Below are 144,179 nucleotides of genomic sequence, written 5' to 3'. Positions count from 1 at the left end.
ACTGCATATCGCTGCTCCTCTTGCCTCTATCAGTAGAACTCAAGAACCTACCGTCCCATGTATTCCTCTGTGAAGGTGTGTGTGTGAGTGCGTGTACATCTTTGTTGGTATTCATTTATTTTCGGTCTCCTCTGCCTTATGGTCCCTGTCCATGAAGGCAGGGAAGTCATCCTTCACCGCTGTATGCTCAGTACCTAGGAGAGTGGTAAGTGTATCATGCAGTGAGTGCTCAGTAAATGATTGTTTACATTAGTGAATTGGTTTCCAGCGTCACATTACTTTTATTTGATTTTCACAATAATCCTGTGAAGGAAATGTGTGTCCTAGCGTATCCATTTTTTAGGGAGACCATGAGCCTTGGCTACAATCAGCAACAAAAAGGGGGAACTACTATGCTCCTATTAATTTAGATTTCATTACTTTTATATACCCTTATGGAAAACATCTGATCTTCTTTACACCATAACATACTTTACAAACATTTAAAAGACCCAGTGAAAAGATACTACTTTTTCCTTCAAAATGGAAACTTCTTAGCAAAATACCTAAGCACTCATCCTAATGTAAATAAAAACAATGCCATTTGTATAAGCCATATGTTTTGGGACCTGCCCATTCATTAGATTAAAATAATGACAGCAGAGGGGCGCCTGGGTGGCTCAGGGGGTTAAGCCGCTGCCTTCGGCTCGGGTCATGATCTCAGGGTCCTGGGATCGAGCCCCGCATCGGGTTCTCTGCTCCGCAGGGAGCCTGCTTCCCTCTCTCTCTCTCTCTGCCTGCCTCTCTGCCTACTTGTGATCTCTGTCTGTCAAATAAATAAATAAAAATCTTTAAAAAAATAATGACAGCAGATATGGAAGGAAGTAAAGGGATTTGAAAACGAAGGGCAGGACCAGCATGGCTTGCTGATACATTGCACACAGAAGATGAAACATGAAAGGGAGGCATCCAGGCAGTCCTAACTAGGGAGAGTTAGTACCTGCACCTTGGCAGTAATTTGGGACTTTGGTCTGAATCATGACTTGGCGGATTCTTGGTTTTTGTTTGTTTGTTTTTTCATAACAGCAGGTAAGTTCTGAAGACCATCAAAACTCTCAGCTCTTGCCTTTGTGATCCTAATACTTTCCGTGTGGAAGAGATCTCATGTCAAATGCTTAGTTGCAAAAACAAGTAAGTGAAGGCTTTATATTAAAGCAATGGAATATTTTTTGCCCGATGATTTCAGATTGTAATGGTATTGACCTCACTTTAAACTGAGTGTCCTTATACTGGCATTATGATTATATAGGAGATCAAATAAATTTTGAGATACTTGTAACATTTAAAAAATACATGTATGTAAGTCACAGTAAACATGCAGTAAACATGTAAACAGTAAAAATTTGGGGGGCTCCTGTGTGGTTCAGTGGGTTAAGGCCTCTGCCTTCAGCTCAGGTCATGGTCCTGGAGTCCTGGGATCGAGCCCCACGTCGGGACTCAGCGTGGAGCCTGCTTCCCTTCCTTTCTCTCTGCCTGCCTCTCTGCCTACTTGTGATCTCTGTCAAATAAATAAATAAAATCTTTAAAAAAAAAAATTCTTACTGTACAATTCTTGTCTTAAAACCCAAAGTGGAATCATGATAAGTACTAGCAGTTAAAGTTCACAATTAATTAATTATTAAAGATTTTATTTATTTATTTGGCAGAGAGAGAGAGCACAAGCAGGCAGAGCAGCAGAGGGAGAAGGAGGCTCCCCACTGAGCAGAGAGCCTGATGCTGCAAGGTCCCAGAACCCTGGGATCATAACCTGAGCCGAAGGCAGCCACTTAATCACATGAGCCACCCAGGTGCCCCAAAGTTCACAATTTAGTGAAATTCACAATACAAATTATACTTTGTGTAATATTTAGCAAAGAAATTTGATTCAGCACATATACTGGTGAATAACCTGAATGCTTATGATTTCTTCCCCCTTATAAAATTGAACTGCTTTGAAAGATATAAAATGAGCCGTTTCTGTTTCAGTATTTTATATAAGTTTCATAAAAAATTTCTTTAGAAATTTTCTGCCCTTGGGGAACCTGGCAGGCTCAGTCAGTACAGCATGCAACTCTTGATCTTGGAGTTGTCTGTGGAATACCTAAAAACATCTGCAACACTTAAACAGGTGTGTTTTATAGAGAGAATGACAATCCACATCAGTGAATTCCAGTTGCAAATTCTGGCCACAAGTCTTAATTTTATAACTTTGTAATTCTTGGTTTGTCAGCCTACCAGGAAAAAGCATTCAGTAGTTTGCCTGATCATGTGATTTTAAGGTATGATATTGAATCTGCCTTTTGTGGACTTTGAGGTCCAGCATGAGGTTCTCCATGAGAGAATTAGGCAATTAGTGCTATGACTGCTTTGAGCTATTGGAGACTATTTAGGAACCATTTAGTAAACTGTATAAAGGTAAAACATTGAGATGTTTTGCCTAGACATCTAATTAATTACCAGGATCTAGATCAGACATCAAGTAGAACTTAGTCAGTTTAGGGTTTTGTGAAAGTAGAACAAAATAAAACTAGAGTAAAAATTAGAGATTTACTTTTTAAAATGTAGTTATAATTTTTATTAATCACTTTTGGTTTTTTTTCCAGGGAGTTGAGGACTCTTGATCTGAATAATAACTATATTAGTTTAAGAAACAATAAGTGACCAAATATAAAATTTTCTACAAGGGGCCCTTACCAGTTTGCAGGATGTTTACCATTAGTGAAATTATCAGGGTAAGATCCGAGATGTTCCACATCAGAATGGTGAAAAATGGGGAAAATAGTGAGATAAGAAAATTATCAGATATACACGATGATGAACACATAAATGAAAATACAACCTGAAGGGAATAATGTAAAGACTAACTTTTCATCCAAAGATGAGAGTCACAACTTTGAAAATCTCACTAAACATTTTTTAATAGACTTCATTTTTTAGAGTAATTTTAGGTTCACTTCACAATTGAGCAGAAAATACAAAGTATCCTTATTTCCCCCATCCCCAACTATGCATAACCTCCTCCACTGTCAACATCCCCCACCATAGTGGTACGTTTGTTACAACTGATGAACCTACATTGACATAACATAATCACCCAAAGTCTATGGGTTTCATGGGGGTTCACTCTTGGGTGTTGTACATTCTATGGGTTCAGACAAATTTATAATAGAATATATCCACCCTATAGCATCATACAGAATAGTCTCACTATCCTAAATATCCTTTGTGATGTGCCTTTTCATCACTTCCTTCTCCCAATCCCTGACAACCATTGACCTTTTCTTGCCTCCTTAGTTTTGCCTTTTCTAGAATTTCATATAGGTGAAATCATATGATATGTAGCTTTTCCAAATTGGCTTCTTGCACTTTGCAATATGTATTTAAGTTTTCTCCATGGCTTTTCATGGTTTGATAGCTAGCAATGAGTAATAGTTCATTGCCTGAATTTACGCATCCATCTACTGAAGGACATCATGTTTTTCCCCAAGTTTTGGCAATTATGAATAGAACTGCTATAAATATCCATGAGTAGGTTTTTGTGTGGACATAAGTTTTTAAGTCCTATGAGCATTATTACTGGATCCTCTGTAAAGAATATGTTTCATTTTGTGAGAGACTTCCAAACTGTGTTTCAAAGTAACTGTACTGTTTTGCATTCCCACCAGCAGCGAATGCCCATTCTCATTGCTCCACACCCTTGTCAGCATTTGGTGTTGTCAGTATTTTGGATTTATCTACATAACCAATTATGTCATCTATGAACTAGAACAGTTCTATTTCTTCCATCCCAATCTGTATGTCTATAACTTCCTTTTCTTGTCTTGTTGCATTAGTTAGGACTTCCAGTATGAAGCTGAGTAAGAGTGGTGAGAGGGAACAATCGTGGTTTTTTCCTGATCTTAGTAAAGCTTTGATTTTCTCACCATTATAATATTTATAATATAATATAATATTTATAATATTTCTCACCAGTATAGTAGTAGCTGTAAGTTTTTTGTAGATGTTCTTTATCAGATTCAGAAGTTCCCCTCTAATCTAGCTTTTTAAGGGTCATTACCATAAATGGGTATTGGATCTTGATAAATGCTTTTACTGCATCTATTGATATGATCATATGATCTTTCTTCTTTAGCCTGATGATGTGATGGATTACATTAATTAAAATTTTAAATGTTAATTTTTAAATGTTGAACCAGCCTTGTTTGCCTGGGACAAACCCCACTTGATCATAGTTTATGACTCTTTTTATACATTGTTGGATTTGATTTGCTAATATTTGTTGAGAATTTTTACATCCAATGCATGAAAAATATCAGTTTGTAGTTTACAATTCTTGAAATTTCTTTGGCTGGTTTGGATATTAGAGAAATGCTGGGCTCAGAGAGTGAGTTAAGAAGTATTCTCTCTGCTTCTACTTTCTTGAAGAGGTTGTAGAGATTTGTTATGATTTCTTCCTTAAATCTTTGGTAGAATTCACCAGTAAACTCATGTGGGTCTGTTGCTTGTGTTCTGAGAAGTTATTTATTACTGGCTCCACTCCTTTGATAGATATAGGGCTATTCAGATAATCTATATCTTCTTGTGTGAGGTTTGCTAGATTTACCTTTTTCATTTTTTAGTTTTTTTAATGATTTATTTATTTGAGAGAGAGAAAGAGGTGTGAGAGGGGCAGAAGGAAAGAGAGAGAATCTCAAGCACACTCCCCACTGAGTATGGAGCCCAAAGTGGAGCTCGATCTTACAACCCTGCAATCATGACCAAAATCAAGAATCAGATGCCCAACTAACTGAGCCACCCAGGCGCCCCAGAGATTTACTTTTTAAAACATTACTTTTAATTTCTGAAAGTAAATATATACTTACTATGAAAAATGTAGAAAATACAAGAAATAGGAATCACAGTTATTCATTATCTTCTAACTCAGAGAATGTTATTAATATTTGTTAGTATTGCCCTCCAGGATGCTTGCATGTGTGTACATGTTTTTTAAAAATATAATGGAATTATTTTATAATATTCTGTCATTCTTTTAAACATAACATTCCATTATTAGCATGACTTTACTCACTAATTCTTTCATTATAAATGTTAAATTACATATCTGTTCAGTTTTCTCATTTGTAAGATGGGTTTCATTCATTTCAAAGAATGTTGTGAAATTAAAAAATGCATGCAAAATATATAGCAAAGTGCCTAGCAATGTAGGTTGTAAAAAACAAAAACAAACAGCCACAAATTCCTTACTAATGTGCATGCCCCTTTGTAGGGTGTCTTGGCCACAACTCTGACCAAGAAGTGAAGTCTATTTCTCTACTTTCTTCATTCTTGGCATAGCCTTGTGACTTGCTTTGACCAAGAGAATGTGGCCAAAGTGAAGTAGTGTAGCTCATAAGCCAACTCTTCGAGATGGCTGGAAGCTTCTGCTCTCACTCTTTTGGAATCTTGAGGCTATAATTAGCCTGGATTAGCCTGGTAAAGACACATGACCCAGCCCACAGCCAGCATCATCACCTACAGAGGAGGCAAAGTCATCTTAGAGCATCTTAACCCCTTACCTCCAAGTTGAGTGATCAGATAACTCCAGTTGCTTGAGGGAAGCCAGGTGAGACCCAAGACGCTGCCCAGTTGAGTTCAGCCCTAATAAAAGGCATGTTGTCTTAAGCTTCTTAGTTTTCAGGTGGTTGTTACACAGCACTAAAAAGGTAACTGACACAGTGAGCAACAGATATAAACTGATATTATTACCTTATGAATCTAAAAGGTGATAATATGATAATGAGATGTTACCTAAGCACTTTACAATGTATTTAATCATACATATTTTAGTCTTAGACATAAGACTAAAGATGTCCAAAAGGACATCTATTAAATGCATTTCCTAATTTCAAAGAACTAGTAAGTTATCAAAGATCCTTCTTCATGTACCACCTTGGAATCAGGGCCAGAAGAGCCACCCTGAGTCTCCCAAAATACCAATCATTCCAGATTTGATAGTTAAATACCTAAGCCAAATAACTTTCTTAGCTGCTCTTTTATTTTCAGGTGAATAAACACACTCTCAGTTTTTTGCAGTGATTAGTACATAACTATTTGAATGTACATGATAATGAGTTGGCGAAGATTTATAATTAAAGAATCATGACAGCAATGCTGTTTTTTCCATTGAAATTTTCATAGAATCTGCTACCCTTCAAAATTGAGGAAAATTGACAGGGAATTAGCCTCTTAATCTGCCCCCTTGCCTCCTTGCAAAAGGAGATGCAGTCTACGAGATGATGATTTTAAGTGGCTCACATTCATTGAGCAGACACTGTGCCAACAGTTTTAGTTATATTTATTCCTTATAAGGGAATGTTTGATATTTTATTATCCTAATTTATGGATTGGGACTCTGTAGTTCAGAACAATTAAGTGATTCAAGATTAACCAGCTAGCAAGTGACTAAGGTAAAGTTTAAATTTAAAATCCATCTAAATTCAAAGCCCAAGATTTTTCAACCATTAATTAAACTTTTTGGTTGCCCTCTATAGCTTGCTTCTGGGGAATATGTTGGTGGCACTGCAGACTCTTGAAGAAGAGGATGTCTTTAAAAACCATTATCAAGGGGCGCCTGGGTGGCTCAGTGGGTTAAGCCGCTGCCTTCGACTCAGGTCATGATCTCAGGGTCCTGGGATCGAGTCCCGCATCGGGCTCTCTGCTCAGCAGGGAGCCTGCTTCCCTCTCTCTCTCTCTCTCGCTGCCTGCCTCTCCATCTACTTGTGATTTCTCTCTGTCAAATAAATAAATAAATAAATCTTTAAAAAAAAAAAAACCATTATCAATCTAATTATTTAAATGCATAAAATAGGGGTCGAAAGTGAGAGATATTTCCATTCTCTGAAAAACCAGTGTGTCCTCATTCTGTTCCAATGGCTTAAAATGTACTGTAAATGAGATGTTCTCAGAACAACCCGAGAAGCTGGTTAAAAAGTGGATTCCTGGGACGCCTGGGTGGCTCAGTTGGTTAAGCAGCTGCCTTCGGCTCAGGTCATGATCCCAGCGTCCTGGGATCGAGTCCCACATCGGGCTCCTTGCTCCGCGGGGAGCCTGCTTCTCCCTCTGACTCTGCCTTCCACTCTGTCTGCCTGTGCTCACTCTCGCTCGCTGTCTCTCTGACAAATAAATAAATAAAATCTTAAAAAAAAAAAAAAAAAAGTGGATTCTTGGGGCACCGGCCTGGCTCAGTCAGTGGAGCATGTGACTCTTGATCTCAGGGTTCAAACCCCACCCTGGGTGTAGAGATTACTTAAAAAACTTTTAATTTAAAAAAAAAAAAAAGTTGATTCCCAGAACCATACCTTAGAGAACATTTTAGTGGGAGCAGCCTTTAAAAACACTGCTTCTCTGGCTATAGTGTGAGGAAGGGGTAACACAAAGAGACCAGTTGGGAGCATCAGGATTGGCTCACAGCAGCATTGCTTTCAGTGCTAATGCCGAACAGGCATGTATGCTCACTTGTAAAAATACAGTTCTTACGGTAATATAAAGCAATGTATCTTCTAAGTAGTAATTATATTGTCTCTAGGCTTAACTTTTCTAGGAATGATTATGGAAATACACATTTTTCTACTCTTGGTAATAAGCAGATGCTTAAATGAGAGTATTTACATACACTTCTTTTTGAAAAAAGAACCCATAATATTGTGCTTATAAATGCTGTACACCTCGTCTCCCACAGATACATCTGAAAGAATTGGAAAAGGTTTAAAAACCTCCCAAAATATCCAAATTTACAACCCACAACTTTTGTAAAAGGAATCACAAAATTCTACAAATAATACATTCTATTAAACCTTTTCCAGAAACACAGTTTGTACATGTTTATGAATATGTTTTCTTGCCATGAGAAAGCTGTCTTTCTGAACCTCAGAAGAAAAAAACAAAAAACATGCACTTGCAGTGACTGACTGAGGCATATTTTGTAAAACTTCACATTACATATTTCTGATTTTTTAATTAGGGCAATCTACTTTCCCCAATTCAAAATGCCATAGGATTCAAATGATTCAGAATGCCAGAACATCTTAAAGAGAGAGAAAATAGCAGGTAGAGAGAGTTTGATGAGATATTTTCAGAGTTCACATACTTCAAATGTTCATTCATTTTAAAAATGTTTATTGTGGGGGCACTTGGGTGGCTCAGTCGGTTAAGCCTCTGTCTTCAGCACAGGTCATGATCCCGGGATCCTGGGATCCAGCCCCACATCAGGTTCCCTGCTCAGCGGGGAGCCTGCTTCTTCCCCTCCCTGCCCCCCACTTGTGGTCTCTCTTGTACTCTCTCTCCAATAAATAAATTTAAAATATCCTTAAAAAATAAAAAATAGGGGCACCTGCTTGGCTCAGTGGGTTAAGCCTCTGCCTTCAGCTCAGGTCATGATCTCAGGGTCCTGGGATCGAGCCCCGCATCGGGCTCTCTGCTCAGCGGGGAGTCTGCATCCCTGCCCCTCTCTCTGCCTGCCTCTCTGCCTGCTTGTGATCTCTCTCTCTCTGTCAAATAAATAAATAAAATCTTTGAAAAATAAAAAATAAAAATAAATAAAAATATTTATTGTGGTAAAATATATATAACATGAAATTTATCATTTCAACCATTCTTAGGTTTAAAATTCAGGGACATTAAGTATATTCACAATTTGTGCAATCATTACCATTGTTCATCTCCAGAATTTTTTCATTGGCACAGATAGGAACTCCGTATCATGAAACAATAATTCCGCATTCCTTTCTCTGTCCCCAGGCCCAGGTAACCTCTTTTATTTTATTTTTTTTTTTTTAGGAATTTATTTATTATTTGACAGAGGCAGAGAGATTGCAAGTAGACAGAGAGACAGGCAGAGAAAGAGGGAGAATTAGGCTCCCTGCCGAGCAGAGAGCCTGATGCAGGGATGCAGGGCTTGATCCCAAGACCCTGAGACCATAGCCTGAGCTGCAGGCAGAGGTTTAACCCACTGAACTACCCAGCAACCCCCCACACCCCCTCAGGTAACCTCTTTTCTACTTTCTGTCTCTCTGAATTTGCCTATTATAAGTGCCTCATATGAGTGGAATCATACGATGTTTGCTCTGTTGTGTCTGGCTTATTTCATTTGGCAGAATGTTTTCAAGGTTTGTCCTTGTTGGCGTGTATAGGTACTTCATTATTTTTTAAGTCTGAATAAAATTTCATTATAGGTATATCAATTCACTAGTTGAGAGACAGTTGGTAGTTTTCGCTTTTTGACTACTATGACTAATGCTGATATGAACATTGGTGTTCAAATACCTGTTGGACAGATGAATGGATAAGGAAGATGTGGTCCATACACTATGGAGTATTATGCCTCCATCAGAAAGGATGAATACCCAACTTTTGTAGCAACATGGATGGGACTGGAAGAGATTATGCTGAGTGAAATAAGTTAAGCAGAGAGAGTCAATTATCATATGGTTTCACTGATTTGTGGAGCATAACAAATAGCATGGAGGACAGGGGGTGTTAGAGAGGAGAATGGAGTTAGGAGAAATTGGAAGGGGAGGTGAATCATGAGAGACTATGGACTCTGAAAAACAATCTGAGGGGTTTGAAGTGGCGGGGGGGGGTGGGAGGTCGGGATACCAGGTGGTGGGTATTATAGAGGGCACGGATTGCACGGAGCACTGGGTGTGGTGAAAAAATAATGATACTGTTATGCTGAAAATAAATAAATGAAAAAAAAAACAAAAAACAAAAAACAAATACCTGTTGGAGTCCCTGCTTTCAATTCTCTGGGGAATATACCTACAAGTGTAATATTCATGTGTGTAAATTCTAAAGGATGCATATACTTAAATATTATAATTTGTGTTCAGGGCTGGACCTAGAAGCCCAGGTACATGGACTGAGGGATGCTGAAGATCTACCTTAACTATGCAGTTCCACTGCCTCAGGGTATTGGAAAACTCTGTTTTGATTAAAGCTTGTCATTTGTAAAGCTCCAAAGGACAGCTTATGTGTAAGAAACGAAACCTCCCCAATAATAGCAATAACACACTGTGAAGTTCTTCATTTTCCCAGTTTCAATGTTGTCCCTTTAACTGATTGGTTAGAGTGCCCTCATGTGTCTGTATTTTTGTGCTATGAAAGTTTTGAAAAAGATTTGGTATTAGAATCATAGAGGGTGTGGGGGGATGGGAGAAATAGATGATAAGGAGTAAGGCATGCACTTGGGATGAGCACAGGGTGATGTATGAAATCACTATATTGTACACCTAAAACTAATATTTCATTGTATGTCAACTGGAATTAGAAGAAAAACTTAAATAAAAAAATAAAATTTAATTTAAAAAATAGAATCATAGAACTGGAGAAGAAATTTAAATGCCTTTTAAAAAGCTGAATATTGTCTACATACAAGGACCCATTTCTAAGCAGTTAAAAAAAAATCTTTTTTAACAGAGCTCTAAATCATACACACCAGTATTTATAATGTATAGCTACAATGTAGCCAGTTAAAAACCATACCTCCTCTAGTGAGAAAGAGTACTTATTAGTCCCTAATAAGCTCCCTGGATGCCCTTCATAAATTATATTGCCCTAGCTTACTGTCAGAGGTAACACTATCCTGAATATAGTGTTAATCATTGCCTTGTTTCTCTAAGCTTTACCACTTAGTGTTTGTTTCCCTAAACAGTATTTGGGGGAAGAGAGAGAGAAAATTCCTATTTTTAAACTTTCCATAAATTGAATCCTATTGTACGTATTGTTCTGTGACTTGCTTTTTTTAAGTCTACCTTTTAAAAAAGCATATTGATTCATATTTTCAAATCTTTATGGAATTTCATTTTATGAATATATTCTTGGTAGACATTCAGCTTTTTCTAGTTATTAAGAATAAGTGTTTGAACCTGTTGCCTGGGGCCCATGTGTAACAGTTTCTCTGGGTGTTCAAGTAGGAGTGGAATAGTGGGTCCTCAGGTATGCATACATCCAGTCTCTCTAGATAACACCAGTGTTTCTACAGTGGATGAGAGTGGTCTACGGCAATTCCATTTTCTCCATATCCTTGCCCATACTTGTTAGGTTTTTACATTTTGACCAATCTGAGTGAAATGTTACCTTGTTGTGGATTAAATGTGCATTTCTATGATTATTTATGAGATTGGGCATTTTTCATGTTTATATGTAATTTGTGTTTTTTCTTCTATGAAATACCTATCACAACTTGTGCTCACTTTTCTATTGGAGTGTATGTTTTTTATAAACTGATAGTCATTCTTGCGGGGGGCTTTTTTTAAATAGCAAGATACAGCTTTCATACAGAGAGTGTAAAACATAAACACACTGCTTAATGAATGATTTAAAAACTGTGCAACCACCACAGAGGTAAAAGAATGTTGCCAACACTCGAGCAACACCTCCTTTGCGCTCCCCTATCCTCATCACCATCTTTTCTCAGAGGTAATTGTCATTCTGACTTTTGTGGCAATTACTTCATTACTTTTCTTTTTATAGATTTATCACCTGGGAATGTCTCCTGAACAGTATAGTTTTAGTATTGCCTACTTTTGAACGTTATAAAAATTGATTCCCAGCGTCAATTCATGCTGTTTCACATAGTTGCAGTTTCATGTAGCTGTAGTTTGTTCATTTTTGTTGCTGTATAGTATTCCATTGCTGTTTGGTACTTTTGTTTTTGTATAGTACAGCACGATTCTTGGAATTATTGTCTTCATGATGGAACTGGGGTTGTTTTGAGCTTTTTGTTCTTACAAAATGGCTAAGAACATTCTTATAATGTCTCTGGATACCCTTGATCAAGATCTCCTATCTCTAGGGTATATACCAAGCAGTGAGATTATTGGATCTAATGTATATATATCTTCAACTTTATTAAATAATCCTAAACTACTTTCCAAAGTGGGTATACCAGTTTCTGCATTCACCACAAGTATTAGAGGATTCCCTTTAGTCTACCAACAAATATCAGTTTCTAATTTTTGCCAAGCTAGTGAGTATAGTTTGTTACAAACCAATCAATTAAAGCCAATCACTATGGCTTTAATGCATTCCCTGGTTGGTAATGAGTTTGAGTACCTTATATGTTTATTGGTCATTTGGATTTTTTCATTTTAGAAGTATTTATTCAATTATTTTACCCATTTTCTATTGGGATTTCTGTCCTTTTCCTTATATATCCTGGATACTAGCTTTTGTCAATCACATGCATCATAGATATTTTTTCCCACTCTGTGGTTTTTGTCTTTCTTTCTTTAAGGTGTATTTTGAAGGTCAGGTTGTGTGTGTATGTGTGTGTGTGTGTGTGTATTTTCAATTTAAATCTAGTCAAATTTATCAATCTTTCCTGGTTAGTGCTTTTTATAGCATGTGTTCCTTTATTTATTTACTTTTTTAATCTTGGGATTTGCTTTTTATTGATTGATTTTTTTTTTCTTGGTGCTCCAATCCATTGATCATGAAGATAGTTTATGATGTTATATCCACAAAGTTCTAGTTTTGCTGTTCACATTTCGGTCTTTGCTCCACTGTGGTGCGGGAAGAGTCCAATTCACTTTCCCCCCGTTCAGATCACTAATTATTTCGTGAGCACTTACTGCAGGGCATTTTGTCTTCCCCTCAGCTTTGCAGAGCGTCTTCTGTCTTCACTCAAGGGTCCACATACACGGGTGCATTTCAGAGCTTGTTTTTCCTTTATAAAAAGTAGGATACTTTGCTAATAAAGATATGCTTTTGCTTACTCACTTACCTCCTGTACCACTCTTAAGAGTGGTTAACTTATTCATTGCGTAGGAAAAATGCCTCCGCAAGCTCGTGTGGCTTGTGCTCATCCCTGGTGATCACGTCCCAGACCACCAAAGACCCACCAAGTCGAGTATCCCTCAGAAGCTCCGCCCCGCGGACGCCAACGCCCGCCTTTTTCTGAGGACGCAACCCGCAAGCGCGGCCGGGCCCGGGCTCAGGCGCCGCACAATGAACTGCGCCTGCGCCAGCGAACGCCCCTCCCCTCCTCCCCCGGTCTTCTATAAAGCCTCGACTTTCTCCTCGCGAGAGAGTTCGTTCTCATGCTCGCTGCAGGGGTCGGAGGTCAGACGGAACGTCTCGCGGGCCGTAGGAGGAAGATGGCGGTGGAGTCGCGCGTTACCCAGGAGGAAATTAAGAAGGAGCCGGAGAAACCGATCGATCGGGAGAAAGTATGGGGTCCGGAAAGAGGTGGAGGTGGGCCCGGCGGGGCGGAGAGCGCGGCCTGTGTGCGGAAGGCGGCGGTGTTTTGCTCCCCGGGCAGTTCGGAGGCCCTGGCATCTCCGGAAGGAAAGGGAGCTCCGAACTCACAGTCGTTTTCTTTAACTTCTGCCCTTCCTTTTCCTCCTCTCGCTCTCAGACGTGCCCGCTGCTGCTGCGTGTTTTCACCACCAATAACGGCCGCCACCACCGAATGGACGAGTTTTCCCGCGGAAATGTACCGTCCAGCGAGCTGCAGATCTACACCTGGTGAGGGCGCGGGGGTGGTGGGGGGCGCGGCCGCTGGGGGTTGGGAGGGGCCGGCAGTAACATTAAATGATTCCCTGTGCTAGTGGAGAAATAGCCTCTCGACTTTGCTTTCTGTCACTCGGGGTCTTTGGGCCCAGCTCCCGGAAAGTTAGAGATTTTAGCTGGTAGGTAAAAGGCGATTCACGCCATCTGGTAATACTGTTAGGTTTAATGTTCAAAAGTTGTGGGTTGTGAAGAATTGATACCCCCAAGATGGCTATCACTGTTGTGGCTGCCTGGTACAAATACAATATGTAGATAAATAAAATGCAATAGCTCCCGTTAAGGGGCTCATAAATAAGTGGTACTGGAATAACATGCTAAGGAGGACTCATGGGATATTTATCATCAAGAGCATTTCTGTGTAATACTAGGCCTTGGGTGCATTAAAAAAAAATAAAAATAACCAATTGGTTTCTGATCTGGTGCTTAATGGAAAAGCTTTTGATGTGTGTTTCCTGAAGACCTGCCCCTTAAAGTTTATCTCTTACCTGTACCTTCTATACCCCCAAGTCTGTCTAGGGCCATTACATATTACAAGCGTATCTTTAGAGCTGCATATATTTCCTGAGTTTGACATCATAATAGCTGTTAGTAGCAGTGAAAGGTTAATAAGGTTTAAAAATATGTCTTGTGGTAGAATTGCATTCACATTTGTGTAACCGTTACTTATTACCAAAACTTTTTCTTTTACCCCCTGGCAGAAGTTTTGTGCCCAGTAAACAATAACTCCCCATTTCTTTCTTGCCCCTGTTAGACTCTAATTTAGTTTATATCTATATGAATTTGCCTGTTCTAGATATTTGTGTCCACTTGTGTAGTGGACTCACAGTATTTGTTGTGTCTGGCTTATTTCACTTAGTATAATATTTACAGGGTTCATCCGTGTTGTAGCATGTAACACAACTTCATTCTTTTTTATGGATGAATATTCAGTGTGTATCAACGTACCACATTTTGTCTATCCACTTTTTTGTTGATAGGTACCTGAGTTTTCATTTTTTGGCTTTGTGAATAACGCTGCTATGAACTGGGTATACAAGTATCTGTTTTGAGTCCTTGATTTCAGTTATTTTGGGTATAGACCTAGAAATGGGATTGCTGGATCATACTGTTATTGTATGTTTAACTTTCTGAGGAACTGCCAAACTGCTTTTCACAGGAGCTGCACCATTTTACAGCCCCAGAAAGGTGTGTAATTTTAAACTGTGAGCCCAGCATAGTAAAACTTGATTCTTTTAAAGATTGGGACCCTATTTGTCTTTTGTAGGTACTTGTTAAATTTATGTAGTATGATTTTAGTTCAGCATCATTCCAGGATAAAGTTCCAGAAAGGTTGATTTAACTTAGGAGGAAGAACTGTTACTAATGTATTGATGAAAACCTCTGTTTGGAGATTAAAGTGTATACTTCTTCCAGCAGTAAGAGTTCTGTTTGTTAGGTGCTGTGGTTAGATTCTGAGGGTATGAAGGAAAGAAGGTACTGCCCCTCCCTGCAGTAAGTTCAGTCTGACGGAGAAAGCAATAAATAATAATTAGGTAAATAATAAATAATAATTAGGTAAAACTTTAGGGTGAAGATGGCAGAGTGAGATTGTTCTAGAAGTCCTCTATTCCTAATCCAGGAAAAAAAAATGCAGAAGAAACTCTGCCCTAAATTGCTCTATCCCTAAACTGCAACCAAATAAGGAAAGGCAACCTTATGTTATACCTCAAAGTGATGGCCAGAGACAAAGATTCTAAAAGATTGAGTGGTTGGTGTGACAGCAGAGCCCTGCCCCCTTTTCCAGAAGGAGTATTGAAGGAAGATTAGTCAACAAATCTTGGGAGTTCTCTGTTTGTAGAAGTAGACTGAGAGACTAAATAGGCAGTCCTAAGATAATCAGAGAAAAAGGAGTGAAGTCCAGAGGAGCCTAACAGAAGCAAGTTGAGTTTGCCAAAGTTCAAAGCACTGTGTGGAGTTGGGAGTTGGGGGAACAAGCCAGACACCACAGGAGTGGTCAATCTCCTGTGCTTGGGTGATCATTAAACATGTTATATAGAAAGAGAATTACCTAGTTATCTCTATCAGGGTTCAGCTTGAAAAATGGAACCAGTAGGAGATCTCTATGAAGTGATTTATTGCAGAGAATTGGCTTACATGATTCCGAGGGCTACCTCGATAACTCTTAAGTCCCCAATCTGTGAGGTGAGCTCTAAGGAAGGGCCAGGCAGGAACTTTTTTCTTTCTTTCTTTCTTTTTTTTTTAAGGTTTTATTTAGTTGACGAGAGGGAACACAAGCAAGGAGAGTGTGAGAGGGAGAAATAGGCTTACTGCCGAGCAGGGAGCCTGATGCCGGGCTTGATCCCCGGATCCTGGGATCATGACCTGAACCGAAGGCAGAGGCTTAACACGGGTGCTTAAGGCTGAGCCTCCCAGGCACCTCCAGGCAGGAACTCTTTTTTTTTTTCTTCCCCAGGCAGGAACTCTTAAGAGCTAAGGCTCCCCATAGCAGCTTGAATTTCTTCTGCACAGAAGCCTCTGCTTTCCTCGTAAGCCCTTTTCAACTAATAAAATCAGGCCTACTCTGATTGATTGAGTGAGGCTTACTCAGATTAACTGGGGTGATTTAAATTTAAAGCCAACTGGTTATAGACTTTGACCATATACACAAAATACCATCTAGTAACACTTTGTTATTGTGATTGAATAACTGAGGTTGTAGCTTTGCCAAACTGACACAAAACTGAGTCTCACATTGGCAACACAAAGACTTCAGCCCAAATAGAGCTCTTGCATTCCTCACTGTGTACTCAAGCTTTGGACCAATGGTCAGAAAGCAATACTTGGCACTCCCAACTACTGATCTAGGGAGGTGGTCCTCAGGTTGGAAGCTTGTAGGAGATTCACTGTCAGAACTGATAACAGATGTAAACCAAATTCCGCATGTTCACTAGGAACAAGATGACAATATGGGAAGTGTTTTTAGAAAGGTAGAAAGGACCCTTTCTTGCACATATCATGTAAGGTGTACCATGGAATAGCTGATGCAGAGTAATTAGCATCAGAAGATTGGGTTTAAAAAAATCAGTCTTGCCTCAGACTTAATGGGGACAGAGTTAAAGTAGCCAGGAATTGTTGCAGAACAGAGTAGAACTCTGACAGAATAAATAAGAATTTACAAAATTAGGTGGTGATAGGGGAACTGAATCTATTGAAATTTTATAATTCCTTCAATTTTACTTGTTTTTTATTCTGTTAAACTCAAGTAAATGTGAGTTTTATTAAAAATACATGTAATATTTGAAGCATGAATTACACTTATAATTATATAAAATAATTACCTTATTGATAATTGCATTATTCATTATTAATAATAAATAATTACAATTATAATCTTAGTATGTATAATATGCTTGATAATCTTAAGATTTTTTTTCTGTAGTGTGTATATGTAAAAAAAGATGCCTACAAGTGATGTTAAATATCACTGGTTATTTTATTTATTTATTTTTTTAAAAGATTTTATTTATTTATTTGACAGAGATCACAAGTAGGCAGAGAGAGAGGAGGAAGCAGGCTCCCTGCTGAGCAGAGAGCCTGATGCAGGGCCCGATCCCAGGACCCTAGGATCATGACCTGAGCCGAAGGCAGAGGCGTTAACCCACTGAGCCACCCAGGTGCCCCTCATTGGTTATTTCTGATTGGTGAAATTTGGGATATAATTTACTACCTTTTTGCATATGGTTTTCCTGCCTCTTTAAGAAACATGAAGATCCGTCAAGTGGAGAAAGGCAGTCATGCACAGCTTCTCACCCCTTCCTTGCATGGCCACGTAAGAGTGACCTGGGGCCCAGAAGGGTCTTTTCATTTGGTTTTTTGTTCTTGTTTTTGTTTTCAAAGATTTTATTTATTTATTTGATAGAGATCACAAGTAGGTAGAGAGGTGGGGGTGGGGGAGCAGGCTCCCTGCTGACCAGAGAGCCCAGTGCTGGACTAAATCCCAGGACCCTGAGATCATGACCTGAGCCAAAGGCAGAGGCTCAGTCCACTGAGCCACCCAGGCGCCCCTGGTTTTTTTTTTTGTTTGTTTGTTCTGTTTTTTGCAAATAGTTAAAGAGCTCTCACAACTGTGCTGGGTAAATGTCTTTGGGAGTATCTTTCCCTATTCTCGGTTTGACGTGATCTTTGTTCTGCCTGTGTGCCATTGCATGGGACCTGACCTGCAGTATCTGTTCTCAGGGGTCTTTACCTGCAGCTCAAGAAGGGTACATGCAGACTGTCTGGGCAACAGCTACAGGGGGAGACCTGTAGGTCATGGGGGGGATCCACACTTCATGAAGCATATCTTCTGCTGTCTTTTCTCAGTGCAAGTAAAGCATTGTTCCCTCTGTTGTCTCTGAGTTGTGTCTGTCTTGGCAACCCCAGCACCTGCAAGCTAAGGCAGTAGGTTGATATTCTGGGATTGCTGCTCCTAGTGGAAGGCATTTTTGGGCTCTTTGCTATCCTCCAGGTGGTTGGTCTCCTCCCTGGGTGGTGGTAACAGGTGTCACTCATGTGACAACAGCTTTACACAGAATCTTTAAAAAACTGAGATGAAGATGAATCAAAGGCAGTTAAATAATGAGGTGTAGAAATCCGTGATGATGAAAAATGGAGAAAATTATATGCTCTGTATTTAGGAGGTAAGAAATAACGGGATGGAGATGGGGAAAACTTTCAGGTTTATGGCCTGAGCAATGATGTGAGTGATAATAAGAGATTTTTTTTTGTTATTTTTCTTTAAGTAGGCTCCACACCCATTGTGGAACGCCACATGGGGCTCAAACTCAAGACCCTAGCTGAGGTCAAGAGTCAGATGCTCAACCAACTGAGCCATTCAGACGCCCCAGTGATGGTAGTTTTGATGGTACTAGGGGAGAGTCGGGGCATGTTTTGGGGAGAACATTCTTGGAGAGTATCTAGTGTCCCTTGTTTTCATTTTATGGCCCCCTGTAGGCAAAGTTGTTTCAGTTTCACATCATCCATTTCATTCTTTCAGTTGTCATGAAAGAAAACTATAAAAATATACACTATTATAGTTTGTTAACTTTTTCCAAGATGCTCATGTTTAGAAAGATTTTTTTCAGGTTGTGCTATATTAGCTCAAAGGACTGTTTTAAGTTCTGAGTTCAAATAAATATTTGCAGGGCAAGAATATGTACTGTGAAAGGAAACTATGCTTAGTCCTAAAGAAAATTTCATGTTTCATTGATTTTATGGCTCTATCTAATGTAAAACTCTTAGATTCCATCTTAGAAAGAAAAAATACTACATCTTAATGAAAATGCTTTCTTGTCATTGATTCTAAGATGCATTCCAACTTCAGACATGAAAGGTGGAAAAGTACATGCTTTAGAGATAAGGAAATATAATTTAATTGGATTACTTTTGGAGTAGTTACTCTTAAAAAAGTAAATCACTATGCCAGTAAGATGTTATATAGCAACGAAAGATAGCAAATGTAATCCCTAAAGTGCCCCCCCCTTTTTGATAGGTATATTTATTTTTTTCTTTTTCTTTTTTTAATATATAATGTAGTATTTGTTTCAGGGGTACAGGTCTGTGATTCCATCAGTGTTACACAACACACAGGACTCACCACAGTACATTCCCCTCCCCAGTGACCCATCACTCAGCAGCCCCGTCCCAGCCCCCTACACTCAAGCAACCTTTCCTGAGATTAAGAGTCTCTTATGGTTTGTCTCTCTCTCTGGTTTTATCTTGTTTCATTTTTTTCCTCTCTTCCCCTATGATCTTGTTTCTTAAATTCCACATATCTGTGAGATATGATAATTGTCTTTCTCTGACATATTTTGCTTAGCATAATATCTTCTAGTTCCATCCATGTCATTACACATAGCAAGATTTCTCCCTTTTGAGGGCTGTGTATATATACCACATGATCTTTATCCATTCATCTGTCGATGGACATCTGAGCTCTTTCCATAGTTTGGCTATTGTGGTCCTTGTTGCTGTAAACATGGGGTGCGAGGTGCCTGGGTGGCTCAGTGGGTTAAGCCTCCGCCTTCGGCTCAGGTCATGATCTCAGGGTCTTAGGATAGAGCTCTACATTGGGCTGTGTGCTCAGCAGGGAGCCTGCTTCCCCCTGTCTCCAGCTGCCTCCCTGCCTACTTGTGATCTCTCTGTGTCAAATAAATCTTTAGGAAAAAAAACCAAAAAACATTGGGGTGCAGGTGCCTCTTTGGATCACTACATTTGTATCTTTGCGGTTAACAGGGCACTTGTTGATCAACGCTAGCTCTATTTTCAACTTTTTTGAGGAATGTTCATACTGTTTCCCATAGTGGCTGCACCAGCTTGCATTCCCTTTTAGCACTAATAGTCTGACTTTAATGTATTAACATTTCGATCATTGGGGCTGGTACGGGGAGTTTATGGGGGCAGATAGGATTATTAGCTGCTTTATAATCCAGCATGGGGCACCGGGCTGGCTCAGGTAGAGCATGTGACTCGACCTCACTATTGTGATGTGAGCCTCATGTTATGTGTCGGATTACTTAAAAATAAACTCTTAAAAAATAAAGTTAAAGGGGCGCCTGGGTGGCTCAGTGGGTAGGGCCTCTGCGTTCGGCTCGGGTCATGGTCCCAGGGTTCTGGGATCGGGCCCCGCATCGGGCTCTCTGCTCAGCAGGGAGCCTGCTTCCTCCTCTCTCTCTGCCTGCTTTTCTGCCTACTTGTGATCTCTGTCAGATAAATAAATGAAATCTTTTAAAAAAATAAAGAAAGAAAGAAAATAAAGTTAAACTATAAGACCTTGACAGCTGTAATTCTAACAGGTCACAATTCACACATAATTAATTAACTCATTGATATCAATATTCTTGTTATGTTATTGTTATATTATTGATTAATCAAATATGTTTTCTTTTAAAAACTCAGGATGGATGCAACTTTGAAAGAACTGACTAGTTTAGTAAAAGAAGTCTACCCAGAAGCTAGAAAGAAGGGCACACACTTCAATTTTGCAATTGTTTTTACAGATCCTAAAAGGCCTGGCTATCGGTAGGTAACTTTTAATTTTTAATTCCTATAATCTCTTTGGTTAATAGATAGGGATAAGCCCTCACCTTTAAATAAGTCTCTGGTTTGGGGGGGGGGGATATAAATTCTATTACTCTGGCTTAGTTTAATGCAGTAATTAATTTTTAATTGTGCCATAAGATATGGAGCAAATCCAGTCCCATGTTTACTTTGCAGTGCATATTTAGTTTCATTGACTTGTGATCCATTAACAGTTGGGTCTCCTTTTCCGCAGAGTAAAGGAGATTGGCAGCACCATGTCTGGGAGGAAGGGGACTGATGACTCGATGACCCTGCAGTCGCAGAAGTTCCAAATAGGAGACTATCTGGACATAGCGATCACACCTCCAAATCGGGCACCACCACCTTCGGGGCGCATGAGACCATATTAAATTTTATTTACTATTTCTTGAATTATTTTTCATTCAGTTATGTAAAATAAATTCTTTCTCCTCCCCTCCTCATTGCCATTAAGCCTTTAAAGTCTAAACAAATTGTAATGCGTCTATTTAGGAATTAGATTTGGCTGTGCTTTGGTATGGATATTAATAGAAAGTCTATATGTTTCTGGTCCTTCCATAGAATACAAAGAAAAGTGCTCTTAGCATTCTTTGTAAAACTGTATTGTTAAATATATGTGTGCAATCAACCAGAGTGTGAAAATTCATAAAGGCACGGGAACAGGGTTTAATGTAGTATTTGGGGTTTATGCTGAGTAATGGAGGATGGTATGTTTAAGCCCAAATGGGGCTGACTAAGAGAGCCTTGGGATGAATTAGAGGGCGAGTTTGTGGCCTGGACTGTTGCCTGCAGTTAGAATAAGGATGAGGTGGCATTTTGGAATAGCATGAGCTGAGGCAAGTTGAAGACGCTGTGTCTGCTCAAAGAGATGGACCTGCCTAAAACAAGGTACAGTGATGTAAAAAGAGGAAAGTGGGTGCCATGGTGAGGGCTCTTTATGTTTGAAAAATGGGGAGAATAGGGCATTTTGAAGACGAACCAGTATAGAGGAAACAAGGGTTAGCACTTAGGATAAGTTGGGAAAGTTTACTTCGAAGGTCTGAAAATGGAGGGACAAAAGAGGAATCCCAAGACCTGGGAGCAGAGCTAGGGATTTGGCGAAGTTGAGTAAATAGAGGCTATGGACACTTGCAGTTACCAGTGCCAGGGATTGGCTTGTATCAGTGTCTGGCGAGTCAGCGTGCATCGTGCTGAAGACAAGCTGGGCTAAACATTTTTGCACCAGCAGCTTGGCAGCCTTGGACCAGTTACATGAATCTCTTGGTATTTATTTGTAAAATGGAGAGGACAGCCCATGGGATTGTGGTGATTAAATATTTCTAGGGCTTGACCTGTAAGAAACAGTAAATATTAGCTAGTAGCCATAAAGTAGTCAAAGCTGGATCTGAATCTTCTGTGGCTCTATTACATTCGCCTCTTGAAGTTTCTAGAGTGTGGCCAGAGTGTAGTAGCTTAAATTACCATAGTCTGTTACAGTAGGAAATGGAAAACTTATATTCCAAAATGAACAAATAGGTGCTAGCAGTGATTTTCAGTCAGATTCCAGTCATTTTATCTTGTACATACAGAAGCAGCCTTTTAAATGTAATGGTTCTGTGGAATCGATGTCCCTTCAGCAAAGCCCATCACCAGGCGGCAGAGAACCAGCCCAGAACCTAGACGTAGTGCCTCTTCTCTGAAGTTCACCACAAACCCTTAGATTTTTTGCTTTCAGATTAGATAGACTTGAGTTCTGTCAGTCATAAAAGTAATTTAAACCAATTTTTTTTTTTTTTTTGAGAAGAGGAACCATGGTTATCTTCCTATTTGTGGGGAAGAAACTGATTTACTATGCAGAGAAGAAGGTAGGAATGAAATACAGGACTTGTAAGCCAGTTTTTTATATGGCGTGAACTACAATGAGGGCTCTCCTGTAATTCCAGGTTATTCTCCCAGTAACTTTAAAGTGCTTTATTTGCCTGGTTCCAATATGGAATTTTTCCTTTAAAGATTTCAGTCTTCTACGAAAAGTACAGTTAAAGACTACCTGATGGATTTATTATTGACCATAATGCTAAGAATCAGATGACTTGTACTTAGTCCTTATTTACCTCTGGCTTTGGTAAGTATGGCTTATAGGTAAGTAACTGGGCTGTTTCCTCAAATATAAAATAGAAATAAATGGTCACCGTGACAGTACCATGCTCAGTGCTTAGTGTCCTGACTGCCTTGTTTGCTCAGAAGGTATTTCTGGAGTTGAAATTTTCCCTTCGGAGTATGTGTTCTAGCTCATGTGTTGCCTATAATTTGCCTATCTTTTGAGTTTCCTCATAGTATATGTGAACTTGGTGTTTTGAGTTATTTACCAGATCTTCAGTAGGGAGTCTCGCTGTTAAATTTATATTTGGATTTTACAATATGTGGCTGTGGGACCATTACACCCACAGTAATCACTGGTTCAGGTGATGTTTGAGATGGTGGCATGTGCACATGTGTGTGAGTGCACACACGCATGTGAGGGGGAAGGAGCTATTACACTGTTAGGTTAGGTTTAGAATTCTAAAAACTTAAAACTGTTCTTCTTCAATAAAGAGCTGAATTCAGCCTGCCTCTTTCTATTCAGTCAAATTCCAGACTTGAGTACTTCTCAGACTCCCAAGAGGGTCACACCCTGAAACAGTTCATCAGAATTACAGTCAGTGGAGTGCTGGGCTGGGCATGAGGAACTTGACAGTGTTTCCCCTCAATGAACCTTCCCAACCAAGCTCTAAAGACTAGTTCCCATTTAGAGGTGAGATTGAAGCCTGCTTTAACAGGTCACAAGTGGGTCACATGAACCTAGGTACTGAACAGATGTTGAAATAATACATTTCCAAAAGTGGTGTTCTTTGATGGTCTACTTGATCCTCAACTCTGCACCCTGGCTTCCACCCACACCCCCCAGGTTACTGTTTGTTTAGGGAAGTTATCCTCTGTAACTGATTTCTGCCAAGGTGCATTGTCCTGAGTATGGACTGGTTTCAGTTTTTATACAAACCAGAACATGTGTCTTAACTGATACGGTCTCTGCTTCCAGTTGGAGGGCCAGAGTTGCCAAAAGAGGTCTGTGTTCAAATTGTGTTCTTTTGCTTGCATACAGGTTGTTTTACCAACAGCTGTAATTTCTTGGGAGCCTGCAGGAAGTATGTTTATTTATGGATTTTCATCCCCCCTATACCAAGCAAATAAGCTAATGTCTAAAAAGCAATTTTAATACTTAATACTAAAAAATAATCTTCCTAAGCAAAAATGAACCGGGAATGTTATGCATAATTTACTGTAGAAATGTGTTCTCATTAGTACCAGCCACAAAGGCTTGTTGGGAGGAGCCGATGAAATGGTGTTGAGTGTGCCTGATGGTAAATATTCAGTGAAGAGCAATTTACAAAGAAGAAAAAAGGCATTTGGTGCTTCCTTGTTTTGTGCTTTCAGCTGTCAGAATTTCCTGTCCAGGCTAGCAGCTCCTAAGAAAATTTCAGATAGGAATTGATGAGATTAAAGCAGTTTCCACTGTGAATGAATTGAACCTCCTGAGGCATTTTCAAAATCTGTAGCATGACTGTTGGGAACCCTCAGAATTTGTAGGATTCCTGATTAACCCTTTTCGCTTTCCAGTACTGTACCAGGGGATAAAAATTTATTTAGAAAGTGCTTCCCGGTAGTACTTTGGGCTTGGTGTGGTACACAGATAAATCTGACCCAGATACAGGTCCTCCTTGGAAAAAGTCTTACAGTCTAGTCATGGACGTATAAACATGATAAAAGGTGGAGGGTAAAGGGTCATGCCAAAGACAGTTGCTACTGAAGGTGGCATTTGAGCTTGCTGAACTCAGAGAAGTTGGGTTGGATTTATACTCCAGATACAGATCTAGCATGAATAAAGGCAGGAATGTGAAAAAGGAACAGTCCCTAGAGCACTGAAGTACTGTTTTGACTGGAGTTGAGGATAAAAAGGAATGTCTGATGCTACTGCAATAATCTAGGTGAGAATTGCAATGGTGGTAGAGGGAATGGGGGAGGGAACAAGTCCCAGAGATCTTAGGCCGTCAAAAAGATCTGTGGCCAAGATCTGGGGTGGGAAATGGGGCACAGAAAAGTTAAGTCAGCCATTAAAGCCACAGTGTACTCATCCGAAAAGTTGGGACCATAGTACCTACTTCATAAGAGTTGATCTAAGAATTGGTTAATCTGCATAGTGTGCTCTCGGTGTTTGATGTTACCATGAAATGATTCAGGAGCTTAAGTTGCTAAGTATCTGCATAATGAACAAAAGCAAACAAGATCCTTGCCCTTACTGAGTTTTTGGTCCAGTAGTAGAGGAAAAAATTAAAATAACAAGATATTTTCTAACAAATTCTACTAGGTACTGTGAAGGATAATAGGGAGCTCAGAACTAAGCAGGAGGACCTTTGGGCCAGGGAAAGTTAACAAAGTGACATTTAACCTGAGACCTGAAACAGATCAGCTGAAACTCCTTTCAGATAACAAGGAAACTCCAGCTAGCATAGTACAGTTTAGGAAGCATTTAACTGCGAAGTCTCCAGCTAGCGAGAGCTGGCTGTGGGCCCAGCTAGATGATGAGACTCCCAAGTTGTCACACCTCAGCTCACTCTTGCTCTTTTCTGCTCGGGGTCCATTCCCATCATGGTGAGAAGATGGTGGCCAAGAGCTCCAGGTGTGCATCTCTGTGCCCCCAGAAAAGAAGTGGTGTTTCCCAGCAGTTCCCAAAGTCCCAAGAATTGGCTCTCACTGACTTAATGGGTCATATGCTCATCACTGATCACACCAGTCAGGGATGGTGATATTGCTTGGTGGAGCCTGGAGGAGGGCTGTCAGTTCTTCAAGGAAAATAATATTTTTTTCCTTTAAATGGCTAGTGGTGGGCAGACAAACCTCAGGCATCTGGGGGCAGATGGATGAGAGGGTGTTAGCTAAGCAGAGCAGGTAGGGAAAAGTAGCAGTGTGCCTGAAGCCCTGAAGCAGAAAAGAAGGAAAGGAAAGGAAAGTTGGCCTGCAGGGCTGAGCACAAGGTGCAAGAGGACATGGAGAAGTAACCTCAAGGTCAGATTACATAGGATCTTGGATTTCATTCTGAGAGCAATGTGGAGACACTCCAAGGGTTTTAAGCAAGGAACAGGCTTGCAAGATCCTAACTTGATAACCTGGAAGCATCATAGTTACAACAGAAACTAGGATCATAGCAGAAAAGCGGGAAGTGTCAGGGAAAGAAAAGTTTTAGACAAATGGAACTTGGGGGGCCATCACAAAACAATTTGGGGATACTAGCAGACACTACAGCATTATTTATTTCTCATTTTAAAATACCCTTTGCTCTTCATCCCACCCCCCTTTTTTTCAGCCCACTGCAGACCTCTGGTCCTAGGGTCCTTAGTGGACCGAGTGACCTTAGTGCCGTCAATCAGTTTCACCACGTCCAGTGGTCAGTTCTGTTTTTCCACTTAGATTCTCAGCAATATTGACAGAATTGATTACTCTCTGAAATACTTTCTTCCTCCTTCACTGGCCTCTTCTCAACCCCCTTTGCTAGACTGCTCTTCCAAAGTTAGGAGAACTTTGGAAGTTCTTTCCATCTTCCAAAGTTAGGAGAACTCCAGGGTTCAGTCCTGAGTTTGCTTTGAATCTGCCCCTCCCTCCTCAAGCTGTCTCGTCTGCTCTGTGGATCTCCGTGCATGTAGCTATGGAAAACAGCAAACAAGAGTTTGACAGCAATTTGGATTCTGTCATATATAAAGTTGACCAGAGCTTTACCTTGAAAATAATTTGTTTTACACTATAATATTCTAACCACAAAGGAATTCCTAAAACAAAGAGCAAAGTTTTGTTTTAGTGATGATTTTCTGACAAGATGAAAAGCACAATGTGACAGGTTTTCACAATGAACTTCCAAGATACCATCATAACAGAGGGTAGTCTTTATTTATTTTTAGGATTTTATGTATTCATTTGTCAGAGCACAAACAGGGGGAGGAGCAGGCAGAGGGGGACACAGGCTCCCTGCTGGTGAGGAGCCCAAAATGGGACTTGATCCCAGGACTCTGGGATCATGACCTGAGCTGAAGGCCGACCCCTAACCAACAGCCATCCAGGCATCCCAAAAGAGGGTAGTCTTCACTGCAATAGATTTCCCAAACCTAAGCCTTTGAAGCACCTTGTCACAATATTTGCAAACTGTTTCTTTTTAACATTTTAACTGCTCTCTGCAATAGACCAGGTCCTTATTTTCTCTTTGGCTGTAATCTGGAGTTTGCCAATAATACTTGCATGAACTTTGAACTACTTCCTGCTTATACTTAAATGGGAAGGATCCTGGGCTCAATGAACAGGGCAGCCTGAAGCTATCAAAGAGCTCGAGAGGCAAAGGTCTCCCGCCTCCTGGGCTCTCAGGTAACAAGCCACAGAAGGGCACCCAGCCCAGGAAGAGTCATCAGAACCTTCCAGATAGAGGCTCAAGGCTGCTGGGTAGCCGAATTGGAGAGGGCGCTTGGAGAGGTCAGCAGACATGTGACGGAAAGAGCTGATCTGAGAGGATAAAACTGACACGAAGTAAATAGCTGGGAGTAAAAACAAAAAAAAAACCACATCCTGGCGGGTAGTCTGTTTCCAACTCTCTGAGACCTGCTATACAGTTGTCCAGACCTGCAAATTCCTCCCTTTTCCTCAAGTTATTTGAGCTGTCGTTTGTGGACAGAGAGTCTTAAAAGCACTGCTGAAATAAATGGTGTGAAAGGCTCTGGGGGCAGTTGTGAGAGGAGACAGGACAAGGGCAGAGCCAGAATCAGGGAGGAAGCCCAGCTCCAGCCAACAGCAACACCACTTCATCATAAGATCAGGGTGGCCCTGCTCGAGTAACAAACATTTTAAATTTTTAAATTATTTGCCCTGCTTCCTGATATTACTCAGCCATTCTGTCAGATTAGGCAGTGTAAATGTGAAATCAGTGAAATACTAATGATCTTTGAAAAGTGAATAACTGATTAAGACCAAGGTTAAACTAAAGCAGATCTCAATAAAAAACATTATGACAGGGGCGCCTGACTGGCTCAGGCAGTAGAATATGTTGCTCTTGTTCTCAGGGTTTTGAGTTCAAGCCCCACACCGGGCATGGAGCCTACTTCAAAAACAAAAACAAAACAAACCATGTTATCACACCAGTGTCCATGATCATCTTTAATATGGGTTGGTTTTTAAGAAGGGGAAAATGTAAGGCGATGTGAACAACAAAGTCCCGATCTGCTTCCAATTTTCTGTTCAGTTTCTATTGTGGGTGGATCCATTAGAACTTTTGCAAAAAGATGCAATTTTTTTAAAAAATCAAGCATAATTTATAGACACCAATAAAATGTTATAATATTGTGGCTATATACTTTAACAATAATAAAATAACTGGGTATAGATTCCCAATGATGTCATCCAACCTGCTCGTGAAGTCTGAATTCCAGGGTTAACAAGCTCTGTATCAAAAGAGAGAAGGCTGTTAACCTAAGCTGCGAAATGTCAAATAAAACATTTTTACCCCCCCCATATGAATGTTAATTTTTAAATGTTCTCAAATAACACAGGTAATTTCTTTAGAACGGTAACATACCTTCACCAGTTTTCTTTGTTGCCAACACCTCGGATGTTTGGTCCTTCATGTTTAGTGAGGAGCCCTTTGCTGGGTGGCATGGCTTTCACTGCTACTGGAGTTGTTAGGTTTGAGTTGTATTTTGATAAAATCTGAAACAAAACATACTCCTTTTTACCAAGTCATTAAAACAACACAACAAATTTGTAAGGTCTTTTAAAACATTCAAGAAAAGCCAAGGAAAATTGAAAGATACGAGTTTTTGAAATTAATAATTTTTCAGCAGCACAGACAGACGTTAAACAGCAAAGAAAAGTTGGAGTTATGAGAAATTGAATTTGGAGGCTTGATTTCTAAAGCCTTTTATAATGTACTCTAAGATTAATAGGAGTAAGCAGCAAATCATCCCTCAGAGCAAATTAAGCCTCTACAAAGTTGTTAGGGAAAATGTATGTAGGAAAAAGGCAAGATACATGCTCAAAAGATCATCAGCTCTTAAAGATTATAAAGAGTCTGAAATATCACCTATGATTTTTTTCATTAAATACAAGGTTTCCCCTCTTCCATGTAGAAATAAAAAGAGAAGGATCAACCACAGTAAAGTGGAAACTCAAGAAAACTCCTTAAAGACAGAAAATGCCCACCCTACTTCTTATAATGCCCAGGAAAACAGAAGACAAAGAAAAAAGGGTAACAAATACTTTGTTGATTGTCACAGGATGAGTCTGCTCTAATGGCATTTAGGTATTCTTCCAAGTACTTTCATCCTTCTCACAGCTCTCCCAAACTAGGTCAGTTGCTAGAATGGTTCTTAACAATTCCACTTGCCCAAGCCATTCCACCAAGCACTGTACTTCCATTAAGGAGGGGGAATGACTAGTGGTTATTTAACAGAGCTAGCAGTTGGTGTACAGACCAGGAGTAGACTAGAGGTAAATGATGATATACATGATGATATTCATGTTAGATGATATTCTAACATTTAAATCAGTGTTTCTCAAACTGAGGTCCAAGATGTCTTGGGTTCAAGAAACGCTGATCTAAGTGGTTCAGGATACTCTACCCTAGAGAACGGGAGGGTAAACGACATTTGTGCTTTTTGCCAGCCATAGCTCCAGTGGAAACAATGGCCAGCATGGCAACTGTGGTTGAACAATTATTACAAAATATTGTAAGAATACATTTCAGAACATGAAGTTAGACAGAAAATACAGTGTGAGGACATAAAAGTATGATGAAGTCATGAGCTTGTACTCAGCTCAGAAGAGCTTCAGCCAGGTGCTCTCAGAAGGGCACAGAATTTAGATTTTCTTAGTTCACAAAACAGCACATTAGCCCACTGAGAAATAAGACCGTTTATATACAGTTTCAGGTCTTCAGATATCTAATTTTGAAAAGAATGTGTCAGAGAAAGAAATAGCATGGAAAAACAACCTGAAGAATATCTTCTGGAATGGTAGTTACTTCTGGAGGTGTAGGTGTTCTCAGCAGATTCTCATAAGAAGAAATTACAGGAGAAGAGGGATCCGCAAAACTCTCAAAACACTTGTCTGAATTTAAAACTAATGATGTACAGTCTTTCATTTCCAAATCATTTGTTTTTGGTAATGGATAATCTGTGCCCCCCTATTGAACAAAAATAAATCATTAAATTATGATGGTATAAAATACAGTGAACAAAAATTGAGTCAGTTTTAGTTCTGTTGCACGAAAGTGACATAGAAGTAAGCACAAAAATGACCTGTTCTTCCTCGACTAAAGAAAATTGAGAAAACAAAGAAATGGCATAGGGAGGACAAAATACCATCCTTTGTCACTAATAATGGCTGAGTTACAGCTTAATATGAAAACTAAACGGACTTGACTGATCTAGATTTAGATCGATTCACCCACCAGTTTCAGGCAACCAGCTGGGCCAGGTGAGAGTAACAGCACGGATGAGCACAAGTGTTCCACACACCCTCACTCTCAAGACTAAGAAAACCCATCTGATGTAACTTAGCATGAAGTTCACACTAAACTCACCAATCCAGTAGATCCCCTCATTTCCCTAGGGTCAGAGTTAATAAAGAGGGTGAGTCACATCAGTATAGTGCCTTCCACACTGGAACACAAGTAGTGGATTAACTGTAAAAGGCAAGTACTAGCAGGCAATAACCTGAGAGGTACTTAGACTGATACAAATAGCATTTGGTTGGTCTAGAGCAACACTGTTCAATACAATAGCAACAAGCCACACGGGGCTATTTAATTTTAAATTCATCAAATTTTTAAAAATAAAAACTTAGCTCCACAGATATATGGTCACATTTTATGGACAGCACTACAGTTTTTTGGACAGTGCAGTCTTCTGCACTGGTTGTCTTTTAAGTATTCACAGCAACTTTAAAAAAGGGTTGAGATATGCTTAAAGTAAATTTGTTCATTGAGAAATATTTGGAAAAAGCCTAAAAAATCACCTGTAATCACCTGTAAATAATCACATTTTGATAGTTTTTATTCTTTTATTCTTTTTCCTTGAAATAAAGTATATTGTGTGTGTGTTTGTATATCCATATGTATGCATGTCATTTTCCATCATTAAATATTTCTTGAAAATATTCTTTATATGTTCTTATCTATTCTTTAAAACATACAGTGTATTTCGCTTCTCCATTACCACTTGACATCCAGATTTTTCCCATTCTTTGCTATTCTTTCTTCTATAACTTCATTATTATAATTCCTTGTGCCAATGTGCCTTAGAATAAATTCTGAGATATGGTCAAAGTGTATGAAAAAATTTTAAAGCTTTTGCTATACACTGCTAAATTCCCCTCCAGACAGGGCGCCTGGGTGGCTCAGTCATTAAGTGTTTGCCTTCAGCTCAGGTCATGATCCCAGGGTCCTGGGATCGAGCCCTGCATCAGGCTCCCTGCTCAGCAGGAAGCCTGCTTCTCCCTCACCCACTCCCACTGCTTGTGTTCCCTCCCTTACTGTGTCTCTCGCTGTCAAATAAATAAAATCTTTAATAAATAAATAAATAAACTCCCTTCCAGAAATGAGTAAAAATACTCGTAAAGCCTGCATTAATCTGTGTTTTTTTTAAAGTGAAGTATAGTTGACATACAATAATCTAAGTTTTTAAAACAGACTGTTGGAGTCTAGAAACAGTAGTATATAGGAGTCATCAAGAAATAGATTAGAGCTTTCAATGTTATGGAACCATACCAGAGCTCTATTGTTCTTTGTAGGAGGAATTTTCAAACCAGGAGTGCAGAATGTAGGTGCTAAGGGAGAATCTGCACAGTCAGCATCTAAAAGACACAAACAATGGCATGAAAAGATATATTTGAAAATAAAGTTGAAATGTTTATTTCAACTTTAGGTTATAAATGTAGTCAAGATAATTTGTGCACTTTCTTAATAACTTAAGAAATAGCTATAGTGTGTGCTTGACTAGACAGAAGAAATAAAACTTCATATTTGCCTATCTAGTTATCATCGGCACTAATAAAACCTCAGCAAGGCTGCAAGATATAAGAACAATACATAAAAATGAATAGTTCTAGCAAAAGAGCAACAAACTATTAAAAACATAATTTGAGAAAAGCCAACATCTGGGTGGCTCAGTCAGTTAAATGTCTGCCTTCAGGTCAGGTCATGATCCCATGGTCCTGGCATCAGGCTCTGCATTGAGGTCCCCGCTCAGTGGAGAGCTTGCTTCTCTCTCTCCCACTGCTTGTGTGCTCCCTCTCACTCCCTCTTTCTCTCAAATAAATAAATAAAATCTTAAAAAAGATTTTTTTTACAACAACAAAGAAGACATGACACCTACATGTGACTCTATTAAAATCTATGATCTTTATGGAGAAAATAAAATTTCTGAAGAAGAAAAAGGAGGAGAAAGAGGGCAAGGAGATCTGCCTTCTAAGACTTCAACTGGGTTTTTCTAAAGCAGTAATTGAAGCAGTAATTGACTATCAGAACTTTTAGAAAGAGATCCCAGGAACAGAATTATGGGTATAGAGACATTTATACCTCTACCATATATAGTATCATGAAAGAAATCTTAAAAAGAAGAAAAAAAACAATGAGGGGCACCTGAGTGGCTCAGCTGGCTAACCCTTGGTTTGGCTCAAGTCATGATCCATGGGTTGTGAGATCAAGCCATACAGGACTCTGCACTCAGTGGGGAGTCTACTTGAATATTCTCTCCCTTTGCCCCTCCCCCTGCACACACCCGCAGTCTCTCTCTCTCAAATAAATGAACAAACCTTTAAAAAAAAAACCAAAAAGAAAAATTAAATGTTAGAAAAATGACAAGACTGGCAAAAATTTATGAAGTCTGAAAATCATCAAGTGCTGGAAAAGATGGAGAAATAGAAATGTAAACACTGCTGGTGAGAATCAGAACAGCCACTCTCAAGTGGCAAGTTAGCATTTTCTAGAATAGGGGAAGATGTGCATCCCATCTGATTTAGAGGCTCCACTTCTTTTTTTTTTTTTTTAAGATTTTATTTATTTATTTGACAGAGAAAGATCACAAGTAGACGGAGAAGCAGGCAGAGAGATAGAGGGAAGCAGGCTCCCTGCTGAGCAGAGAGCCCAATGCGGGACACTATCCCAGGACCCTGAGATCATGACCCGAGCCGAAGGCAGCGGCTTAACCCACGGAGCCACCCAGGCGCCCTAGAGGCTCCACTTCTAACATGAGTAACTCACGTGTACAAGGAACAATTTCATCAGGGCACAATTTTGTCAGAGCACTGCCTGTAATAGCAAAAAACAACTACTCCTTAATAAGCAAGTAAATAAATAAAATACGGCTTATTCATACAACACTCAACAATTAAAATGGATGAACTGGATTTACACGAATTGAGTGAAAAAAGCAAGTGGCAGAAGAACACAAATTGGATGTTGCAACTTAAATGAAATTTTCAAACACAACTCTAGAATAATCATCACTTTAGGATAGGAAGGGAAGGAGAATAACAGAGTGAGGATTTAGCTTTAGGTGTAACATGAAGATCTGGAGCAAATTCAGTAAGATGCTAACATATACCTAATCCAAAATTTCCAAGTACACATCCAGACACCTGGGATTCTAAGACCAGCACAGAGAGAAGTTAAGGGCATAGTCTCCAACGTAGAAGGCACTGAAACAGAGCATGGTGTATCAAGCCAAGAGCCTGGAAAAGCAGTGAGGTATGTGAAGCAGAGACTGGAAAATACTTGCCCACCAGCGCCAGCTCCAGCAGAACAGGATGAAGTCAGCCAGGCTAAGGGTTAAGTCTTCAGAAAAGACTGAAAATCAGAATATCAACTCTACCCAGTGCAGTGTTGTGGGGGTCTAAGTTCACCCTAGGAGTCCAGTGCAGGCATCCTGAGTCCAGCAATTCACCTAAAAAGCTGTGTGCAACTGGTAATGTGGAGCCTTAGCTGGGGTGAGCATGAAACAGCTCCACAGGACAACCTGTGACTCCCAGAACTTCACTGAAAACAGTGTCACCAGAAGAGGAGTTCACAGTTAAAAATTAAAGGCTTGTGAGGAAAGGCACCTCCAGGAAAGAACAGAGCAAAATAAAGAGAAGTATCAACACTTTAAACAGTCTTCCAGATACATATATTTAAAATATTCAAAGAGGGGCGCCTGGGTGGCTCAGTGGTTAAGCTGCTGCCTTCGGCTCAGGTCATGATCTTGGGGTCCTGGGATCGAGTCCCGCATCGGGCTCTCTGCTCAGCAGGGAGCCTGCTTCCTCCTCTCTCTCTGCCTGCCTTTCTGCCTACTTGTGATGTCTGTCTGTCAAATAAATAAATAAAATCTTTAAAAAAAAAAAAAAAAAAAGAAAGAAGGAAGCCAGTGGTTCTCATTTAAAAAAAGAAAAAAAAAAAAAGAAAATATTCAAAGAGATAAAGGAAGGCACAGAAATTACGAGGCAAGAGAACAGTATTATGGAACGGAAAAAGAACAGTCACATTTGAAAGAAAAATGTATAAAACAGAAAATATCACCAGAGTAAAAATTCAATAGATTAAAATAAAAATTTAGACTCAGGGTAAGAGAAAAATAGCAAAATGGAAGAAAGTTCTAACTAAAGCACAAGGTAGCAGAGACAAAAGGAAGGAAAATATCAAAGGGAAGTTAACCTGAAGAATAACATTCTAAAATACAGTGTACAGGAAACCCAGGAAAAAATTAGGGGAGGAATTAGGGGAGAGGTAATTTTGTTAAAGAGAGAATCTCAGAGTATTTTCAAAAAGTTTCAAAAATTAATGACATGAGTCCTTAGTTCAAAAATCATACCAAATTCTAAGCATAATAGATTTAAAATATATATATTTTAAAATTATAGAGAAATGTAGAATGTCAAAGATATTGACAAAAATCTTACTACCAGGAAGAAAAGACCAACAATCTACAAAGAAAAGCGAATCAGACCCACAGTATTCTGCTTATCAGCAATGGACACCAGATGACAATGAAATAATTTCTTTATAAAATATTGAAGAAAGTCAGCCGTCAACCTATTGTCTATAACCAGTTAAATTATTGTTAAAAATGAATGAATGAGAAAGAAAAATTAAAAAAGTCTTCAGACACAAAACCAGAGATGACTTCTCGCAGACTAGAAATAACATCTCTGAAAGAAGTGCTGATGGATGTACTTTAACAAGAAGAAAACTAAACCCAGAAGGAATGAGTGGGATATAAGAAGCAAGAGTAAGTAAAGAAAATGGTAAACAAGTTACTAAACTTTCCCAGGTATGGACTGCAATAATGGTACTTTTGTGGCCTAAGAATAGGGTCAAGATAAAATACAACAGAAACTCTCTTAACAAGGCTCCACTTAACCAAAGTACTAGTGGATAAACCTGAGCTTGCCATTCCTTTCACAAAATACACTGCCTGTGGTTACTGAAGACTTTCAGTCAGGAAGCTATTCTTTAAAAATCCATCCCACTTCAGAAGTTACACAGATATTCCCCTCCTTCATCATTTTCTAAAAGTTTGCCTCCACTGGGAATTAATTCTGGGTCTGTATGAGGTGGTGGTCGACTCTCTCCCTCTCTTTGGTACAGGCAGGCTCTTTCCAACAAGCCGAGGTCTAAGTTTACTAGAAGTCATTTGTATTTTTTCACTTCTGTGTATACCAGAAGTACCTGATAATTTAATAACATATGTAATAACACATTTCATATTAAATAATTTAATAACATTTAACTTAATAACATGTCAGTGAAATTAGTACAAAAAGAGAATTTTTCTGAAAATATGTTTATAAATTTGGAAAGACCTGATGAAGACAAGTTACTTCAAAAAAATATGCCAATAAATTTATATGGACAATTGTAAATTTAAAAAATCACAAACGCTAGAATTTTTTACATTTTTGTGAAAACTAATGTTTTCATGTTTCGTGGGACAAATATGAAAACACTACATGAAAATTTTCTTTCAGATCTTTTAGTATTTTAAAAAAACAGAATTTGAAATGGTAGCTAATGTATTCTGAGTGTGGTTTATATAAGAAAAATAATGTAGAATTCTAATCATTAGGCTGATGCTAAATTTTAAAAAGGTACTACTGACGGCAGCTGGATGGCACAGTCACTTAAGCATCCGACTCTTGGTTTTGGCTCAGGTCGTAATAACTGGGCTGTGATCTCAGGGTTGTGAGATCAAGCCCCGAAACCAGCTTTGAACTCTGCGTGGAGTTACTTAAATTTCTCTCCCTCTCCCATTGCCCCTCCCCTCTAAAATAAATAAATAAATCTTTTAAAAAAGGTACTATTGGCTCTGTATCAAAAGTTTGGTAACTGGGCGCCTGGGTGGCTCAGTGGGTTAAGCCACTGCCTTCGGCTCAGGTCATGATCTCAGGGTCCTGGGATCGAGTCCCGAATCGTTAAGCCACTGCCTTCGGCTCAGGTCATGATCTCAGGGTCCTGGGATCGAGTCCCGAATCGGGCTCTCTGCTCAGCAGGGAGCCTGCTTCCTCCTCTCTCTCTGCCTGCCTCTCTGCCTACTTGTGATCTCTCTCTGTCAAATAAATAAATAAAATCTTTAAAAAAAAAAAAGTTTGGTAACTAAATACACACACACACACGTTTTTAGTAAACTTGTTAAAAACAACAAGCCGAGATACTGACTATAATCAGGAAAAATATGAAAAACATACCAGAGAATTATATCTTTCTACAGTATGAAATCATGTTGCACCTGATGGGATGATACTTTATATAATTCAGTGTTATGAACTGAAAAGATGCAGATACAGAACCATTTCTGTACAAAGATAATCTAGAAAGAGGATAGCTGAGAAGTAATGTGATTGCTATACTTACCATTTTTTTTCAACTGCTGGAGGCCAGGAGTGACAAAGAAATTATCACTGGTCATTGGTTCTGGTTCTGTGGCCTCTTCCCTGGTGAGAATCATAGGGAAATTAAGTTTAAAAAAAGTTAATATTGAACCTCTGGGAAAAAAATCAATCTTACTATATGTCAAGAAGTCTGGACAAACATTCAGTTCTGCTTTAAGGAACAGAAGTCCCATGGAACTAATCTTTTTAAAAAATTTTTTTAAATTAATGTATACCCACGGGTCAAAAAAGGTTATACACCATTTTGTATTGACAGGTATGACTTAGAAGCAGGTTAAGAAACTCTGACCTGGGATGTCTGGGTGGCTCAGTCAGTTAAGGGGCTCAGATCATAATCCCAGGTCATGATTGAGTCCCGCATCAGACTCCCCGCTCAGTGAGGTGCCTGGTTCTCTTCCTCCTCTGCCTACTTGTGCTCTCTCTCTGTCAAATAAATAAACAAAATCTAAAAAAAAAAGAAAAAAAAAGAAAAGAAACTCTTGACTTAAGGGCAAGCCACAAGTTTAACTCATTAGTTCAAATATAGGAATTATATAGCTCATGGTTTCAAAACCATGAAGTGGAATTTTGCAATCATAACCAGACATAGATTAAGAACTTTTCATTTTTTTGGACTAAAAAGACTGATCCTGTCATCTAGTTACTAAGGGTATTCCAGTCAATTACCCAGATGTCTGAAATATAGTTATAAAGAGGAGTGTCATCAAGTATTACAAGCTGGTTCAATTAACCAACTGTCCTAGCATAATTCTTTTTTTTTAGATTTTATTTGTCAGAGAGAGAGAGAATAAGCTAGGAAGCGGCAGTCAGAGGGAGAAGCAGGTTCCCCACTGAGCAAGGAGCCCAATGCAGGGCTCAACAGCTCCCACCAGCCAAAGGTAGACAATTAACTGAGCCACCCAGGCATCCCTGTCCTAGCATAATTTACAGAACTTTCTTATTCAAAAACACCTTCTTATATAAATTATTTAAATTTAGATTTGGTTCCTGGGCTATTCTATTCTAGTTACAGATCTATTCTGGGACAGTTTTATACTGTTTTACTTATTATAGCTTTATATATTTTCATATTAGGGGGTCAAATTCCCTCATTATTCTTATTTTTCATTATTTTTTAAGCTACTCCTACTTTCTATTTCTTCCAAATAATTTTTTTAATAAGATTTTATTTATTTGACAGAGCTAGAGAGAGAGAGAGGGAACACAAGCAGGAGGAGTGGGAGAGGGAGAAGCAGGCCTCCTGCCAAGTAGGCAGCCCAATGCAGAGCTTGATCCCAGGACCCTGGGATCATGACCTGAGCTGAAGGCAGTTGCTTAACAACTGAGCCACACAGGTGCCCCTATTCTTCCAAATAACTTTTGGAATCATTTTATCAAATATCCCTTTCTCCTTAAAAAATCCTAATGAGGCTTTGTTGTAAATGCATGACATCAGTAAGTTAATTTGTTGTGATTAAACATCTTAGCAATATTCAGTCCATCTTCAGATGAAGAAAAACATTACATTCCCTAATTTCCCCTTTATATAATTCAGAAATGTCTTACGGTTTTTATCACACAGACCTTTTTACCTATCACCGATGTTGGTATTTTATTTTGTTTTTTTCCACTTTGTTTAGAAATTATTTTTTTTTTAAGATTTTATTTATTTATTTGAGAGAGAGAGCAAGACCCAGGAGAGAAGCAGAGGGAGAGGGAGAAACACACTCCCCACTGAGCAGGGATCCTGATGTGGGGCTCAATCCAGGGACTCCGGAATCATGACCTGAGCTGAAAGCAGACGCTTAACAGACTGAGCCACCCAGGTGCCCACAAAATTATGTTTTAATAAAATAAAGGAAAGCACATTATTTTACATGGTTATAACTGTATAACATATATCAGTCTCTTTCTTGAAACTTTAGATGAGTTTCTTGAGTAGCCCAGGTACAAAACATGGCCTAAACATACTTCTTACTGGCCAGATATCAAGAATGACATTAAATGATGGTGACAGATAGCTTCATTATTGAGATACCCATAGTTTATCATGTTAATGAAATATTCTATTTTGACTTTGACCAAGCATTTTAAATGAGGAATGAGTATCAGATTTTTCTCAAATTCCTATTGGTATCTATTGAGATTATCCTTTCTCTTATAAAGTGATTAAAATAATGTATTTTATGAGTTTCCAAGTATTAAACTATCTTTGCATTCCTAGGATAAGCTTAACTTGAAAGTTGTTCACTACACTTTTAATATTCTGCTAAAATCAATTTGTGAGTATTTTAATTGGGATTTTACATCCATATTCTAAATTAGAATGGCTATACTTTCCTTTTGTGTGCTTTGTCAGGGTTAGTATCAAGGGTATGTCGACCTCATAAACTAAACTGCAGCATTTTTCTGTCTTATTCTACTTTTAGAAAAAGAATTTTTTTTAGTCTATGCTCCAGTAAAACTTTATTTACCAAAAAATGGGCAGCAGGCTGGACTTGGCCTGCAGCAGTAGTTTGTAGACCCCTGATAATGAGCTCCTTTTAAAGGTAATTATTTTTATAGCATCTCATTCTTTTTTTTTTTTTTTTTAAAGATTTTATTTATTTATTTGACAGAGAGAGATCACAAGTAGGCAGAGAGGCAGGCAGAGAGAGAGAGAGGGGAGAAAGCAGGTTTCCTGCTGAGCAGAGAGCCCGATGCGGGACTCGATCCCAGGACCCTGAGATCATGACCTGAGCCGAAGGCAGCGGCTTAACCCACTGAGCCACTCAGGCGCCCTTATAGCATCTCATTCTTAAGGCAATTTATAACTTTGTTATCCACTCTATTCCACTGACTCAATGTGGTAAGCAGCAATGGGTATGGTTATATGCATTTTACTAGTGAGGAAATGGAAAACAGAGGTTTTATGAATCTGAAGAGTCCAGGTGAAATGCTGGGACCCACAATATAATGTATATCCCCTGCTCAGGAAAATAACTTTTTATGTAAGATGAAATGTATATATTCTATGAAATTATGAAAGGATTAATCCAGAAAACCATCTGTGCTCAGAGCTTTTTGTAGTTAGTTCTTTGATAGCTTTTTCAGTTTTCTTCTCTTTTGGTCTGTACAGGTTTTCTATTTCAAGATGATTTTGATAACTGTGTATTATTTAAAAAATTTTTCAATTATCTGAATTTTCCATATTTCCCAATACTATCCCCTATAGTATTTCTAATAGATTAAAGAATAATAAATATAGCCCTTCCTTCCTAATTCTGCTATTTGCATTTACGTTTAAGTATGAACCAGTTCTTAGATTTATCAACACTACTCTTCTAAAAATCTTTTTTTTTTCTTCTAAAAATCTTTTATAATCACATTTTATCTTTGGTGTTTACTCCCTCTCTTTGTCCCACAACAAAGATTTTTGAGGTTTTTAATTGACTCCTTAGGTTGAATGTTTATTTGACTTCTTTAATAATTACAGTTCTTAACGATACGGATTTATCTTTAGCTCTTGCTTGGCTGCTTTAATATGGGGCATTTTCATTTTCATTGTAACTCTTTAAGTACCACTTCCACACTATTCACTCCACAAAAATGGGTCACTGAGCTTCTAATTCATATTAAAATACCTACACTCAAGAACACCTCTAACACCTCTACCGGGACCTCTAAATCAACATGGAAACACATCCACCTTTAACCGAGGCTGCAGGTTTTCCTGTCTTCATTGTTTTCCCAAACATCATCGCAGGTAACAAAACTGAAGTCTGTGATTTATCCTGGATCCCCAAGTCTTTCCCCACATCTCCATGCAAAATCATTCACAGGTTCTTACTGACTCTACCTCTTCTCTATCCCTCCAAATGCCAAACCCTATCAATTACTCCTACAGCATCTAACTGGAAATCCAAGAGCTCACACTTTACTTACGGAATTGGTGATTCAGGGAAGTTTGAAATGTAAAGTTTATTTGAAGGAAAGTTACAGTCTGAAATGTCGTATCTCTTCTAGGAAAAATCAATCATACAAAAGATTTAGAAAGTCAGATAAAATGTGCCTTTTTTGAAAGTGGCTTACCTTTTATTCTCCTTCATATTTTTAAGTCCCATTGTGTAGTCTTCATTTAAACAGGCAGTATAGTCAGAGATACCGAAGTGTTCTAATTTAGGAGTTACACACTCAAAATCATCCATCTTCAGAGCACATTTTGGAGTTTTTAGTACTTTATCTAGTGACTGTTTAGAAGATGGAGTTAAATTTTTTGGCTCTTCCTCATGGTCATTTACTGCCTGTGGAAGGTTTGGTGGAACTTGGGATATCATGTACCGTTCAAGTCCAAAATCGGAAAGTTGCGGACTCCGTGGAGACTTCTCAGAACCAAAAGTCCTCGGAACAGCAGGATCAGATAGACTGTCCTTCACATCAGGCATTTGAAAATTTTCATGCTTAGTGGACTCTGATTCAGAGTCAATGATTTCTTGTTCACCCACTGTGAGGAAGAACCAAGGAGGTCATATTTTGGTCAAACATCAAACCACAAAATTCCATGTACTAAAACCATATAAAACAGCTCCATTTGAAATGTCCCAAATCAGCAAAGGTCCTGATTTCCTCCTTAGTCTCTAAAGTTGTTTTTTGTTTTTTTTTTAAGATTTTATTTATTTATTAGTCTCTAAAGTTTTATTTCAATTGTCCCTTTAGGAAATTTCTGACATGTACCTCTTGTGTAGCCATATCCCATTTTGAGGACATTTAAGAAGTAAACTAAAATGTTAAACGATGAAAAATCAATGCAAATAAAAGTCCAATATCCTTACTTTCTCAGTTACTGTGATTTACCCATCTCTCTTAATAGATTGTAGAATCACTTTACCATTTTATGACATTAAGCACAGGGTGGAATTAACGATGATCTAGATTTAACATGAAGTATAGTATTATTTTAGATTTTTCATTTATAGATACCTAACTTAAAAAGGAAAGACTATTAAACCAGGATAAATTTTTATCCTCAGTTTAGAACACATGTAACAAAAGTCTGGTTGAGGAAAATGACAAGAGAGCATTAGAAACAAATATAGTTTCTCAACCCTGAGTAGGTTATATCTGGCTCCAGACCTCATATGCCCAACCACCACACTGAGCATTTCAGACGAAATAACTGAAAAACAACTACACTTTTCCGCCACAGTCCATTGCCATTCCTTGCATACATTAATGGTTTGGGTTTTTTTTTTTAAGATTTTATTTATTTACTTGACAGAGAGAGATCACAAGTAGGCAGAGGGACAGACAAAGAGAGAGGGAGGAAGCAGGCTCCCCTCTGAGCAGGGAGCCTAATGCGGGGCTCGATCCCAGGACCCCAAGATCATGACCTGAACCGAAGGCAGAGGCTTTAACCCTCTGAGCCACCTACGTGCCCCGCAAACATTAATGCTTAATGAATTTAGTGTGGGACCCAAGTGGCAGTTAAAAGGTCTGGGATTGCACTATGATGCCAAGAAAGATTAAGAAAGAGAAATAACAGGTTTTAGTGCAAGACAACAGAAAGTCAAAGAGGATAACCAGAAGAAGATAACTGGATTTGGCCAGGATCTGGGCAGAGACTAACTTAAGAAAGGACAGGGCTTCAGTGAGATAACAAGGTATGGAGAACGGAACAGGTGAAAGAAAATGCAGGACAGATGTAAAATGTGTAGCATGCAGTGGAGAAGAAAATGAACCAGTAATTAGAAAGGGTACCAGATAGGAAGAAAAAATGGAGGAGTTGAGATGAAGGAAGACAAATAAAAACGTGTTTAGACACCCCCCGCCCCGTACCGGGACGAGTGCTTGAATGTTTCACTCCATTTAATTTTTTTTTTAAGATTTTATTTATTTAGTTGACAGACAGAGATCACAAGTAGGCAGAGAGGCAGGCAGAGAGAGAGGAGGGGCAGCAGGCTCCCTGCTGAGCAAAGGGTCTGATGTGGGACCCGGGATCATGACCTGAGCCAAAGGCAGAGGCTTTAACCCACTGAGCCACCCAGGCGCCCCTCCATCTAATTTTTGTATTAATTGTTTCAAGCATGAAATACCTTAGGATCTTTTTCTTTGCTTTTATAGGTAAAGGTATCAAACAATGTTCTGGAAAACACTCAGCTGATTAAAATTTAAAGAGCAAGACTTGAATCCACATCTTTTGATTCCAAACACTACCATTTGTTTAAGAATAAGGAGGGAGGGAGTTCATACAAAGATCTGTTTTAGATGACCTTGAATAGATAACATTTGGTTGCCAAACTGGAAATATGAATTGTAACAACTGCACATATTGAAAGAAATGGGAAAAAGTTTCTCCATAATTTGTTGCTTTTTTTTTTTTAAAGATTTTATTTATTTATTTGACAGAGAGAGAGACAGCACAAGTAGGCAGAGCAGCAGGGAGAGGGAGGAGCTGGCTTCTCTTGGAGCATGGAGACCAATACGGGGCTCGTTCCCATGACCCTGGGATCATGATCTGAACCAAAGGCAGCTGCTCAACCAACTGAGCTATCCAGGTGCCCCTGTTGCATTCTTTTTAAGAATGAAGTATTTGGGGGAAAAAAAAAAAGAATAAAGTATTTGGGGGCACCTGGGTGGCTCAGTGGGTTAAAGCCTCTGCCTTCGGCTCAGGTTATGATTCCAGCCAGGGTCCTGGGATTGAGCCCTGCATCCGGCTCTCTGCTCAGCGGGGAGCCTGCTTCCCCTCCTTCTCTCTGCCTGCCTCTCTGCCTACTTGTGATCTCTGTCTGTCAAATAAATAAATAAATAAATATATATATATATATATATATATAAAGAATAAAGTATTTGTACTTTTCTTGTTATGAATTGGAACATATTTTTGCAAATCGGATAATGACCTTTTTTGTTTTTCTTCACTTCATCTTTTAAAGGAATATCTGTAGTTAAAATGGGGTCTTTCAGGGGCACCTGGGTGGCTCAGTGGGTTAAGCTGCTGCCTTCAGCTCAGGTCATGATCTCAGGGTCCTGGGATTGAGGCCTGCATCTGGCTCTCTGCTCAGCAGGGAGCCTGCTTCCTCCCTCCCTCTCTGCCTGCCTCTCTGCCTACTTGTGATTTCTGCCTGTCAAATAAATAAATAAAATCTTAAAAAAAAATAAAAAATAAAAATAAAATGGGGTCTTTCAGACATTGGTACACATCCGTCCCAGAATCCTTTGGATCCAAAAGAATATAAAAGGGATAAATTTAGGCTATACATTTTGTGGTCCAGCTAAGAGATCCAACAGACTGGAGGAAGTGAAGACGAGCACATTTTTTTCTTTAAAGATAGGATTTTCTTTGTTTTGACTGGTAATAGGAAATGAACTAGGATAGGGTACTATTTTGTATGCATGATAAACAAGGATGTGTTAAATATGGAGTATGTACCATACAAAAAAAAAAAAAAAAAAAAAAAAGTTACAGACTTTGGTTTCTTGACTTTTGGCCCCTGGAAAAGCTGATGATTTACTTTCTGTTTAGGCATTGTGCTTTCTGTTAATTTGGAGAAATGTTATAAAAGCTACCAAAAACCTATTCTTGTATTTATCACAAGGTTATCACTGATGAGATTAATAAAATCATCATCATATCAGTGCCTCTTGGGAGATATTATCATTCCCACTTTGCAAGTGAGGAAAAAGCAATTCAAAGAAATTATCCAGGGTCACACACATGTAGTAACTGGTGGAGCCAGTACTTTAATCTATAGCTTGTTTACAATTAAGTCAACTGAATTCTTTCCACTGTACCGTGCAGACTGTTCAATTGACTCTCCACACATATCCTCAATATACATTCGCTGAATTTAACTAATGGTTTACTTATGTACAAAGATCATTCTCTTCACAGAAACAAAGACAATGAAGCATACTGAAATTAGTCATTCATAGGCATGGGCCTAACAGTACTTAACACAGGGTGATTACCACGCCAGGTACTATTCTAAACAAATTTTATCTCATTCAATCCTTATACAACCTCAGAGGTAGATACTATTAAACATTTCCACTTTACAGATGAGACACTGAGGTACAACGCTCAGTAACTGGTCAAAGATAATACAGCTAATAAATGATGGAAATAGAGATTTGCATTCAGATTGTGGGTGAAATTCTAAACCACCATGCTATACTAACCTTCATTAAAACTGTAGAACTTAAAAAGGCCTTTTCAATTTATAATGCCCCAAATTTCTCATTCTACAGAAGAGAAAATTGAGAAGAAAAAGGAAATAGCATACTTTAAGATTAGTCCCTCAGCTATTTACTGGCAAAGCTGACTAGAAACCAAGTATCCTGAAATCATGTAGATTTATATCCTGTACTCTTCTTTTACCTAGTACTTTGGAAAAGAGAGCAAGGACTGTCTTTGTTTTACACCACCAATCAGCACTGCATCCACCACAGTGATGAATAAATAATGATCACGCATGACAGTCATAATGGCAGAGCTAGAACCAGAAAGCATGGCCAAGTCCAGAGTAGTCATATTTAATCATGCAGGCTTCCTTCTTTAATACTACACAAATACCGTAAAATACAAGTTGTCCACACCTGAATCTTTCTTGGCACGTGGATTATATCCATACTTCTGGAAAAACTCTCTTATTTTCATGATATCCACTGAATTTTTTTTCATCAATACTTTTGTTGCCTTTATGAAACCAATGCTTTCTTGACTTTCCCAACTTGCTTGATCAAGAAGAATACTGACATCATCCTTTTATAAGGAAAAAAGTACATTATAATTTCTGTCTTTTGACTAAGTCTATTTAGATTTTAAAAATTATGACACAAAGATGATACATTAATATTGCAGAAGCTATACCTTTAGAGTCTGGACTTCTGAATGAAGGTCATATAAAATTCTCATTGGATAATCTTCATAGTCTTCAATATGAATAGAGAAAGGAAAAGTACAAAATAGAAAATATAATTTAGTGTTGTTTCCCAGAATCCTAAAATCCTTGTCAATATTTACTCATAATTTATCCATCAATTAAAAAAAAAAGTTAAGGCCTTTCTTTCAAACTTTATGAAATTATAACATACAAAAATCATAAGTATATCGCTTCATGAATTTTGAAAGCAAACATACCCTACCTAGTCAGTACTCAGATGAAGGGAAGAAGGGAAGAAGGGAGGGAGAAGGAGAAAATGTAATCTGACTTAGCAAGTTTTTTATGGTGAGAAACTTCTGGTTCCTAGTTTTAAAATCTTTGCCAATGACAACACTTACATTTTCTTCTAAGTGCTTTATTGTTTGCTTTTTGCATTTAGAGCTACAGCCTACCTGTAGCTATAAGCTACAATACAATCTAATTGATTTTTTTAATATAACAAGAAGTAAGGATCAAGATCCATTCTTATTTTCCATATGAGTGTCCAACTAGCCTGACACCATTTATTGAAAAGACATCCTTCACCCACTGTACTGTCACCTTATTAATCAGTTGCAGTATGTATAATATACATCATGTAAAAGCAGTTTTTTAAATAATTTCTTTCTAAAACACACCTCCTTTGAAGATGTCCCTTCATTGCTAAAAGCAGACTAATTTTCATTTCAGAAGGGCAAGTCAACACAATGGTGATACTTCATACCCACTAGAATGACTATATTCAAAAAGATAAATAATAATAAATGAGGATGTAGAGAAACTGCAACCTTCATTCATTGCTGGTGCAAATGTACAATCATGTATACACTTTGGAAAATAATTTGGCAGCTCTTCAAAAAGATAAACATAGGGTTATCACATGACCCAGCAATTCTACTTTGAATCACATAGCAAACAGAACTGAAAACATTATGTTCACCCAAAAACTCACTCATAGATGTTTACATACATTCATAATAGCTACAAAGTGGAAACAACCCAAATGTTCATGAACTGATAAATAAACACAGTGGGCTGGTATAGCCATACAATGGAATATTATTCAGCAATAAAATGAAATGAGGTACTGATATATGTTTATGACATGAATAAACCTTACAACATTATGCTAAAATAAGTCAATCACAAAAGCCCACCAATTGTATGATTTGTTTTATCTTTAATATCCAGAATAGGCAAATTTATACGGACAGAAAATAGATTAGTGTTTGCATAAAACTAGTATGGTAGGTGGAGGTGGGACTATGGGGAGTGGATATTAACAAGCAAGAGAGTTTCTTTTGAGGGTGATGAAAATCTAAACTTACTATAATGGTTGCACAACTCTGTGAGTATATAAAAAAACCACTGAATTGTATCCTTTATTTCTTTAAAGATTTATTTTAGAGAAAGAGAGAGCATGTGCAGAGGGAAGGAGCAGAGGGAGAGAGAATCCCTAGTAGACTCCATGCTGACTCATCACTGTGATCATAATAGGTGAGATTTTTTGGTGATCATTTTCTCTATCACAATTCCATATTTTCTGTAATACATACTGGCTGCAAATAGAAAAATCATTCTAACTTTTTCTTATAAAACCAGACGAAAATGCAAAATGTCTGTATACAGTTAATATGCTGGTAAGAGGGTAAATTGGCACAAGCTTTGTGGAAAGCAATTCAGCTATATCTCAAGAATCCAAAAAGGCACCAAGCTGGCTCAGACCCTTGAGTATGTGACTCTTGATCTCAGCATCATGATTTCAAGCCCCACATCAGGCACAGAGCTCAACAACAACAAAAAGAGAGAGAGAAAGAAAACAAAAAATAATGAAATACTAATAGTGGTGTCTTTAAGTGGTTGAGTTACAAGAAATATTTATTTTCCTCTTTCTACTATATCTCAAAATTTTGCCATGTACACGAATTGTTTTACAGTCAAAAGAATAAATATTTTTAAATAGCTGGAACACTTCATAATATAACTAAAGTAAAAGGAGTCTGTGTCTACAGGATGCAATATTTTAAGGCAAATAACAATTATGACATTTATAAAATAATCTCAAAATCTGAATGAAACAATTAAAAAAACTCTAGCATAAAGATTAGTGGTGAAGAATTCTGCTATATTTATTTTTTTAAAGAGCAGTATTCAGGGGTGCCTGGCTGGCTCAGTGTCAGAAGCATGTGACTCTCAGTCTCTGGGTCTTGAATTCGAGCTCCACATTGGGTGTAGAAGAAGGGAGGGAGGGAAAAAAAGCAGTACTGAGTCCTAGTGTTTGTGTTGGCAATACTGTTTGCTGAAAAAACACGGGCATTTCCTGCAACTGTGGACAATTTGGGTGAGACAAAGTCACTGTGCATGTAAAGAACCCTGCTAAATAAATGCATTGTTTTATTATATTGTATTTTTATTGATAAATACCCATTATATGTGACTTGAAAGCATATCATGCACGCATTATGAGCTCAATCTGTCAATTTACATTCTTAGTCTATGCTGTTTCTCTTCGCAACACAGTAATAGCGCTATTTCATTATTTGAGGAGAGCAAATGTAGTCGTACATAAAAGTGGAAACAGCCACAACATACTTGAGGGGCGCATAAGAATAATGAAAAGGTGACACTTGTCACCTCGGAACTCTGCTAACGACAAACATCGAGCATTTTGATAGGCGTACCACGCCCCATTCCGTATCTCTTTCGAAGCACTCCTCCCCACTGTAGACGATAACCTTTCTGCAAGTGTGTGCGTTTTCACGTGTTAAGGTCCTTTTCAAATGCCGCACTCGGGGCTGGCTGGGGCGGCCGGGTGGGTCGCAGTAGCCGCGATCTCCCCGATGCCCGCCCACTTCACTCACCGCTCTCCTCGCCGTCCAGTGCTCGCCGCAGCCGAGCCGTCTCGCTGTCTAGGGTGATGGCCAGCGACCGTAGCTTCGCGTGGAAGCTTCGGATCAGATCCATGGGTAAGGACTCCCCCGCGGGACACTAGACGCTGGAAGATCCCACCGCTCCGCTCGCGCCCGCCACTAGTTTGAATCTCTTTGCGCCGGAAGCGTCCCTGTGACCGCGGAGTCGCTCAAGCCCTCTCTCGCGAGAGCTGAAGTGTCGCGAGAAGGGGCAAGGCCGTTCCGAGAGACCAGCGCGCCTCCGGGATCGCGACCGCCAGCTTGCGGAGGACAGGAGGTCAGCCGTGGTCTCCTGAGGGCCGCGGCCGGTGAGTTGGTTGGCATATTTGTTCTTTCACGAGTCCCCTTCTTTCCCCTGTCGCGCCTGGCTGGGATCCCCGCTTTGTATGGGGTGCGGTGTGCGTTGTCGGGGTTGGCCGAGTGGCAAGGGAGCCGGTTTTGCGCTCGCTCGACCGCCTTGCTGCTTCCGTCAGTGTTTGTGCGACTTCTGCCGCCTCAGCAGGTGCCATGTTCCTGACCGCCCTCCTCCGCCGTAATCGCATTCCTGGCAGACAGTGGATTGGGAAGCACCGGCGGCCGCGGACCGTGTCTTCCCAGGCGAAGCAGAACATGATCCGTCGCCTGGAGATAGAGGCGGAGAACCATTACTGGCTGAGCATGCCCTACCTCACCGCGGAGCAGGAGTACGGCCACGCCGCGGGGCGCAGGGCGGCGGCCTTCGAGGCCATTAAGGCGGCCAGCATGTCCAAGTTCCCCCCCCACAGATTTGTGGTAGACCAGCTCGACCATCTCAATGTGAGCAAGAAGTGGTCCTGACCCGGAGGCAGTCACAGGGCTGCCACCTCTGGACTGATTCTGGAACCGAAGGGGGGGAAGAAGGATCCTTCGGACCAGTCTTCCTGAACAGCAGGCATGAGTGTAGTGGTCTGCATGTAGAGTATCTGGGGCTCCAAACTCTTTAATAAAACTTCATAGTTAAGTCTCTGTGACAGTGTTTCCTATTCCGTCACCCTGATGGGAAGAGATTTCCTAAGTCACAGAGGATCTAGAATGTATTCCGGATGAAAGCTTCAAAAAAAGCTACGAACTATGGTTTGGAATCTATGTTTAAGTATGAGATACTTGATGGGGCCTTACCTTTCTTACGAAGAATAATTGCCTAAACATAAGTGGAAAAAAAGTTTTTTTGGTTAAACATACTCCTAAAAATAGCATTTTCTTCTGGGATTGCTACTAAAAGATACTTAAATGAAGTAAAAGGTATTCATCAGAACTGCTACATGAAGTATTTTAAAAACATTTTGAGGTGCCTGAGTGGCCCAGTCCTTAAGCATTTACCTTCAGCTCAGATCACGAGCCCAGCATCCTAGGATTGAACCCTGGGTCAGGCTCCCTGCTTGTGCTCTCTCCTTTTCTCTGTCAAATAAAAGCTTAAAAAAAATAAAATGTAAAAACCTCTTCTGAGGTACCTGAGTGGCACAGTCAGTTAAGCCCCTCTAACTTGTGGTTTCCCCGGAGGTGGTGAGATCCAGTCCTGCATAGGGCTTCATGCTGGGCGGAAGGGTGTGGGGGCCGGCGCTTCTTAAGATTCTCTCTCTCTGCCCCTCTCCCTACCTCAAATATTTAAAATTTTTTTAAAAATTTAAAAAGACCTTTCTGGGATGTAATTAATAACCTTACAGTCCACCAGTTGAAGATGTTTATTGTTTCAAATTACCTTTTAAAGAATATTAACCGTCAAGCACTTCAGAGGTGTTACCAAATATAGCAATCCTATCACCTGGGGCTATTTCACATGTGAGGACATATTTAAGAAACTTGTCCAAAATCATACCCAATAAGGAGTGTGACTTGGATTTCAGTTTCTGTGTAGTCTAGAAATAATAACTGCTATGTATATATTTAATAGAACACTTTCAAAACAGAAGAAAAATAACTCAGCTGCATTACCCAGAGATGAAATAATGAATTTACATGCATAAACAGAATTTAGAGCTAAAAACTCTTAACATTTAAAGATCATGATGCGGGGTACCTGGATAGTTCAGTGGGTTAGAGCCTCTGCCTTCGGCTCCGCTCATGGTCTCAGGGTCCTGGGATTAAGCCCCATGTTGGGCTCTTTGCTCGGTGGGGAGCCTGCTGCCCCCTCTCTCTCTGCCTGCCTCTCTGCCTACTTGTGATCTCTCTCTCTCTGTGTCAAATAAATAAATAAAATCTTAAAAAAAAAAAAATAAAGATCGTGATGCATATTGCCAGTGGCTTTCCAGAAAGACTGTAGAACAGCAAGATCATGTATAAAGTGTGCCAATCTCATTTGCCAATATTGACTGTTACCTTCATTAATAAATGATTCGTGATTTATATTTAAATGTCTGCCATTGGAATGTATAGGCTTTGGTGCACATAATTGGTTTTTTTAAAGTCATTGTGCCTATACCTGCCACATGGTAGCTGAATGTTTAACCAGGCTGAACCCTTATTAATATGTCATATTCTTGGTGGTGTATACTTTTTGAATGCTTTTTTTTTTTTTTTTTTGACAGACAGAGATCACAAGTAGGCAGAGAGAAAGAGGAGAAAGCAGGCCCCCGGCAGTGCAGAGAGCCCAATGTGGGGCTCGATCCCAGGACTCTGGGATCATGACCTGAGCCGAAGGCAGAGGCTTTAACCCACTGAGCCACCCAGGCGCCTCTTGAATGCTTTTTATAGCTTACAGAAATGTCTCTGGTTCATGTGAGCAATTTAGTACCTGTGACCTTTTATTTTCACACCTGGAAATGGTGACAGCTGATGTTGTTTAGGAGAAAGTTGAAGTGGGCCCAGGGGATTTGCTTAAAACCATAATTATAATTGCTTTGATATTCATGTAACTCAGAAACTTTCTTTGACTTTGGAGTTTGAAAAAGTAATGGTTAATTGAATCTTGGAGAAGGAAAAAGATGCTAAAATCTTGAGTCTGAAGAAATAGAAAGCAGTTCATGAGAAGAGAGGTGTTTCATCCCCATTATGCAGGTTAGAAACTGAAGCTCCGAAATGTCAGCAACATTCCCATGTTCACACAGCTAATAAACGATAAAGGTAGAATTCAGGATAAGGTTTTTCAAAAGATCATATTTATTTTATATTTTATATTTTCATATTCATTTACTAGCTGCTAGAAATAAAAAGACAGTAGCTTTAGGGGCGCTTAGGTGGCTCACTGAGTTAAACCCTGTGCCTTCGGCTCAGGTCATGATCTCAGGGTCCTGGGATCGAGCCCCAAATCAGGCTCTCTGCTCAGCGGGGAGCTTCTCTCTCCCTCTCTCTCTCTCTCTCTCTTTGCCTGCTTCTCTGCCTGCTTGTGATCTTTGTCAAATAAATAAATAATCTTAAAAAAAAAAAAAAGATTGTAGCTTTGTTTTAATCTGTTCTTAGTCAAAGCAATACTATTGAAACAGCTGAATTTTCTCCTTGAAACTCTACAATTATTACCTCCACAGTCATCATAAAGTTAATCTTTTTTTATCAACAGAGTTCATTGCCACACAGCTGATTATAATTACATTGTAATAAGATATATCCATGCCAACCTGTACATTAGGAACAGTCCCTCCTTTCTATCTGTAATACAGCTCCTAAGGCTCTGTGTGTCATCCCGTTGTTCACTTTGCAAATATTTATGGAAGATCTATCAGGACTCATTCTGGTGCTATTGATCATTAAGCTCAAGGACTCTACTATCTCACTGGATAAAATGCACAATGTAAATAATAAACATGATGATTGGCTTCATGGATATAAGTATAAGGTATAATAAGAGTCCAGGGAAAGGACCATTTGTTAATCTTACCTGAAGAGTCAGGAAAACTTCAGAAGAAGTGATCTTTGAACAAATTCTTCCTTTGCCTGGCAGGAAGTAAAGGTAGAAATAACAGTCTAATGATTAGTCCTGGAATTGCCAGTAGTTTAGTTGTAATATAGGGTATCTGAATGGGGAACAGAAGTGATAGACAATGAGGCTATGAAAGTTCTTGTATGACACTTCAAGTGGTTTGGCTTTTATCCTGTAAGTAATGGGGAGCCATCAAAAATGTTTAGTTAAGGGGCGCCTGGGTGGCTTAGTGGGTTAAAGCCTCTGCCTTCGGCTCAGGTCATGATCCCAGGGTCCTGGGATGGAGCCCCGCATCGGACTCTCTGCTCAGCAGGGAGCCTGCTTTGCGCTCGCGCTCTCTCTCTCTCTCTCTCTCTCTCTCTGCCTGCCTCTCTGCCTACTCTGTCAAATAAATAAAATCTTTTTAAAAAAATGTTCAGTTAAATAATGGGAAGCATTGTGAAAAGTGGCTTGAAAAAAGAAATGACTAGGAATAGAAACACGTGGTAGCTATTAAAATAATCAAATTACATATTGATATTTGGGTGGTGGGGGTGGAAAGAGGTTAAGAGAATTAACAGAAGTTTGTGACCATTTGTATAACTCCTAATTTTCTGCATTGGGTCCCTCAGTGGAGGGTACTTTATTATTTAATTTGGATAGTCATACACCTTCAGTGTCTCCCTCTCCAGCATATTCCCTGAAAAATCCCCTGGATGACTGGATCATTTTCCTTTTGTTGGGAACCCACTGAGCTGCTGAATATTGCTGGAGAAAATAACTTAATTAGGATTATTAGTTTCTGTTTAAAACTCTTAAATGACCACAAACCTCAGATTGGAACTGAACACTGCCCAGGAACTTGACCATGTGAATTAGTTTGCTAGAGTTGCCAGAAGAAAATTCATAGTGGCTTGAACATTTATTTTTTCATAATACTTGGAAGCTGGATGTCTGAGGTCAAGGTGTTGGCAAGTTGGTTTTCTCTGAGGGCCAAAGGAAGGATCTGTTCCAGCCATCTCTCCTTTGCTTACAAATGACTACCTTGCTGTGTCTTCACATTTGTCATGCTGTGCTTACATGTGTCTGATACCAGTCTGTGTGTCTAAATTTCTTCTTCATATAAGGACAGCCATATTATATTAGGGCCCACCTTCATAGCCTCGTTTTAATCACCTCTTTAAAGACCTTAACTCCAAATATGATAACATTCTGAGGTACTGGGTGTTAGGACTCCAACATATGTATTTGGGGGTCACAAATAAGCCCATATCATGTTTCTCTGATTGCTGTAATTCCTATTCAGTGAGATGACGTTTTTCTCTCCAAAAGCCTTTTACCTACAGACCTTCCTCCATCATCACTCTCAGCTGGGGACTCATATTTTACTGATAAAACTAAAGCCCATGGATGTGAATCCCTTCATCTTCACAGCACCAAATTTTCTCTCCTTTGTTAAAATCAAAGATATATCCCTTGTTCCAAACGCAATGCCAGGGTTCCAATTTTATGATGATTAATCAAACACATAGGTTTCTCTCACAATACTTTAGTGAGGTGACAGTAAAAACATTTTTAAAATTATTAACCCATGAGAAGAAAGGGAGAGAAACCAATAGGAGCTATTTCAATGAATATTTTGGAAGAAATAAGGATGTCTGGGATGTTGACATAACAAAGGGAAGAAAGTTGAAATCTAAACATCTGAGGAGGGGCGCCTGGGTGGCTCAGTGGTTTGGGCTGCTGCCTTCAGCTCGGGTCATTATCTCAGGGTCCTGGGATCGAGCCCCGCATCGGGCTCCCTGCTCCGCAGGAAGCCTGCTTCCCCCCCCCGCCCCCTCTCTCTCTCTGCCTGTCTCTCTGCCTACTTGTGATCTCTGTCTGTCAAATAAATAAATAAAATCTTTAAAAAAAAAAATAAACATCTGAGGAGAGAGGCAAAGAGCCTCCCAAGAAGCTCATGTGGAAAGCAGCTGGATGATGAACTCCAGGAAAACTAGAGAGTAAAACAAGAATGAAAAAGGCACAGAATTGACATAGGAGAGCAGGGAAGGAAAGTACAAACATAACTGTTTGGGAGTTGTCTAAAAGTCAATAGGTCCAGATTGGATCAGGAGGTTGGAAGACTCAGGAAGGGTAATTTCCAGGAAAGTACAAGAAATGATGTCTTTGACTTTATGGAGAGTATTACTAATGGACACGTGGCAGAAATACTATCCAACAAACTGGGCTAGTAGATGAAATGTACATATCTTTTAAAGATGCAAACTATTAAGCTCACTTACGAAGAAAGAGAGAAACTTAGAATAAGTCTGAAAAAAATGTACACCACCACACAGTGAAAATTATAAAGTGTTTGAGGGAAATCAAATAAATCCTAAAGAAATGAAGAGATATTCTATGCACATTGGTCAGAAGAGCCAATAAGGTAACTACTAATTTTGCCAAAACTATAGTATCAATACAGTCCCTTTTCAAGTCCCAGTAGGATTTTTTTCTTATTTTTAGAAATTGACTAGGTAATTCTAAAATTCATATGGGAATTCAAAGGCCTGAGAATAGCCAAAACAACTTTGAAATAGAAAAACAAAGTTGGAGGACTTAATACTACATTATTTTTTTTTAAAGATTTTATTTATTTATTTGACAGAGAGAAATTACAAGTACACTGAGAGGCAGGCAGAGAGAGAGAGAAGGAAGCAGGCTCCCTGCTGAGCAGAGAGCCCGATGCGGGACTCGATCCCAGGACCCTGAGATCATGACCTGAGCCGAAGGCAGCGGCCCAACCCACTGAGCCACCCAGGCACCCCAATACTACATTATTTTAAGTCTTACTATAGAGCTTCAGTAATTAAGAGGGTATAATGTTGACATAAAGATATATAGGGGCACCTGGGTGGCTCAGTTGGTCAAGCATCTGACTCTTGATCTCCTCTCAGGTCTTGATCTCAGGGCTGTGAGTTCAAGCCATGCACTGGGTTCCATGCTGGGTGTAGAGCCTACTTAAAAAAATAAATAAATAGATAGATAGATAGATAGATAGATAAAATGGAAGGTCCATAAACAGACCACATGTGTATAGTCTTAATTTTTAACAGATACACACAGGAAACTCAGTGAAGAAAGGATAATCTTTTTCAAAACATGGTACTGGAACAAATGAATATTCATATGCAAAAAATTGCTCTCATGCCATATCCAAAAATTACTTCAAAATGGATCATGGACTAAATATAAAACCTAAAATTGGTATAAAACTTCCCACATGGGGCGCCTAGGTGACTCAGTTGTTAAGCATCTGCCTTTGGCTCAGGTCATGATCCTAAGGTCCTGGGATAGAGCCCTGCACTGGGCTCCCTGCTCTGCGGGAGGCCTGCTTCTCCCTCCCCCTTCCCCTTGCTTGTGTTGCCTCTCTCACTGTGTCTCTCTCTGTCAAATAAATAAATAAAATCTTAAAAAAACAAAAAAATCTTCCCACAGAAAACATAGGGGAAAACTTTTTGTGACCTTGGGTTAGGCAAAGATTTCTTAAATGTATATGAAGATCACGATTTATAAAATCCAGATTTGATCAACTAGAATTCATCAAAATTAAGAACTTCTGTTCTTTGAAAGACACTCTGTTAAGAGAATGAAAAGATCGCTTCTCGGCCTTTTGGCTAAGATCAAGTGTAAGAGAATGAAAAGAAAAGCCAAAGAAAAATACCTGATGAAGGACTCATATCCAGAATATGTAAATCATTCTTTTTTTTTTAAGATTTTATTTATTTATTTGACAGAGAGAAATCACAAGTAGATGGAGAGGCAGGCAGAGAGAGAGAGAGGGAAGCAGGCTCTCCGCTGAGCAGAGAGCCCGATGCGGGACTCGATCCCAGGACTCTGAGATCATGATCTGAGCCGAAGGCAGCGGCTTAACCCACTGAGCCACCCAGGCGCCCTGTAAATCATTCTTAAAACTCAATAACAAGGGGCACCTGGGTGGCTCAGTGGGTTAAGACTCTGCCTTCAGCTCAGGTCATGATCTCAAGGTCCTGGAATCAAGTCCTGCATTGGGCTCTCTGCTCAGCAGGGAGCCTGCTTTCCCCACTTCTCGACCCCCTCTCTGCTTGCCTCTCTGCCTGCTTGTGATCTCTGTCAAATAAATAAAATCTGGAAAAAAAAAAACTTGCTAACAAGAAAACAACCTAATTTTTTTTGAATAGGCAAGATATTTGGACAAACACTTTATCAAAGAAAATAAATGGATTGCCAAAAAAACCCAACCAAACAAACAAACAAACAAAAAAAAACCCACCAACCCCATGGGTAAATGCTCAATATCCCTAGTCATTAGGGAAATGCAAATTAAAACCATCATGATTACCACTACCTATCCATTAGAATACATATTTATTAGTGTAAGATTTAAAACACTGACAATACCAAGTGTTATGAAGGGTATGACGCTTCTGGAATACTTATATACTGGTAAGAATGTAAAATGTTGCAGCCAAGTTTGGAAGTTCCTTAAAAAGTTAAACATTCATTATTCATAACTCAGCCACTCTACTCCTGGGTATTTACCTAAGACAAATGAAAGCATGTGTCCATAGAAAGGCCTGTACCTAAGTGTTCATATCTGCTCTATTGTTTTAATAAAAAAAAAAAAAAAACTAGAAACAATTAACTTTCAATTGATGAATGGGCAAACAATTTGTGGTATATCCTTATACAAATGAAACAAATGAATGATCTGGTAAACACAATAATATGAGTGAATCTCAAAACAATTAGGCTGAATGAAAAAAGCTAGATGACCCCATAAAGTACATTCCATTTATATAAAATTCTAGAAAATGCAAGCTAGGCTATAGTGACAGATCAATGCTTGCCTGGGTTTAGAGTGGGTAGGCAGGGAAAGGCAGGGAAAGAACGGGATTACAACATGGTGTGAGGAACTTTTGTGCTTGATGGATATTTTTATCTTAATTGTGGTGATGATTTTATGGCTCTATATATGTAAAATATTAGCAAAGCGCACATTTTATATATGTACATTTTATCCTATGTTAACTATTCTTTAATAAAGCTGTTTTAAAAATTGTCAAGTATTTTCCAAAGTGGTTTTATTTATTTTTTTTTAATATTTTATTTATTTATTTGAGAGAGAGACAGTGAGAGAGAGCATGAGCGAGGAGAAGGTCAGAGAGAGAAGCAGACTCCCCGTGGAGCTGGGAGCCTGATGCGGGACTCGATCCCAGGAATCCAGGATCATGACCTGAGCCGAAGGCAGTCGTCCAACCAACTGAGCCACCCAGGCGTCCCCCAAAGTGGTTTTAAAGCAGTTTACAGTCCTACCAGCAATGTATCAGAGTGGTTTTAATTTTTACTTGTCTGATGACTAATAATGATTGGCACATTTTAACATACATCTTGGCTATCTGTGTAGCTTCTTTTCTGAAGACCTTATTCAAGTCTTTTGCACATGTTTAGATTTTTCTTAATTGTAGTTGTTTTCTTTTTTAAGATTTTTTTTATTTATTTGGCAGAGAGATAGAGAGCACAAATAAGCAGAGCAGCAGGCAGAGGGAGAGAGAGAAGCAGACTCTCTGCTTAGCAGGGAGCCCGATGTGGGGCTCAATCCCAGGACCCTGGAATCATGACCTGAGCCTAAGGCAGAGGCTTAGCCAACTGAACCACCCAGGCAACCCTTGTAGTTGTTTTCTTAATATATATTCTGGATACAAGTCCTTTGTCAGAAATGTTTTGTGAAAATTTCACAAATATCATCAACTTCATGATCTGAGACTTGTCTAACTTATTTTCTTAACAGTTTTCCAGTTAGAATTTGGCAATTTTCTCAAAGTCCAACATCAGTTTTTTGGTTATTGCTTTGGGTTCTCCTTCTCCTTCTCCTTCTTCTTCTTCTTTGTAAAGTGAGCTCTATACCCAATGTGGGGCTTGAACTCAGGACTCTGAGATCGAGAGTCACATGCTCTACTGACTGAGCCAGCCAGGCACCCCTTAAATTCTAAATCTTTATTTGTGACCAAATAATGAAGATTTTCTTCTATTTCTCCCTCTGAAAGGGTTTTAGTTTTACCTTGTATGTTTAACTTGATGCTCTCTCTCTCTCTCTCTCCTATTCTTTTGTGTATGATATCAGATAGGAATCAAAGTTCACTTTTGTTTTACATTTGGACACTGTTGGTTCAGTACCGTTTGTTCGAATACTTCCCCATTACATTTGCATTACATTTTTACTGAAAATACATCAACTGTATGAATGTGCATATATTTCTGGACTCATTCTGTTCTGTCCATTTGTTTTGTACTGGCTCAATTATTTTTACTTCAGGGTAAACTTTGAAGTGTAACTACTACAATATTGTTCTTCTTTTTCAAAGTTGTCTTGGCTCTTTTAAGTCCTTTGTGTTTCTATATACATTTTATTTTTATTTATTTTTTTTAAAGATTTTATTTATTTATTGGACCGAGAGATCATAAGTAGGCAGAGAGGCAGACAGAGAGAGAGGAGGAAGCAGGCTCCCTGCTGAGCAGAGAGCCCGATGCGGGGCTCGATCCCAGCACCCCGGGAACATGACCCGAGCTGAAGGCAGAGGCTTTAATCCACTGAGCCACCCAGGCGCCCCTCTAAATACATTTTAGAATCAGCCTCTCAATTTAGTTCTTTTTTTTTTTTTTAAAGATTTTATTTATTTATCTGACAGAGAGATCACAAGTAGACGGAGAGGCAGGCAGAGAGAGAGATATAGGGAAGCAGGCTCCCTGCCGAGACTCGATCCCAGGATCCTGAGATCATGACCTGAGCTGAAGGCAGAGGCTTTAACCCACTGAACCACCCAGGTGCCCCAGCTTCTCAGTTTCTTAAACATAAAAAATGCCTGTTGTGATCACGAGTTAGGATTGTATTGAATCTACAAATAGATCTGGAGGAGAACTAACATCTTGAAAATGTATTTTTTTAACATCTTGAAAATATTGAGTCTTCCCCTCCACAAATGTGTTCTGTCTCCATTTATTTCATCTTCTTTGTCTCAGCAATGTTTTGCAGTTTTCAGTGTAGAAAATTTTCATTACCCTTAATTTATTATTATAACTATTATATGCCTTTGATACTTATATATATAGGAATACAATTGATTTTTGATTTTGACCTTGTATCCTGAGCCCTTGCTAGTCTTATTTGTTATAGCAGTTTTTTTTTTTTTTATTGTTACCAATTTCTGGGAATTTTAAAAGGAATTGTTATGCCTAAGTAGGGACAGTTTTGCTTATTTTATGTTGCTTATGCATTTCATTTATTCTTTTTGCCTTACCAGATGGGACAGAACCTCCAGAATGGGATAGGAACCTCCAGTGTTACAGTGAATAGAAGTGATGAGAGTGGACATTTTGCCTTGTTTCCTTGTATACCTGCTTTACTGAGCATTTTTTTTTTTTATCATTAATGATGCTGAATTTTGTAAAATGCTTTTCCTGAATCCACTGATTTAATCATTTGGTTTTTCTCTATTATTCAGGTAATATGCTAGATTATATTGGTTGATTTTGAGATGTCTAACAATCTAGGGCTTCTGAGATAAAACTCACTTGGTTATGATATATATTATTCTTTTTATATATTGCTGGATTTGATTTGCTTTGTTTGGTTAAGGATTGTTTTGCCTATGTTTATGTAGGAACTTAATTTTTTGTAATGCCTTTGTTAGTTTTGGTATTAGGGTTACACCATATCTAAAATAAGCTGGGAGCTTCCTCCTTTATCTTCTTAAAGATTTATGTAACATTGGTATTATTACTTCTTTAGCTGTTTGATAGAGTTCACCAATGAAACAATCTGAGTTTGGTGTTTTCTTTGCGGTGAAGGGTTTTTTGTTTTTTGGGTTTTTTTCCATTTGCTCTTCATCTTTATTTATTCATTACGGTGAAACGTCTATTAATTCCTCTGAGAACACTTTTTTTTCCCCCCTGCTAACAAGTCTCTGATTTTCCACTAGGGAATTATCCCTTTTCACAGTCTTTTGCTGCAGGTGGGGTCTTCCTCCATCTCAAGAATGGGTCCAGTGAGCACATTGTACACCTGTAGTTGTGGCTGTTTCAGGGAATGTTATGTGATCCACGGAGATCCATGGGGTGCAATGGTGCTTTCTCTTGGAGTACTGGGATAAAGTTCCTTCATATTCCTATTGGGTACAAACCTCCAAAGATTAGTAGTTATGGCCGCTGCAGCTAGTTTTTCCATCACATGTAACATGGAGCCAAATCTAAGTTGTTGCTCCTTCCATCTTTCTGATGTTGCAAGAATTCTTATTTTAGTGCGCCTGGGTGGCTCAGTGGGTTAAGCCACTGCCTTCGGCTCAGGTCATGATCTCAGGGTCCTGGGATCGAGGCCCGCATCGGGCTCTCTGCTCAGCGGGGAGCCTGCTTCCCTCTCTCTCTCTCTCTCTGCCTGCCTCTCCATCTACTTGTGATCTCTCTCTGTCAAATAAATAAATAAAATATTAAAAAAAATAAGAATTCTTATTTTATAATTTCTTTTCTGCTTAGGCATTCTTTCAGGGTAGGTCTGCTGGCAATGAATTCACTTACTTTTTAAAAATTGAAGTATAGGGGCGCCTGGGTGGCTCCGTCATTAAGCGCCAAGCTTTCCCAGGTGTCCTAGGATCGAGCCCCATATCTGGGACCCCATATTGGAACAGAGAGAGCCTGCTTCTTCCTCCCTGACTCCCCCTGCTTGTGCTCCGTCTCTCACTGTATCTCTCTCTGTCAAATAAATAAAATCCCCCAAAAATAAAAAATAAAAAATAAAATTGAAGTATAGTTGACACACAGTATTTCGTTAGTTTCAGGTGCACAACATAGTGATTCAATATCTAATCTATTTGTTATGCTGCACTCACCACAAGTGTAGCTATGATCTGTCACCATGAATTCACTTAGAAAGTGAATTTTATTCCTAATCAGTATTTTCACCAGACGTATGTAGGATTCCACATTGGTGGTTCTTTCAGTGCTTGAAAAATGTGTCTCTTCCTTCCTGCTTCTTATTTTCAGGTAAGAAATCCAAATCCACTGCCATTCAACTTGTTTTTCCCTCTAGGTAAAGGTGTCATTTCTCTTGCTGTTTTTAAGAATTGTTTCCTTTGTCTTTAGTTTTCAGAAGTTTGATTATTATAGGTGTTGGCTTGGATTTTTTTTTTTAATCATTTGGGGTTCACTCAACTTCTTAAATCTGTAGATTTATGTATTTGGTCAAATTTGGGGGCATTGTCAATCATACTTCTACAAATACTTTTTCAGCCCCACACTCTTCTTCCTGTTCTTCTTGACCCCCAATAATAGGAATGTTAGATATTTTGTCATAGTCCCACAGGTCCTTGAGGCTCTGTTCTCCCCCTTCTTCCCTGACCCTGAGTTGATTTTCTGTTGTTCAGATTTAATTTCTATAATTCTATTTTCAACTTCACTATATTTTTCTTCTGTTTCCTCCATTCTACTGCTAAGTCCATCCATTATGTTTTCTATTTTATTTATTGTATTTTTTGTTATTGTATTTATTTATTTTTTGTTATTGTATTTTTCAGTTCAACTATAACTTCCATCTGTTTCTTCTTTGTATCTTCTATTTATTTGCTGGGACTTTCTATTTTTCATTTATTTCAAGAATATTTATAATTGTTCACTGAAACATTTTTATGATGACTGCTTTAAAATTCTTGTCAGATAACTCCAACATCTCAGTGTCAGTGTCTTTATATTTTCTCTCAAGTTGAGGCTTTTCAGGTTCTTGGTATGATTGATTTTTTATTGTATCTTGGACATTTTAGGTATTATGTGACCTTGGGTCTTACTTCAATCTTTTGTAGAGGTGTTATTGCTATTAATTCCCAATTTTATTCTGTCATGGTAATAAGACATTGAAAAATATTTTTTTCAGAAAAATTTTTAAAATTTTATTTTGTTTATTTGAGAGAGACAGAGATAGCAACAGAGATAGCAAGAGAGAGCATGAGTGGAGAGGGGAGGGAGAAGCAGGCTCCCTGCTGAGCCTGGAACCTGATATGGGGCTTGATCCCAGGACTCTGGGATCATGACCTAAGCCGAAGGTAGGCGCTTAGCCAACTGAGCCACCCAGGTGCCCGAATCTTTCAAAATTTGGAAATATTTTTATAGTTCACCATGTGGTCTTAGTGAACATCCCATGTGTTAATGAAGATCAGTGCATTCTATGGATAATGGGTGTACTGCTCTGTAAATGTCAGGTCAAGGTGGGTGATAGTGTCACTCAACTCTTTATATTCTTATATTCTGACTTTTGGTATAGACATTTAATCAATTATAAAGAAAGTGATTTAAAATATTGCAATTATGCTCCAGTTTTGTCTATTTTTCCCTTTAGTTGTTTTTACTTCATGTATTTTGAAGCTTTGTAATTAGGCACATATAAATCTGTATTATGCCTTCCTGAAGTATTGATCTTTTATCATTATAAAAGCATATTTTATCTGAAGACTAATGTTGCATGACATGTATATTTATTTCATTCTTTTACTCTCAAGGTTTTTTTGTGTGTGTTTAAAATACATTTCTTAGAGACAGCATATAATCATATAATCAGGTCTTACTTTTTTTTTTTTTAAGAGAGAGAGGGTGAGAGAGTGCATGTGTAAGTGTGGATCGAGGGGCAGAGAGAGAGGGAGAGAGAGAACCATAAGCAGGCTGCATGCCCAGCACAGAGCCAGAGGTGGGGCTGGAACTCATGACCCTGAGATCATGACCTGAATTGAAATCAAGAGTTAGATGTCCAACCGACTAAGCCACCCAGTTGCCCCCTAGGGTCTTGCTTAAAAAAAAAAAAAAAAAAAAATTCAGTTTTAACAATTACTATCTTTGAATTGTAGTATTTAGTATATTTACATTTAATTTATGATTAAGGTCTGCTTTTTGCTATTTGTTTTCTACTACTCTCATTTGGTTTTTGTGTCAGTTCCTCTCTTGACTTCTTTTGGGTTAACATCTTTTATTATTCCACTTTAGCTCCTCTGTTCACTTTTAGGCTATATTGCTCTACCATAATTTTTAGTGGCATCTCCAGGAATTAGGAACTACATCTTTATCAGCTACTTAGAATTAATATTACACTATTTTCATTACAACTGTATAGTTTCATTTACCAACCCAATTTTTTGTGCTTTTAATGTTACAAATCTCACAATATAGCATTATAAATTTTTTTTTAGATTTTATTTATTTATTTGACAGAGAGAGATCACAAGCAGGCAGAGAGAGAGAGAGAGAGAGGAGGAAGCAGGCTCTCTGCCAAGCAGAGAGCCCGATACGGGACTCAATTCCAGGACCCTGGGATCATGACCTGAGCCGAAGGCAGAGGCTTAGCCCACTGAGCCACCCAGGTGCCCCTATAATTTTTGTTTTAAAGAAGAACGGCTTTTAGAGAAATTATAAAATATAATTTTACATACTTCTCTATGAATTTGCCATTACTGGTGATCATTTCCAGGCTATAGATCTGATGCACAAAATTTGTACTATCTCTTTTAAGCTCCATATTGAAACATCCCATTATTTGATATCTTTACCTACATGTTATCTCAAAGTTAAGATGTTCAAAACCAAACTCTCTCTTCCACCTCAAAACATCTACTTTCTTACTAGCCTTCTCTATTATGGAAACTCACATTTTCTCATACCAGAAGCCAGAAACTTCAAATCATTGATTCCTCATTTTATTTTTCTTACTTGCTGCCCTTTTTGTTTTTCTTTAAAAAGGATGTTGTTAAAAAGGAAGCCTTTCTATTCCAGCCATTTTTCTTCCTTCTTTGTACTTTAACTTGAACATGAATAATTTACCCACATAAGATGCATGAGCAGCACAATAAAGATCATATATATTGTTTCACATTAACTTTACTTCTAGCCACAATCCTAAATTCCTCTTATACTATGTTCAGTAAATTGTCCCTAACTGAAATCAAGAGAGTTATTTGTGGTGTCAGCACAGATCCTGAAAGCCTTAGGGCACACTAGTCTGATTCTAGCCAGGTAGCTTTATTTCCACAGTCAAGGTTGTTTCTGTTGACTATTCTCTTTATTTATGATGACAACTAAGGTTCATTGAAAATTTTTTTAAAAATTAACATACAATGTATTATAATGTATAACATATAATGCATTATTATTAGGGGTACAGGTCTGTGAATCCCCAGGTTTACACACTTCACAGCTCTCACTATAGCACATACCCTCCCCAATGTCCATAACCCAACCACCCTTTCCCTACCCCCCTACCCCCCAGCAACCCTCAGTTTGTTTTGTGAGATTGACTTATTTCACTAAGCATGATACGCTCTAGTTCCATTCATGTTGTTGCATATGGCAAGATTTCATTTCTTTTGGTGGCTGCATCGTATTCCATTGTATACATATACCACATCTTCTTTATCCACTTATCTGTTGATGGACATCTAGGTTCTTTCCATAGTTTGGCTATTGTAGACATTGCTGCTATAAACATTCGGGTGCATGTGCCCCTTCAAATCACTACATTCGTATCTTTAGGGTAAATACCCAGTAGTGCAATTGCTGGGTCGTAGGGTAGCTCTATTTTCAACTTTTTGAGGAACCTCCATGTTGTTTTCCAGAGTGGTTGCACCAGCTTGCATTCCCACCAACAGTGTAGGAGTGTTTCCCTTTCTCTGCATCCTCACCAGCATCTGTCATTTCCTGACTTGTTAATTTTAGCCATTCTGACTGGTGTGAGGTGATATCTCATTGTGGTTTTGATTTGTATTTCCCTGATGCCGAGTGATGTGGAGCACTTTTTCGTGTGTCTTTTGGCCATCTGGATGTCTTCTTTGCAGAAATGTCTGTTCATGTCCTCTGCCCATTTCTTGATTGGATTCTTTGTTCTTTGGGTGTTGAGTTTGCTAAGTTCTTTATAGATTTTGGACACTAGTCCTTTATCTGATATGTTGTTTGCAAATATCTTCACCCATCCTGTCAGTTGTCTTTTGGTTTTGTTAACTGTTTCCTTTGCTGTGCAAAAGCTTTTGATCTCGATGAAATCCCAATAGTTCATTTTTGCCCTTGCTTCCCTTGCCTCCTTGAAATTTCTAAGAAGCAGACATTACTTTGTATTTATTTTGATGCTGCGGGAATTTTACGGAGCTGATTCCCATGGTGTTGAGATTTCATTATTTAAAAAGGGAGGTGACAACTTCTTGGCCATTCATACAGCCTTAGTCCTCCTGGTTTTTTTTTTTTTTTTAAAGATTTTATTTATTTATTTGACAGACAGAGATAACAGGTAGGCAGAGAGGCAGGCAGAGAGAGAGGAGGAAGCAGGCTCCCCGCTGAGCAGAGAGCCTGACGTGGGGCTCGATCCCAGGACCCCGGGATCACGACCCAAGATGAAGGCAGAAGCTTCAACCCACTGAGCCACCCAGGCACCCCAGTCCTTCTGTTTTAAAGGCACCACTCAAAACATTTCTTATTGGTTATTGAAATAACATAAAAGTATAATATTTCCATTGAGAAAAAAGTCTAAACAGTGTGAACATGTGGAGGAAGCAGTGAAATCTTCCCTCCTGTGTCAGCCCACTCCTGCTTGCCCCTCTCGTCCCCAGGGCTAAGTAGTAGGAACAATTTGCTATCTACCCTTTAGGTGTTTTCCTGTGCATATAAAATTGATATGCTAACACATGTGCATGTGTGTGTATAACATATGTTTATCTCTTTATAGATTTATTTAGTTTTGAGAGAGAGAAGGCAAGCTAGGGGGAGTAGAGGGAGAGAAGATCCTCAAGGAGACTCCCCGCTGAGCGTGGAGCTTGACACAGGACTTGAAGCCACGACCCTGAGATCATGACATGAGCTGGAGTCAAGACGACTGACCCATAACATACTTTAAAAAAGGAATCATACTATATATTTTGTTCTGCAACTTGCTTTTTCCAACTTATTATTTGGAACTAGAGATTCACAGAAAGTTGCAAAAAGTACTAAGGGGCCCTGTGTATCCTTCACTCTGTTTCCCCCAGTGGTAGTATCTTACTTAACTATAGTACAGTACCAAACCAGGAAAGTGACATTGGTACAACCTAGGGCTTACTACAATTTCATAGTTTTACGTGCACTCACCTGTTAGTGTGTATATTTTCCTACGGAATTTTGTCACGTGTGGAATTGTGTAACCACCACAATCAAGGTACGGAATTGTGCTATCACCATAGGGCTTCTCACACTCTCCATTTATAACTCCAGTCTCCACTTCCCAACCCCTGTCAACCACTCATCTATTCTTCACTTCCAGAAGTTTTTTATTTCAAGAGTGTTATATAAATGGGATTATGTTGGCTTGTTTCACTCAGCGTAATTCATTGAGAGCCACTGGAATTGTTGCAGCTACCAACAGTCTGAACTTGCTTGTTCTTCACTCAACAATGTATCATGGGCCTTCCCTGTCAGTCTATATAGATACTTCTTTTTGCTTAAAAAAAAATGCATAGTATTGTAGAGAATGGGTATATCCATTAAGTATTTAATATCTTTCATTATGGATAATTAGTTATTTCTGATTTTTTTCCAATCTCAAATGATGCTGTCATGTGTATCTGTGTGCAGGCATACTCAAATAGCTGCATTTCCCAGGCACAGGTCCCACCAAGTGGAATTCCTGTATCAATGCCTGGCACTGGTACTGGAAGATAATCTTCCAGTCAAAAGGTAGTACTGAACGTTTTTTCCTGATTACAAAAATAATATCCTTCCAGATCTCCATGTCTGCACAGTTATTGTTTTCTTTGTAGGGAATTACACTGAGAAACTACTGAGTGACTACTATGACTGGCACTATTTTTAGGTACTGGGAGAATAGTGAAATAAGATAGTGTTATAAATTTTTCTCACAAAAACCTTTTTTTCACTTTCTCATCTGGTTTTAATATACATACTTTGAAAGATTTACATAGGGATGCCTGGGTGGCTCTGTCAGTTAAGCATCTGACTCTCAATCTTGGCTCAGGTCATCATCTGAGGATTGTGGGATCCAGTCCCGTGATGGCTTCCATGCTCAGTGGGGAGTCTGCTTGGGATCATCTCTCTCCCTCCCCCATCCCCTGTTCTCTCTCTCTTAATTAAATAAATCTTTAAAAAAGAAAGATTCCTGTAGTATATAACATATAAAGCAAAACACAGAAGATCCCTTCACTAGTGCCCTGCTGACCCCTCCCCCCTTTCCCAACTGTTTTGGTGTTTCCTTCTAGTCTCCTTTGATGTTTCTATGTATGTTTTTCTCCACAGATTTAAAAGCAATGTGTTTATCACAGAAAACTGAAAAATAATTAAATAGTAAATCCACTTATTTTTTTAAAGATTTATTTATTTTTTTAAGAGAGGAAGAGCGTGTGAGCCCGGGTGGGGAGAATCTAAAAGCAGACCCCCTGCTGAGCCTGGAGCCTGACTGGGGGTTTGATCCCATCACCCATGAGATCATGACCTGAGCTGAAACTGAGTCAGACACTTAACCGACTGAACCACCCAGGAGTCCCAAAACAAATTTACTTAAAACCACAATATCAGAGCATGGTATCTAGGCAAACACATTTTTTTTTAATGTGACTTAGGATCATACACATGGTTTTGTACCTCACTTTTTCATTTGTCATGAATAATGTCCTGTATCAAAGTTTGGAAGCACTAGTTTTTTTTTAATCAGTATGAGTGAACATCACCAACTCAGTTAATAAAGAAAGGTAGTCTAGTCCTCAGTAGGAGAATAAAATGTTTCATTTTAGAAGCAAGAAAGAACATCAGGCCCCTATAAATATTTCAATTAGAAGAGTGTCTTCTCTTTTAATAATCAGAATAAAATAAGACATTAAACAATAAAGCACAGAATATATCATTGAATGCTTCTAATCAATACTTGACCTATACTACTAGAGTATTAGCAAGAAAGCATGTTTTCCATTTAACTGTTTAACAATGTATCTATAGAGTATAGCTATATCAAATGCTGATTGATACAGATCAGTCTGCAGCTATAATCTACATAGAAACACATCTGTAGAACCTCAACCTTGTACTACCTTTTATCTCACTCACAAACCAATAAAAAAGCACTGAATGTGTACTTCCCAAAGTGGTTTAACAATTCTACCTCTAAAATAGTTCTCTAGTTTTACATAAAATTAAACAGGAAGATATTTATAAAATGTTATTCCACTAGCTCTATATCATGCGTCATCACCCAAGACATCTAGGTTGTTTCAAAACAAGAAACTTAATTTCTTTTATTTATTTATTTATTTGTTTGTTTGTTTGTTTGAGAGAGAGTATAAGCAGGGGGAATGGCAGAGGGAGAGAAGAAGGTTCCCCACTGAGAAGGGAGCCTGATGTGGGACTTGATCCCAGGACCTTGAAACCGTGACCTGAGCTGAAGGCAGATGCTTAACAGACTGAACCACCCAGGCACTCCAAGAAATTTAACTGTATCCACTACAAACACATATGGACCTTTTGGTTTGGGGTTCTGAGGAGTGTTCTCTTCAGTCAGCCACCTCCACCACAACCCCTAATTTCGACCCCAGTGAGATCACACTCATGTACCTGAGGTGCTCTGGTGCCACATCTGCCCTGGCACCTACGATCAGCCCCCTGGTCTGTCTCTAGAAAAAATGGCTGGTGATGACATCACTAAGGCAACTGGTGATTGGAAGGGTTTTGAGGATGACTATGAGATCGACCATTTGGTACAGGTAGGCCCAGACTGAAGGGCTACCTTCTGCCTCTGCCCTGATTATCAAAGCCCTCAAGGAACTGCCAAGAGACAGAAAGAAGCAGGAAAACATTAAGCACAGTGGAAATATCACTTTTGATGAGATTGTCAGCAATGCCCGACAGATGTGGCACCAATCTTTAGCCAGAGAACTGTCTGAAACCATTAGAGAGGTCCTGGGCACTGCCCAGTCTGTGGGCTGCAATGCTGATGGTCACTGCCCTCATGACATCATAGATTACATCAATAATGGTGCAGTGGAATGCCCCGCTAGTTAAGAACTACAAAGAAAAATATTTCAATAAAATATCATTTAACAACCAAACCAAAACAAAACCCCCAAACCCCCCACACATATGGAATCAAGTGTAATTTGGAGTGTTTTCTAAAAATGAACAGATGGCATAGGACATTTCCTTCCATACATTCTTTTGTAATTTGTCCAGGAAAGAGTTCATAACTGTGATACAGCTCAGAGATGGAAACGACATCAGTTTCAGAAGACAGTCCTTTTTTTCTTTTAAAATAAACTCCATCACAGGATATTAGGTTTTGAACTTAATAACAACAACAACAAAAAGAAGTACCAAAAGCACATTATTTTACTATGTGTAACAAACATCTTCACTTCAAAGTATCTAGAAAGACTAGATGTTAAAATATGGACCTACAATGTTAACTCTAGGCATAGCTGTTTGGAATAAAATGCACAGGGGGAAGGATGGTTATAATCTGAAAGTGTCTCCAAAATATGACATTTTGGCAAAATCTCTCCTTATTTTTTGTCTTCCCAACCTAACTAAAGGACAAAATACAGGCATGCTGTACTCCAGAGGTAGGTTAAGAATTTCACTTCTAAAAGTACCGTTTAAAAGTCTTCCTACAAATTTAACCAAGAAAGTATACAAAATATTTATCAATCCTCGGTCATATGAAATCAGAGCACACCCTTTTCTAGTGTATACACCATGTATACAGCAACATTATAGGAAATGTGTATAATTCACTTCCCAGTCTTCTCCATCTACTCAGTGAAAAGTATAGATGAATTATTTTTCAAAGTGGTTGAGTGTTTCTGTTAGAAAGACAATCTAAGAAGAGCAAAATGTTAACCCTTTCTGTATCTACTGTTAAATAGGATGAGCACCTCTAAACATCTAGAAAAGCAACATACTTTAATTAAGGACTGAAGTTTAATCACTATATATACTGCATACAGGAGTGCTGAGTGATAGCACACATCCAGGGAAATGGCTCCAACACACCAGTTCTGGGGAAACCTTTCCTTGCCTCTCATTCATTGTCTTCTCTCCTTCCCTCCAACCCTGGACAAAATATGTGGATGTGAATCCAAAACGTGATGTAGAGGCTGCATTTCCAAAAGTCATTTCCAGATGAAGTGTCTCTTGAGTGAATAAACAAAAAGTTCACAAAACAACTCTTCTCCAATTGTCCTTTTAGCATATGTTGATAGCTTCTCTGCATCTAGAAAGGTCACAGGTCGCCGAAAAGGGCTTCAAGTTTAAAAGGCTGTGGGAAAGGCTTACAGAAGCTTATCTACACTATACACACAGGTTTATAGTTGGTAAATCTTCCAAACAGGTGGTCATTACTTCCAAGCAGCCAAAGGAGGCACCTCATAAGCGGCCATTTTTCATCCCCTGTACCAGAATGCCCAGAGGCCTGCTGATGTCCTGGGCCCTTGCACTGCCTGCTTGGGCCCTGGCGGATTCAGAACTGGGAGCTTTCTTTACCATCTCAGTGTGGAGGTAGCCATGAGGGTAGGAGCAGCTGCCCCCCACCCCAAGTCAGCCCTGGAAGGCAGGGCAGGCTGTGCCTATGCGTTCTCTCTGGTCCCAGCACTCACCCAACCTCTGGAGCAGATGCTCAACAAATTGGCTGAGTTTGAGCACACAGGTACACATATGTACTTTGAAAGCTCTAGGCAGGAATCATACCATGTAGGTAGAGTAATGTCTTCGAGATCTTTCCCATGGAGATACTTCAATTTTTATGTATATAGCTATCCAAAAACTTCTTCAAATGCCTTCACTGTAGTCTCTGGAAAAGAGTAACATAATTTAGCTGATTCCCTATAAATGAACATGTGCTGCTTTCCCCAAATCCTCTCAAAAGCCCAGCCTTAGGTGCATATCTCTAAATAAATTCCTAAGAGTACAGTGGCCAGTACCAAGATTATGCACAGTGAAACTTGGACATATATTGCCAAATTACTTTTTTAATGAAGTTAACTCATTTTACATTCCCACCAAAATTCTTCTTTGCCCACATTATCAGCAAAACTGGCTATTGGCTGTCTTAGACAAAAATAATCTTATCAGTGTTTTCACTTGTATTTCCTTATTTAATGAAGCCAAGCATCTTTTCATATGCAATTATTGATTCCTATTTCTTTTGTGAATTTCTTGTTCTACCTCCATTTTTCCCTTGGTGCTAGTTTTCCTCTTAAATTTGCATGTACTCAAATCTGTTTTTCTTCATGAGCACTTAGAAATATCTTTCCGAGCCCATTATAGAATTTGTTGCGCATGCTTTTGCTGTAGCATTTGTTTTCATTTTCTAATGTTTAATTAAGTTCATAAGCCAAGTGGAATTTGTTCTGATGTAAGATGTGAAGGATAGAGCAACTTCATTTTTTCCCAAATGGCTGGCATGCTGGTCCGGATTCACATCTCAAACAACCTATTTCTCCCTCACTGATCTAGAATGCCTAACCCATTTTTCTTTTTTAAAAGTAACAGGTGCACACAATATAAAAATAGTATGAAAGGGCAAACTGAAATATAACCTATTCCTGACCCCTTCTCTTATGAACGTTCTGCCACCATAAATAGCAGTGGAACATGCTGTTTCCATTCTTCCCTTGGTTTAAACAGCTCTGCAACTAATATCCTTAGGTACTGCTCACAATGAAGAAGTAAATTTACAAAATTCCCCAAAGTAGAACTGATAGGTCAGAGAATATGGGCATTTGAAAACTTGGTATTGCCAAACTGCTCTGCAATGATGCGGCACAAATTTATACTTCCACTAAAATGTGTCAAGGATTGTTTGACTAATCTTTTCCAAGTTTGGGATAATTTTATAGGCTCTGATGCTCACTTTTCTTTGAGAACTTGGGACATGACAGAGTAATGAACATGAAATTCCTTACAATTCTTTTCTGAACTCCAGTGTTCATTTTGTGGGTAGGTAGTACCAAAATAAAGTCAAGGATTTATAATCTAGAGCTGTCTTGAAAGCATGTGTGACCAATATATGGCTAAATTAGTAATGGTAGTATAGTTCTTCAGGCAGCACAGAGCCCTAATAACTTGGTTTGGAGTCATGGGGAAGTGTGATGGAAGCACGCTACTGGATTGGAAATCCTGGATGAAAAGAATTACCTTACTGGTGAATGGGCTGGGAGGTAACATTCTTGCTTGAAGAACAACAGATGGTAGATTAAGGAGTGGAAATGGCACTTAAATCCTCTGTTTCAGATGGAAGGCACTGATATGGAGGGGTTAAAGAAAATGAGGTTAACTTCACAGGAGTGTTAAAACATTCATTAAAACCTGTTACACAGAAAAAACTGTTAGTTCTCATCCCTCTAGATTCTGGGGTGCATGACTGTAAGATAGATAAAAGAGGCCAACATCAGTCAATTTTCCAGAATGCTTCTGAGAAGTTAGCTTATGAGAAGTGAGAAAAGTAAAGCTAGCATGATGTCATTAGTGCTTTGGGTGTCAAAATGGCCATCTGGCCAGTTAATGGTCTATTTTCCTTCCTACCCCAAACATATTGCTCTAAATTCCCCTCCGTTTCCCCCACCACCACAAAAAAACATAAAGGTTGCTTCATCTATACTGGTTCCTGCGAGTGTTTTGAAATTTTGCTAGTCTAAAAACTGGGAATCCTAGCTCTCAGAGCCTTCCTGTTTCATTCAGCAGCCTCAAATATCAAAACTTTGTTGACTGGGAAGGGAATTATAACAGAAATGACAAAAAGAATTCTACACAAGATAAAACCCATTATTCAGCATTTTGACAGCCACAATTCAACAATGCTTAATAGGGTTTCAAAGGTACTTACAATCCTAAAGTGACTTTTGAATTGAAAATCAACTTATGTTCAGTAAAAGCAAATTTAAAATCTTTTGAATAAAGCAATCTATACCTCGCCTATGTAAACTAAAACATCGCTGCACTCAAATAGTACCTGTCTTAGATGTGGTTACTCCCAAATTATTAGCTAATTCTCTAAACACTACTTTACCAAATTTGCAACATGACCAAAATAATAGTTATTCTCTCATTTGGTAAATACCACTTTATAACAACAACAACAGCAACAACAACAACAAACCTGTTCTTTCAGGACTTTATTTTGTTTATTAATAAAGTAAATCATTATTATGATTTTTGAAAAAAAAGTTAAAAAATGTTCAGCCTTCATGTTAATGTAGATTAGGCCATCCAAAAGGCAAAGAGTTAACATTAAGTCATGGTCCAGGATTATACTTATTAGAAACAAATACAGGACTTACAGTACTTGATAAGTAAAGACAACCAAAATAAACTGTATTTCAAATTTGTTTCTATAAAAACATATTAAAGATTAATTTAAAATAGTGTCCATCTTTTCTTTTAAATGGGCATAGCCTCATCTGCAGTCATGTACAAATATAATAACCTTGAGTAATAGCTTTCTTAATCTTTTAATACAAATACGATTCCTTGCCTTTATGCAACTCAACAAAATAATATAGAGTGAAGTCATTAGAAAAATATGGACCTTTCTGAATCTATATTGCATTTTTAATTTATATTGGAAAATACAGTTCAGATCATAAGAAACACATGGATTTCAGGCTTACATATTATCTATGTCTTAGAAATTATCAGATATGGTTCTTTATTTTGGCTGAAATGCAAAAATATGATAATTTCTTAATAACAGATTAGTTATTTGAAAAATAGTTTCCATTGATAGCAGTGCTAGTCCTAGGACAAAACATAAGCAAAACATATTTGTAAGTCACTGTCTATTCAGTGCCCCAAATACACAGATCCTAACACTAAGCCCTTACTACACATTTGCTTTAAAGATTACTGAATGGACATCTCATGTGTCTGATAATCTTTAACTTGAACAATCCTGTAAACATAGTCAAAATCTTCTAAAGGAATTAAAATTCAAGTAAACACTGCATATTTGATTTAAACTAACCTTACAATTAAATTCACCTATGACACATTGGATCAAAACCATTTAATATGGTAAAAAGGTTTTTAAAAATCATCCACATGTAAAGATGGAATTAAACTCTGTAAACATGTTTATGTTTAATAACTACTGTACTGCAGCTGCTCTTTGGTTTGGCAAAGTGATATTGGTCAGATGCCCCAGGTACTGAATATGCAAGTAAATCTCAACCCAGGTAAAACCAAGACTCCTGTCGATTTTGTCTTTAATGGCAATGGCAAGACCTGAAATTCAACTTTATTTTCCTTAAATATCATACCACAACTATTCAAGTGTTTGATGGACCAAAGATAGCACTAATACATTTTGAAGGCTTTCATTTTGACCATTCCCCCCCCCAAAGAGTTGATAGAACAAATCAATATCAGTTCAAACACCAAAGAGGCAGCCTTGCCCTGACTCCCATGCAGCTTGTAGGCCCTTGCTGAATGACCAGTAATATGTATGAATAAATCAGCCAAATATTTAGAATGTGGCAAAATGTTGGCTATAAATTAAAGCAAAGGTGACTTAAGCAAAAGGCTTCAAGTGAAAATTTCTGAAAAGGTGTTTGCTGTGCTATTAAAGATGATGGTGAAACACAACTTAAAAGAGAAAGATACACCCCCACAAAAGTGCCTGGATAGGTTAAAGGGGAAATTTATGTTTCCTCAATTGTTAATCATGGAAATGCATGAAAATCCTTTGATCTAAATGTAAAAATGCTCACAAAAAGTACCAGGAGAATAATTCTGAAAGTAGTCAAGTAGGTTTAAACATTCACAATTTCCTTATAATACACAAAATGCCAAAATGAAGTGATGTTTTGTTATCCCTTAACTCTCAGTTCTAGAGTCAAGATTATTGGGACGACAAAGTTGAAATAAAGATAGAAGAATCATAATAATAGTATTCCAAACTATATTTTCAAAGCTAACTCATTCCTTTGGTTCAAAAGGAAAAAAATCCCCACATAACTTCCTTTTAAAATCTAGTATTAGTACGGCCAACAGAATTAGACAAATCCTCTGAACTAATACCTGGAATAGCTGAGTATAAAATATATGCTACATTAGGAAATCATAGCACTATCCCTAGCATATGTTTGGCATACAGAAGATACTCCAAAAATATTTGTTGGATGAATGAAATGTAAGGTTAATTTTCCAAAATTAGGAATCAAAGAATGTGAGAGGTCATCTAGTCCAACTCATGCATAACATGCTTTCCCCCCAATTCCATTTTACAGATAGGGAAATTGTAACGGTTGATATTTATAGATGCTGGTTAAGATTTATCTCTACCCGATGTTGGAAGCAATCAATCATTTTAGTTTGTGTATATTTGACCAAACAGGATATGTGAGGAGTAATATTTCTACCTGGCTTCTCCTTTATAGAATACAGCATTTGCCTTTAAAATTAATGCAACAATTCCTGTCACTTAGATAACATTTCAAAAGAAAAAGGAGATCTAGGTCTACCAGGCAGAAAGGGGCTGGTGTTTAGAAAGTCAGATTTAAAATTTTGTGTGTTAAGAGTGGAATCCACTGCTCAGACTGGAAGTCTTAAATGACTGATGAGGTTAGAATTTCTTTCCATTAAGCAGTTTTACCCTAGTTCAAACTGCCTTTCAGTCACTGTTTAAGCTGTTACTGGAATACTGTAAAAAGTTTCAAAGTAATTTCTAGTAATCACCTAAATTGTCATTTGAAAGTCAATAGCATGTTGGGGCCAATACCTTGGAGCCATAAATAATTTTTAACAGCTTACAATACCTGCCTATCTTCCTCTTTACTTTTCTTCTAGCCACTGCCACTATTCTGTGTCCAATATTTCTATAGCACATGTGCCTTTGTGACTCCCTGACCAAAAAAATACCCATTAAAGTTCAACAGAAAAGTAATTTAAATGCAGCGAGAACCAAAAATGTTTCCTATACTGCCAAGTTTCCTTTAAGCCTCGGGCACAACACTACATTACATGGTTATATTAATGCTTAGAACTAAGCCATCAATGAATCATACAAATGTGCTCCACGTTTTAAATAATTATATTTAGATATCTGAATCTTTCTGAGTGTTATCTTATAGCCAACAATAAAAAACTTTATTATAAATGTTGAAAAGTATAAAACAGTAATTATAAATCAGCAACACCCAATAAAAAAAGTTATTTTCTTTTCCTTACACAGTATAAGCAACAGTAAATAGATATTATTATTCACCTTCAGCCACTATACTGCCCTACATGTACTTAAGATAACTTTTCAGCTTGTGTTTCAAGAGTGAAACTTTATATGAATACAAAGAAACAACTCTTAATTATGTAACTCAGATGTCAAAAAAATACATATACTCTGTTAACATGTGACTTGATAGCTCATAGTGTAGCATCTCATAACAGGTGGGTGTTATTTCCAGAGTAAAATTAAGTCACTTTTGTAGCAGTAAGGGTGTATTTAAGATTAAGGCATCTTTCTGCGCTGGGGTAGTGCTTCTGTGGATCCGGCGATCTGTACAAAGGCTTCCTTTTTAAAAAATATATCTTCTCTTATACTTCAGTTATTTCATTCCATTGATCATTTTCTTGCAAATAAAACTGAAAATATCAGTCCATAGTATGTTTTTATAAACCTATAAAACCAGAAACAGTTGAGTTATTGGTTAAAATTTGATTTTATATTTCTGAAAATAAAGGTATATTAAATAGTTCTGTGCACTAAGGTACAAAGCTGCTAACATGATGAGATGGAATAAATATTTTAAAGCTACTAATATTGTAATAATAACGAAGATTTTTATGAAGAGTGAGTGATATCTCTTTCTTCCTCTGAAGCAATCAAGAGAGCATTTTAAAAGAGGTAAATTCTTACAGTTATCCCTTAATGTTAACTTGGACATGAGCTGAGGAGATACCTTATTTACCTCTTTGTAAGACTGCTGTAGGATATGGGGAATTACCCACAGCAACACTTACAGGTTGTGGAGCATCCATCAGACATTACCCTAGGACTAGGGCTATATTGCATGGAGAATTCTAGAACCAAGGCTATACCGCAGCCACAGTTTTGACTGGCATGAACACCACATGATAAATCACCACTCATCTTCAGAGTCCAGCCTGACACAAGCCCCCACTGAGAGTTCTGATTCAGTCTAGGTTTTAGCCTCTGGCTGTTACTTTGGACATGGGCTCTTTGATAAAAATGAACTCCTAACACAGAGAAACTGAGGTAATAGTTGGATGTTGTCTTAAGTTGCTAAGATTGTGGTAATTTGTTATGGAACAAAAGGTAACCGATACACATTATAAAGAAGATTTCAAAAAATCTAATAGCTGCCTAAAATGCTACTGAGTCACTGAGCTAAGCATCAGAAGAGACAGAGAATTCACTACATCCCTCAGAATTCAACTCAGTTACATTACTCTTACTGCAGATACTACAGTTTATGTTTAATCTGTCTGGAATGTCCTTGATTGCTATTTAAATTAATTTCCTCTGGTTATTGTCTCAGGGCTACCCAGATTGAGAACAGCTCATCAGTGTGGCTGGGTCCAGTAAACTTATCTTTCGTTGTGTCTTTTCCAAACAAGTCCTATAGGTAAACCTCTTCAGTCTTTTCTGCAGCCCAATTAATCACTCTTCTTTTTTAAACTAATTAACAAGACACTGTTTACTGAAAAGATTAGTTGTCTACATAGTTGTCCACATATCAACCCAAATCGGCTTTTGGTTTCCTCATTGATCTACCAATACATATTTACAAAGACTGCACCAGGAGTGGTTAGAAAAATGGGATTTAAGCAGCTATTACGTTCCAATCTCTTCTGAATTACCTAATTTTGCTGATATAATTAAAAGAGTAAAAAAAAAATGATCTGTGAATTGTTCTGAGATTACAAAATATGCAAATAACTGCATTTGTTCAAGGAAAATTACCTTTATACTGTCTTACCTTGCTCTTATTCAAATGGTTAGTTATGAACAAGTGGTACTCAATTTTCTATTGCCACTGTAACATGGTTATTTGTCCCTGTAAGCACATAATTATATATGACAGGACAAAAAAAGAGAAGTATTAAGTTTCTGGCTAATTGGTAAAGTTGAAGATTACAGTAAAAGCAACTTTTATGTAAGCACTAAATAGGTTTATGGTGTCAAGCATTTATCCTCTTGGAGAACCCAGAAGTAAAGCAGTGCTAAAAGCTGAAAGTCTGGTTTTATGCTTATATTTGTAAAAATGTCCATTGGCTTTTAAAGATGTTCAGCAGCAATAATTACAAGGCCCATGAAATGAATTTTTCCCTTGACCTACAAAGGTTCTAATGATCCTAACGAAGATTCTAATGATACCAATTCAAGAGAATAATTTAAGTGCTGCTAAAAGCCAAAAAAAGAAAAAAAAAAATCAGAAATTCCCACAGTAAGTTTTAAAGTATTTCCTCAAGTTGGCACCAAATGATCAGAATGTCCAAACATTTTCCCTCAGTACAAGATGATGACAATGTTATTATTAGTACTGTTGAAAACCACCATGCATATATTTTAGGCTATAATGCTTGCTAGGTGGCCAGGCTATGTTATAAACACAATCTGGTCTGAAAGACCATCTCTGACTTATCAACTGTTCTACAATGCATCCACAATTCATTCATGAAAAGATTGAGTCATCAAGAAAAGGTTAAAATATATTTGGTACACTCTTTTTATATTGAAGCAGCAAAGACTACAATACATTTCAAAAATTATTTTAAAAAAAGTAAAAGTTAAGACACTAAAGATTAATCTTGTTCAAATGTTATTCAGAAGAGAGAATGCCAAAAGAACTTTCTATATCTGAGGTAAAGAAGTATGCGGCTGGGTAACAAAAGAAAATCCCAACTCTCAACAGAACAAAACACAGCAAGAGCCACTATACTTCCTGATTCAAACCTCCTTCTCCATAAAAGGTACCAATAAACACTGATACCCCTTTTGTAAGGTATTTTCTTAAAAACTGTCACATATCTTATTATTTTTTTAAAGATTTAATTTATTTATTTGACAGACAGGAGATTATAAGTAGGCAGAGAGGCAGGCAGAGAGAGAGGAGGAAGCAGGCTCCCCGCTGAGCAGAGAGCCTGATGTGGGGCTCGGTCCTAGGACCCTGGGATCATGACCTGAGCTGAAAGCAGAGGCTTTATCCCACTAAGCCACACAGGTGCCCCATATCTTAGTATTTTAAAATATGCTGTTTTGATTTTTACATACTTGTTAAATCTGGTTGATCTTCTTTTTTTTTTTTTTTTTTTAAAGATTTTATGTATTTATTTGACAGAGAGAAATCACAAGTAGATGGAGAGGCAGGCAGAGAGAGAGAGGGAAGCAGGCTTCCTGCCGAGCAGAGAGCCCGATGCGGGACTTGATCCCAGGACCCTGAGATCATGACCTGAGCCGAAAGCAGCAGCTTTACCCACTGAGTCACCCAGGCGCCCCTGGTTGATCTTCATTTTAACCAGAAAAAACAGTTTTCAAATGACAAGTATTACCTGATCTGACAGTGCCTTCTTCAGATCCATTCTCTATCCATTGAGATTCACTGTCCAACAATCGGTTTTTTGATTCACTAAGTGGTTTGATAGGAAAGGGTTGATTTGAGCCAATACTGAAAAAAGGAAGAAATAATTTAGTAAACAGTTTAATGCTCAATCAAGGATACTTAATTAATAAGCAGCAAATTAGTATTCCTTTTCCTAAATATGTGAGGGCAACTCATGAGATCTCAGCACTCTAAAAAAACTCTATCTTCAAAAAAAAAATATGCCCCCAACCCCCAACTGAATGGCTCTCTAAACCCAAGAATCTACATTCCAGCAGTGCCAATGAAAACAATTAGACAAAAGAAAAAAGCTTCAGAGGCCGGTGTGAAACTTTTTTAAAATATGTTAATCAAGAGCTGTAAGGTAGCACAAGGTGAGGATCTATATCTGTGGCCAGGACAAAAAAATTACCTGTCATTTCCCAAGTTTTCTGCTTTCTACCTCTGCAGTTTAGATCTAAGGGGAAAAAATGATTTAGTGATTTAGCGTAGACTTACTTTTCTTGCTAAGAGATCCAGGGAGGGAAGGAATGGAGGAGCAGAAGAAGGAAAAGGGAACTAGTATTTCCTGTGTACTTACTATGGGTCAGATACTGTGCTAAGTGCTTTAAACACATTATGTCAACACAATAACCCTTGGAGGTAGGCATGGTTATCCTCATTTTATAGAGCTGGAAACCGAGTGAAACCGAGTCTCACACAGTTTAAGTGACTTGTTCAGATGCACAATAAATGTTAAGAGTTTTAAGGTCCTAAGACTGTAGGTTTGAAGGTCTATGTTCTGATACTAATAGACTGTCTTGGAATTTATAACCCCTCCTCCCCCACAATTTATTTCTGTCCTAAATAAATTTTGACTATTTCACTTTTATCTTTTTGACTTCTTTAAAATTTCATTTAAAATTAAAATTTCTTTGAATTTTTGAATTGGTTTGCTTACCATGCAAATACTGAAAAAGTATCCTCTAAGATGAATGAATGAGAAAAAATTTTACATTAATATTTTTAAAATCCTCCCTATTATTTTTACACTGCGGTTTAAATTTGTTTATCAAGATATAATGGTAGATAGTATGACTAATTTCTTTGAAAAAATATAGCTGATATAAACCAAGAATTGTATCTTGAAAGAATGTCTTAGTTTCTAGAAAGATGTAGCATAGTTAGGATAGCCGTGTTTCCTGGCTTGCCCAGACATTTCCAGTTACATGTATTTGTCCTTGTTCGACTATTAAAAAGCAAGCATTCTCTTTCTTATTCTCCAAGTGTTCTGGTTTGGAAGATAATAAGTATGGTTATACTAAGCATATTAGGTACCCACACATATTAGCTCTCAGTTAAAAAAAATTTTACTAGAATTTCTCTTTCCTTATCTAAGTTGACTTACGAATTACTACTGTATTTACCAGATATGTATGTATGGCACATACACACAGTTTGTTTTATGATGAATAATGAAAAACTTAATGATAAGAAGCACACCTTCTAGGATATTCATTTTGATTTGTAACAGAAGCTTGTTCTGGATCCATCCCCACAAGGCGAGTTGGAAAACTGCAACCATCACCCAAGCTGCAAAATGAAGAAATATCAATAATAAATTTAAATCATATTAACTTAAATCAAGGTGATCAAATTCAACAACCATTCTTCTTCAAAAACATAGTATAAAGAAATTATCATAATCTGTCATTTCAGAGAATAATTCTTAAAATTCTCTAGGGTTACTAGCCTCACTGAAGAAATAAGCTGTCTTCTCTTATAATTTACATATATTTAAAAAAATATATTTCGGGGCGCCTGGATGGCTCAGTGGGTTAAAGCCTCTGCTTTCAGCTTGGGTCGTGGTCCCGGGGTCCTGGGATCGAGCCCCGATCTGCTCAGCGGGGAGCCTGCTTCCTCCTCTCTCTCTGCCTGCCTCTCTGCCTATTTGTGATCTCTGTCAAATAAATAAATAAATAAAATCTTAAAAAAATATATCTTTCATGACTATTAAGATTATAATGCCTGGTGCACCTGAGTGGCTCAGTCAATTAAGCAGCTGCCTTTGGCTCATATCATGGTCCCAGGGTCCTGGGATTGAGCCCTACATCGGGTTCCCTGCTCATCAGGGAGACTGCTTCTCCAACTCTTCCTCTGCCATAGTCCCTGCCTGTCCTTTCTCATTTGCTCTCTCTCTCTCAAATGAATAAATAAAACTCTTAAAAAAAAAAATTATGATACCTCAAACACAGCCATTTAAATATCTGGGAAGTTGGCTAATTAAATATTTGGGTAATTGACATTATAATGCTTATTAAGATTATGATTCTCTATTAAGATTATGATATCTCAAACACCAGTAATCAAATATTTGGGTAACTGACCTACTCATCACAATCATTTAAGACACCAAAGAAGCTCAAACTGAAATGCAAGATGTAAGTTCCAAATATTTTTTCATTTGACAAATATTTTACTAAATGCCTATGATGCCCTGGGTACTATTATCAGGACTAGGGATATAGCAGTGAACAAAAGAGAAGAAAACCTCTGCCCTCAAGAAGTTTACAATCTAAAAAAAGTACGGACATATCTTAATTTCACATTTTAAAATTATGTATAATAGGGACTTTCATCTCCAGCAAGATGGATTAACTGATAAATGGGACCTTCTGTCATGAAAAACCAGAAAACCGAACAGTATAAACAATAACTGTTTTCCAAACAAACAACACAGAACTGTGGTCTCTGAAAAAAGAGAAACCAACTGAGTCCCAGGTTTCTGCCAGGACTTGAGCACCAGTAGGAGAAAAAAGTAGAGTAAGGTAGTCTCAATCAACTGAGGTGACAGAGATGGGTGTTTCAGGAAGTTGTGGCAGCTTGAATCTACTAGACAGAGCTGAGGAAGAGGGAGATATGCAAAGAAAGGGCCACAACAAGTGCACAGCATTTTAGTAGAGTATTTTGATGAATGCTAAGCTACACATGTGAATCTAGGCTTAAAACAGTCTCAAAAGGACCAAGCTAAAACACAAGTAACTCCCAAAGGGAAGGAGCAAAATTTATTTATTTATTTATTTTTAAAATTTATTTATAACAGAGCGAGATAACGAGAGAGGGAATATAAGCACAGGGGATCTGGACAGGGAGAAGGAGGCTCCCTGCTGAGCAGCATGCCTGATATGGGGCTCAATCCAAGGACCCTGGGACCATCACCTGAGCTGAAGGCAGACACTTAAGAACTGAGCCACCCAGATGCCAAGAGAGCAAAATTTAATACACAGAATTTAAAATGTCTACCATATAATAAAAAATTACTTGTATGGAGGCGCCTGGGTGACTCAGTGGGTTAAAGCTGCTGCCTTCGGCTCAGGTCATGATCCTAGGGTCCTGGGATTGAGCCCCACATCGGGCTCTCTGCTCAGCAGGGAGCCTGCTTCCCTTCCTCTCTCTCTGCCTACTTGTGATCTCTGTCAAATAAATAAATAAAATCTTTTAAAAAAATTACTTGTATGAAAAGTAGCAGGAAAATGTGGTTCACAACTAAGAAAAAAATAGGTAATAGAAAAGAATTAGAATTGACTATGAAAATTTGAAGCAAATACCTTTTTAAAAAGTTTTTTTTAAGATTTTATTTATTTATTTGACAGATAGAGATCACAAGTACGCAGAGAGGCAGGCAGAGAGAGAGGAAGGGAAGCAGTCTCCCTGCTGAACAGAGAGCCTGATGTGGGGGTCGATCCCAGGACCCTGAGATCATGACCTGAGCCAAATGCAGAGAGGCTTTAACCCACTGAACCACACAGGCGCCCCAGCAAATACTTTAACATAGTGACTGTAAATATGTCTGTGAACTAACCGGAAAAAAATGGATATGAGAAGAGAAATGTAAGATATAAAAAAGAACCAAATTGAACTTCTAGAGTTAAAAAATACAAGATCTGAAATGAAAATTCACTGGATGAGCTTAACAGCAGAGCAGACATCATAAAAGAAAGGGTCAGTGAACTTACAGACATAGCAACAGAAACTATCCAAACTTAGCAGACAGAGAAGAAGGATGGGGCCTGGGGAGCAAAGAACATCAATGACCTGTGGATCACAATCAAGCAGTTAAACAAATGTATATTTAAGAATGCCCCAAAAACCAGTGGAGGGAGAGCATGAAAGCTATTCAAATGTGATGAAAACTATAAATTCACAGATCCAAGAAGCCTAATGAACTCCAGAGAGGATAAACACAAAGAAACCATACCCAAAACCATCATTATCTAATGGCTTAATATTGGTGATAAAGATAAAATCTTAAAAGTAGCCAAAGGGCAAAAACAAAACAAAACAAAACATATTAATTTACAAACACTGGAATACAGATAAGAGTGAGGCTGAGTCTTGTCAAAAACAATGCAAGCCAATGTGCTTTGGTGAGTGCTGTGAAGTGTGCAAACCTGGCGATTCACAGACCTGTACCCCTGGGGATAAAAATAAATGTTTATAAAAAATAAAAAAATAAAAACAAAAAACAAAAAACAATGCAAGCCAGAAGTTAATGGAACATCTTTTTTTTAGAGATTTTATTTATTTATTTGACAGATCACAAGTAGGCAGAGAGGCAGGCAGAGAGAGAGAGAGGAGGAAGCAGGCTCCCGCTGAGCAGAGAGCCCGATGCAGGACTCAATCCCAGGACCCTGAGATCATGACCTGAGCCGAAGGCAGCGGCTTAACCCACTGAGCCACTCAGGCACCCAATGGAACAACATCTTTAAAGAAAGAGGAAAAAAACCAAAGCCAAACCAGTCAATATTGAAATCTTGGTTTAGAGAAAATAATTTTAGAAAATACTAATACTAGTCTGTGGTCTATCTAGTCAGTGCGGAAAAACCTTGTAATATAGGAGATGATAAAGTACACAAAAGAGACTGATGCGCTTAGGGGCGCCTGGGTGGCTCAGTGGGTTAAAGCCTCTGCTTTCGGCTCAGGTCATGATCCCAGGGTCCTGGGATCGAGCCCCACGTCTGGCTCTGTGCTCAGCAGGAGCCTGCTTCTGCCTCTTTCTCTGCCTGCTTCTCTGCCTACTTGTGATCTCTCTCTGTCAAATAAATAAATAAATCTTAAAAAAAAAAAAAAGAGACTGATACGCTTAAATGTACAACAATCGGATCTATCAAATGAAACACAGAAAAAAGACTGAACAAAAAAATGGACAGTGTATCAGGGATCTGTGGTAGAACTTCAAGTGTACTAATATACATGTAACTGGAGTCTCTACAGTAATGGGGAAGGGGGATGGGGATGACAGAATAAGTATTTAAAGAAATAATGGTTAAAATACGTTCCAAATTTGATGAAAGTTATAAAATTGCAGTTCCAAGAAGCTCAACCAATTCCAAGCACAAGAAACATAAAGAAAACTATATAGCAAGGCACGTCATAATCAAATTGCATTAAGCTAGTGCTAAAAAGCGCATCTTAAAAGCACTGCGTGAAAATAAGACACATTACATATGGAGTAAAAAAAGAATGACTGCAAACTTGTGAGAAAAAATGTAACCCAGAAGACAGTGAAGCAGTATCTAGAATTATATGCTAAGCAAAAATGTCTTTCAAAAGTGAAAGCAAAATGTTATGTTCACACAAAAATACAGGAAATACAGCTAAACAAGAGGGGAAAATCCTGTAACATTTATAAATATGTCACTTGAATTTCAAATATTTTTTACTTTCCTGTAATGACTTTGGATATAGATGGCCTATAATGGCTGGGAATTTGGGAGAAAAGGAAACTGAATCATCTCAAGGATATACTTTCATTTACATTTTGCATTATGTGTTGGGTCTTCTTTTAAGACACAACAGAATACATAATTGTGATAGAATCTTTGAAGATATAGCTAATAAGTATAAAGTCTTATGATTCTCTGTTTCAAACAACTTATTTTCATCTTGAAGGAAAAAAAAGGATTGTTATTTTTAGGATCACCTTTTTTTTCTATTTTCCATTCAAATATATGCCCAAACTCTTTTTGGGAGAGTTTAATAAAAAACATGAAAAATATTTTATATAATCAAGACGTTCTGAGTTTTCATTCTCAAGGCTCATAAGATGTCATTATATACTGTATTCTCTGAATCTTAAGCCATTTAACCAGAGAGACAGACTATCACAGATTCTGTAATTTCTGAGACCTGCATTTTGTACATTACCTCGAAAATATTGGAAGTAGCCAGTATTTTTTTTCATCACCAAAGACTTGTCTCCAATTTTTACTGCATCCAAGAGAAAAACCATTTCCATCAGGTCCATATGAAAATGTGGCGGAGCGGAATGATTCTGTTGTTATGTACATATATTAAAAAAAAGAGTTAATCTACTTAAAAATTATATGAGGATGGAAAGCAGCAATTTTCTTGCTTTATATCTTTTTTTAAAAAAGACTTTTTAAATTTATTTGACAGTGAGAGAGAGATCACAAGCAAAGAGGCAGGCAGAGAGAGGGCGGGGGGAAGCAGGGTTCCTGATGAGCAGAGAATCTGATGCGGGCCTTGATCCCAGGATCCTGGGATCATGACCTGAGCTGAAGGCAGAGGCTTAACCCACTGAGCCACCCAGGTGCCCACTTAATATTTTTGATATCAAAATTATATAAATATAATTTTAAAAAGATAATTATAATAATTAAAAGATAAATTTCTGAAACTTATTTGGGGAAAAATACCACCTCTGAGTATTTCATCACCTTTATAAAATGAAAATGTGAAAACAATTATCTAATATTACTAAAAATCTACTGAAGTGTGTTCACTATATCTCACCTTTTTAAAAAGATATGCTAGCTCTTGCAACTCACTCATTTATTACTTAATGAAATTCTTACTATGTGCCTAATGGCACAGTACCAGGTGTTTGAGATCCAAAGATAAATGAGATGAAATTCTTACTAAAGAACCCACAATCTAACAAATTCTAATAAAACGACACTGTGATATACATGTGTGAGTGGGGGTGGTAGTATGTGAGCATGATCTTGAACAAAAAATAAAAGATAAAGAAGCAGATGGTGACCAAAGACCATTATTTCAAGTTTGGCTATTAAGTGATGCTGAGTGGGGGCTAGAGAAAAATACACATTTCACAAGAAACAGGCTTTTTCTTAAGAATACAATTTATTTTATCAAGTTTTATAAGCTAAGGATAAAAAGCCAGGGAGCGAGGAACTGGAAAAGGTCGATGATATAGAAAAGATAAAAATTGATGGAAGAAAATTCTAGAGGGAAGGAGACATCCTCTAGAAGAATTCTAAAGATTAACCTTAGATACCAGAAAAGACATTTGTCCTCAGAAGTTAGAGGCAGAGTGACAGTGATGGGCTTGAAAGAAGAAATGTCTGTGTAAGGTTATAAAGGGGAGAAGATAAGAAATTATTTGAGACAACTTCTTATTTTTTCAGAAACACGTGACATGACTGCCAAATAAAGGACCCAAGTAAGGTCTGACACTTTAAATGTGTAGGTGCACCAGTTGCTATGGGAGTGAGACTGCCTTCCTCAGCTTTCTATACCCCTGACCTACTTGTGGATAGAGTAGAGAGCTGGAATAGCTCAGGTCATGGATCAGTAGCTGAATTATAGGAGAAAGCCAGGACATGTATCATGTGAGAGTGCTGTCAAGAGTTGTTAAAGTCAGGGCACCTGGGTGGCTCAGTGGGTTAAGCCTCTGCCTTCGGCTCAGGTCATGATCTCAGGGTCTTGGGATCGAGCCCCACATCCAGCTCTCTGCTCAGCAGGGAGCCTGCTTCCCCCTCTCTCTCTGCCTGCCTCTCTGCCAACTTGTGATCCCTCTCTGTCAAATAAATAAGTAAAATCTAAAAAGAGTTGTCATTTGTTACAGGATCTAGGACAGGAAAGGTGAGAAATGAGACCAGGACAATGCAGGCAGTGTAAAAGATGAAATCTAGTTGGAGTACAGAAAAAGAGGGCTGCAAGGATGACGAGTGGCCAGAGAATGGAAAGTTCAAATTGACAATTTCAGGTGCTCTTCAGTTCCAAGAGATTAAAAGATTCAGTGTTTAATTTATGGTAAAGATTGGCTATGAGCCAAAAATGAACTATCAGGATTTCATCAAGATCAAAAGCTTTTGCACAGCAAAGGAAACAGTTAACAAAATCAAAAGACAACCGACAGAATGGGAGAAGATATTTGCAAATGACATACCAGATAAAGGACTAGTGTCCAAAATCTATAAAGAACTTAGCAAACTCAACACCCGAAGAACAAATAATCCAATCAAGAAATGGGCAGAGGACATGAACAGACATTTCTGCAAAGAAGACATCCAGATGGCCAACAGACACATGAAAAAGTGCTCCATATCACTTGGCATCAGGGAAATACAAATCAAAACCATAATGAGATATCACCTCACGCCAGTCAGAATGGCTAAAATCAACAAGTCAGGAAATGACAGATGCTGGCGAGGATCCGGAGAAAGGGGAACCCTCCTACACTGTTGGTGGGAATGCAAGCTGGTGCAACCACTCTGGAAAACAGCATGGAGGTTCCTCAAAATGTTGAAAATAGAACTGCCCTATGACCCAGCAACTGCACTACTGGGTATTTACCCTAAAGACACAAATGTAGTGATCCAAAGGGGCACGTGCACCCGAATGTTTATAGCAGCAATGTCCACTATAGCCAAACTATGGAAAGAACCTAGATGTCCATCAACAGATGAATGGATCAAGATGTGGTATATATACACAACGGAATACTATGCAGCCATCAAAAGAAATGAAATGTTGCCATTTGCGACAACATGGATAGAACTAGAGCGTATCATGCTTAGCGAAATAAGTCAAGCAGAGAAAGACAACTATCATATGATCTCCCTGATATGAGGAAGTGGTGATGCAACATGGGTGCTTAAGTGGGTAGAAGAAGAATCAATGAAACAAGATGGAATTGGGAGGGAGACAAACCATAAGTGACTCTTAATCTCACAAAACAAACTGAGGGTTGCTGGGGGGAGGGGGGTTGGGAAAAGGGGGAGGGATTATGGACATTGGGGAGGGTATGTGCTTTGGTGAGTGCTGTGAAGTGTGTAAACCTGGTGATTCACAGACCTGTACCCCTGGGGATAAAAATATATGTTTATAAAAAATAAATAAATAAATAAATAAATAAATAAATAAATAAAGATTGGCCATGAGCATCAAAGGGCGCAGCCTGCCTGTTTGGGATAATAGCATTTGTTTGAATACAGAAACTCTTTAACTGGGGAAATGTTCTCAAGGTAGGCAGGTGACAGTTATGGAGAAGTGTGGAGATGACAGAAAGTATTCTCCAAGGACAGAAGAACAGAACTCTGGAAGGAGCAGTAGAGAACCAGCCTAGGTAGGGCCAGGGTTGTGGAAGGTGAGCTGGTGGTAGGTGGTGTGCCATGGTAGTTTTTTCAAAATAAGGGTTAAAACACCTTAAAAGGTGTTTTTCACATATATTTGTGTGTGTGTGTGTGACCAGCATTTCCTTTTAATGAACTAAAACAGAAAATATTACAGTACATTGCATATGTAGAGATTAATGATGTTCTGAAAATACATGCCTATTTTATTTATATAATTTTATAAACATGTGTATCCCCTAGGTCACAATATAAATGATGCCTTTCTTACTGTAGTCACTGGCAAAAAAGACTGAAAAATACTGCTTAGAGAGAAGAATACTGCGCTTAAAGAGAACACTAGGTTTCCCATGAAGTACGCCTCTCTCATAACTAAGGGGTTAGGCAGGAAATGAAGCAGGCTTGGAACTATGGCAAATTAAAGTGTGCAGGCTGCCATCTAAAGCAGTCAGCTACTACTCAGTTCCAAATGAAGGATGCCAGATAGGAACATGGGCCTACAGTTGTTTTTTATTTTTTTAAAGATTTTATTTATTTATTTGACAGAGAGAGATTGCAAGTAGGCAGAGAGGCAGGCAGAGAGAGAGAGAGAGAGAGAGGGAAGCAGGCTTCCTGTGGAGCAGGGAGCCCGATGCAGGGCTCGATCCCAGGACCCTGAGATCATGACCCGAGCCGAAGGCAGCAGCCCAAACCACTGAGCCACCCAGGCGCCCCTGATTTTCTATTTCTTTATCATCTGACTATTGTCCTCATGATTTCATAATCATTTATGGTCATTTTCCTAAATAATTATGAATTCTTTTAGCCTACTTACCTATTGTTGTTCTGTTTTTTCCAACTAGCCAGCAGTGGTAGCTGAAAAGTGATAGGACGCTGATGAAGAACATTGTAGACACGAAGAAAAGGAAAAGTACGTGGAACTTTGCACGTGTATCAGAGAGTTCATTCTGAGGAAGGAAGAAAGAAGAATTAACTTTAGAACAGTCAGCCCTTAAAGCATATTGTTATTTGATTCTTACTAAAGACTGCTGAATCTACCAAAAATCTTGCCAGATATGAAGAATATAAAATTAAAAAAAAAAAAAAAGAATATAAAATAAATTTAGATAATAAATCCAAAAGCAACATCTCCCAAAGCAGAAAACGCATTATCAAAGAAGCTTGCTTGTATGAAAGGTTGAAAGGGTCATTTAAAAAAATTACTCTTAAACATTTAAAAAATTTAGTAATATATTCAATAAAAAAGATGCATTTTTAACTCATTTTTTTCCTTTGTACTTTATGCATATATTCATAACTTTCCCTGATATCCAGGATATACAAGGGGTTTTCCTTATCTATGCTAAAGTATTTGCTTATTTTAATTATAAATGCTGCTAACCAGATACTCATTGTGATAAATTTGTGTATTTCTTTAATTTCTATATTTGGAAGACCTCAGCATATATCCCCATGCCCTCAGCTGTTCAATCCCTACCTTTTTTACCCTCACTCAATTCCTACACTTTTTTTTTTTTTTTTGGGTAATTAGCAGTTTTGGTAAATACATTTACCACAAGGTATTAGTGAATGAAAACAGCTTTGTTGTTACCCCTTTTCTTATGGCCACATTCATTTTAATAGAAGCAAAATCTTAGTATCTATTAATAAGAGAAAGAGGAAGCCTTTAAGTGTTAGCTCTTAAAATAAAACCACATGGGAAAATTACAGATTCTACTAGAACATGAGGTGGTCCTGGCTTGATTTAAACATAGTTTACAGGATAAAATGAAGGTTTTTAGCATTAGATTATCTGACATATATTTTTTACTCTTCTTTCCCAGAGTAACCACAGTGCCTTTGAAACATACCAAGCAATTCTTTTAACTTCCCATCTTGTGAAGTAAATGAATATTATACATATTTACTACAAATTGTCACAAGAATGGCATGGCAATAATATTATTTTACCTTTGGACAACTCTCTGTAGATTTCCTGCGGCAAAGCTTGTACAAATAGAGATAATGTATTAAGAAACCAAATTTTATACAAAATTATCCTGAACACTAGTTTTATAAATCTTTTGTTTTGAAGGAACACTGAGATGTTGTTTTCTAAAGGTCATTGACAACATTTTTTCCAAAAACACAAAAGTGAAAACAGACAAGAATATTTAGCTCCTAAAACAAACAAACAAAACAAAAAATAAAGAATATTTAGCTCCTCAAGCACATTCGAGGTACACTTTAAAATCTACTTTCCCTCTGTTTTTTAAAGAGATTTAAATCTAGGAAAGAAAATTAATTTTTTTAGCAAATAGCTTTTATTTAAAAACTTCTGATTAGCACTTTCTAAAAACTCTGAAAACTTCTTATCACCTTCACTCACTATGACTGCAAAAGCCTTCTAAGAGGTGTCACTCGACCTGCAGTCTAGTTTCAGCTCTGTAATCAGAGTGATCCATTACAATTAAGACGATGTTACTCCTCTGCTCCTGTTTCACTGAGGCACGAAAGACACAGTCCTCCAACACTCTCCAAGGCCCACTGCCTGGACTTCTCATTAATTCCATTCTTGCTCATTCTACTCCAGCCACACTAGGTAGCCACCTTGCTGTTAAACAAACATGGAGGGGACACTCCTACTTTGGGGCCTTTGCTCCAAACTCCAGATGTTTCTTCAAAAATGTTCTCTCAAATGTCCACTAATTCCCTTTAAGTCTCTGCTCAAATCTTACCTTTGGAAATCTACCCTGATCACACTCTTTTTAAAAAATTGAGATACAACTGAACATATAACATTCTATTAGTTTCCGGTGTAAAACATGACTCAATATATGTACACACTGCAAAAGTAACAATATGTACAATTGCAAAAGTCATAATAACTCTAGTTAACACCCATACCACAATTATAAAAATTTTTTTCTAGTGATGAGATCTTTTAAGATGTACTATCTTAACAACTTTCAAATATACCTAACTATAGTCACCATATTGTGCATTATACACCCCAAACTTATTCATGTTATTTTGAGCACCTTCATCCACTTTACCCATTCCCCACCCACTGCCCCCCAAATCACCAATCTGTTATCTAGGAGTCCAAAAAAAAATTTTTTTTAGATTCTACATAAGTGACAAAAACAGCTGTCTTTCTCTGACTTGTTTCACTTAGTACAATGTCTTCCAGGCCCATCCATGTGATCACAAATGGCAGGATTTCCTAAGTATTTATGGCCAAGTAATAGTCTATTGTGTACACGTACACATACGTATGTACACACACACACACACACACACACACACTTTTCTTCACCCATTCATCCACTGATGGGACACTTAGGTTTTTTTCATATCTTGGCTATTATAAATAAGTTGCAATGCACATGGGGCATGCACGTATCTTTTCAAGTTAGTGATTTCATTTCCTTTGGATAAATATCCAGAAGTAGAATTGCTTGGATCATATGGTAGCTCTAATTTTTGGAGGAATCTTCATACTGTTTCCATAGTGGTTAAACCAATCTACATTCCCACCAACAGTACATGGGTTCCTTTTTCTCCACATCCTCGCCAAAACTACTACTTATCTTTTGATAACAGCCATTCTAAGAGGTATGAGTTGGTATCTCATTGTGGTTTTGATCTGCATTTCCCTGATTAGACACTGAGCAGTTTTTGGTATACCTGCTGGCCATCCATGTCTTTGGAAAGCTGTCTGTTCAGAGCCTCTGCCCAATTTTTTAATTTCTTTTTTTGGGATGAGGGCTACTGAGTTGTAGGAGTTCTTTATATATTTTGTCTATTAAGCTCTTATCAGAAACATGACTTGCAAGTATCTTCTCCCATTCAGTATGCTGCCTTTTGTTTTGCTTATTGTTTCCTTTGCTGTATAGAAACTTCTTAGACTGATGTAGTCCCACTTGTTTACTTTTGCTTTTGTTATTTTGGTTTTGGTGTTAAATCTAAAAAATCATCATCAGGGGGCGCCTGGGTGGCTCAGTGGGTTAAGCCTCTGCCTTCGGCTCAGGTCATGGTCTCAGAGTCCTGGGATCAAGCCCCGCATCGGGCTCTCTGCTCGGCGGGGAGTCTGCTTCTCCCTCTCTCTCTCTCTGCGTACTTGTGATCTCTCTCCATCAAATAAATAAATAAAATCTTTAAAAAAAAAATCATTATGAGGACCAATGTGAAGGAGCTTACTGCTAATGTTTTTAAAATCTACATTTATGGTTTCAGGGCTAATGTTTAAGTGTTTAATCCATTTGTAATTGATTCTTGTTATGATGTCAGATAGAGATCCAGTTTCATTCTTTTGCACGTGGCTATCCATTTTTCCCAACATTATTTATTACAGAGACTACCCTTACCCACAGTATACTCTTGGCTCCTTTGTTGTAAATGAACTGACCAAAGATTCATCGGTTTATTTCTGGCCTCTTTTGTTCCATTGGTCTCTGTGTCTGTTTTCATGCCAATACTGATTACTACAGCTTTGTAATACGGTTTGTAATCAGGAAGTGTGATACTTCCAGCTTTGTTCTTCTTTTTCAAGACTGCCTTGGCTATTTGGGGTTTTTTGTGGTTCCACACAAATTTTAGAACTGTTTGTTCTATTTCTGTGAAAAATGTCTGTGTTGAAAAATGTCCAAGTTTTTCTGTGAAAAACTTTGTTAGGGATTACACTGATTCTGTAAATGACTTTTGGTCATAGGGACATTTTAACAATATCAATTCTTCACATTTAACAATGTTAATTCTTCCAGTCCATGAGCACAGATTAACTTTCCATTAATTTGTGCCTTCAATTGCTTTCATTAGTCTCTCATAGTTCTCAGTGTACAGGTCTCTCACCTATCTTTTTAATTTCTTTTCTTATAGTCTGTTACTACTGTATAGAAATGCAATTGATTTTGAACTCTGCAACTACTCTTAATTGGTTTCTTGGTTCTAACAGTTTTTGGTGGAGACTTCAGGGTATTCTAAATATAATATTATATATTATACAAATAGAGTCAGCTTTACTTTTTTCCTACTTGAATTTTTTCTTTTTCTGGTCTAATTGCTTTGGCTAGAACTTCCAATACATATTGTGTTGAATAAATAGCAAGAGTGGGAATCCTGGTCTTTTTCTTAATCTTAGGAGGAAAGCCTTAAGCCTTTCATCACTGAATATGATGTTAGCTGTGGGATTGTCATATAAGGTCTTTACTGTGTTGAGATATATTTCCTCCATACCTACTTTGTTAAGAATTTTTACCAAAAATAGATGTTGAATTTTATCTAATGCTTTTCTGTATCTATTGAGATGATCATATTTCTTCCTTCATTTTGTTAACGTGGTATGTCATGCTGATTGATTTAAAGATGAAGAACCATATCTGCATCCCTGGAATAAATCCCACATGATCACAGTGTATGATTCTTTCAATGAATTGCTGAATTCAGCTTGCTAACATTGTTTTAAATATTTTTACATCTTTGGCCAACAAGTATATAAAGCCTATAATTTTATTTTCTTATAGTGCCCTGTCCATTTTTAGTATCAGGGTAATACTGGCCTCATAAAATGAATTTGGAAGTATTCCCTCTTCTATTTTCTTGGAAGATTTTGAGGACTAGCATTAGTTCTTTAAATGTTTGGTAGAGGGGCACCTGGCTCAGTCATTAAGCATCTGCTTTCAGTTCAGGTCATGACCCCAGGGTCCTGGGATGGAGCCCTGAATTGGGCTCCCTGCTCTGTGGGAAGCTTGCTTCTCCCTCTCCCACTCCCCCTGCTTGTGTTCCCTCTCTTGCTGTGTCTTTCTCTGTCAAATAAATAATTAAAAATCTTTATTTATAAATAAATAAATGTATGTATGTATGCTTGGTAGAATTCACTACCAAACCATCTGGTCCTGGACTTTTGTTTATTGGGAAGCTACTGATTACTGATTTAATCTCCTTACTAGCAATTAATCTCTTCAGATTTTCTTTTTTCTTTTTTTTTTTTTTTAAAGATTTTATTTATCAGAGAGAGAGAGAGAGCAAGCACAGGCAGACAGAATGGCAGACAGAGGCAGAGGGAGAAGCAGGCTCCCTGCGGAGCAAGGAGCCCGATGTGGGACTCGATCCCAAGACGCTGGGATCATGACCTGAGCCGAAGGCAGCTGCTTAACCAACTGAGCCACCCAGGCGTCCCTCTTCAGATTTTCTACTTCATCATGATTCAGTCTTGGTTGTATTTTCTAGGAAAGTATCCATTTCTGCTAAGTTGTCCATTTTGCTGGTGTATCATTGTTCATAGTAGTCTCTTATGATCCTTTGTATTTCTGTGACATTAGATATGTTTTCTCTTCCATTTCTGATTTTGAGTCCTCTTTCTTGTGAGTCTAGGTAAAGGTTTGACTGTTTTGTTTATCTTTTTAAGAAAACCAGCTCTTTCACTGATCTTTTCTATTGTCTCTTTAGTGTCTACCTATTTCCATTCTGATTTGTTTTTCTTTTTAAAAGATTTTATTTATTTATTTGAGAGAGAGAGAACAAGAGAGAAAGCATGAGGAGGAGGAGGGTCAAAGGAAGAAGCAGTCTTCCCTGCTGAGAAAGAGCCCAGGGCTTGATCCTGGGACTCCAGCATCATGACCTGAGCCAAAGACTCAACCAGCTGAGCCCCCGAGGCACCCACCATTCTGGTATGTTATTTCCCTCCTTGTACTAACTTTGGCTTGTATGTTCTTCTTCTAGTTCCTTGAGATGTGAAGTTAGGTTGCTTTAGATCATTCTTATTTGTGAGTTTTCTAGTTTTCTTTTTTTGTAACTGATTTCTAGTTTTATATGTGTTTTCTGTTTCTTTGGATGGAGTATTCTATATGTTTAGTAAGACCACTTGGCCTAATATGTCATTTTAATACCAACTACCTTATTGATTTTCTGTCTGGATGATTTATCCATTGATGAAAGTGGGGTATTAAAGTCCCTACTATTATTGTATTGCTCTCAATTTCTCCCTTTAGGTCTGTTAATATTTGCTTTATTTATCTAGGTGCTCCCATGTGTCCATTAACTTCCTTCATGCCTATGCTCAAATCTGATCGTCTTACTGAGGCAGGTCTATTCTTATCACTCTCTTTAGCACTTCTATCTGCCCCTGTCATACTCACCCCTACACACTTGCCACATCCCTTACCCCGCTCTACTTTTACTATTTTTCAGTGTTTACTTCCTAATACACAATAGGATTTACTTATTTATTATGCGTATATTCCATCCTCTTCTCAAAAGTAAGTTCTATAAAAACAGGACTCTGTTTTGTTCACTAATATATCCAAAGTGCCTTGAACACTGCCTGGCACACAGTAGGTACTAAATACATATTTGTTAACTAAAGAAAAAGATTTAAGTTTATTAGTCTTTCCTTATTATGATAAATCTGAAAAAAGTTTTAAAAATATTTATTCTCTTTTTAGAGACAGAAAGAGCATGCACATGAGTGGGGGAAGGGCAGAAAGAATGGGGGAGAGAATCCCAGGAAGGTTCTGGAAATTCTCAGTGTGGAACCCAAATCAGGGCTCAATGTGATGACCCTGAGGATCACGACCTGAGTCGAAATCAACAGTTAGATGCTTAATCAACAGAGCTACGCAGCCACCCCCAAAATATTTATTCTTTAATTAATAAATCATTATATGCAAACACTGCTGAAGTTTCTGGTAAAGAAATGTGAAATTCTATAGTTTAGACTTTATTCATCTGGCACTGAATCCTCTTCATTTAAATAGGGTCACTGAGTAGGATAAGTAGGTTGTAAACTGAACAAAGATACTTAGAATTAGGGGAAGAGCAGAACCCAAAATTCACTGGGCTAAGACCACATAGAACTGGGTACTCTCTTCTAATATACACAAAGGCACTGTAAGTACTAGCATACCCTGGGTTTTAAATACCCAAAGTTTAAAAACTCAACAATGTGTTAGTGAAAGTCCTTAAAAAGTATTAAATATTTCTCAGAAAAATAATTGTGCTTGATGACTTAAGGCTTTAATTATGTAATTCCCAAGTATGACTATGAATAGCAACTTACAGTAAAAAGTAGTTGGATGTTGAAATAGAGATTTTTTTTTTTTTTTTTTTTACAAAATCATTTATTTATTTATTTGACAGAGAGAGAGAGAGAGAGGGAGAGATCATAAGCAGGCAGAGAGGCAGGCAGAGAGAGGAGGAAGCAGGCTCACTGCTGAGCAGAGAGCCTGATGTGGGGCTCGATCCCAGGATCCCGAGACCATGACCTGAGCCGAAGGCAGAGGCTTAACCCACTGAGCCACCCAGGTGCCCCGAAATAGAGATATTTATGTTCAAATTCTGGCTAGTTTCCTAACTTCTCTAACCTCAGTTTTCAACTTTGGAAATTGGGGTAGTAACAGCTCTTTCTGCATTAACTATATTTTCTTATTTTTTGTATTCTTTTTTTATTTTTATTTTTGACAGAGTGAGTGAGTGAGTGAGTGGGGGTAGGCAGAAGAGGCCCAGGGAAAGGGAAAGAGAGAATCTTAAGGAGACTCCATGCCCAGTGCAGAGTCCAACATCTCACAACGCTGAGATCATGACCTGAGCCAAAATCAAAACTTGGATGCTTAACTGAGCCACCCAGGTCCCCCTTATCTTCTGTGTTCTTGATGCTCTGGCATCTGAGGCCGTGCTGACTGGAGAGAGACCAACTTTTCCACAGCTATCCAGTCCTTAAGTGATAGCAAGGAATAAACCTCTCATACAAAAACTAACCAATCCAGAGTTCATATTCCATATCACCTCCTCTATCTGACTATTATACTCTAGGAGGCAAAATTTCCTTGCCCTAACCACTCCAACGATACATACAGAAAACAGGGACAACCATTATGCCCAGGGACCACAGATACTACGCAAACTGGCTAACCTAAATCTGGTTACCCTGTCTGGTGATTCCCTGTGTGGTCCTTCATAGCGTGGTATGACCCTTCCTTCAGAAACTGTGAGCAACAAACTATCTTTTCAATAGTAATCACTTCACGATCTGCAGGCTTCACCACACCTGAACAGCTCAATTATAAAACCTACATTTTAAAACTTCTTAACAGGATTGTTAGGAAGAGTAAATACAAAGTACTTTCTGACCACAGTAATGCCTTCTTCAAAATCAAAGATTTAAATGTGAAAACAAAAACAACTAAAATGCCCAAGGAAAACTTGGGTGAATATTGTGTAAATATACAGTGAATAGACTTAAACCAGAAATCATAAATGAAAAGTACTGCTTTTATATTTTTCATTTTTAAAAGATTTTATTTATTAATTTGAGGGAGTGCAGAGCGAGAGAGAGCACACAGGGGGAGGAGCATAGGAAGGGGGAGAGGAAGGCTCCCCACTGAGGTGGGAGCCAGATATAGGGCATGATCCCAGGACCTTGGGATCATGACCTGAGCCAAAGGCAGACACTTAACCAACTGAGCCACCCAGGTGCCCCTTTGATTTCTAATTTTCTGATTATTTATTTAAAAGCAGTACTTTAGGGGTGCCTGGGTGGCTCAGTTGGTTGAGCATCTTCCTCTTGAATTTGGCTGGGGTCAGACCTTAGGGTCCCAGGGTCATGAGGTTGAGCCTTCTGTAGGGCTGGTGCTCAGCACAGAGTCTGCTTCTCCCTTTCCTCCCCCTCCAACCCCCACCCTGTTCAAGTGCATGCAATGCACACACTCTCTCTACAATGAATAAATAAATAACATCTTTAAAAAAAAGAAACTGTAAAAACACTGCTTTAAAAATATAAAACTTTGATTTGATAAAAATCAAAGAAAACAGAGTTATAAGATATAAATTAAAAATGTGGAAAAAAACACAACTTATGACAGAAAAAGGATTACCATCTATAGAGGCAGGAACCGGATTAGTGGTTATTTGAGCTATTTGCAATTTCACTGTTACTACTGTAAAACTGCAGTAAGTCTCTTCAACTCAAGTAAAAGCAATTACTTCCTTAAAATTGATAGGTCTATTGTTAGAATATTGCTGAAAATAGTTTGACTCACTAAAAGAAGTTTACTATATCCTATTTAATATTCATTTATTTAAAAATAAACATATGAAGGTAAATTGTAATCCCATTTGCTTTCTGATCCATCATAAATTCTACCTGAAATAAAGTACATCTACTTATAATAAAGAATGAATGACTTCTTTATGAATATATCATCTTAAAAAGTTTTACATATATGTTTTAAGACAGAAAAAAGACTTACCGTCCAAAATTTTATAAAGTACTGTAAAACTGTTGTAGCCACAAAAAGGCAATATAACAAGGAATACAATAAAAACAGCAGGAAGAATTTGTAATTAGAAAATCCCACACAGTTATTCACCCTAGAAGAAAAAGAAAATTACACTGTAAAAATAAGATAAATCACAAACTATCAGAAACAGAAAACAAAATGATGTTTGCCATGGGCTGGGGAGGCTGTGATGGGTATAGAAATTTATTCTGCAAGATGAAAAATTTCTGAAGATTGTTACACAATATGAACATATTTAATACTACTGAACTGTCCACTTAGAAATGGTTAAGACAGTAAGTTTTAATGTTATTTTTAAACTATGATAAATAAAAACAATAATACATATGGCAGATAAAAAATATTATTACTTAGAAATGGGTCATATGGGAAGTAGGGAGCAGTATCTTAATTGTGGATGTGTGTTTTTAATAAATTCATGAGGGAATTTGGAATTTTAATGTTAATTCTTAATATACACTTACTTGGATTAATAACATCAGAGTATATATTTAAAGGAATACATTTAATATAAACATGTACATACATAAATATACATATAAATAGTACCAGATCAATCTTGAGTAATCGAGTGATTAAACTGACCCTCAAAATTTGGGAATGCTGAGATAAATTACTCTTGATTCTCCCCTTCCCACCTCTCCACCCCCAATGTAATTTCCTCTTTTTTTATACATACCAAGGACAGTGATGATCCATCTTAAGAACACATCTAAAAAACAAATAAACATAAGAAAATCCTTGTACAAAAATTCCCCTAATTCTAGTTTCTGATAATTTTCTCTTTCTTTGGCTTACACTTTTACCTTTACAAATAATATCTTAGAAAAACCAACCCAGAGGTGCCTGGGTGGCTCAGTGGGTTAAGCATCTGACTCTTGATTTCAGTTCAGGTGACGATTTCAGGGTTGTAAGACTGAGCTGCGCTTTGGGCTCCATCCTGAGTGTGGAGCCTGCTTAAGATGGTCTCTCTCCCTTCCCTTCTGCCTCTCTCTCTCTCTGCCTCCTTCTCTAAAAAAAGTAAAGAAAAGCTAACCCAGTATATTAGAGAAAAGTTCTGGTATTTCCAGAAGGCCTTTTATAGTTAGATGATTTTTAATACTGGCAATTCAGCTGAGCATAGCCAAATGCCTTGAACCACGCCAAATGACATTTTAATATGATGTAGTATGCACAGCACTAGGTAAACTAGATAGGTCCAGCTTCCAAATTAGCTGAGGAAGATAAAATGAAATACATAAATCCCTATGCTATTTTAACCACACAAAACACATAAACATAAAACACATAATGTTAAAAACATGTAACACATAAAAATAAAACTTTAGGAGCAAATATGTTAAAATATTATTAATGATAGGCTTATAGATGGTTATTTCTTCCACATAATTTACAAAATTGCATTCCCTGGATAAGGAGTACTGTACTTTTATAATAAAAAAAAAGCCTTCCAAATTTACCTCTTCACCAATACATGTAATCTAGATTTGTATGAAGTTAGAACACAGAACATTTCAAATACAGCAGTTTCCTTATCCATAGTTGCTTCCCCTGGTTTCAGCTACCCACAGTCACCCATAGTCCAGCAGCAGATGATTCTCCTTCGGACATACTTCAGAAGGTAAATGGTGGCCTAACGCTGTGTCACAGTACCTACGTCAGTTACCTCCCTTCATCTCATCACAATAAGGATGAGTATAGCAGAAGGCATTTTGAGAGAAAGACCACATTCACATAACTTTTATTACAATATATTGCTATAATTGTTCTATTTTATTATTAGCTATTATTGTTAATCTCTTACTATGCCTAATTTATAAATTAAACTGTATCATAGTTATGTATGTATAGTATATGTAGGGTTTGGTATTATCCAGTTTTGGGCATCCACTGGGGGTCTTAGAATAGATCCCCAGGCAGATAAGAAGTGACTGCTGAAATATAAGAAATGAATAAACTAATACCCAGAATGTTAAACAGCCTGTCCAACTAAAGTTCAAGGACCAGTAGAGATTCCCAAACTATGAATCTTTCTTTCAACACACTACCCTCTGATAAGGGCACAAAAAAAAAAAAAAAAAAAGAAAGAGAGAGAGAGAATTTTCTGGGAACAATGTCACAGACAGTAACTGAAAACAGTATTTTTGTGGATTATTAGGTTTTAATATTAACAATAAAAATGAGAAAAGTGGGGTGCCTGGGTGGCTCAATGGGTTAAGCCCCTGCCTTCAGCTTGGGTCACGATCTCAGGGTCCTGGAATTGTGCCCTGCATCGGGCTCTCTGCTCAGAGGGAAGCCTGCTTCCCCCTTTCTCTGCCTGCCTCTCTGCCTACTTGTGATCTCTCTCTGTTAAATAAATAAAATCTTTAAAAAAAAATGAGAAAAGTGTCATGATCGTCTTTTTATCCATGACAGTCTTTTTGATCTAAGAAATAAAGTTATCTCCCTCAAGGGGGTTATTACTTATTTGCTTATCAATATTAAATTAAATGTAAGTATAAGAAGTATATTCTATCGACCAGTATAGTAACTCTTAACCAAGATTACTTCAAGGTATATTCTAGCTTATATAAATATTTTTGTTAGCCCAGCAAACAGAAAGGGAAAGGATACAATGTTCTTGCTAAGTATAAAGCATATAAAATAATCCTTCCCCTTCCATTCTCCTGTCATCAACTTCTGATGCTAGGGTTAAATAGAAACAAACAAGTAATACTTACACGTCACATGCTGAGCAGTGATGTGCCCGGTCAGGTTTAATCAACTGACATCTTTCACAGTATCTGATGGCTACATTTAAGAATTAAAAGGAAATTGTTGAAGGATGTGTAAGCTTAGTTAATTTGACTGTAAAATTTGTTTTCATTTCTTTTACAAATAATTCTGTGAAATTTACAACTAATAATTTTAAAATAATACCAAAGTGTATTAGAAAGCTTCTGAAATCAGAATGTCAAGAGGTAGAAGGGAACCTCAGAAATAGAATAGTGCCCAGCAGTTTTCAGATGAAAAAAGAGAGTCTATAGCAAGTTAGTGACTTCAACAAGGTCAAAAACCAGTTAGGTAGCACAACTCAGAGTTATGGAGTCCTAATTCAAGTTCTTTTTCCTACTATAATACAGTGTCTATAATAAAATATAAAAGTAAAGTGTCTAAACGTTTCAAGGCACCCTGTGGGATTTTGTTTTTAACATTATAAAATAGCTTTTTCAAGAAAAACAAAAACATAACCTTTTATCTCCCATCCTTATCCCAAATAGCAAAACTGATACAACCCCCAAGGGGTTTCAAACCACAAACCCCAAGAAGAACCTGGTGGCTCAGTGGGTTAAAGCCTCTGCCTTTGGCTCAGGTCATGATCCCAGGGTCCTGAGATCAAGCCCTGCATAGGGATCTCTGCTCAGCAGGGAGCCTGCTTCCCCCCCCCACCTCTGCCTATTTGTGATCTCTGTCTGTCAAATAAATAAATAAATAAACCTATCTTTAAAAACAAAACAAAAAATAAAAATAAAAAAAATAAAAACCCTGAACTTTTCCCCACTCAATTCTAACATATGTTATTGCTGCCCAATTTATATGTTCATTCATTCAAAACATGAGCACCTATTTTGTGCCAGATACTGTTCTAGGCTTAAATCCCTGCCTTTGTGGAACTTACATTCTTTTGGAGATCCCACACCCCCTACTTGTTTACTTTCTCTAGCTTTAAAACTCTCTGTCAAATAAATAAAGTCTTTAAAAAAGGGGCGCATGGATGGCTCAGTCATTAGGCATCTGCCTTCAGCTCAGGTCATGATCCCAGCATCCTGGGATCAGGTCCCACATTGAGCTCCCTGCTTGGCAGGATGCTTGTTTTTCTCTCTCCCCCCTCCCCCTGCTTGTGTTGCCTGTCTTACAGTATCTCTCTCTGTCAAACAAATAAATAAAATCTTTTTTAAAAAATAGTTTAAAAAAACTTGAAAAAAAAAGAAAAAGAAAAATTTTAAAAAATTTAGTAGAAAGAATAATCATTCAAGGATGCAGAAATAGAACTAGAATAGTAAAGCACAACAAACAAAGCTTTTCAAGAAGCCAGAATGACAAGAGCCACTGAGCTTTGGGTAGGGAGAATAGAAGCCAGTTGCCTGGTATTTAGCTGGGAAGGAAAAAGAGGACTTGGGTGCAGAAGGCTTATAAGAGGATCTAACTCAATGGGAAGAGAAAATATAATGGCGGTTAGAACAAAGTCTGAACCAAACTGCTGTTTTTAAGAGATATATACTTTGATGTATACCTGAGAATGAAGGGAAGGAACTGGTTGTGAATTATTAAGTGGAGCAGCAAGCGTTATAGGAGAAAACTGGGGGAGAAGAGAAGAAAAAGGTCAGTAATCTTTACGTAAATATAAGAAAGGACCAGGGGTGTCTGGGTGGTGCAGCCATCGATTTTGACTTCAACTAAGATGGTGACTTCAGGATTTTGGGATGGAGCCCCATGCTGGGTCTCTCTTTCCCTCTCCCCCTGAGCCCTGCACTTTCCTTCTCAAATAAATAAATAGATCTTAAAAAACAAAACAAAACAAAACAAAACAAAACAAAACAAAACAAAAAAAAGGAAAGAAAAGAAACGAAAAAGAAAGGAGAAGAACACAGATACCAAGAAGAAACTGATATGCTTTGGAAAAGCCAGTCTGTAAAGGTTCGGTGGCACAACATGGTCCTGAAATCAGCAGGGACTCTGTCACCAGTTAGGTTGGATGCTAGCTCTCCCACTTACTAGCTTGTGACCTTGGGGCAGTAACTTACTTTCCATGAGCCTCAATTTTCTCTTTGGTAAGTGCATATAATACCAAGTGTGAAGGGCTATTGCGCAGATTAAATATAAAACTCCTAAAACATATCAGATTCTCAATAAAGCAGGTGTTACTAGGATAATAACAGTAATTATTATTTCCGATAAAATATAAATTCAGACTATGATAGGGAAAACCAGTAAAGGAGAGAAAACCAGGGAGACTTAAAAGTGCATAAACAGTGCCTGCTTTGACAGCACTTATACTAAAATTAGCACAAGACAGATAAGATTAGCACTGCCTCTGCTTGAGAATGACACGCAAAAAGCGCATAAACAGCAATTATGGAGAAAATCCAGGAAGAGATTCATTCAACAAACACCTACTGAGGGCCTATTTAATGAGACACTTTGTTAGAGGCCATGGGAAAAATTCCTGACTGCCAGAGTCTTAGAATAAGGTTGAGGAGGGGAGATAAACAGAAATAACTATGAGGCAGTGATTTGTGACCTACAAGGTAAGAATTAGAGAAGTTCAGAGCAGACTTAAAAAAAAAAAATCACTTCTTGGGGCACCAAGTCATTAAGTATCTGCCTTCAGCTCTGGTCATGATCGCAGGGTTCAGGGATTGAGCCCCACATTGGGCTCCCTGCTCAGTGGTAAGACTGCTTTCCCTCTCCCACTCCTGCTGCTTGTGTTCTTACTCTAGCTGTCTTTCTCTCTGTCAAATAAATAATAAAATCTTTAAAAAAATAAAAATCATCTCTTGCTCAAGAAGCAGACACTGAATTAAAACTTTAAACTGGATTTAGAGAGGAAAAAATAATTGTCGTAGATAGAGAAAAAGACAATAAAAAAGATGGGGAAAGATAAGAGTGTTTTAGCACAGAACTGATGCAAGGAAACTGTGGGACAAAGCTCGAAAGAGGTATCAGTTGGATCCACACCATGGAGGGAGAAGGTCTAGAAAGACTCATTTTGTTTCCTGAATAGATAGTAATTAGTTCATATGGTTCAAAAAAGCCCAAAAAGGAACCAGGTGAAAAGCCTCCCCATCCCTGTTTCCTAGCCCCCAATTCCTCCCTGTGAAGACAGCTCCATCATTTTCATTTGTCTCTGGTCCATGAAAGGTCTACTTCATATAATGTGTATTTCTGTAAATTTTTTTAGAAGAATGAATGGATATTATTTCTATAATAAGAAAAAAGATAAAACTCCCAAAGTTTGGAATTCTAAGCAATAGAAATGCAGTATAAAATGGTGCTCAAGAGCAGGGACTTTGCCTATAGTCAGAAGGTAAGCTATAGAGGGTACCTGTGTGGCTCAGTTGGTTAAGCATATGCCTTCAGCTTGGGTTATGATCTCAGGGTCTTGGGATCCGGCCCCCATAAGCCTCCTTGCTTAGCAGGAAGCCTGCTTCTCCCTCTCCCTCCCTCTCAATAAACAAATAAAATCTTAAAAAAACAAACAAACCCCCAAAAAGACGTTCTAGGAATGCCATGTACAGCATGGTGACTATATTAGTAACACTATATTTTAAATAAATAAATTAATAATGAAAATTTTTAAAAAAAGGAAGGCAAGCTATAAATCTCAGATCTTATCATTTGGGGACTTCGGACACTTAATTTGTGCCTCATTTCTTCATCTCTCAAATGAAGACAAATGTAGCACCTCCCTCAGAGTTCTTCTGAGGATTAAATAATCACCAGTAAAGTGTTTAGCATAATTCTGGTATAATACTGAATAGATGAAGGGTATTATTCAGATTAGAGGAAAGCCATTATAATTAATGAAAAATAATAAAGCCTTAAGAGTAAAGATTTTACATCAGTGGCTATTAACTCTTTGGGGCACACATACTGCTCTGAAAATCAGATTATCTTGGTATGAATGGGGTACTTTAAAAACTATATGTACCCACAACTTTGCATATTATCTCCAAATTCATAAATTCTCTGAAGTCTTGGACTTTGGGTTAAGAACATCAAATCTAAATAACTGTAAGTAGAAATAATTATTATAATTCAGACTTTTCATTGTTGAATATAAAAAAGGATTATTTTATATTAGCCATCATTTACTGAAAATTTATTATTATATGCCAAGATCTACACTAAATGCATACATCTCATTTAATTAAATATTTCTACTAACCCAAAGATGGTTCAGATGGTTAAGTATCTGCCTTTGGCTCAGGTCATGATCCCGGAGTCTTGGGATCGAGTATCACACTGGGTTCCCTGCTCAGTGGGGAGACTGCTTCTCCCTCTGCCTCTCTCTCTTTCATGAATAAATAAATAAAATCTTAAAAAAAAAAAAATTCTCTCTCTTGCTCTCCCTTTGCCCTCTACCACTTACACTCTCTCAAAAAAAGCCCCCCCAAAAACCAACAAAATAAGGAAACAAGTTAGTGACTCTCCCTACACTAGTAATGGAAAAGCTAGGGTCTGGCTTGAAATTCATATTTTTGTTATGTACACCAATGTATTAGTCATGCAAAAAAGAATAGTATTAAGTGCATGAAAAAAATAAAAGTTAGTCGAATACCCTCCTCCTCAAATCTTGTACAAATGTAGTCACGTTCCTTAGCTACAACTTGCACGTAAAGGTAAAACTCCTCTTATTTCCCCTTGGAGTTCAGCAGCATAGTGGGTTCTAGAACCAGAGCAACTAGATTTAAATCCATTTTTCCACATATGACAAGTTATAACCTCTCTGTGTCTCAGTTGCTACTGAAGACAGTAGCATTTACTTCACAGGGTTGTTATGAAGTTTAAATGAGTATGTGTGGAACACCTAGGTGGCTTAGTGGGTTAAGTTTCTGCCTTTGGCTCAGGTCATGATTCCAGGGTCCAGGGATCAAATCCCACATCAGGCTCCCTGTTGCCTTTCCCTCTGCCTGCTTGTGCTCTCTCTCTGACAAATAAATAAATGAGTATGTGTAAAACATTCAGAACAGAATAATTATTAGCTATTATATTATCCCATATTTGAACAAAACTCATGAGATACATAGTATATAACTTAAAACAATTTCCTATACTTAAGTGACTACAGTGGCCACTCATAAATTCATTCCTATTGTAAGACTGTCTCCCTAAAAAAAGGGAAGTGCTGCAGCAGTCACCTGTCCACGTAGGCAGTGGGAGAGTGGAAATACCACATCTTTGGAACCAGATTAACCTGAGTTCAAATTTTGGCTCTCTTGAGTATTGGTCTTAAAACTTGACAGGATTCTTCTCCCTTGTGTCTTTTACTCCTCTCCATTCTAAGTTAGCGCATTCTTGTTTTTTTAAAAATGACTCTGTGATGACACACAATATTTAAATTCAGACGAGAATTTCTAAACGATGGTTTGCTAAGAATAACAAGTGACATTTTTAATGATGAGGTTCAATTGGAAAAAAAAAATGCAGAGAAAACAGGCTCACAGTGAGCCTCTTAAAAAAAATCTGTATCAATAAATGTACATGTGTGTGTATATCTGAAATACCACAGAAGATACAGAACACAGGAAAATCTTGTTCTTGCAGATGTTATCTGTAGCAATCACAATATCCATTTAACTGTCAAATCATGCAGATGTATCTTGGAAGAATTAACCATATTTTAAAAATTCCTTGGAAAGGAAAGCTTAAGACTGATTTTTCTTACTCCTTGAAGCTGATGTGGTGTAGATAGGTAAATCCCTTGCTGCTCTTCTCAAAATTTCTTGTTGTCTTTCTTGGCTGAATTCCTTTTCATAACGTTCCTTTTCAGAATTAGACAAGTAGAACTATAAAAAGAGAAAACTATTAATTCTTTTCAATCTCATAAACTATCATGTTTAGAAAAACAGTTTCATCCTGAACAGAAAAAATACTAAAACATTTTCTTCTATGAAGGCAAAACTTATTTTCAAATTAAAGAAGTGAAACTGAGTATATTTAAAAACTTCATACCTTTTTATGATAGATTGAAAAATATTTGCCCTCTATATTAATGATGGGAAAAAATATGAACTAGAAAATTTTGCATCTTTGTATTTTACAGAAAAATTAAATACCCCCCCAACCAAAAAGGGCTTAATACATATATTTTCTATTAGTAAAAATTTTGATGTTTGAAAATTAGTGTCGAGAAATTTTTAATTTTTGGAAGGATGTCCAAGAGTCACTTGGTTTGAGTAAAACATTAAACCATAGGCACAGGATCCAGCTATGTTCTACTCAAATATATCAATGAGCTTTTACTTCTTTGTTTTAGCTTTTAAAAAGCTAACCAATAGGAATACTTCCTGTAAAATTATAAAGTATTGTCAAGGCAAGCAGAGTCTCCTTTTCTCAAAGAGTAATTTCTTCATGGAGTTATTTCTTGTTTCCATTTCTTAAGTTTTTATTCCCATAGTGTGGCCAGCCTCCAGTTCATTTCTTAAATAGCATTTTCCTTATAAAGAACTTGTTTATAGTTGCTCCTCTTGTCGTCATCCTAGCATCTCAAGGGGCCTCAGTTTTATGTCTCTAATTTCATGTAAACAGAAGCTTTCAGTCTCTTTTAGTCTTTACTTCACAGAATTTCCTTTTAAACTAAAAATGGCTTGAGATTTTTCTTGATCATGTCCTATATTTTAACTGTACTGTTTCTCAATTTTTTTCAATTAAAAGCAAGGTTTTGCTTGAAAAGTCCTAAAGAGTCATGAATGGAGTTTTTATATTCAAGTATTTCATCCTGCCTGCTAACTCCCTACCAAAGCTTTCCATACTCTTGATGCCTCATCATCAGTAATAACAGTATTAGTTTATCAGTGCAACCTATCCTATGCCACACAAGGCAACAGTTTGGCATAGTAGAAAGAGCTCTGGACTGAGGAAACTGTCATACCAAGAGGCTCAGAGAATTTTCTAAGATTGCACAGAGAGCTGATATTGGCAGAGCTGATATTAAAATGCAAGTGTTTTGAATTTTACTCTAGTATGCCTCCCTCCATATTGCTAATGTAAAATAACTGTTCTGGCTTTTTACAGACTGTTACTCTAACCTGACCAAACACCACAATTTAGGATGTAGAAGAGTCTATTTAGGTTACCTTGTCTGTTTCCCACAATCAAATCTTGATGGCATAAGAAACCCCCAAATTACTTCTAAGGCATGAGAAGTAACACAGGCAAACAGAACAGAAAGATGTCAGAAAAGTTTCCCATAATCTTAAGTTGAGATCTTAGACATCACTTACATAACTTCCCAGGGAGGTAGGAACCTTCAGACAAAGTTTCTGAGATCCACTCTCTCGTGAATACTTCCAAGGACTGAAATACTTCCCTACTTAGCAAAATGGCCTATTCTCTTTTAAGAGAAGTGTAACTTTAACTTGTTTGAATTAGAAGTTCTTCCCTGACATGAAGTGTCCCTGAAGCATTCACAGTAGAGTATAAGAATCATTTGGTATAATGATAAGTACATATATGGATAGGAAATGTTTCAATCAAATTTTACAGTTTCCTTGTAAAATCTGAACAGATTTCACATAGGGCTGTCCTATTTCTAGCCTGTGGTAGTATCCCAGCCTCCATATCATTACTTTTCCTTAAGGACTAATGTTATAAATTATGAAAAACTTAAAATGATAATCTTAAGAGCCACCAGAATTTTAGATGAGGAATGGACCAAAATTTAAAATGGATTAGACTTAGGAAATTATTACTACACATCTAGTTTTCATTAAAAACTACAAAACAGAATTCAAACTATGAAATGCCATCATCTTAAATTCAGTGTTCAGATGGTTCAATTCAAATATATATTAGCTACCAATTAAGAACTTGGCACTGCTCTGGGTAATAGGAATCCATAGAATCAATACAGTCCTGCCTTCAAAAGCACATTTCTTATAGTCCAGTAGGAATGCTAGCTATGTCAATAAAGAAATACAACTTACAAATAATAGTACAATGTGTTACCAGGTATGATAAAAGCTTCCTTATGAGGGTATAGGGACTATCAATGAAAGTCTCTTGGAGAAAGTGGTACCTACGCTGGGCTTTGAAAGGTAAACAGGAATCTTCCAGGAAAACAAGGAGGGAAAGAGAATCTTGGTAAAGGAAGTAGCATACAGAAAGCACAAAGATGTGAATATAATGGTATAGTCAGTGCAAAATATTACTTGACTATCAAGTTCCAGGAAGAAGCAGTGGAGATGAAGTTAGTTAAGATTTTAGTTCATGAAGGGTCTTGTGAGCATGACCTTTATCTTAGAGCTGACTGGCAACCTCTGAAGGATTACCAGAGAAGTGATGGGGCCATAATTTCTTTTTGATAGTGATAGTGATAAGTGACAGTGATGGAAGATGCCTGCCAGCTCTTCACATACTGCTTCCCTCTTACCATTCACTCATTCACATATTAGCAATCTGCCTCTTACATACAAGATTGGAATCTAAGCAATGGGGATACAGCAATAAACAACAAAGATGCTTCCTTCAAAAAGCTAATACTTTAGTGAAAGAGATACTTTGAAAAGTCTTGGTTTAATAATGCCACTTCCTCAGAGATGTCTTTGACCATACTACCAAAGTAGTTTTTTCCCCTAATAGTTTTTACTGTTATAAATAAATAAATGTTCATTTATTCTAAAAGTACCTAAACTTATCACAATTTATAATTACTTTGTTTGTTTACTTGTCTACCATCTGTCTCTCCTTTTAAAATGTTTAGGATCATTCTTTTTTGTTCTTTTTATTCCCAGAGCCTAGCACAGTCTGTCAAACAGCAGGTGCCAAGTACTTGCTGGTAAAAGATGAAAAATATACCCATATTTATAACTTAACTTCCTTAAAAATGTAGAGTTTTTGCTATTCAGACTCAACCAGTTTCCCTGGGTCTGATTCCCAAGTGTTGCTCTAACCTCTCAGCTCACAGAGTCCTTTTATTACGGTTACTTTAGGAGCTACTTCACAGCTTTATAATTACTACAAGGAGCTATCTCAGCACACTGGAAGGTTATTTAGAAAGAGAACCATAAAATCCTGCTCTTTCTTGTCAGTGCAGCTTAACTTAGCTGTCCCTTGATGATTTGATAATTAACTCATTCAATAGTGAACAGCCACTATGTGCTAAATAGTGGGGAGAGGGATGTAGTGCAGGATACCATAAAAATGATCCCTGCCCACAAAAAACTGACAATAAGATGGTGCATACAAGTCAAGAGGCAATTAAGAAACTATATGGTAGGTTCTATGATGGGGAAGGCAAGAGCATGCCATAGCAGGGCCACTCGACACAGGCCTGGGTAATCAGCTGAACTTCTAGGAATAGAGGAGCATGAAGGATGAAGTGGATGTAAAGGCTTAAGCCCTCAGCTGAATGCTGAATGGATGCAATATGACAAACAACAACCAAAATAAATAAATAACATTTAAATGGCACTTCCTAAGTGCAATGTATTCTTCTGGGCACTTTACATATATTATTAAGTGTATATCATTATTATAAATATTACTAACCACATATATTATTATTTTTTAACCATATATATTAACTTAGTCAATACTTCCAACAATCCTGTAAGGTATGTATTACTATCATCCTCATTCTACAGCAGAGAGCTGAGGTACAGACATCTAAGGCAAGTCTCCAAGGCCACATGGCTAGTAAGTACCAGAGGCAGGAGTTGAACTGGGCAGTCTTATGCCAGAGTCTGAGTTCTTCACCTCTATACTATACTGCTTCTCAGAAGTATTAACCAATTGTTTTTATTATACTTTTTAAAAGTTTATTTATTTAAGTAATCTTTACACCCAACATGGGGCTCAAATCCATGACCCCAAGATCAAGAATTGTATTCTCTTATGACTGAGCCACCAAGGCACCCCTCTTTTTCTATTTTTTATTTCCCATAACAAGAAGTATTTACCTCCATTCATGCTATGTTTTCAATAGCCATCACTAGTTGTAAGTAATTAAATAAAATTAGTTCCTTTTCAACTTGGAGCTTAAGACATAGATGGCAGTTTGAGGGGCGCCTGGGTGGCTCAGTCAGTTAGGCGACCAACTCTTGGTTTCAGCTCAGGTCATGATCTCATGGTCGTAAGATTGAGCCCTGTACTGGGCTCAGCGTTTGGCAAGGAGTCTGCTTCTCTCCCTCTGCCCTCTCCTGCTACCATGCATGTGCTCTCTCTCTAAACATAAATCAATCTTAAAAATAAAAAAAGATAGGGAGGGCAGTTTGTAACATAACTTTAAGAGTTGACTAATTATTACCAAATGTCTGATGAATATATTTTAAGAAACATAAAGTCGGATTGATAATTTCACTACCCCTTAAAACAAAAGCACCCAATAGAAAAAAAATGTGCAAAAGACTGTTTGGCATTTTCTACTTAATGCTGAATGTACACACAAAATATGATCCAGCATTCCAATCGGAGGTACCTACTATATACATATATATGTATATGTAGCTGTATATATAATTATATGTGTGTACACATATAATTATAATACATATATATACACATTTATGTACAGATGTATATATGTAAGTATATACATAGGTATATGCAATAGAATGTTTATAGCAGCCCTCTTTGTAACAGCCTTACACTAGAAGCCACCCAAATGCCCCTGCCCATCAACAGCAGACCAGTTAAATAAACTAATATTTACTACAACTGAATACCAAACAATAAAGAGAATGAGTGCTCCACAAGTACATGCAACAACATGGATGAACATGCAAACAGAATGTTAATGAAAGAAGCTAGAGACACAAACACACAGAGTATATGATTCCATTTATGTAAAGGCAAAACCAGGCAAAACAAACTGATGCTATTAGGAGGCAGGAGAGTGGGTTTGTGTGGCTGAAAGGGAGCATGAGGAGGCTTATAAGATGCTGGTAATGTTCTGTTTCTTCAACTTGGTGGTGGTTGCTCAAGGGTGTTAGGTTTGCAAAAATCCATCAGGTGTACACTTACATATACTTCTCTGTATATATATTTCATAAAAAGTTAAATGGAAGTTGATATTATTTTAAACATATGGTCTATAATTTTTAACAAATTTTGATGAATTTTGTATGAGTAGAAATAATTATCATCATCTAATATTTGATTGCCAACCATGTGGCAGGTACTGTGTTAAAAGCTTTATGTGAATGAATATCACTTAATCCTCACAAACATCTTACAGAAATAGGCACTATTGTTAGCTCCATTTTCCAATAAGAAAATGGAAGCTCAGAGACATTAAGTAATATGTTAGAGCAGAAAATTAAACTCAGATAATCCTACAACCAGAGGGTACATTCTTAGCCATCTAATTATACCAGATTTCATTAGTTATGTGAAGGCAAGAGACACATCCTGGTCTTAAAACTTACTCTACATAAATATTCACATTATTTTCCCAATGGAACCGCAAATTAGAAGAAACACTAGTCATATTAAAGAATAACAAACAATAGCCTCGACAATTTCTTTCCCACAATTAAAACTTTCTCTAGTTGCAGCATATTTCTTTAGGCCTGAGAAAATATGTTAAGGTGTCCAAATATACACTCTACTTTTCTAACTCAATTTTGTCCCTTAAGATTTTTTAGTCCAGTAAAAAAAGGATGTCTTTAAAACTAAATAGCATGGCAGAAAAATACCAGTACTAAGTAAAGTATGATCGGTCTTTTAGTGTGCTAAGTCAGTGGGTTGTATCTGAGACCAGGCTGATGACTCACATTCACAATGTGGAGTCACCAAGCAAGTTCATAAACAGAAACAGAACAAATGCATTATGTAGTAAAGTTTTAACAAAGGTAACACAGGGCAAATAATTCCATAATTAGCTACAGCATTTGGTAATTTACCAACATTAAATTTACCTCTTTGGAAGGGGAAGCGGGAGATGTGAAAATTGTCATCCAATAGGACCATACAAACATAACAAAGAACAGATGGAAAGCCACAAGGTAAACAACGGCCTTTCCTGGTAAATAAAAACAAATAACATTTCATTGAATCCTGGTGAAAACAGGAAAAAGCATAACATTAAAACACAATATTTAGGGTCAGGAGGCTTAATCCAATAAATACCTTAATTAAAACCTACCGAAGACATCAAATTTATAAACTCCTTTATCTGAATGACCTACCATTACAAATATGAAGAAACATTGAGTTCCTGTATTTAAGGGTTATCAGCCTGGTTTATAAGTAAAGACTATAATCTGGATTTGATATTATTGAACTGCTGAACATTCAAGTTGAAACACCTCCTTCACTCACTAAATTTCAAGCTCTTCCTACCAGTTTTTAAATGACTTAAAAATTATTTAAGACAGTGCTCACTTCAGCAGCATATATACTAAAACTGGAACGATACAGAGAAGATTAGCATGGCCCCTGCACAAGGATGACACGCAAATTCACGAGGCTTCCATACCTTTTCCAACACCAAAAAAATTTATTTAAGACAGATTCCATCACCATGAACATTAAATTCAAGGAACTACAAACTGAAAGTAATAAAGGATGTTCCCACCACTGTGAATAATGAGTAATCTAAAAAACTTAGTTCCTGGATTAACCAGAAACATTATGCTAGATTTCATCTCCTTTCAACATAGGCTAATGAAAAATTTTTAGCCATTTAAAATTTCTGCAATAACTGTTTCACAAGTGGATTAGTGTAAACATTTTAACATCTTTAACTCCAAATATTAACTCATTACTGATATAACTTAGAGCTTTTTGTTGTGTTCTATAGTTTTTTTTTTTTTTTTTTTTGAAAGAAGCAGGACTGGTTTCTATAGGAAGAAAGATCTACCAGGTGCTTAAATTTTTTCTTTGGAATGAGGCACATACAAATCCACTGAAGAAAACAAAGCAGACACAAGCTTCGAAGTTTGAAATTCTACTCATTTTTTAAGCTCAGATCAAATATTACTTCTTGCGCATAACCCTTCTCCATTACTTTTAGAATTCATTACCTCTTTATACTATACTGCCCCTCAATATGCTCAGACTTCAAATAAAGCACTTAATTTGTTTTATTAAAGTTAGTTGCTTAATATTGATGACCTAATACACGCAAAACATTTAAAATAGTGCCTGGCACATAATTAATCCTTAATAAATACTGGCCATTTTAAAAAAGTAATCTCTACACCCAACTGGGGTTCAAACTCACAACGCTGAGATCAAGAATCACACGCTCTATTGACTGAGCCAGTCAGGCACCTCAATACTGACCACTATTATTATTAATATCCAAGAACCTTTCCTCTCAAAACTACCCAAGAACCTTTCCTCTCAAAATCTGGTTCTTTTTGCATGTTCCGTATTACCATGTTTCCCAAGTTTAAGGAATCATAAAAGTTTTCACTGGTCCACAGTGAAATGAGAGACACTAAGAACAAGGTAGTTAAGTTTTTATAAAGCTAAGATGTATTCAATTCAAAGTATTATCCTTCCTTTCATCTGAGGTTATTTCTCCTTTCACTTTTGGTTTTAAAAAATGTTCTTTTTAAATAAAATAATGATTAAAAAATCAACTTGTTGGGCACCTGGGTGGCTCAGTGGGTTAAGCCACTGCCTTCGGCTCGGGTCATGATCTCAGGGTCCTGGGATCGAGTCCCGCATCGGGCTCTCTGCTCAGCGGGGAGCCTGCTTCCTCCCCTCTCTCTCTGCCTGCCTCTCTGCCTGCTTGTAATCTCTCTCTGTCAAATAAATAAATAAAATCTTTAAAAAAAAAAAATCAACTTGTTGGACCCAGCCTTTTCTTTAACAATTACACTGGGGGTCATATGGTCTAAGAGAACAGAACTGCAAGTCCCACAGGAAGCCAGGGCCCAGTAACTCTTCACATTGCACAACTAATCAACACAAAGCTCCTCAAATTCTAGTTCCTCTCTCATTATTTTCACTGCCAGTGTAACAGCTCATAAACTGTTGCTTAACTCGTTTGATCACTGCAAAGGCAACTGGTCTTCCTCCCTCCAGTCCATCTCAATGGCCAGTATAAATGTGTTGTTCATAGTTTTCTACTCCACCTTGGCTGTGATATTCCTGGGCAATAACTCCATGTGTATAACTCATGACTGATGAATACACTATAAAACACTGGGACTTCCTGGTACCATATTTGACCACAGCTAATCAAATCACTACTTCCACCTACCAAAGGCCTATTAGAAGGTATATAATGATGTCGACCTTATTTCTAACCCTCACTGTAGTCCTGTAAGGTATTCTTTTAGTTTACAAATGTGAAAACTGAGGTGCAGAGAATTTAATATCCTGCCCAATGTCACTTAGTAAATGATAAAATCAGGATTCAAACCCATATCTGCTTGATAAAAACCGAAGGTTCTTTTCATTATGTCATACCTAGAAGTATCTTTTCCTCCATTTTACTCATCATCTTAGTCGTCACATCTTATTTCAGAGCACATATCTGATACCAAGACAAAATCCTTACCAAAACTTCCTTCTATCTTCAAATTTGCTTTCTTTTCATGTCCACTAAAGCTGATTATCATCCTCACTGAAAATTTTGGCTTCTCAAAATCTGCATTCTCTACTGTCTCCATTCCCTCCAGGGTGAACCTCATGATCTACTTAATGGATTCAAAATCATTCCTTCATTTGATCTTCTTTTGGAAAAGTATACTGGAGCTCAGTCTCCTACCGTTATATGAACACTGAGGTCATTTACCGAGTTTGCAATACTATTTTCACCTAGTTCACTTCACTTTTTAAAATTTTTGCCTGGCCCCCATATTAAATCAAGTTTGTCAATCCTCATCTGTAGTCTATTGTAGAGCTTCAAGATAAATGGTAACCTTGAGGTACTTTAAACTTCTTAATCATTTAGTTATTTACAACTAAGGTCAGCATATTAAACAATATACTTAAAAAATATTTTTTAAGACATTTAAAATATTTTTAGAGTATTTCTGCTCTCCATAGGTCCAAAAACAAAATGGGTGTCTGCTTTAAAAAAATCTTAATCCTCAGTTAAAAAAAAACTGATAAATCTCTTAGCATCATGCCTGGAATGTAGTAAGTACTTAACCAATGGAAAATATCAAATTATAATGTAAAGAATAACAAGAAATACTGCTTTTACATGAATTTGAAATAATGTTAATAAGAAAACTTCTGATCACATATATATGCTATAAACCACTGGTTAGAAATAATAGATAAAGGGGTGCCTGCCTGGCACAATCAGCTGGGAGGATGACTCTTGGTTTCAGCATGCGTTGTTATCTCAGAGTCCTGGGATCAAGCCTGTGTCAGGTTCTGTGCTGAGCACGGAATCTACTTGAGGTTCTTCCTCTCCCTCTCCCTCTCCCACTCATGCATTCTCTCTCTCTCTCTAAAATAAGTGAATAAATCTTAAAAAAAGGAAGTAATAAAGTTGATATAGCTAAAAGTGCAGCACATATTACAAAATAAAAATACTATGAACAACAAAAAAAGTGATAAAAGCTTAGTTAATGAAACAAATTAAATCAAAGCAAAAAAAAAATCTGAATCTACAAATCAAAAAATCTGATTAAAAAATCACCTGTAAATGAATTTAAAAAAACAAACAAAAAAGCAAACAACTTCGTCAAAAGACTCTTTGAAAGACATGGGGAAAACAGCTCTAAGAAATAATGAGAAAAGTTAGATGTTCCTTCATAAGTACTTCAGAAATTCTCTGCTTTCTGTATATGTATTTTCACATACAAAAAACAGTTTTGATTTAAAGGGAGAAAATCAATCCTACCAAGAATGAGTCTATATTTATTCCTCCTCAACCCTGGCTAGAATTGAGAAATCAGATTCAAAGGCAACTTGAGATTTACATACTTAATGCCTAATTATTTCCAATAAGAATAAATATTAATTAATGATTTCTAACCATTCAACTGTTTTAGAAATCCCCTGGATTTTCATATCTCAAGTCAAATTTCATTTTTGAAATTTAATCTCAACAGACTTAATACTTTCTTTTAGCTTGGTGAAATTCTGAGCAATGAATTTTTCCCTCTAGGCATTATCTCATTACCTAGTCCTTATAAAAAGTAGGATTCCCTTTCAAAATGAACTAGTAATACAGTTTACAAATTTACAGTCTGGTTATTTTGTTAAATATCTGTGAGTAGTAATGTACTATTTTTAACAAATATATAAAGAAGAGAACCATTGATAAAATTTAGGCATCATGAAACAAAATCTGCTCCTCAATCCTAGCTAGAACTGGTATTAAAAACATTTGAATCACTACTATCAAGCATTCTGAAGAATATACAAGGCATACATATGTACATAAATATATTAGAGAAGTTTGGGTGCTAGATGCCTTACAAAATAACAGCTATTTTAATTGATATAAATAACACAAATGAAAATATATTGAATAGGAATAAATACAATACTAGACCTCTTTTTAATTAACTTTAAAAACACATTTTCTTTCTGAAAACAAAAACACATATAGCCATCACTAAATAAAAAGCATGTGGATCACAATTAGGATATCATAAGTATTCTACTTAAATTGAGACTTAAAGTGTCTTACCATTTTCTCCATTTCCAGAGAGGGTAACTAGAATAGAAGAAAAATAGTGAATAAATAATATACTTTAGAACATTTTGTACGTACATTTTATTTCAGATTGACTACTCTTCTTAATATCACTTTCAGAAAAATAAAATTTAGTTATAAAATGTAAACACTAATGCAAATCCAGGACTGCACTTAAAAAATCCTAAAAACACTAAAATGCCAAACATAAAATTTTTATCAACACTGCAATCACATTAAAATTTTTTCAGACCCTTGTTAACTTTAAGTCTATCAATATGGTTATAGTTAGGTTTCCTTTAGCTCTTTCCTTATTGCCCTACAGAATGAATAGGACTTTCATCTATGGTGCTCATGTCATCAGTCTGTGATGTACCTCACCAAACTTTGTAAGATCTTACACTCAAGACAACTTGTGTTTTTCTATAGAAAAAAGTACAGAACTTATCCATGTAATTTTTAGAGTGTTTTTTATTCCTAGCCCAAGACCCTGGGAATTGCTATTTATCCTTTCTCTCCAGATAGTCCTAACGGCCTCTAGATCCTATTAATTCTACCTATGCTCTTCAAATCTGTCATCTACTCTCAATTTGTCTCACTGCCTTATTTCAGGCTCTCCTCAAACGTAATAGCTTAAAGAGACTTTCTTTTTTTTAAAATTATTTTTATTAACATATAGTGTATTATTTACCCCAGGGGTACAGGTCTGTGAATCATCAGGCTTACACATTTCACAGCATTCACCATAGCACATACCCTCCCCAATGTCCATAACCCCACCACCCTCTCCCTACCCCTCCACCCCCCAGCAACCCTCAGTTTATTTTGTGAGATTAAGGGTCTTTAAAGAGACTTTCAACTATATAAGCTTAATACACCTCATTATAGCAAATCCGATGGCTAAATACACTTCAACACCTCCCAGTCACTTACAGAATAAAGTTCAAAATCTTCAGGGTAGCAACTATAGTGCCTCTATGATCTACAATCTGTCTACCTCTCCAATCTGTCATTTGCCTATACCTGTGGTTCAATTATCCTGAACAAATGGCAGTTTCCTTAATGCAACAAGCAGTTTTATGGGTGCTATGCCTCCCCTACTCATCCTCCAAGGTCCAGTTTAAATAGTCACCTCTGTAAAACTGTCCTGAGTCCCTCTTTAGGCAAAGTACTCATTTATATCGCCACTGTTCATTCTTCCATCTCTACTATGCCACCTCTTTTTTTTTTTTTTTTTTTTTTTTTTGGTGCAATTACTTGGTAATATGTCTGTCTCACCCTACTGGACTACAAAAGTGTGGAATCCTGTCTTAGAATAACAACAACTTAGGGATGTCTGGGTGGCTCAGTGGGTAAAGCCTCTGCCTTCAGCTCAGGTCATGATCTCAGGGTCCTGGGATCGAGCTCCACATCAGGCTCTCTGCTCAGTGGGGAGCCTGCTTCCCCTCTCTCTCTGCCTCCTTGTGATCTCTCTGTCAAATAAATAAATAAATAGATAGATAGATAGATAGATATCTTTTAAAAAAATTTTTTTAAAAAGAATAATAATTCTAATAGTTATTATTAGCTCTATTTGACAGATAAGTAAGCTAAGGCTCAAAATAATTAAATGACTTGCCTAAGGTCACAGAACTAGTACATGCAATGTAGACAGATATCTGAGCTCAAATCTACCTGGACTTGTGTTCTTTCCTATAGTGTCTCTCACCTTATTCATTGTTTTAGTTCTAAAGCCTGGCATACAGTAGCAATGCTTCAGAAATGTTTGTTAATTCGATAACCGTTTTGGACTAAAATCTGTTGATAAAACAGAGGAGTACCCAGACGCTTCCTTAATAAAATAAAATTTATCTACTTCAATCCCCAAACCAGCAAAATTTAATGAGAAACACTCAGAAAGTAGTCCCACTAATGGTTAAGAAATAAAATAAGCAAGTTCATGATTTTTTTTTTTTAAAGCATTGTTTTAGAGAGGCATAGGACTTCTTCTCAATCTATCTCAGGTCAGCAGGCAGGTCCCCTCTGGCCTCACAAAGCATTTCCCATTTATGCTAATATACATTAAAAATATAATTTTCAATATTGCCATGCTGTAAAATGATTGGGAAACACTATACAAGGTACACAATTCTGAGAAATACATTAGTGGTATAAAAATGGAAAAGAAGCAAATATATCACTATTTGCAAATTATAAGACTATATGCCTTTATAGTCAAAGAAAACCACTGAAAAACTATTATAAATAAGAGGTGGTAGTGGTATACTGAAATCAATAGCTTTCCAGTAAACATGCAATCACTATATAGAAATTGTAACTGAAGTTTTATTTATATATATATATTTTTTTTTTCTTTCTAAAAGATTTTATTTATTTATTTGACAGACAGAGATCACAAGTAGGCAGAGAGGCAGGCAGAGAGAGAGAGAGAGAGAGGGGGAAGCAGGCTTCCTGCGGAGCAGGGAGCCCGATGCGGGGCTTGATCCCAGGACCCTGAGATCATGACCCGAGCCGAAGGCAGCAGCCCAAACCACTGAGCCACCCAGGCGCCCCTGAAGTTTTATTTATAAAGCCACCTAAAAAGATAAAATTCCAGAGACAGAATTAAGAATTGAGCAAGATCTACACAAGAGCTCTGCACAAGGCCCTCGCTGATACCACATGGGGAAGGATGCATTATCATTGCCTGGGGGGGGGGGGGGTAATGGAAGTCTACCCACTGCCTAGGCCTTCACCTTCTCTGACACCACCCCAGTAGGAAAGTGGGGAGATACAAGAGTAGTGCCTTGTTACAGCTGAGCAAGGGGCAAGTCTAAGCTCATACTCAGCCTCTGCTGGAGAAAGTGAGGACAGAGTGCCATTTTTCCAATGTTTCTGGCTGAAGTAGGGCAGTCACTGTCTAGTTTGGTCTTGCTATAAGATGCTTCTTTCCTGACTGACTAAAGAAAACCAGCCTTTCTTGGGGCTTTTCATCTGTGCTCTTTGGTACTTCCAGGTTGCCAGCTTCTCTAGCATGCAGGATAGGATATATGAGGCAAAAAAGAAAACCCAGGGAATTCACCACCATTACCATTTCTCAGGTACCAAGGTCCCCAGATGATCTGCCTTTCTCTCTCCATGTGTCAAAATTGTCTTATGCTTGCTTTATGCATAATATCCAAAGATTTTAGTTGTACTTACCAGAAAAAATAGGAAGAGTATGTATTCACTTGTCCTGGAACTGGAAATTCTAATTAACAAATTGTTCTTTTACTGCTGAATAGTATTCTACTGTATGGAGGTACCACAACGTGTTTAGCTATCTACCAACTGATAAGGCATTTGCTTTCGTTTTTTGCCTATTATATATAGTCCTGCACAAGCCGTTGGGCGGACATATATTTTCATTATTGGGGTAAATATATAGATATAACATTGCTGGATTTATGTTTAACTTAATCAGAAACAGCCAAACTTTTTTCACAAGTTGTTGTATTGTTTTACATTCCCACCAAAAATGTATGAGTTACAGGTTGTTTCACATCTTTATCACACTTGGAACTGTCGATCTTTAAATTTTTAGCTATTCTAAAAAATATACAGTGATATCTCATTATGATTTTGTGTTTTCTTAATGACCAATGATGTTGAGTATTGTTTCACATGCTTATTGGCCATCTCCACACCTCTTCTTTGTGAAGTTGTGTGTTGAAATTGTTGGCTACTTTTTAATCATTATTTCCTTATTATTGAATTGTGGGCTCTTTATATACTCTAGATATGGTCCTTTAACAAATATATTCTGCAACTACTTCCTTCTAGTCCATATTTTGTTTTTTCATTTATTTAGCACTGAGTTTTGAGGAACAGAAAATTTAATTTTAATGAGGTCCAATTTATCAATTTTTTCTTTTATGGTTCACATTTTGTGTCCTTTTTGGGAAATCTCTGCCAACCAAAAGACACAAAGAATTGCTCAGGTTTCCTTTTAGAAGTTTTAGAGGTTTTACATTTAGGTATGTGATCTATTTTAAAAGCTGATTTTTGAAAATATGGTATAAAGGGTTGAGATTACTTTTATTGTATATAGATGGCCAATAGTTCCAATATTGTTAGCTGAAACTCCTTTCTCTACTGAATTGCCTTGGAACTTTTGACAAAAATTAAACTAATATGTGCAAGGGTTTATTTCTGAACTCTTTTCTGTCCTATTGATGTTTATATCTATTCTTATCCCAATACTACAGGATTTGATTACATGTAGTTCTTAGCAAATCTTGAAATCAGATAGCGTGAGTCCTCCAATTTGCTCCTTTTCAAAGTGTATTGGCTGTTTTAGGTCTTTTATATTTCCATTTAAATTCTAAGCTTATCTAACTGATTTCCTTTAAAAAAAAAAAATGCCTGCTGGGATTTTATCTGGGATTGTGTTGATTCCCTAGATCAATTCAGAAAGAACTGACATCTTTACAATAATCAGTCTTCCATTCCATAAACACAGTGTATCTCTTCATTTCAGATTTTATCTCATCAATACACAAAACCGTGTATGTATTTTGTTAGATTTATTCCTAAAGTAGTTGTTTCTGATGATTTTTGTGTTTAAAAAATTTCAGTTTCTAATTCTTATTAGAAATATAACTGAGTTTTACTGATCTTGTATCCTGTGAACTTGTTAATAAATTCACTTATTAGTTTTTAGTTGTATTTTTGTGTATTCTCTGGAATTTTCTACATAAATTATTTATGTTAATAGTTTTAATCCCTTTACTATCTATGTATGTGCATAACACATACTTTTTTTTAAAAGATAAAACATCTTATGAGTTCATACTATTAATTCAAATTTAAATTTGCAAAGTTTTTATCATTCATCTTTTAATTGTATGGTTTTTTTGGTTTGTTTGTATTTTTGTTTTTCTTACCACTGAGAATCCTGTTCTCAAGGACAGAAAGGATGAAGAATTAGAACATCATATTCATTTTTTTTCTTTTTGTTTTTACAGCTTCAAAAATGGGTAGGTATAATATAACAGATTTTATTCACTTTCTTTATCCCATCTTGCCTACCCAACAGCCTCAATAATGAGACCAATATGATTACTGAAAATATGATTATTTAAGTAATTTTTTACATTGTTGTCTATTTTGTAACAGCTATACTATAGCTACTTTGTTAGATCATATATCCATTACCAACTATAGCCTGTCTTCCTTATTACTATTACTCATAGGTCTAAGGTCTACAAGAACATACATATTTAATGTTCATATCAGAGTTAAGTTGACATCTCTGTAGTCACCCTGGTTGTCTAAAACTCATTCCCATTCTCTAGCAAACTAGTTTTGTTGTAGATACTCAAGTTGTTGAATGTTTTTATGCAGTGATTTGGGGAGACTCAAAAATAACGCACCATTACCATCTCCTTAGAATCTCACAGGACCGTTCCTTTTTAAAAAGAACAGGCCAGATGTCTTGTTTCTTTTTGGTGTCCTTGACTTCATCCTCTGACCCCTACCCCAAACTCCTTTTCCTATTATTCCACTCCAAGTCTAAAGGCTTGAATGTAATTAGAGGGTGAGAATGGATAAGAATACTCACGTATAAACAGGTATAAAGTATTCTGGGCACTGTTCAGCATATGGGGAGATACATTATTTAGGTTTGTCACTATCAGCGATGCTACATTTCAATCACTTAAGGTGGTGACCACCAGGTCTCTCCTTTGTAAAAGTACATTTTCCACTTTAACAATCATAAAAAAAAAAAATCAAAGTTTTTTGTGGGGTAAAATGTCAGCAGTATGTGAATATCTTCTTCCCCAAAAACTTTTCACCCAACGGTTTTAGCATCGACCAATAATCCTCCTGAATCAATTATTTTGTATAATTTGAAAATCACCATGAAAAACCCTCTATTATTTATTTCTACATTTTCAAGCTGGCATTCTTCTGTAAAGAGCTCTCAACTACTTCCTAAAAAGGCAGCACAAAAACTTAATTATTTCCCTCTAATTACCCATTTCCAGAATGGGATGCTGGAAATGGGTAATTCAACTCCACTCATAGCAAATAAATTTAAATGTTTGTTTTTGGATATCAATAGGGAAACTTATGGATTTTTATTTATCTAATGTGCATTATCAACTACACTCATTCTTTTTTTTAATAAAGATTTTATTTATTTATTACAGAGAGCGAGCGAGCATGAAGCGGGGAGGGTCAGAGAGAGAAGCAGACTCGCTGCTGAACAGGGAACCCAATGTAGGACTCGATCCCAGGGCCCTGGGATCATGACCTGAGCCGAAGGCAGATGCTTAAATGAGTGAGCCACCAGGCACCCTAATGTCTCATCTTTGGTCATTGCTCTTTCAACTGACTCTTGTATCCTCCTGAATCAACTCCATTAAGTCTTAGAGCACTTCCCTGCTGTCTAGCACAAGAGATCCCAGGCTCACTTTATATTTTTCCCCACCTCCAGACCTGAAATTAGCCATTTCTCCAAGGGGCATTGGTTGTTGTGTGTTTTTTTTTTTAAGATTTTATTTATTTATTTGACAGAGAACACAAGTAGGCAGAGAGGCAGGCAGAGAGAGAGAGAGAGAGAAGCAGGCTCTGCACTGAGCAGAGAGCCTGATGCAGGGCTTGACCCCAGGACCCTGGGATCATGACCTGGGCCGAAGGCAGAGGCTTTAACCCGCTGAGCCACCCAGGCGCCCCCCCCCTTTTTTTTTAAAGTAGGCTCTACCTCCAGTGTGGGGCTTGAACTCATGACTCCAATATCAAGAGTCATGTGTTCTCTGGGCTGAGGCAAACAGGTGCCCTGCATCTGCTTCCTCTTAATGATATTTAGAAACCAACCACTGAACACCAGGGGTGCTCATAGCTACTGGAGTTTCAGTGCTTTTAAGGCCTTTGGGATGACAGTAGTAGTATTGTATACCTATTTATATTCACATGATGCTTTAAATTAGAATAGAACATTATAAAGTTTCTATTTCTTAGGCATTATATTTGTATCTTTTTGCATTTACATACAATGAAAATCTTAGTTCCTAATTAATTTACTTATTCAGTTATCCTAAAGTATACCTAAAATAGTTTAAACACTGCGTACCAATTTAAGTTTTCTTTGCAGTTTTAAAATTTTGTTTTGTTTTGGCTTTAAACTGTATCCCACTAAGGAGTACAATATTCAAAAGTCACTTGAAATAATTCTTTCCTCTATGTATAGTACCAACTTCACATAAAATTAAGTTCATTTGTTTCATGATTCCAAATTTTACATTTGCTTTTCCTTCTGTTTTATATATTTTTTGAATATATAAAAAGTATAAATGGTTTAAAAGTCAAAACTATATAAAAAGGTACTCGAAAGGCCTAGCTTTCTTTTCTTACCTTCTCACCCAAGGTAATCATTTTTATTAGTTTGCTTTATCCTAATTCTTTCTGCAAAGTAAATAAACGTATTAAATAAAATATTTCTAATTTCTTCCTTTATATACCTATTCCACACTTTGTTTTTCTCACCACACCTTAGACATTACTGCACATTAGTACATAGAGACAATCACTGTTTTAAAGCACTGCACAGTACTCCATTGTGTGGGTGTTCCGGTTATATAATCAGGCCTCTATGATAGACATTTGGGTCATCTCCAATCTCTACTGCTATAAACAATGTGGCAATGAATAACCTTATACATGTGTTGTTTATTTGTGGAAGTTTATTCTCAGTGTAGATTCCTAATGTGAAATTACTGGACCAAAAGTTAATTTGCCTGGTTTTCCCAAATCCCTGTTATAGAAGTTGTACCATTTTATACTCCTACAGCAATGCATCAGACTGCCTGTTTCTCCATCGTCTATCCAATAAAGTGCTTCCAAACATTTTGTTTGGAATGTAATTCCAAATTTGGGATAATTTTACTTTGCATGTTCTACAGGAGAGTAAGCATCTTTTCATGTGTTTTATGAGATATTCTTACTTGTTGTTTTTGTAAATTGTTTATGTCACTTTTCCATTTTTTCTGTTGGGCTTTCCTCACTCCCTGGTTTAAGATCATCCACACATGTTTCTTTGTAGTATTTGAATGATTTTGTTTTTTACATGCATATGTGGTCCATTGTGAAATTGCAGATTGCAGCGTGGGAAAAGTATCAGATAAGCCTGAAAAATCTGGTGGTACCAGAAAGTAAGGAAGGAATAAATGATAGGAACATGTCAAAAGGATACAGAAACCAAACTGAAGGGGCTCCTACTGGCCAAATCTGGGACAATTTGAGCAATAAATGATAGATCATAATCCATAAAAAATAGAATCCACAATAGCATGCAGATGTAAATGAATGACTGAAGAGGGAAAGCTCTTCCTTACAGTGGAATTCTAACTATAAAATGTAGACAAAATCATAGAATTAGAAAAATTACTATTTGACAACCCAAACAATAATAACTGTTTCAAGCAAGAATCCTTAATAGATGCTAAAAAGAGTAAGTTCAAGTAATCAGGAACAGATTTACGGAGTCTCAAAGTATTTCCCCACAAAGACACTTGTCTCAGGTTGGGTTCTCTGGAATCAGATGCTGAGAGAGTTTGGGGTATGAGCTATGTACTAAAGGGAAATCTAATTGCAGTGCAGGCTTATCAAAATCTTGGCCAACTTGCAGAGAGCTCTAAAGCAGCCAGGCCCCTTCTCACTCAGGCACTGAATGCGGGCTGGCACAGGAAGGGTGTGACCTTGGGGGAAAGTTAGTCATGTTGATAGAGCTAACAGCTAAAAGCTGTCCACTGACTGTACTTGCCACAATTGAGCAGCAAGTCCTTCCATGAAGGATCTGTGTGGTACATCTGAGTCTATCACAATACCTAATAATCACAAAGAAAAAATCATACCTTTGCAGAATGGAGAAACTTGGTGGATACCACCTGAAATGGTGACTGAAGTTAACAGTCCTAGAAATGGTACATTCAATGATGGAGCATTACTTTTGTGGTATTTTTGCTAAAAATGTATACTTTGAATCTAATCACGAGGAAACATCAGACAAACCTAATGTGAGAGACATTTTACATAAGAAGCCTGTACTCTTCAAAATTGTTACGGTCACAAGAGAGAAGGCAACAATGAGGAACTCTTTCGGATTAAAGGACACTAAAGAGGCATGATAACTAAGTGCAGTGTGTGATCACAGGCTGGACTGTGGAGCAGAAGGGATTAGTGGGGCAACTGGTAAAGTCTGAATATGGCTTACAGATTAGAGTAGTATTTTACCAATGCTAATTTCTTGATTGTAATAATTGTACTTTGATCATATAAGAAAATGTTCTTTGTTATAGACTGAATGTTTGTGTCCCCTTCCAAAATTCTTATGTTAAATCCTAATGCCCAATATGATGGTATTGAAGATGGGGCCTTTGGGAGCTGATGAGATCATGAAGGTGAAGCCTTCATAAATTGGATTAGTACCCTTTTATGAGACCTCAGAGAGATCCCCAGTCCCTTCTGCCACCCGTGATGTTACAGTGAAAAGATGGCCATCTAAGAACCAGGAAGTGGGCCCTCACCAGACAACAAATCTGCTGGTGCCCTAATGTGGGACTTCCCAGATTCCAGGACTGTGAGAAATAAGTATCTGTTGTTTATAAGCTACCTGCTCTGTGGTATTCTTTTACAGAAGCTTAAACTGACAGACATTCTTGTTCTTGGGAAATACCACGGAGGTATTTACTGGTAAAGGGACATTATATCTGCAATTTATTCTCAAACTGTTTCAGAGAGAGAATGAACGACAAAGAATGTATACAAATAATATTAGGGAATCAGGGTGAAGGATATATGAAAAGTCTACATATTATTTTTCAAAAGTCTGAAATTATTTAATTTCATTTTTTAAAGATTTTATTTATTTATCTGACAGAGAGGTCACAAGTAGGCAGAAAAGCAGGCAGAATGAGAGGGAGAAGCAGGCTCCCTGCAGAGAGCACAAGCAGGCAGAGCAGCAGAGGGAGAGGGAGAAGCAGGCTCCCTGCTGAGCGGAGAGCCTGATGCGGGCTCCATCCCAGGACTCTGAGATCGTGACCTGAACCAAAGGTGGAGGCTTAACCCACTGAGTCACCCAGTTGCCCCTGAAATTATTTTAAAAGTTTAAAAAAAAAAAAGAAAAGAAGAAAAAATAAGATTTTATCAATTTGTAGTTTATTTTTAGAATATCATATGAGGTATGGACCTGATTTTATCTCTCACCAAATATCTATTCAGTTTTTCCATCTGTTCCTCTATGATTTGAGATGCTACTTTTACTAAGTTTTAAATTTCTAAAATTACTAATTCTGGACATTCTGTTCTGTTCCGTTGGCCAAATGTCTGTCCACACACCATAACATACTATTGTTTTTGTAACAGACTTTATTTTTCAGAGAAGTTTTAGGTTTGGGGCAAAACTAAACAGAAAGTAGACAGTTCTCATAAGCCCCCAACAGTTTTAATTACACAGGTTTTGTGGTTTAAAATGTGGTAGGATAACGTTTGCCTCCTTTCTGACTCTTCTTTTTCAGAGGTTTCCTGATTCTTTCCTGTTTATTTTTCCCTATGACTTTTAGCATCAAATTCTAGTGCCAGAAAAAAGAAAACTTACTGGGAATAGAACTCATTTATACTTTATACTTGGGGAGAAGAGAAATCTTTGTAATGTTGAGTTATTCTATCCATGAACATGAAATGTGCAAGGTCTTTCTACTTGTTCAAGTCTACATTTGCGTTTTTCAAGAATGTTTTCCTCTTACAGATCTAGCATATTTCTTAAGTTTATTTTTAAGTATTTTTATCTTTTTGATGTTACTGGAAACAGAGACTTTTCTTCCACCATGTTTTCAAACATTTTATTATGTATATATAGAAAGTACTGGTTTTTGTTTGCTAATTTTGTATCCTGGTTTTTGTCTGTTAATTTTACTCAATCCTTTTTGTTTAGGTATTCTGTTTATTATTGATCCTCTTGGCTTTCAAGATATACTACCACATAATTTATACATAGAAATGGCTTTCCTCCTCCCCTTTCCTTCCTAGGCTTCTAATTATTTTCTCTTGATTGAATATCGTAATTGATTTTGTTAATACAGTACAAATGTTACACAGCAATGGCATGGTAATAAGCATCTTTTGTTTCTGGTTTTAGTGAAAACTGATCAGGAATTTTGTGTGTGTGCAATTTTGTTCAAAAATCACTTATTCCTATTTTATTAAGACTTTTAAAATTAGGAATAGATGTTGGGATTTTTCAAGTACCTTTTTGTCATCTATAGAAATAATGATTTTTCTTCCATTTATAGAAATAATGATGAATTAATTAACAAAAGGTTAGTAGACGAAATCAGCTATTACCCCTCATATCTACTGGTAACATCACTTTTTTCAGAGGCACAGTCCCTTCAGAACTGATCTGCTCCCCATTCCTCCCCAACACCACTACTGGGAGCTTTGTTCCCAAAGATCAACAACTGTCTAAATCTAAAAGGATTTAAAAAGGTATTTCATGAAAAATAGAATATCATGGCAAAAAAAATGTTTAGAAAAGTACTAGGTTAAGCAGATTTAGATACTTAGTTACAGTAGGGCTTCTTAAAACTTGTAATATGCGTTAAATATTTAGGAATACACTTAACTAAAGACTTGTACTCTGAAAACTATTAAACACTGAAGAAAGAAATGGAAGATGACACAAAGAGAAATGGAAAGACATTCCATATTCATGGGTCAAAAGAACAAATATTGTTAAGATGTCTATATCAGGGACTCCTGGGTGGCTCAGTCATTAAGTGTCTGCTTTCAGCTCAGGTCATGATCCCAGGTCCCGGGATAGAGCCCCACATCGGACTCCCTGCTCCCTGTCGGGCTTCCTGCTCATCAGGAAGCCTGCTTCTCCCTCTCCCACTCCCTCTGTTTGTGTTCCCTCTCTCAAAAAATAAATAAAAAATCTTTTTAAAAAAGTCTATATTACCCAAAGCAATCTACGCATTTAATGCAACCCCTATCAAAATATCAAGGGCATTTTTCACAGAGCTAGAACAAACAATCCTAAAATTTGTATGGAAGGAACTACAAAAGATCCCAAATAGCCAAAATAATCTTGAAAAAGAAAAACAAAACTGGAGATATCACAATTCCAGACTTCAAGTTACATTACAAAGCTGTAGTGATCAAAACAGTATAGTACTGGCCTAAAAATAGACAAATTGATCAATGGGAAAAAAATACAGGGTCCAGAAATAAACTCATTATTATATGGCCAATTAATCTTTAACAAAGCAGAGAAGAATATCCAATGGGAAATAATCCATCCAGCAAATGATATTGGAAAAACTAGACAGCCACATGCAAAAGAATGAAACTGGACCACTTTATTTCATCATAAACAGAAATAAATTCGAACTGAATTAAATACATAAATGCTGAGACCTGAAACCATAAAAATCCTAGAAGAGAGCACAGGCAGTAAACCTCTTTGACATTGGCCATAGCAACTTCTTACTAGATAGGTCTCCTGAAACAAGGGAAACAAAAGCAAAAATAAACTATTAACTAATAGGACTTCATCAAAATAAAAAGCTTCTGCACAGCAAGGAAACAACCAATAAAACTAAAAGACAATCTACTGAATGGGAGATGTTCACGCATGATATATCCAAAACAAGTTAGTATCCAAAATATATAAAGAACTTCTATAACTCGACACCAAAAAGACACATAGTGCAGTTAAAAATGGGAAGAAGACATGAACAGACCAACAGACACACAAAAATATGCTTAACATCATTCATCATCAGGGAAATGCAAATCAAAACCACAATGGATATCACCTTGCACCTTCAGAGTGGCTAAAACAAAAAACTCAAGAAACAACAAGTGTTGGTGAGGATGCAAACTGGTACAGCCCTCAGGGAAGACAGTATGGAGATTCCTCAAAAAATTAAAAATAGAACTCTATGATCCAGGAATCACACTGCTGGGTATTCACTCAAAAAACATGAGAACACTAATTTGAAGGGATATATGCACTCTTGTTTATTGCAGCATTATTTACAATAGACAAAGTATAGAAGTAGCCCAAGTGTAAACAGATGAACAGATAAAGAAGATGTGATATACATTTACAACAGAATATTATTCAGGCATAAAGAAGAATGAAATCTCGCCATTTGCAACAACAAGAATGGATCTACAAATTATAGTGCTAAGTGAAATATGCCAGCCAGAGAAAGACAAATACCATATGGTTTTACTCATATGTGGAATTTAAGAAACAAAACAAATGAACAAAGCGGGGCAGGGAGACAAACTGAAAAACTGGCTCTTAACTACAGAGAACAAACTGACAAGTTACCAGAGGTGAGGTGGGTGGGGTGGATGGGTGAAATCAGCAAAGGGGATTAAGAGTACACTTATCTTGATGATGTAATACATGGAACTGTTGAATCACTATACTGTACACCTGAAACTAATAAAACACTATATGTTGATTACATTAGAATTTAAAAATAAAAGGTACTATACAAATGAACACTATAATACTAAAAATAGGGACTGTTATATGAAGTCTAAATGCATTTGACCATGCACATTTATACATCTTTGTATTCCTAGTGTCAAATACAGCACCCAGAACATTGTAAGCACAAAGCAGGGTAGGGAGAAAAGTGAAAGAGGAAGTACTTATTTTATTTACATGGCATAGCTGGAAAAGCCTCTCTGACAGTTGAGTATTTTAAAAGAAATCTAGGTGGAGAGAACTAGCCATGTGGAATCTGAGAGGTAACCAGGTCCTTGAGTGGGACCATGCATGGCCTGATAGAGGAAAAGCAAGGTGGCCTGTTGGGCTGTAGCACAGTTGGCAAAGGAAGAGATGAATCAAAATTAGTGGCAGATCAGAGTATATTTAGGGCTTTAGAGATTGCAGAAAGAACTATGGATTTCATTATGAGCAAAGAGGAAAGCCACTGGAGGGTGCTGTAGAGAGGAGTAATAATCTTGTCTTGGATTTTAAAAGATTCTTGCTGCATTTTCGAGACACAATATACTGTTAGGAAGCTACCGCTTTTGTGCACATAGTATTTGTCATAGCCATGACCCCCACTTCTCCTTTTCAAATACTTGCAAAAAGTATATGAGTTATCCACAGAAAAATAAGAACCACACAGGAAGAAGAAAAAAACAGTATAAATTCACACTAGTGATGTATCCAATCAACACATGCAATAACATTTTGGTGTTATTATTTCCATCAGGTGCTGATGATATCCTTTTCATGTAATTTAAACAATAATGTTTCAAAAGCTTCCCTGAAGACTTCACAGTTAATAAGCTCATATGTATTTTTACATGTTGTTCAATTAGTAGGTTAATAAAAAATTACTCCTCCTATGATTTTAATTGGGTGGGCCTAAGTCCACATTAATAAGTATAATGAAGCATGGGAAAGAGTGAGAAAACGCAGAAAACAGAAATGTTTTAAAAACAATTTTAGGGCTGCTTGGGTGGCTCAGTTGGTTAGGCATCTGCCTTTAGTCGGGTCATAGTCTCAGGGTCCTGGGCTCAAGCCCCATATGGGGCTCCCTGCACAGTGGGGAGTCTGCTTCTCCCTCTCCTCTGCCCAACCCGGCTTCCCCACACTCCTACTCACACTCTCTCTCTCAAACAAATAAAATCTTTTAAAAAATAAAAACAATTTTAAACCTTTAGCATCAAGGAATATGGACCTCTATTTTAGAGAAATCTATTCTCCATAAAACTATAATCACCATTATTTGTGACCTACTATTTCAGTTAAGTGTAGGTGCCCATCTGCTTAAGATGATGTGCTGCATATTTCAGCAATACCTAAATCTGTGTAGCTTATATGCTTATAAGAATAGTGTCAGGTGTTAATCTTCTTAAAATCCCACATCATGTGAAGCCCTCCCTCCCTCAAACAACATACTCTCCCACACATATAATCTGAGCACAACCAGCAGCTCATGCAAAATAGGCACATGCTTTTGCAATATGATCTCCAAATACAGCCAATTAAGAATATACTTAAAAAAAAAAGACTGCATGAGAATATGCTTTCATTCACTAAAGACAGGAAGGGAAGGTTTAAAAACAAACTAGGAATTAAAAATAAAGAAACAAACAAAGAAAACTCCTACCAAAAAAAGAAGACAAGAAAAAATATGCTAGTGGCCATTTATATCTTCTTCCCATCTCCAGTAATATTTGAAAGCCTACTCTGCTAAAAACTTTATTTTGTAAGACAGGTATTATTTCATTTTATAGCATGGGAACAAGTTAAGAGAGATTAAATCATTTATGAAGATCAATCAACAAGTATTAAAATCTAGCCAAGAGGCTATTGTGACAACTGTAGAAACAAAGGAAGATTGGAGAGGAAATCACGTCGGAGAAGTAATGAGGGGAGGAGGCCATGGTAAGCACTGTAGGTGTTCCACTGAAGAAGACAGGAAGCCAGCCAAGGTTTTCAGAAGAGGAATGACCAATCTGGTACTGATTTTAAAGGGAACTATTCTGGCTGCTCTAGGGAGAGGGTACAGGGTGAGGATGGGGGTGGAGTGGGGAAGGAGAAACAAAATATAAGACTATAGTACTACAATGACATAATATGATAACCACCCAGAACTCAATGACTTTAAACAACCACCAAGTATTATTTCCTGTAATTGTCTGGGTCAGCAGTTCAGACTACGATAAGCCGGACTGTTTTTCTACTAACTATAGTCAAATGGCAGCACAACTGGGGCAGGAGACTCTAAGATGGCCTCATTCACATATAAGGGGCTTTGGCACTTAGCTTGTCTTACTGGGTGTCTCTCCCCGTATGTCTATCTGGACTCCCTTACATAGCAACTGGTTTCAAGAGTTAAGGCCAAAGCTCCATGCTATATCTTAAGGCCTAGGCTCCAGATCTCACCCATCTATTCTATTGATCAAAGCAATTCTATTCTGTTGATCAAAGGAAGTACAAGGCCAACTCAGATTCACTGGGAGGGCAAAAAGACTTCCTGTCTTGATGGGAGGAAGTACAAACGATTGTGGTTACGTTTCTCAGTCTGCGCCACAAGACAGAGATTATAGTGGCTTGAGTGAATATAGTTACCGTGGTGGTGGTGAGCAGCTGGATTTAATGCCAGGATTTCTTGATTAATTGGTAATGGGAGGATTTTTCAACCAAGAAACTAGGAGGATGAAACTCATTTACTGAGTTGGAGTAGGAGGTAGTGGGGGGGGTGAGCAAAGAGAAAAATAATTCAGGAGTTTTTGTTTTGGACATGGTAAGTCTGAGATGCCTATTAAATCCAAGTAGAGATATCAAATAGAGGCTTAATCTGGAGTTTAGCTTGCTATATCTTCACCACAAAATAGAAGAGGCCAGGGGAAAAGGAAACCTTTATTTGTATCACTAGGACAAAATGGTCTTCTTCCAAATAGTCTGCCATGGTTTCTAACTTGTCCAGCCCCTTTTCCTTCATATATTTTGACCCAAAGAGGGTTCAGTTTATATGGAAGAAAATATAAAAGCTCTTTTTGTTCACTTGGGTTGGATTTTGGGGTATTTATTTATAGAGCTCTCTCAGATCAGTTTGCTTTCTGGTATCAAAAGAAAATAATATAAGAACAGGTTAATTCACCGGCAGTCAAAAGAAAAAATATCTGTCCTTTAGGGAAAACAAAAAGGAAAGAAGGCTGGGATAATTATAGAATGCAATTAAAGGGTTTATAGGGCACTATAGCTTTCAAAGGCAAGTTATATAGAAAATTACTATACTCCAGCATCTGAAAACAGATAGGAAATAACAAAATAAGAAGGTTTTTTTTTTTTTAAAAGATTTTATTTATTTATTTGACAGAGAGAAATCACAAGTAGATGGAGAGGCAGGCAGAGAGAGAGAGAGGGAAGCAGGCTCCCTGCTGAGCAGAGAGCCCGATGCGGGACTCTATCCCAGGACCCTGAGATCATGACCTGAGCCGAAGGCAGCGGCTTAACCCACTGAGCCACCCAGGCGCCCCGAAAATAAGGTTTTTAAACAATATCCTAACTCACATCTTAATTTTTCCTATAATTATGTCAACCACTGGGGATGAGATATAGGGAACCAGAATTTTTTTTTTCTAAATAGTTTCAGTACAATTTCAAAGAATCATTGTTTCATCATCCAAAACAAAGACTCCATAACCAATAAGCAATATCATCTAGTCTTTAACCCTGAATACTATTGAAATATATGTCTGGTAATCATAATTCAATACTGTTATTGTGGATGTTTGTTCTAACATATTCAAACTCACAAGTGAGTTTATGACTGTATGATTCTATTCAATTCAACACCTATTAATTGAATGCTTTTAGGAATTAGACTCTCTAGTAGATGCAAAGATGAGCAAGACCCAAAGATACTGAAATCTTAGAAGCAGGATTTTTCAAACACTTAAATGTGTAATAGTACCTAATTATTATTTACATTCTAATTCAGTGCACAAATGGTTTGTGGAGGCTTACTAAAAATAATAGATTTTTTAAAAAGATTTTATTTATTTATTTGACAGAGAGAGACAGCGAGAGAGGGAATACAAGTGGGAGAGGGAGAGGCAACCTTCCTGCTGAGCAGGGAGCCCAATGCGGGGCTGGATCCCAGGACCCTGGGATCATGAACTGAGCTGAAGGCAGAAGCCTAATAACTAGCCACCCAAGAGCCCCTAGAAATAAGATTCTTAAGTAAAGCTATAAATATATTTTATAAACATAAAAATACAAAATAGATGTGAAGTAGAGAATAAGGGGAGAAATACCAATGCATGCTACAAAACAGAGAAACCTCAAAAACATGTAAAAGACACCAAACACGAAAGACCATTTACTGTATGACTCCATGTACATGAGATGTCCAAGAAAGGCATACAGATACAGAACACAGATTAGACGTTGCCTGGGGCTGGGAATACGAATTAATCATTATTAGGCATGAGGGATCTGATAAAGGTGACTGAAATGTTCTAAAAATGAATAGTATTGTAACAGCACAACTTTCTAAGTTCACTGGAAACTACTGCACTGTGTATCTCAAATGAGTGAATTTTATGATATGTGAATTATACATTATAAAGTTTTTTTAAAAGATAATATAAAAATGCTTATAAACATACAAAAGCTGAAATAATTTATCACCAACTGACATGCCTTATAATAAATGTTAAAGAAAGCCCTCAGGCAGAGGGAAATGACATGAGAAGGAAATCTGGATCTATAAAATAAGAAAAGTACCAGAAATGGTAACAACATAAGTAAATATATAAGATTTGTCTTCATATTATTTAAATCTTTTAAAAAGATAACACACGGTTTAAACAAATAGCAATACAGTGAGCTTTATAATATAAAAATTGTATAATAATCAGCATATATGACTTGGAGGGAAGAATTGGAAAAGTGCTTTTATAAGGTACTATATGCGAAGTAGTGTATCACTTGAAGATAGATTATGATAGATTAAAGATGTAATCTATAAACTCTAAAGTAAATCACTAAAATAACAGAGTTACAACTAATAAGCCAATAAAGGTGAGAAAACAGAATCATAAAACCTAACTTTATCAATTATTACATTAAATATAAATGGTCGAACACTTCAATTAAAAGAGATTATGCTATAATTGATAATACAGTTGTATATTTGAAAGTTGCTGAGAGTAAATCTTCAAAGTTTTCAACACAAGGAAAAAAATCATGAAACTATGTGTGGTTAATGGATGTTAACCAGACTTATGTGGTGATTATTTTATTTAATTATGCCAAGTATATTTATGAATTAAATTACTGTGTTGTACACTTGAAACTAATATGTTATATGTCAATTATAACTCTATAAACAAAAGAAAAAAAGGAAAAAAAAAGCCACAGATTTTTCAGATTGAATTTAAAAAGCAAGACCTAACTATAGTCTGCTTATGAGTTTTCTCTATTAAATGTTGAAAAATCTGTCTGTGAAGCTACCAGGGCCTGCTGTTGTCCTCAACAACAACAACAACAACAAAAAAAAGTATTTTGAATTACCAACTGAATTTCTTTATTAAGTATAGAGTTATTAATATTTTATAATTTTTATGCTGTTTTTTGCTTTTGTTTTTAAAGTAGGCTCCATGCTCAGCTTGAGCTTAATATAGGGCTGAACTCACAACCCTGAGATCAAGACCTGAGCTGAGACGAACATTTGGATGCTTAATTGATTGAGCCACCCAGGTGCCCCAAGAAATGCATTTTAAATATAAAGATATAAACAAGTTAAAATAAAAGGACAGAGAAAGACCTTCCATGCTAACAGTAATCAAAAGGAAGATTAGTGGACATGTTAATATCTGCCAAACTAGATTTCAAAGCAAATAATATCACCAGGGATAAGAAAGTCATTTCATAATAACAAAGGGTCAATTCACCAAGAGAACACTATAATCCTAAACACTGTAAGTACTTAATTGCAGAGCTACAAAATGCATGAAGCAAAACTGACAGAACTACAAAAAGAAAGACACAACTCCATAATTATAATCATACCTCTCCCAAAAACTGATCGATAGAACAAACAGAAAATCAGCAAGGTGCCTGGGTGGCTCAAGTTAGTTAAGCATCTGCCTTTGGCTCAGGTCATGATCCCGGGGTCCTGGGACTGAGCCCAGTGTCAGGCTCCCTGCTCTGGGGGAAACTGCTTCTCCCTCTCTCTCTGCCCTTCCCCCCTGCCACTCCACCCTCTGCTCATGCTCTCCCAAATAAGTAAGTAAATAAATAAAATCCTAAAAAAGAAAAGAAAATCATCAAGAACATAGGAATCTTGAACAACACTGTCATCCAACTTGCCTTGACATCTATGGCACATTATGACATAACAGAAACTCTACCCAACAACAAATAGCAAAATACATCGCTGTGAAATATATTCACAACAGAATACATTTTTCTCAAATACACATGAAATGTTTCTACTACAGACCACATTTCAGGCCATCAAACAAGTCCTTTCAAATGTACTCACTTAAAATTTAGGGGTGCCTGGGTGGCTCAGTTGTTAAGTGTCTGCCTTTGGCTCAGGTCATGATTGGGCTCCATGTTTGGCAGGTCTGCTTCTCCCTCTCCTCCTCTCCCTACTTGTGTTCCCTCCCTTGCCATGTCTCTGTCAAATAAAATCTTTAACAAAAAATTTACTCATTTAAAGGACTCAAGTCATGCAACATTATCTGACCACATAGAATTAAATTCAAAATCAGTACCAAAATGGTATCTGGAAAATCCTCTGATAACTGCAAATTAGCATACTACTAAAATAACCCACGGGTCAAAGACAAAATCCAAAATGAACTTAGAAAATAATTTTAATTGAATGAAACTAAAAAACATGTAAACACTGATGGGATGTGAATAAAGCTGTATTTACGAGTAAATTTGTAGAACTAAACACAAGAAAGGACTCAAATCTGTGACTTCAGTTTCCACATTAAGAAACTAGAAAAAGAGTAAATTAAACCCAAAGTAAAAGAAGGAAAGAAACAATAATTATCAGACAAGAAATCAGTAAAAAGGAAAACAAAATAATAGAGAAAAATCAATGAGGGACACCTGGGTGGCTCAGTTGTTAAGCATCTGCCTTAGGCTCCAGTTTTAATACCAGCCCCATCCATATTGGGCTCCCGGCTCAGCAGAAAGCCTGCATCTCCCTCTTCCACTCCCCCTGCTTGTGTTCCCTCTCCAGCTGTCTCTGTCAAATAAATAAAATCTTAAAATCTTAAAAAAAAAAAAAAGAAAAGAAAAGAAAAATCAATGAAATCAAAAGCTGGTTGTTTTGAAACCAATAAAAAACACTGGAATCAACTCTGGCAAGACACTGTGCTCAATGCTGATATTTAAGCTATTTATCCTGTCTCATTCTAAATTTGAAGAAATTATGAAGGAGACACAGAAATATAAGCTATATGGCCTCAGTGGTCATACTTCCACTCTACATATGTCTCTCTGAAGAGATGAGGCATATCCATCCATAGGCAAACCACATAACTCCTTCACACAACAGTTTTCTCAGAAGTAAAATAAATGGATTAGATCATCTCTAAGATCCTCCACACTTCTACTATTGACAACTCTAAATAACCTGAAGAAGATGTCCTGATGAAAACCTGAGGGGCGCCTGGGTGGCTCAGTGGGTTAAAGCCTCTGCCTTCAGTTCAGGTCATGATCCCAGGATCCCGGGATTGAGCCCCGCATCGGGCTCTCTGCTCAGCAAGGAGCCTGCTTCCTCCTCTTTCTCTGCCTGCTTCTCTGCCTGCTTGTGATCTCCGTCTGTCAAATATATAAATAAAGTCTTTATTTTTTTATATATATATTAAGACTTTATTTATTTATCCGACAGAGAAAAATCACAAGCAGGCAGAGAAGCAGGCAGAGAGAGACGGGGAAGCAGGCTCCCGGCTGAGCAGAGAGCCTGATGTGGGGCTCGATCCCAGGACCCTGGGATCATAACTTGGGCTGATGGCAGAGGCTTAACCCACTGAGCCACCCAGGCGCCCCTAAATAAAGTCTTAAACAAAAACAAAAACAAAACCCTGAATTTAGCACTTTCCTCCAAAATAACCATCTTGACCAAAGTGTAAAAGTTGGTCAATCCACCCATAAATTTGTATGTTTCAATAGCAATCTCGGGAGAAAATCAAAATCTGTGTTATGAAAAGATAAACATATAAAAGCAGCTTAAAGGATACTTTTATTATGAAAGTGAATGAGCCTTGGGGTGCCTGGGTGGCTCAGTGGGTTAAAGCCTCTGCCTTTGGCTCGGGTCATGATCCCAGGGTCCTGGGATCTGAGCCCCACATTGAGCTCTCTGCTCAGCGGGGAGCCTGCTTCCCCCTCTTTGCCTGCCTCTCTGACTACTTGTGAACTCTGTCAAATAAATAAATAAAACCTTAAAAAAAAAAGAGAAGAAAAGAAAGTGAATGAGCCTTTATGCTGATTCATAGAGTCCAGTAATACTGCAGACTTCCCAATTTTCCCTAGTTAACCTCAGATAACTTAGAAGTATTAAGTGAAGGCCCTATCTAAGACCTTTTACTACTAAATATTTTAAAATTCTGTCAAGCATTGGGCCTTAATTGTTGCAGAATGTTTTAATTTAATGAAATTCTGGGGTATGATCTCTAAAGGATGGGCCTAATGCTTAATTGAAGTCATGATCTCCAAAAAGGGGAACCACTTAACCCCACCTATTACCCACCTCCAATCATGGAACAATTACAGTTCCAGTGACTTACTAAAAGTTACACGTATAGTGTAAAGATGTGGGTAACAGTACAATAGCCGCTCAATAATTGTGTGATCTAACAAGGACCTATTTGCTCAGAGTCTCATTTCCTACATCTGTGGAAGATACCTATGCTCCGAAATATGAGGATTAAAGAAAAGAATGAATAAAATGTCCCCTCCATCCCCACTAGCACACAGCACTTCCATATTCATATTCATTTCCCTTAGGTTTAACCTCACCTTTTGATTTTTTTTTGACAAAAACCTTCTATAGGTTAGGCTGTGCAATTTCAACATAAACACACATTTTTAGTGCTTCTTCAGAAGCTTTATTTCAAAACCACTGTGTAATTAAGATAGAGTAGGAACAGTCTTCCAAATTAAATAAGAATTAAATAAGACTGAGACAACTTTTGTAATAAATACCCACTTCAGAGTAAATAAAATCAAGTACCATCATGAAATGATGAGAATCCTATGATCACTATCATTTTTTGGAAGCAACTTCAAGAAATACTTAAATCTAGTCAATTTCCATTGATTCAAACATTATTCAATAACATTCAACAGATTAACTCCACTATTATGTGGAAATGTATTCCACAACTAATTTATTCTGGGCCTATTTGCTGGGATAGTTTTCCTTAAAATTAAATATCCTATAGGTACAATATAATTTTCTTGAAGGTGATTATTTTCATTTGAAAACCTCTCCTCAAGCGTTCTGAGCCAAAGCATTCTCTTTCATGTGCAGAACTGTTTTAACCAAGTCTTTGACAGTTGTACAAATCCAGAGCTACCCACAACTGAAGAAGTCCAGATTCTGCCACTTGCAAGTGGAGTGGGCGGCAAACTACTTTTCATTTCATATTATCAGTATCCATATACCTCTGGTGGCTCTTTTATTTTTTAAGTGTATATAACAAGCGTCCTTTAGGGAACAGTGGCCTGGAGATGAAAACGAAATCATTCTGGGATACCGAGGGACTGCTTTTACAAACACCACTTACCATTTGGTTCTCAACTGACAGGAAGATCTACACAGAAGTGGAAGGCTAGAATAACCCTAAAATAGCTGCACACTCAAAGCCTATGAACAATTAACTTAAGGCAGAGCAACCAATCACTATCACAAACAAAGCAGGAGCCCTCAAACAATGTTTTGAGGACAACCAATTTCCTTCAATCTCAACGGCTATGTATTCAAATCTGTATCTTAAATCTTTGAAGTGTACTGTGGTGTTACTCCTTTCTTACTCCAGGGAACCCGGTGAGAAACTGAATTGGCAGTCACGAAAACAAAACCAAACCTTAAAATCAGAGGATGAAAGAAATATAAACCTCCATAATAGCCACGATAAAAAGAGAATCGGCCTATAGGTCATCTCACTCATTCTTTTCGGTGTTAACAAGACATTTTGTGTAAGTTACTGGATTCAGACTTGAAAGAAATGAACTTGAAAATGGGTCCGTGCCACCAAACATCAGAAGCGGGTGCTCCTCTGTCTTCTATGGCTAACAGGCCGTCAGCACGCGACAACGAAAAGACCACCTGCCTTCCCCCACCCACCAGCCGGCTCTTCAGGTAACACGCTTTTCTGCTCACGCTGTTGAGGCAATCTAGGAGGAACAGATTTCTTTAACACATGAACAAAGCAAAGAATGCAACACGCGCGCACACACACACACACACACACACAACTTCTAGGAGGCTCGTCTCCTCCGTTCGAGGACAACCCGTCCCAAAGCAATCCACCTCAAAGAACGAGATGCCCGCGGGGGGCGGCAGACCCCAGCACGCCATCACCGCCTTGCTCTGCTGGGACCTCGGCCCGAGCAGCGCGGCTCTGCGCGGGGTGTACCGTACGCCCGAAGGCCGGGCCGGGCCGCGCCGCGCCGCGCCGCGCCGCACCGCACCGCCGTGACAAAGCCACGAGCGCGGCGGCCTGCTTCCCCCCGGGCCTGTGCCGGACCCCCGCGGCCCGCAAAGGCAGACGCAGGCCGGCGGGGCGCAGAGGCCCGGCCTTCCGCCCGGCCCCGGCCCCCTCCTGGTACTCACACACGCACAGCTCCACCACGTACGCGTAGTAGGACCAGACGACCACGAAGGTGATGAAGAGCACCGGCACCCAACCCACGCTGCGCTGGCAGCAGCGCCAGAATGTCCACGGCGCCATGTTCCGCTGGCGGCTGCTGCACCCAGCGCCCCACTGAAGAGGGGAGCGCCAGGCGCCCGGCGGCGGCGGCGGCGGCAGCGACTCCGGCGCTCGGGGCCGCTCCTTGCCCAGGTGCCCCGCCTCCGAGACGGAGCCCGCGGAAGAGAAGACGGGAGTCCCCCTCACGACTCCTCCCCTCGCCGCGTCGGGCCAGGTCCCGCCCCGGCCCTGCATCCCACCGCCCCCCACCCGCCCCCCACGCCCACGCCCTCCCCGCCTCCGCCCGCCGCAGCCCGCGCCGCGCCTCCGGGGGCGGGGCCCGGGCGTGGGGGCGGGGCTTCCGTTGGGAACTGCTCTTGGGGCGTGGCGGAATGGGGGAGGAGAGGAGGAACCGAGGACTGAGTGGTCTACGAGACGAAAGACACTTCCTCGATGGCTGACTGGGAGAGGAAGGGCTTTTGCGGATAGCGTCTCACGTCGGGAGGCTGCTGGAAATGATTCCTTTTCTGATTCGTGGGCCTTGGCCTCTCCGTACAGAACTTGTTCTCCTGGGGTCCTTCGGCCTCTGACCATTTGGGGCCCGTTTTCGAACAGGGCCAGACCGTGCCCCATCCAACGTGCGGGCAAGGAATGTATATTGTTAATAAGCTCCTCCAGTGATTCCGAATGTGCATCTCAGGTTAAGAACCCCTATTCTTTGCGGTAATTTGCTCCGTGTTTCAGGCGGAACTGACCGAAGAAACCCCTTTCTGAGCATTCCTCCCCAGGCGGAGGAGGCGCCCCGGGGACACCCAGGAGGCTATCATTTTTCAAAGATGGAAATGGTAGATGTCCGTGATTTAGGATGGAAGCCATGTGAT

At 37.8% G+C, this 144,179-nt stretch overlaps 4 protein-coding genes, 2 non-coding genes and 1 pseudogene across 12 annotated transcripts; 5 read left to right on the top strand and 2 right to left on the bottom strand.

Annotated features, from left to right (window-relative positions):
• Positions 1 to 12,987: 12,987 nt before the first annotated feature.
• On the top strand, positions 12,988 to 21,271 carry SAP18 (Sin3A associated protein 18). Of its 3 annotated transcripts, none has more exons than XM_059143929.1 (4): positions 12,988 to 13,230; positions 13,412 to 13,521; positions 20,482 to 20,604; positions 20,858 to 21,271. In XM_059143929.1, the coding sequence occupies exons 1-4, from the start codon at positions 13,003 to 13,005 to the stop codon at positions 21,012 to 21,014; spliced, it is 618 nt and encodes a 205-aa protein (XP_058999912.1). In that variant the 5' UTR covers positions 12,988 to 13,002; the 3' UTR covers positions 21,015 to 21,271. The 3 variants fall into 3 exon arrangements, with proteins under 3 accessions (XP_058999912.1, XP_058999910.1, XP_058999913.1); XM_059143927.1 differs by having other exon boundaries at positions 12,988 to 13,248; XM_059143930.1 differs by having other exon boundaries at positions 13,066 to 13,223.
• A 6,551-nt stretch (positions 21,272 to 27,822) lies between these two features.
• SKA3 (spindle and kinetochore associated complex subunit 3) lies at positions 27,823 to 48,490 on the bottom strand. 2 transcript variants are annotated; one of them, XM_059143925.1, is made up of 9 exons: positions 48,353 to 48,490; positions 45,440 to 45,501; positions 45,166 to 45,331; positions 40,663 to 41,074; positions 36,575 to 36,654; positions 31,457 to 31,542; positions 29,681 to 29,872; positions 28,268 to 28,398; positions 27,823 to 28,133 (listed from the first exon to the last, which is right to left on the bottom strand). In XM_059143925.1, the coding sequence occupies exons 1-8, from the start codon at positions 48,453 to 48,455 to the stop codon at positions 28,270 to 28,272; spliced, it is 1,230 nt and encodes a 409-aa protein (XP_058999908.1). In that variant the 5' UTR covers positions 48,456 to 48,490; the 3' UTR covers positions 27,823 to 28,133; positions 28,268 to 28,269. The 2 variants fall into 2 exon arrangements, with proteins under 2 accessions (XP_058999908.1, XP_058999909.1); XM_059143926.1 differs by lacking the exon at positions 29,681 to 29,872.
• An 89-nt stretch (positions 48,491 to 48,579) lies between these two features.
• On the top strand, positions 48,580 to 50,763 carry MRPL57 (mitochondrial ribosomal protein L57). 2 transcript variants are annotated; one of them, XM_059143931.1, is made up of 2 exons: positions 48,580 to 48,708; positions 48,900 to 50,763. In XM_059143931.1, exon 2 carries the CDS (start codon positions 48,908 to 48,910, stop codon positions 49,214 to 49,216), a length of 309 nt encoding a protein of 102 aa, XP_058999914.1. In that variant the 5' UTR covers positions 48,580 to 48,708; positions 48,900 to 48,907; the 3' UTR covers positions 49,217 to 50,763. The 2 variants fall into 2 exon arrangements, with proteins under 2 accessions (XP_058999914.1, XP_058999915.1); XM_059143932.1 differs by having other exon boundaries at positions 48,589 to 48,708; positions 48,903 to 50,763.
• Positions 50,764 to 68,780: 18,017 nt separating this feature from the next.
• Positions 68,781 to 69,326, top strand: LOC131813662 (large ribosomal subunit protein uL11-like; annotated as a pseudogene).
• Positions 69,327 to 73,417: 4,091 nt separating this feature from the next.
• Positions 73,418 to 143,502, bottom strand: ZDHHC20 (zinc finger DHHC-type palmitoyltransferase 20). 3 transcript variants are annotated; one of them, XM_059143678.1, is made up of 13 exons: positions 143,223 to 143,500; positions 118,846 to 118,872; positions 114,155 to 114,258; positions 107,962 to 108,082; positions 102,254 to 102,323; positions 100,213 to 100,245; positions 99,483 to 99,603; positions 90,071 to 90,203; positions 86,063 to 86,189; positions 81,359 to 81,448; positions 79,827 to 79,942; positions 78,254 to 78,331; positions 73,418 to 76,930 (listed from the first exon to the last, which is right to left on the bottom strand). In XM_059143678.1, the coding sequence occupies exons 1-12, from the start codon at positions 143,338 to 143,340 to the stop codon at positions 78,294 to 78,296; spliced, it is 1,098 nt and encodes a 365-aa protein (XP_058999661.1). In that variant the 5' UTR covers positions 143,341 to 143,500; the 3' UTR covers positions 73,418 to 76,930; positions 78,254 to 78,293. The 3 variants fall into 3 exon arrangements, with proteins under 3 accessions (XP_058999661.1, XP_058999663.1, XP_058999662.1); XM_059143680.1 differs by lacking the exon at positions 143,223 to 143,500 and adding an exon at positions 138,909 to 138,927; XM_059143679.1 differs by lacking the exon at positions 78,254 to 78,331 and having other exon boundaries at positions 143,223 to 143,502.
• Positions 104,546 to 104,652, top strand: LOC131814211 (U6 spliceosomal RNA). Its single transcript, XR_009347204.1, has one exon. It is a non-coding gene; the product is annotated as a U6 spliceosomal RNA (small nuclear RNA).
• On the top strand, positions 114,613 to 114,719 carry LOC131814172 (U6 spliceosomal RNA). The gene has a single exon (XR_009347173.1). It is a non-coding gene; the product is annotated as a U6 spliceosomal RNA (small nuclear RNA).
• Positions 143,503 to 144,179: the final 677 nt, after the last annotated feature.

The sequence above is a fragment of the Mustela lutreola genome, chromosome 13, assembly GCF_030435805.1.
Source record: "Mustela lutreola isolate mMusLut2 chromosome 13, mMusLut2.pri, whole genome shotgun sequence".
Lineage (NCBI taxonomy): Eukaryota > Metazoa > Chordata > Mammalia > Carnivora > Mustelidae > Mustela > Mustela lutreola.
Note: the sequence above shows the minus strand (reverse complement) of the source record. Positions and strands in the feature narration are given on the sequence as shown.

Bases quoted from the DNA above. Each gene is read 5' to 3' on its own strand.
- MRPL57 (XM_059143931.1), top strand. From the start codon at position 48,908: ATGTTCCTGACCGCCCTCCTCCGCCGTAATCGCATTCCTGGCAGACAG.
- SAP18 (XM_059143927.1), top strand. From the start codon at position 13,003: ATGAACTGCGCCTGCGCCAGCGAACGCCCCTCCCCTCCTCCCCCGGTC. The intron at 13,249-13,411 runs GTGGGCCCGGCG...TCTCGCTCTCAG, and splicing joins GGGTCCGGAAAGAGGTGGAG to ACGTGCCCGCTGCTGCTGCG. The intron at 13,522-20,481 runs GTGAGGGCGCGG...TTAAAAACTCAG, and splicing joins GAGCTGCAGATCTACACCTG to GATGGATGCAACTTTGAAAG.
- SKA3 (XM_059143925.1), bottom strand. From the start codon at position 48,455: ATGGATCTGATCCGAAGCTTCCACGCGAAGCTACGGTCGCTGGCCATC. The intron at 36,655-40,662 runs GTAAGCCACTTT...GATTCTCACCAG, and splicing joins AATATGAAGGAGAATAAAAG to GGAAGAGGCCACAGAACCAG. The intron at 28,399-29,680 runs GTTGTTTTTCCA...GTTTTGTTTCAG, and splicing joins TTCCAGAAGATATTCTTCAG to ATTTTATCAAAATACAACTC.
- ZDHHC20 (XM_059143678.1), bottom strand. From the start codon at position 143,340: ATGGCGCCGTGGACATTCTGGCGCTGCTGCCAGCGCAGCGTGGGTTGG. The intron at 114,259-118,845 runs GTAAGACACTTT...TTTATTTACCAG, and splicing joins CTCTGGAAATGGAGAAAATG to GAAAGGCCGTTGTTTACCTT. The intron at 79,943-81,358 runs GTGTGCTTCTTA...TCCTTTTTTCAG, and splicing joins CAAAATGAATATCCTAGAAG to TATTGGCTCAAATCAACCCT.